At 44.3% G+C, this 139,949-nt stretch overlaps 1 protein-coding gene across 1 annotated transcript; it reads left to right on the top strand.

The window, feature by feature from the left end:
• The first annotated feature begins 43,088 nt into the window (after positions 1-43,088).
• Positions 43,089-103,298, top strand: LOC138299848 (fructose-1,6-bisphosphatase 1-like). The gene is made up of 7 exons (XM_069238490.1): positions 43,089-43,507; positions 62,444-62,606; positions 69,002-69,094; positions 73,450-73,590; positions 74,485-74,622; positions 98,994-99,113; positions 102,866-103,298. Exons 1-7 carry the CDS (start codon positions 43,338-43,340, stop codon positions 103,055-103,057), a joined length of 1,017 nt encoding a protein of 338 aa, XP_069094591.1. The 5' UTR covers positions 43,089-43,337; the 3' UTR covers positions 103,058-103,298.
• The last annotated feature ends 36,651 nt before the right edge of the window (positions 103,299-139,949 follow it).

Genomic DNA, 139,949 nt, shown 5'->3' on the forward strand with positions numbered 1-139,949 from the left:
TGAGCAAGGAGGGGGTGGGACGAAGGGGACAGTACACAGAAAAAGAGGGTGTGAGCACCATTAAAGAATTGTGTGCTTTTAAACACATCTGTACACATAGACATGCATGCCGGTGTTCAGGAATCCCTCAGCACACAAAGCTGCACCACAAAAGCACGTGAATGTGGATGCCTGCTTTGGCCTTGGGGCACCAGAAAGTGCACAAAGAACATGGGAGCCCGCAAGGAGGTCCCTGCTTGTGCCCCGGGGGAACATTGAAGTGTGTGCTTGATCAGAGCATGAAACTGACCCAGGCATACTCCCTTGGAGCAGTGGCTGACCCCTTTTGGTAATTGGGCAGTGCTTCAGAGGCAAAGTATTAGTTTGGAAGTAGTAACAAGCAGTATGTGCATATCTTAGAGACAGCACTGCCTAGGCCGAACCTAAAAAAGTCCCACAAAGCTGAAGAAAACAGTACTTCGCACTGGGAAACTGATAAGAGAAGCACACGAGGAACAACAAGAAACAGCATGCTACAGCCAATAGAAATGGAGGAAAAGTAAGTGGCAAGCACAGAAACCAATGAAAAGCAGGGAAAGCAAGGGGTGGGATGTAAGCCCCTTTTAAGATATATTTAATACAATAGAATTCCCAAGCACTGCAAGACCTTAAAAGAGCCTGCAAGAGTGAGATAAAGTGGCAGGGGGTGTCAGGAGGTGGATTAATGGGGCATAGGGTGTGGAATCAAAACTGGGCAACCGTGGTATGCGACACACCGATCTTTGATGGTACTGACTCCTAAACTTACCTTTGGACTCCCTGCACTTACTTACTCTTTTACAAATTAAGAAGTGAAGCCTGTATTTATGCTGCGCATTCTGCTGTGGCAATGAGCAGGCGCTTCCCCTCTTGGACAAATGCTCACACTCCTTTCAGTTTAAATCTCCAGCTTTAAAATGCTCACAAAATGTTCCTCGAAGGCCTGTCATAAAATGCAAGGGACATCTTTAATGTATTGTCATTGCACAAATACCAACGGTTGTTAAACTGATGGCTTGGGGCTGGATTGCACCTTCAATCCAGGCCTGATGCAGAAAAGACAACATTCACAAAGCACCACCATTGACTTCACAAATGCAACATCCCAATTTGTGCTTCTCTAAAGTGCATTGCAATTCGTAATTGACACTACAAATTGAAATGCACAAATTGAGGAACCTCATTGAGGGGCAAAAGAAAGCAGGCTGCAAAGGGATGTCATTCTCCCTTATGACTCACAATGCAACACACAAATGCTTTAGTGGTCTCAAAGTACTGAATGTTTAACAAGCAATGGTAATGCCATTAAGTCTCACATATGCAAGATCCATACATGCTAATAGACCGGATTCAGGCAGGAGACTTCTGATTTTGTAAGCTAAAATGAAATGGCTTTGTCTGTCACTGCCTGAAATTGCCTTTTCTTCAATAGATGCCAAATGGGAAAAACATTCTCCTGATCATTTTTTTTGCAAACTCCCACTTTCCCTTTGTAAAATGTTGGCATGTATGGAGATCTATTGGCTTTATAAATTTTTTAGCCATGTTGTACAGCAGCGCAGCTGTCCTGCAGCATCGTTGAAAGTATAAAAAAAAATCCCTATCACCTGGTTAGTTCTCCTTGGGTCAATAGCTTTTTTTTTTTTATTTCACCTGCACAGCGCTTGCGAAATCTATTGTATTTAATATAAAATTTAAAATGGGCTTACATTCCGCCCCCTTGCTTTCCATTGGTTCCTGAGCTTGCCACTTACTTTTCCTAATTTCTATTGACTGTAGCACTATTTGCTGCATTTACCAATGTTTTTTCTCCTGTGTTTGCTCTTATCAGTGTCCCAAGGCCCAAGGACTGTTTTCATCCGCCTTGCTGGAACTTCTTTTAAGCTGGTCTGCTGTGCTGGTCTCAGTGGAAACCTTGTGATCCTAGCTCTGCATGCTTTGTGCGAAGCCAACGCTCCCATCACAACGGCACTCACAAGGAGCACTCGTCAGTCCTCGGGGGCCGAAGCACTGAGCCACTCTTGTGCTCCCTCTTGTTGCAGAGGACAGCACTTGTTGTAAATGTACGTGGTCAGAGGCATGGTTTATGTTCGCGAACGCTTGTCATGATACTTTTTTTAATCAACTGTTAATTTTACTGTTTGTCTGTTCCCCTGGGGCACACAAGGATTCACACGTGACTTACGCTACAGTGTTGCACATCCTCCGTTCAGCCCCAACCCCAGTCACTCGCCTGACTCACTGGCTCTAACACGTACAAGATGATGCTGACTCAGCACCCACCTGAGGCGAGGGAGACGTCACAGACCAGGTAAAAGTAAAGTGAGGAATCTCCATGATTCCACGACACAAGCCACTGCCAGCTAAACATTATTTTCTGTTTACTTTTGTTTCCTGTTGTGCAGCATGCAGGTTTTCTTTTAATTCGGAAGGCGGGGCTCTTGGTACACAACAGTGGATTTCGCTAGGGTTTTGATATTTCCATCTGTTTACACACCATCAGTGTATTCCGTGAAATGTATTTGGAGAAAGAATGCCTTCCGGTCTAGATTGGGAAACTCCTAGGAGTCACACAGTAACGTGTGTGCTCCCACCAGTAACAGAGCCACTCATAGCATTGTCAGGAACATGCACACACCTAAGGTCGAACACGGTATCCTAGAGAACTGATCTTTCTGAGTATGTGTTCTTCTTATTACACCTTATAATGTAAATGTAGATGTTCAGAGGCATAGTTTATATCGGTGAATGCTCCTTGTGATACTTACTTTATCAACTGCACAGTCTAAAGTCACACTTAGACGTTGTGGTAGAACTGCGGTGTTTGCTGTGAGGTTAATACACATGAAATGGTGAAGGGATTAGTGCATCACCAGGCACAGTGGGGCAGAGTCCTCTCGCATTGAGCAAGGAAGGCCTGAAGAAATTACAGGAAAGCCCGTTTGGTGAAGCAAGACCCATCTGGAACGCCTTTCATTCGTCGACTGTGCATAGTTAAAACAGTACTGTTTCACATTAGACCATATCAGCAGTCAAATGGTTTCAACATCGCAGTCGAAAAAATGGCAGTCAAATTCATTGAAAGGCATTGTTTAGTGAGAACGCTGAATAACTTGGTAACATTTTAACTAGCCTTGAATGAGTCACTCCATTCAAGGCCGTTTTCATTAAAGCTTGCACGGAGATGCAGTAGAGAGAACATTGGGCTTCATGCTTGAACAAGTTTTGAAATTATAATTCTTTGTAGATGGCTATGCGAATATCAAGTTTACTGGTGTTATTTGTGAGTAGAGTGTGATGCTTTTTTTTTGTATTCTCTTACCTGAAACTATGCTGTCTTTTCCTATTATATATGTAGGCCTTTTAACCATCAGAATGCAAACAGAAACAAGCATTGGGAAAGCCAGTTTGTTTCGCCTCTATGAAATCTATTGGCTTTGTCAATGTTTTTTAGACATGTCACACAACAGCGCTACGCTGCTGTGCAGCATGTCTTAAACTTTAAAAAGGGAAGCGCTATAACATGGCCAGCACTGACCGCATTAAAGTTTAGCGGAGACCACCTCATAGCGCAGCAGCTATCACTGCCGTGTCACAAGTCTAAACAAACATTGACAAAACCAATATATTTTATTGACGCGAAACCTATTGACTTTGTAAATGACTGTCTTTACTTTCAGCCATGTTTCACAACAGCCACGCTGCTGTACAACATGGCAAAAAAATATTAACAAAGCCAAAGAGCCCTCTTGTATGCAAGAGTCATTTGGCTTTGTCATTTTTTTCAATTTTTTGCTTTGGCGAGACACAAGGGCCAAGTATAAAAAGGGACAGGGCGGGGATGAGCAAACACCATAAGGGGGAGGCAGGCAAGCCCATCGACGGTGGGATTAGGGAGGGAAGGAGTAAACAAGACCATGGACAGCGGGAGGAGGGTGAGAAGGTGAAGGTCAAGCACTTACAGCAGGAGGGAGGAAAGCGGAAAGAAAGAAGCCACTATGGATAGTGGGTGGAGGATGGAGGGGTACTGGCCAAGCAACAAAGCAGAGCGGGGGGAGACGGACCGCAAACACATGCACTCTTATGCTACAAAAGAACAGGACTAATAAAAAGTATTTCCAGAAGTGGAAGGATGCAGGCCATGAACAGGAAGCTGTACTTGGTTCATGCTCCACCGAAGGGGCTACCATACAAAGAGAAAGTGAAACCAGGAGGCACTGACCAAAGAGAAGCAAGAAAATTAGAGTGACGTGGAAACTAATGGTAAGTGATGGGTAGTCTCTAAGCCCTTTTTATGTTTTTTTCAGTTAATAAAAGATCTTTCCAGTGACAGCGCAGGAGGGGGTGAGAGGTACATACAAGGAACAGCAGTGGGAACGCAAAACATAAGGGGTTTAACGGCCTGCCAACACATGCACGTTTATGGCGTGCGCAACTAAAATAAAAAAATTGCTTTGTATTGCCAACTGTGGGAGGACATTGGGCAAAGATGAAGTACTTGACACACTCTCCAAGGGAGGGACATACACAAAAAAAGAAAATGAAGTTGGCGCTGACCAAGAAGAAGCAAGGAAATGAGAGTGATGATGAAGTAAATCAGTGATAAGCAATGGGCGGGCTCTCAGCAAGCAATAGAGCATGTGCAGACTCATGTGAAATCTATAAAGGATTGAACGTTTAGTAATAAGACATGCTGTCACATTTTGGATAAGTTATGGATGTCTCAAGTATTCCTTTGAAATAGCTAGTTAACGGGCATTTGCATAGTGCATCCGAGACTGAAAACAATACATGACCACTTATTTGTGAAGCGCAGAAGGGATGAAAGCAGTGCTTAATTTGTGCTTGTTGTTTCCAGTGCAGAACACCGGCATTTATTTTTGAGGGCTGGCACTTATTTTTCTGCCTCGAGCATTTACTGCGAGCAAAAGACACATATGGGTAAGACGGAGGAAGAGAAAAATGAAAAAGCGTCACAAGGGAGAAAGTAGAAAGCTGCTAGAGTGAGCTGAAGGGGCAGGGGGTGACTGTAAATAGACTGAAGAGCCCGAGATGGCTTCAGGATTACGCTGCCTCAGTATTCCATGTTCGCACATTTAATTGTAGCAGCTGCGTGTTTAAGAGGAGGGCTTTGGGCACCGGTATGTTTTTATTTACAAATTAAGCACTGGCTGAAAGGGAGCCCCTTTCTAGGCTTAGGCTACAAAGAATCACATAGTGCAAAAAGTCCAAAGAGGATCTTGTTGATGAGGAAAGGAATCACGTCGGAAAAGCTCATGGAGGGCTACACAGGTGGGAAGAGAACGTGTGTGTTTAAAGAGCTCGTAGGGGGTCCAGCTAACGGGAGAATTGCTTGAATATTGGAAGAGACCATAGATGGTTAAGGATAGGAATTCATATGGTAGTGTGGAAACTGGCTAAGGAATCCATTTTATTATCCCCCCAGACCTGACCTCATCCTGTGATACTCAATGATGTACAGGCCTGAAAAACATATGCAGAAGGTTGGATGACCTTTAGTACATTAACCCTGATAGGCAGCTTGTAAAGCAAGGCTTGCTTAAAATAGAAAGCTCATTCGACATGCATTGCTTAATTCGCCCAGCAACAGACAGACATCTCGATGTCCACATAGGTCTGAGGAGAGGTTATGAGGAAGATGGATTGGTGACGCCTTGGAAAGCCCTAACAGTCTGAGAAATGTGAAGGTCACGCTTGTGGTCATCTTGTATCATGCTGCCACCATGAAATGTTATTCTACTGTGATTGGATAGATGCCTAATATATGTGTAATACCATGCATCGCCTGTTCAACATCACGCCATGTACTTGATGAAGAAATTATCTTTCAGTTGTTCTGATTGGATGATGTATTTTCACCCTTTTGTGGTTTTCATGCATAAAAGATTGTATTGGAGTTCCGCAGTTCAGACTGCTTGGCCTTGGCCTTTCAAGCCACAGTCTCCGTGCACGTATTATTAAATATTTCTGCTTGTACCTTAAGGCTGGCTGGTCTCTGGTTTGTTCCTGAGGGCAGATAAAAAAGTACGCTTTGACAGTGGAAGATCCCAAAGAGGGTCCAACTATGGACAGAAAGCATCACGTGGTTAGGAAGCAGATAACGGATGATGCATTTGGAAGAAGACCAATGTTGGAAGATAAAGTACCGTATCGAAAGGACCGTAAGAAACAGAAAAAAACATCTTTAGAAAAGTACAGTTTGAGGAAAATAAATTAGGGATTGGTGATTCCGGTTATGCTTATTAGACAAGGAATCATATAGCGATTGGCAATTCAGTAAAGGTGTTAGAACAGCCTTGCCTACAGGCACCACGGAAACACCACTGCTAATCACTTACTAATTAGGTACCAACCACTGGCAGTTTCTGTCAATTATTCAGTGGGAAACCGGATTCATAAATACAGAAAAGGTTAATAGTTTAGAAGAAGGCAAGTATAGCACCCGAATACCTCATAGTCGGCTTCTAACTGCTTTCAGTAGCTATCTGACCATCTAAGGCCCAGTTAGATAAAATTATTTTCTCAGGACCGATAGGACAGCTTAGAGCAGGAATGTCCAATGTATCTCTAAGAGGGCCAGGCATATGGCAGATTTTCAGGACATCCAATAAAAAACATTTACACATGTTGAGACTAACTGAAAATAAATTAAATATTCTGTGAGTGTCTTAAAAATATGGTACATATCTGGCTTTTTCTGGACACTCTTCATGTAGAGCAGAACTAATGTAGAGGAATTACCTACTAGGGAATAAACACAATGGTTGCTTGTACAATGAAACCTATGTGTGATATGAAGATAGATAACAGTTAAGCTACAATGGTTACTGTGTTATTTGAAAGTCATTTAAAAACGACCAATCAAATAGAAGCCAATGCGGGTGCGCATGTGTATGCCTCCCAGCTTAGGTATAGTGGTCAGTGAGTTTAATTCCCGCTTCTGAGACCTTCTGTGACCTGCAGATCACAAATAATCAAACCAGTTGTGCCTTAAAAAGCAAGACAGATTGTTTCTGAGCACTATGCATTGTGTATAGGATCCACTCTGGGTTTGAATAACAAAATCAGTGATTTTTATAATATGGAAAATTTGGCGGGGTTGTTGCATGTCTCTGTCGTACAGCTGCTCTTGGCTTCTCAGCCACTGCAGGCTGCTTAGTGCTATTTAATTGTCATAAGTAGTTGCAGAGTTTTAAAAGCTTTGTGATATGTTTAGGATTGGAGTGTCCTCATAAAGACAGCCAACAGCCATCAAAGACAGTGGTGCATGTGACAGCAAAAATAAAAGGGCTGCTTTCCTGCGCTTCACTGTTTTCCTGTAGACTAATAAGGCAATGACTGCGACCACCGTCAGTATGAGGAAGAGGCCAGCAGTCATACCTCCAATCACCCCAAACAATAGTACTGCCAGCTCCATATAAGCGTGCCACTTACGGCGAATGCACTCCTCCACTCTTCAAACAATGGTGGCTGTATACACACGCTAATGACAATCTTTGCTTATCTGCAGTGCTTAATTTGTAAATAAAAACGTGCTCTCCTCTGAAACGCGTGGCTGCTGCATTTAAATGTGCAAGCACAAAATACCGAGGCAGTGTAATCCTAAAATCATCTCGGGCCTCTTTAATCCATTTATGGCCAGCCCCTTCAGCTCACTCTTGCAGCTTTCTGCCTTCTTCCTCTGTGAAGCTTTTCCGTCTTTCTCTTCCTCCATCTTTCCCATATGTGTCTTTTGCTCGCAGTAATTGCCTGATGCAAACAAGCATTTGCAATGCAACGGGTCTCGCGTTTGCTTGTGATAGAGCTGATAGCGTTGTAAACTCCTAACCTGACTTTTCACTGGTAATGAAACCTATCGGGAAAAGTGCATTTATGTACGTAACCCGAAAAAGTGCAATTAACTGTGTAACAGGCCTGATATTATGTAAAGCGCTCGACTTCTGCCAAGCGAGATCGCGCTGGGAAAAAAGAGAAAAAGTAGTCCACGAGGCAGACAGAAAACAGCGAGCCTCGCATGTTTTCTGTACTTGGTCGATGCGCTCGAGGAGGACTATCCACCGGAAAAGGCATGACATGTGCATGCCTTCCACTAATGAAATCAAGCACATTCTAACAGGCAAGCCCACAAGCCAGTGTCAGACACTGACGTGACGTGGACAGGGCTCCGAGCCCTTTTTAATTACTAAAGCGTCTCTCTTAGCAAAACGCATGTGCAAGCGCATGCGACGCAGGCTCGACCCTATAAAATGAGTGTCGGTGCCCCCACCCCCCAAACCACCGGCTCAAATTAAACACTTCTTATCTGGATAATGAACTGTAAAAAACAAACAAGGGTAAGAAAGTTTCAAAGCACACTCAGCTACTCCCCAGCAGGGATTAGGTGTTTGTTTAAACTTAAAAGGAGAAACCAAAGTCCTCCCAAAGCTGTTTATAGCAACACTGAATAAATGAAATCAGCTGCCTCTGACCAATGTAAAAAACATATAAATGAGACTGAGGGTGAAGCGAAGCAATGATAAGTAATGGGTGGGCTTGAAGCCCTTTTTAAGTGTTTTTTTAATAAAATACTCTCAAGGGACAGCGCTTGTGCTGTCTCCCACTAGAGCTAAAACTGGCAGAGAGGAGATGGTAATAATTTGCAAAGTGTAAGTTTTCACTTTCTGACACTTTACTCTTTGTTGTGGAGGATGCAGACCTCAGGTGGTCTAGATAGCTTTCCCACAGACCGCTCTATGTGCTACCCCCAAATACCCAGTTAAATATGTGCTACCTTTTGTGGCAATGATGACCCCTGTCCCATTAAGAGGCTTTGGTTGCAATGTTAACTTGAATTTTCAATTGGGGGACTGATTGGGGGGGAGGCTGGTGTGGCTAGTAAAGGAAGATCAACAGCGCCCACCAATAGGTGCCATTATACTGAAAGATGGAACATTAGGCACCTCATAGTTGGCCATCAATACTGCATTCTGGGAGTACTATAGGACCTTGTACAAGTCTGGGGACACACTCCCACCAAGCCAGGTCCACAAGTTTCTTCGGGAACTCTTGCTACCCAAATTGTTTGGACTCCAGTGCACTGACATGAATGCACCAATCCAATTAAAGAAAATATGGGCAGCCATTACCCAGGTTCCTAAAATTAGACGCCGAGCACGGATGGGTTGCCAATTGAATACTATGTTATGTTCCCTGCACAATTTACTCAACAGCTCCTGGATGTATTTAATGAAGCTAGGACAGCAGGCCAGCTACCAGGTTCACTTAGTGAGGTGCTGATTTTGGCCCTCCCCAAGCCAAGCCCCAAACCCTTGGATGTTTGCTTTTACCGCCCACTCTCCCTTTTAAATCTTGACTGCAAGATACAAAGGAAAGTGCTAGCCAATCATTTGCTCCCGGCGATCAACACATTGGTCCCTGCGGCTCAATCTGGGTTTACACCTGGAAGTAATATTTTCCTTAACATTCATCGACTGCCACGCTGTAGTAAAAATAGATTTGTTTGACCACTGTCTTTGTGCTCACCATTTTGCATATTAGTTGTTCGTGTTCACCAGTTGCAGATTACAATTTGTATTCAGTTTAGCTGCCTATTGGCTTTATCGTGGCATTAGGCATTGCAGTTGAGACATTGCAGTTGTGCTGTGTTTTTCCACATGGTAAACTAAGCTTGTTTCTTCGTATTTCTCTCACCAAACACGAACAGTTCATGATAAGAAAGTACATATTGTTTGTTTTCTCCAGTGCAGGGAAAGGTGCGGCCTTGGAAGGACAGCCTTGAAAGGTTGGCCAATTTTCAACATTTTTCTTCCAACTCTAACCTACAGTAGCCAGCATGTTTGAATATTTCCATCTGAGAGGGAGGGGGCTTTCAGAAGGTTCTTTCCATGGTTGTTTAAACTATAAAAGAGGTGGCCCTGCTCAGTAGCGAGGGAATTTCCGAAGACCTCGTCAGGATTGGACGTCAAATGCCTGACATTCTCCTGTGAGGATCTCTTTCGCGTAGTTGAACAGGGGTCGTCTTCTTGCTGGCATGAGAAAGATGAAGAGCTTGGCAGGCCCTATGGTGATGAATTTTTACTTTATCCTTTGCTTTGCGATTATGCTATAATATAATCACATATATTTGCTGTATACATTGCAGTTGAGAATCACTTTGATATATTTTGCTTTCATTGCTGTGACTATTTTTAAACGTGTGCTTTCGACCTACTAATCTCCTTCACTTTTTCATGAACCTTGTTGTGAAATAATAATAAATGTCTTCTTTAAACTAAGAAGTGCATTCCAGAGATTTTTGAAAGCTCGGTCATTAGTGAAAGCAAAACATTTTGGCGTAGTCGTCAGGATTAAAAAAAAAAAGTTGGAGATGCACGATTTAAAAGTGTAAATATTTTTTTTATTTAGAGAATTAAAGGAAGCACCGCAAACCATGTTTGAAAATGCACGTGAAGTTAAACTGCCTTATGTTAACATGTTTTCTTGTTTATCAGGACTTTCTAACTTTTAGGATGGGTGCTTGGATAAAACTAAAGTGTTTTCATATTTAGAAAAGGTGCTTTTTGAACAAAATGATGTCCCTTTTGTTCTTGACAGGAGGGTTTAGATACTTTTATCTGCTTACAGAAAAATGTATGAGAGATGTCAACAGTTAGAACATGAAAATAAGAATTTACATGAGCACACTAGCCAGAACAAATTATTGCAAGATAAAGCTGAAATCTACCAAGCTTTTACAGGAGAATCTGACTTTTCACATTCCAGTAATGAGGAGGTTAAAAAAGGTGGGGGCCAGTGTGAGCCTCATGAGCATAGCGTCATTCTCAGTGAGCAGAGCAGCCCACAGTTTTTGGCAGGAGTTGAAATGCACTCTTTAAAAGATTACACTGAGCGAGAAGTTGACGATGTTACTGGTATATTCAGACCACTTTTTCAGAGTATGATGTGTACAATTAATTCAGGAAAGACACAAGTACTGTCGCAAAATGTGCAGTTTCTGGGAATTCAGTGGAATCCAGAACATAGAGAGATGTTGTTACAGGTAAAACAAAAGATTTTGGAGTTTGCTACTATTTGCACTAAGCAAGAGACACCGAGTTTCATGAAATTGTTTGATTTTTGGAAACAGTGTAGCCCTCATCCGAGCAAAATCTTAACCTTTTGGTACAAAGTAACTAGGAAAAAACATGAGTTTGAATGGAGTGAAGAGCAGCTGTGTGCCTTTGATTTGACAAATGAAATAATCCAACAGACTTTAGATGTGTGTACAGTGCAAGAGGGAAACATTGAGTTACATGTAGCTGTTCAGGGACAATATGCAAAATGGAGTATGTGGCAGAAACAGGGGAGGACAAGGGTGCCCCTGGGGCTTTGGATTAGAAAACTACTTGACTTTGTGGAGCACTATACTCCTTTTGAAAAACAACTTTTGACTTGTTATTGGGCTCTAGTGAATACTGAGCAAATCACATTAATTTACAATGTAATTCTGAAACCTGAACTATCAATCATGCAGTCGGTATTTAGTTCACCTAAATCTCACTGTATAGGACATGCACAAGAGAGTAGTATCATACTTTGGATCTGGTACATACAAGACAGGGCTCAAGTAGGACCGGCAGGCACTGCAGCCATACATGAACAGGTATCACAAGCCCCTGTACAGGCTGAGGAGAGGGTGCAGGGAGTACCACAGGTAAAAGAGTCACCAGTGAAATGGAGCGCACTATTTGAATTCTTGCCCCCTGAGGATAGGAAGCATGTTTGTTTTACTAATGATTCATTGAAATACCACAGGACAAGGAAAAAGTAGTCAATATGCAGAGTTGTACACTGTGTGTGAGACTATAAAGCAAGAGCTGCCTGAGACGTGTCATTTTTACACTGATTCTAGGTTCACTGCCAATGGATTAGCCGTCTGGCTTTCCACATAGCATGCACGTAACTGGTTCATTCAATCAAAGGAGGTGTGGAGCAAAGAGTTGTGGCAGGAAATTTGGGAAATGTTAGAACAGAGTAAAGTCATAGATGCTCATTGTCCCATTGACTCACTAGAACGCTGGTTCAATCCCCTTGCAGACGTCAAACACAAAAGTTCAGAGGCAGAATTGTCAACCCAGGATTCTGACTTGGTGGGGATGACTAAGTGGACGCACCAGAAATGTAGACACCTGGGAGAGAAAGCCACTTACAGATGGGCAGGGGTTAGAGAGATGCACATTCCCCTAGATTTGATAAAAACTGTACTTTTGCAATGCCCTATTTGTCAGCACACACAACAGAGATCTGTCCCACAAGCAGTCAAAGATCAATTGGGGAGAGGAAAGTTACCAGGACAGATATGGCAAATTGATTACATTGGGCCACTACCCCTTAGTACCGAGTGTCAATACGCCTGTACCGTAGTGGACACTTATTCTGGATAGTTGATTGCTGTCCCTTGCAAACGTGCTACTCAGCACAATACTATTTTTAAACGTGTGCTTTCAACCTTCTAATCTCCTTCATTGTTTTGGGAACCTCGTGGTGAAATAATAATAAATGTCTTCTTTAAGCTGAGAAGTGCATTCCAGAGATTTTTGTCAGCTCGGTCATTAGTGAAAGCAAAACACACACCTCATGCAGGGTGCCCCAACTGGGTCCCATGGGCAGATTGGGGTGTCACTTGACATAGAAAATGAATTTGACACCTTGGGTTGCGACTACTTATGGGTGACTTTGGAGTGCATGGGCTTCAGCCTGAGGTATATCGACTGGATTCATGCCCTGTAACATTGTCTGACGGGCAAGAGTTCGGACAAGGTAGTTGATTTCAGACAGTTTTGCAATAAAGAGGGATACCAGGCAAGGCTGACCCCTATCCCGCAGATATTTGCAATAGCCATGGAGCCCCTTGTCTGTAAATTACACCTTCACGTGCAGCAATGGGTACAACGTATTGTCTTGCTCTGTGCGGAAAATGCTCTTGTCTTTTTAAGGGAGGATGCTCTTCCAGGCCTGATATCACTTCTTGAGGTCTTTGGAGCTGTGTCGGGCCTCAAGGTCAACTGGGCCAAATCATGCTTGTTCCCTTCACCCCTGATAACGGAACTAGAAAAGGGTACCTGATCAGGCTTTCACCTCCAGGGTTTCTATGACACATTCAAATACTTAGTGATCCAGGTCTACCATGCAGAGAAAGATCTCAAAGAGGGCAATGTTGATAAGGCACTTGGCTCCATCTGCAAAGCTATCCTCTTTTAGCTGTCTCTGCTCCTTTCCTCGATGGGTCAAGTGGCAATCTCTAAAATGCTCATACTATCCCACCTCCTATACTATTTTGCTGCACTGCCAATCTTGCGCCCCAGGCGTTTTTTTAGAGAACTCCAAGGCCTTTTGCTGGAACTGATATAGGCTGCGGGCAGGTGCCATGTGTACTCCAGCGACCATTGCTTGAGGGGGGACTCGCTGCCCCCAGTTATGAACTTTACTATGCAGCAAAGTAACTACAGTGGCTGCTGCAGGGGCTGGGCTTGGTTCCTTGTCCCGAGAGACCGGACATCCTTACAGTTCTAAAAGGGACGAGTATATATACATGACTCTCCTACCTGGGAACTCACCCATGATGAAAATGCATCAGATGATGGTGGCCTGTTCTTTTTGGCGAAGGTGACAGGAGGCTCCTTCTGCCATACTCTCCACAGATATCAGTGTAGTAATTTCCAGGCCTCTGAGATGTGGCTAGGAGGTTCGACACGGCGCCGTGGAGGGAGGCAGAGGTTAACCATCTGGGGGACTTCTACACTGCGGGAAAGCTCATGTCCTTTCCAGACATAATGGGCATGTATGGTTTTGGTTCTTTCTGACGCACATCACCATACATGTGATTCACAACACATGGGCTCCCAGCGAGGCAGAATCGCTTCAATCACTGATACTGCACACACTCCTATTTGGCAGTGGCACACAATGTGCAATTTCGATCCTATAAATGGCACTGGCACTCTCCTCTGCTACATCTGACATAACTGAGAAGGCACAAGCTAGATGCTGTTCTCCCGGAACCTCTGTCGGACAAGTGCTTGTCCTGGGCACCCTAGCACATGAAGAGGGTCTCCTGCAATCCCCGCTTTTGTTTCACACAGTTCAGATATTTGCATCACATGTACCTCACACCACAATGCATTAAACACATGTTTACTGCAACATCCCCAGAGTGCTTTCAGTGCAAGGTGCCCGAGGCTGGATTCTTTCACATGGTTTGGGAGTGCCCGGTGTTCCTAAGCTCCTAGATCATAGGTATATTACTGCTGATTTAAAGAGCATGCCCTTGTATCATCACCTGAGTGATGCCTACTTGGAATTCACCCTAAAGCTAAGGAAGACAAACGCTTACATAGATTTACCAACCTCGCCTTTTTCCTCTTTAACCGGCAAGTTGCAATGTCATGGAAGGCGTCCTTGGCCCCTGGTACCCAGCCCTGGATAGACACTTTACTGAAGTGGGTGCACACAGAATCAGATGCGCTTAAACTGTTACACATCAGAGGGGGTAGGTTGGCAGGAGGTGGATGTTGGGAGACCTACATCAGTAACATAGATGCAAAAAACTACACCCGCCCACCCTGAATGATACTTCGGGGTTCACTTGCATCTCATTTTGTCCTTTCGGACTGCCTCGAAGGCTGCTCGAGATTAAGGCCATGCTCTCCTCCGGAACCCACGTCCAAGGCCAGCATTGGACTCCATGCTCCTCCTCCGCCTTGGCATTTCCTCTGGCTACTGGGGGAGTCCATTTGGGGAGCATCAGGAAGGTCCCAGGTAAAATGACAGGTAATGAGAATCACAGTGGCTTCATGCTGACTCTGCCTTCAAGTCTTCCCCTGTAACACACTATTGGAACTAATGCTTGAACACACAAACACCTCCAACAGCTATGCCCTCACGCTTGTGGCACACACTTAGGGCACTGCCTGGACATCCCTCTACCTAGTGCACTACCACATCCTTCGATGGCATTGGATGTTCTTCTCCATTGTGGACTCCATTGTTATAGTCTTTTTTTATTTTCTCTTCTCTCCATCTTTCTTCACTTGTTAACTGAATCCCACTATCATTGTCAACTTTACTGTGGTTTAAACTTGACTCAGTATGTACTAAAATAATAAAAACATATAAAAAAAACGTGAACGTTCAATTGAAATGCATTAGAGTGGAGAATTTCAGTGTGGGGGTCAATGAGGGATTTTTTTTCTTTTTTTTTTTAATAAGCGCAGAGAAAGAGTTGATCCTGTGTACATGGTGTGTGTGTCAGGTGGCTTGTATGCAGAACACTGTATTGTATCAGTTTAGATTTCATGTTTCTGGAGACCTTGGGGCCCATTCAGGGTCAGTCAGTACCTTCTCTAGTTCCGCATTCTAGCTCTCAGTTAATTCGATGTCGCCCTTACATTCTGGTACACTATTATGACCGCCGACTTGCCTAGTGTGAGTTTTATGTAGAGCAACACATTTGTTTGTAATTCAAAGTTCCCTCTTCCCTAGTTTAGTCCTGTGAACCATATGCTAGGGACATTGTAGGTGAATTGACAAATTCTACGCCTAGTAATAGGGGACCCCAGTCCTACCCCTGTCAGTGATAGTTTTCATAGTTCAGCTCGGTGTCTGCTGTGCCCCTATACAATTGAGAATAGCGAGTCTAATGTTTTGTATGATATAATGTTCAGGGGAGGTGTCATCAGGATGTTCGCAAAATAAAAGCAATTATTACCACTTTATACGGTCCCAGTCCACCTGTCGGACATAGTGCGAGCTTTTACCGAAAAATTTAAAGATTCCTCTATTGGTGTGATGGCTTCAACATCGTTCCCTTCTGCTATATCAGGGTCTTCATGGTATATTTGGATGTCTAGATTCCTTTTAATTGGAGTGACAGATCTGGTGGTGAGGTTAGTTTTGCAATGATAGGGAGTCATAGTCAGGCCATGTTTGGAACAATTGCGGAAGTTTACACCCCATTTTAAAGAAAAACAGAGTTGAGGTGGACTATTTGATATACTTCAACAATTTACAGAATAAAGGTTGTTCAGGTATTGGATTGTCCTCAAAAACCTCTGGGCTAGCCAAATAGTTAATCTGTAGCCATTAATCGTCCTGAAAGACATGCCTTAGAAATTTCAATTATGCAAGGAAATTCAAAAAAGGAAACCCAAAGCTGCTGGGCCAGAATGTGAGCTTGAAAGTTCACACAATTAGAGATCAGTCTTAAGCAACAATACTTTGCATCTTTCCATTGAAATAGCCATATTAGCATTATCTGCAAAACTCAAAGGCCATCATTGCAACCCTGGCGGTCGTGTTAAAGCGGTGGTAAGACCGCCAACAGGCCGGCGGAAACAAAATGGAATCACGACCATGTTGGAAACCGCCAACATAGACAGTCACTTTAACACTCCGACCGCCACGGCGGTACAAACAAACAGCATGGCAGTCACCGCCAACAGACAGGCGGAAGACAATGTACTGCCCACACTATTATGACAGGCCAATCCACCACCTTTTCCGGGGCGGATTCAACCCGAACAAAACCACAGCAGAAACAGGACTTGGAAGGCGAAACACTCACCTCTACACAATCCACTAGGAACCAGGAAGCCATGGAGCCAGAACTCCAAATCCTCCCTGCGATAGTTTTCCTGCTCCTCTACCAGGAGCACGAACGACGGCGGCGACGACCACAGTGAGTACTGCACCTACAACACAGGGGAGGGGGGAGAGAAAAGAGTGTGACACACACACGCAACACCCCCACCCCCACCCTCACCCACAACAACACACAGACCAATACATGCTGCAACAATAGATTTACACCCTCCAACCCCCCTGGAAGAACGCAATGACAAAAGGAAATGATTGTAACAATTGTAATCAATACAAATCCTTTAGTCAAATCTTTAAATACAGTATAAACAATTATGTACACCAACTATACAAGTCCGGATAATGTACCATTCAAAGTCCGTGGACCACTGCGCCCAAAATGCATGGGCGAGGCCCACACTCAATACCAGACTGCAAACGGAGAGAACACTGCTGGGGCATCAGACTGAAATGAAACAGGCACCTCAGGGGGAAGGGAAGGGGGGGCACCTCAGCCGGATGAGTGCACGACGCCAGTTCCACGAGGGGGCTCCATGCCCATTGATGTATCCTGGGGAGTGCAAAGCCACAGTCTCTCAAGTCTTTTCAGTGGGTGGTTTGCCCACTGCTTTATCCTGGGGAGTGCAAAGCCACAGTCTCTCAAGTCTTTTCAGTGGGTGGGTTGCCCACTGCTTTATCCTGGGGAGTGCAAAGCCACAGTCTCTCAAGTATTTAGTGGGTGGGTTGCCCACTGCTTTATCCTGGGGAGTGCAAAGCCACAGTCCATCAAGTCTTTTCAGTGGGTGGGTTGCCCACTGCTTTATCCTGGGGAGTGCAAAGCCACAGTCTCTCAAGTGGATGCCTTTCTCCACTGGTTCTGGAGGGGGCTTTGTGCCCAGAGTGTTAATCCTGCCAGGGACTGAGGTAGTGGATGCCTTTCTCCGCTGGTTCTGGAGGGGGCTTTGTGCCCAGAGTGCTTCATCCTGCCAAGGACTGAGGTAGTGGATGTGATACTCCACTGGTTCTGGAGGGCGCTTTGTGCCCAGAGTGCTTCATCCTGCCAAGGACTGAGGTAGTGGATGCCTTTCTCCACTGGTTCTGTAGGGAGCTTTGTGCCCAGAGTGCTTCATCCTGCCAAGGACTGAGGTAGTGGATGTGATACTCCATTAGTTCTGGAGGGGGCTTTGTGCCCAGGGTGCTTCATCCTGCCAAAGAATGAGGTAGTGGATGCCTTTCTCCACTGGTTCTGGAGGGGGCTTTGTGCCCAGAGTGCTTCATCCTAGCAAGGACTGAGGTAGTGGATGTGATACTCCACTGTTTCTGGAGGGGGCTTTGTGCCCAGAGTGCTTCATCCTGCCAAAGAATGAGGTAGTGGATGTGATACTCCACTGGTTCTGGAGGGGGCTTTGTGCCCAGAGTGCTTCATCCTAGCAAGGGCTGAGGTAGTGGATGTAATACTCCACTGATTCTGGAGGGGGCTTTGTGCCCAGAGTGCTTCATCCTGCCAAGGACTGAGGTAGTGGATGCCTTTCTCCACTGGTTCTGGAGGGGGCTTTGTGCCCAGAGTGCTTCATCCTGCCAAGGACTGAGGTAGTGGGTGCCTTTCTCCACTGGTTCTGGAGGGGGCTTTGTGCCCAGAGTGCTTCAATTTGCCAAGACTGAGGTAGTGGATGTGACACTCCACTGACGGTGGTGCAACATGCAAGCTGGCAAGGCTCCTGGAACTGACCACCAGCCTCGTACGACTGACCACTGGGGATGGCAGCCACGTCTGCGGTGGTGCCATTGGCTCAGGATGTCGCGGGCCGCTGGCGGTGCTGACGGCGGTGTTAGTAGCGGCGGTGCTGGCGGCGGTGTCAGTAGCGGCGGTGCTTATGGCGGACTCTGTAGCATCGGTGCTGGTGGCAGGCTCTGTGGCATCGGTGCAGGCGGCATGCTCTGTGGCATCGGTGCTGGCAGCGGGCTCTGTGGAAACGGTGATGGTGGCGGGCTCACTTTCTGCGGTGCTGGCGGAGGTGTCAGTAGCGGCGGTGCTGGTGGCGGGCTTACTGACTGCGGTGCTGGTGGAGGGCTCAGTGTCTGCGGTGCTGGTGAAGGGCTCAGTGTCTGCGGTGCTGGTGGTGGTATCTGTGGCGGCGGTGCAGGTGGCGGTCTTGTCCATCGTGCAGGTAAGCGTCGACGTGGACCTGCCTTTGATTTTTTGGCCCTTCTCCACCTTGGATGGTGGCGCAGCTGTCTTCCCACTTTCCACTTTTGTTTTGCCTGAGCCCTTGTTGGCAGGTGTTTTCGCCTTCTGCCTACGGGATGTGGGCAACTTTTTCTGTTTCGGAGGTGTGGGAATGTCCTTGCCCTCGCTCCTTGGGACACTGGCAGCCCTGTTGCTTGGCGCACTCCAAAATCCCGCTATTGCTGGCACCACTGTGCCCGGTGATGTGGTGGCTGAGGTGCTGGGTTGGGACCTGGAAAGGCGGGCCCTAGGGGACGGACGGGGGGGAGGTGTAGGGAAGAGGTCAACATTTGATAGGAAAAGCTTTTTAGACACACTGGGACAGGTAGATGGAGGGGGTTTGGGAGTGGAGGAAGAGATAGTGGGTGTAGGAGGTGTATGTTTGCTGACTTTTCGTGAAGGTGCATGGGCTGGAGGCTGTTGTGAGGTGGATGGCTGTTGGGTGGGTGTGTGACTGCGTTTGTGTACTTTGGGAGGAGGGCTCACAGACACACTGGTAGAGGACACAGGGGATGTGTGAATGGTAGCGGGGGTGGTGAGTACACGTGAGCGGTGTGTGGTGATGGGCGTGCTGGTGATTGAGGTAGTGGCTGAAGATGTAGTGCATGCAGGTGTGAGTGGAGACGAGACAGGGACGGAGGAGGGAGAAGTGGAGGAGGGGGACACATTGGAGGCAGTGGATGTTGGTATGTCTGCATGGGTATCGTGCTTGTGGATTGTGTGGTGCTTATGTTTGCCTGAGCCACCCTTGTGTGTTGAGGTGTGTGCATGCTGGTCTGATGGTGTGCTTGGGATAGGCTGAGGTACAGAGGATTGGGTCTGGGTGGAGGAGGTTGGAGGGGGGAGGCTGGACACAGGGACAATGGCTGCCATCAGTGCTGAGGCCAGAGCCTGAAATGCTCGCTGTTGGGCTCCCTGGCCAGAATGAATGCCCTCTAGGTATGCACTTGTTTGCTGCAAATGCCTCTCAACACCCTGGATGGCATTCACAATGGTAGATTGCCCAACAGTGAGGGATCTCAGGAGGTCAATAGCCTCCTCACTGAAGGCAGCAGGGCTGACTGGGGCAGGGCCTGAGGTGCCTGGGGCAAAGGAGATGCCCACCCTCCTGGGTGAGCAGCCACAGGACACACACTGAGGGGCTGCTGGGAGGGCGGTGCTGGTAGGGGGGGTGGCGGCTGTACCTGTTGATGCGGGGGGCACAGAGGTGCCCGCCACCGCAAGGGAGCTCCCATCAGAGGTGGAGTCGCTTTCACTGCTGTCTACTCCTGTTCCCACCGTGGAGCTCCCCTCGTCCTCGGTCCCACTGGTGGCTTCAGACTCCGTTGTTTCGCCCTCCAGGGCCAAGTGGGTTGCAGCTCCCTCCTGCTCCGGTGCCAGTGCTCCTCCGCCTGATGATGTTATTGCACACAAGAACAGGGAGACCACAAAAAGAGGGGGGAAAGACAGAAGAAAGACATGTTCAGTGCATGCAACACCACTACCGTTGGCGGACACAACACACAGGTAGCAGCCCTCTGCACTATGCCATGCACTAACAGTTCCTAGAACTTTCTGCTTACCATGGGGTACGAGGCCTAAGACCAATTTCTGGACACCTGGAAGTCACAGAAGCCTGACTAGGTGTAGATGGCTCTTACCACTGGTAGGGTTGGCGTTCCACATAGCCTGCCTCACAAGGGATCTTGCCTACCAACTTCGCCCTGGCCTAGGGGAAGCCACTGCCCACCTCCCCCAACCAGACACCTCGTTATGCGTGCAGAGTCAGCTGAATGAGAGTGTACTCCCCCCCTTGTGGCTGCTGTGATGCCCTCAAGCGCCCATCCAACTCCGGATAGGCCACCGCCAGGATCCGGAACATCAGGGGGGTCATGGTGAGACGGGCACCCCTCCCACGTTGGGAGGCCATCCCCAGCTGGGCCTCCGCCGTCTTCTTGCTCCAGCGGCACAGATCCTCCCATCTTTAACGGAAGTGGGTGCTCCGTCTGTGGTAGACCCCCAGGGTCCGGACGTCCTTGGCGATGGCACGCCAAATACCCTTCTTCTGGTGGGTGCTGACCTAGAGGAATGGTACAGGGGGGAAGGAAATTACTTACCCATCCGGAGCGTCATACTCATTGCCCCCCAGTTCCCACCCTTGCCCTGACGCACATACACTCACCATCCGCACATGCAGCCCTCAGCCCCCCCATGTATCTTCCATCCACACCACTCAAAACAGGCATTGCCCATACAGCATGCTCACAGTGTACACACCTATTTGTCTGAAGGACCGTACAGTTGTGTGTACTGGGGGAGGACCCCATCCACTAGTTTCTCCAACTCCTCCGAAGTGAAGGCAGGGGCCCTTTCCCCAGACACATGAGCCATCGTTGCTTCCAGACACAGGTCACAGCAGCACTTGCAGTGCAGGTCCTCTCCTGTTGAAGGTCAGGTATCAAGAGAGTGAACTGACAGAAAATGGCGGTCACGTCTGCGGCGGTGCGTACCGTCACCACCAGCATACATCGTCATTGGCTCCTGGAAACCATAGGGCCCAATGTTTACCAATGCAGAATTGCGCCGCGGTCTTCAACCGCCCACCGCGACGGTGTACAATGCCAGCGCAGTTACCTAATATCCCCTTGTCCCACCTTACAGGTCAGGCACCCGCCATTTCAGGAGGCCACATGTGATGGATGTTAACTGCATCACACCTATCTAGGCCGGGAATATAGACAGATACCGGCAGATTGCGGATTAATAACGTTTCTGAAAATAAGACATTGTGATACCTCAGTGTTGGGTGACTCTCTGCTCGCTGTTCTCCTCCATAGGGCACGTGCGCTGCGGCAGGCGATGAGATTGCGGCATCCTCCGGTGTACAGACCCCTGGTGGACCTGTCGACAATGGAACAGAGACATCCTGGTCACATACAGACTTGATCGTGCAACAATCCAGGAACTGTGTGCCCAGTTGGAGCCGGACCTGATGTCAGTTATCCGCCATCCCACAGGAATCCCCCCTCTAGTGCAGGTCCTGTCTGTACTCCATTTCCTGGCCAGTGGGTCTTTTCAAACAACAGTGGCCATGGCATCAGAGATGTCCCAGCCAATGTTATCTAACATGTTGTCCACAGTGTTGTCTGCCCTGCTGAAACACATGCGCAGCTACATCGTTTTCCCTCAGGTGGAGGATTTGCCCACAGTGAAAGGTGACTTCTATGCCCTGGGACACATCCCCAACATCATTGATGCCATTGATGGTACACATGTGGCATTTGTACCCCCCGCAGAAATGAACAGGTGTACAGAAACTGGAAGAGCTACCATTCTATGAATGTGCAGATGGTGTGTTTGGCAGACCAGTACATCTCCCATGTGAATGCCAAGTATCCTGGCTCTGTGCATGACGCTTACATTTTGAGGAATAGCAGCATCCCTTATGTGATGGGCCAACTCCAGAGGCACCGTGTGGCTAATAGGTGAGGCCAAGGTCCCAATACAGTTGACATAGGTGTCAGGGTATAGGGCTGTCCTTAAGGGTTAGTGAGTGTCTAAAAGTTGTCCCACGAAATTTGCAGGTGACTGGTTACCCCAACCTGTCATGGCTACTGACCCCAGTGAGGAATCCCAGGACAAGGGAAGAGGAACACTACAATGAGGCACATGGGCGAACTAGGAGGGTGAACGAATGCACCTTCGGCCTCCTGAAGGCCAGATTCCAGTTCCTCCATATGACAGGTGGCTCCCTATACTACTCACCGAAGAAGGTGTGCCAGATAATCGTGACCTGCTGTAAGCTGCACAACCTGGCTTTGCGACGCCAGGTGCCTTTTCTGCAGGAGGATGGGCCAGATGTTGGTCTTGTGGCAGCTGTGGAGCCTGTGGACAGTGAAGAAAAGGAGGCAGAAGAAGAGGATATCAACAACTGAAACAACATCATCATGCAATACTTACAGTGAGACACAGGTAAGAAGATGCCAATGCTTCCCACATCTCATTCTATTGTTGGAACTGGCATAAGTGTGTCATTTTCATTTAGTGTATGGGCCCTGACTTGTCACTTTGACTTTCCATTTCACAGATCTGGGTCCCACTTTGTGCCCTCTGCTATGTTTATTGCTGGCCTACAGCTGTGTTACATTGGTATGTGAACAAGTAAATTGACATTGCTATATTCCATAGTTATTGCAATTACACATTTGTGAAAGCACAGACTGACTCCAGATTGTTTTGTGATTGAAGTGTGTTTATTCCTGTGCTAAAAAGTGGAGGGGGATTGTAAAATGGGCTGGGGGGATGGTGGAGGAATGTCCATGGCAGAGTCCAGTCTATTTGTTTCACAGGTGCATTGTCCAAAGGGGCATAGGAAGTGGAGCAATGGCAGTTTAAGGATGGACAGGACAAAAGGGTGACATTCAGGGGGGTCTTATGTCCTGGTGGGGGTCTTGGCAATGTTTTCTGTCTTGTTCCTTGATCTCAGGGACTGTTTGCGGGGTGGTTCTTCATCTGCAGGTGGTGGGGTGCTGGTGTCCTGTTGTTCAAGTGGCGGTGCCTCCTGTCCACTAGCATCGGCGGAGGTGGAGGGCTGTTCATCGTCCAGGCTAGTGTCAGGGGCCCCTTGGTGTGCCACTGTGTCCCTCCTGGTGTTGACAAGGTCTGCTAGCACCCCTGCAATGGTGACCAGGGTGGTTTTAATGGACTTCAAGTCCTCCCTGATCCCAAGGTAGTGTTCATCCTGCAACCGCTGGGTCTCCTGAAATTTGGCCAGTACCGTTGCCATCGTCGTCTGGGAATGATGGTAAGCTCCCATGATGTTGGAGAGTGCCTCGTGGACAGTGGGTTTCCTGGACCTGTCCTCCCCCGTCGCACAGCAGTCCTCCCAGTTTCCCTGTTATCCTGTGCCTCTGTCCCCTGAACCGTGTGCCCACTGCCACTGCCCCCAGGTCCTTGATTTTCTAGTGTTGGTGGGTTTGGCTGGGTTCCCTGTAGTGGTGGACACACTGCTGACTGACGTGTCCTGGGGCCAGAGGGATGGGCCCCCTGGATGGGTGCTGTGCTGGTGTTTCCTGAGGGGGAGGGTCTGTGGTGGCTTGTGACAGTGTCAGGGGAACCAACTGTCCTGAGGTCCTAGATGGGCTGGGCTGGTCATCTTGATCCAGTTGTGCAGAGCTGCTGTCATCACTGTGGGCCTCTTCTGTGGGGGGACTGGATATGTCTGGCACCTCCTGTCCGGTGACGTTGGGTAGGGGTCCTGTTGGGGTGTAAATGCATAATTATTGTATCTGTGTGTGCCATTGTGTGCAATGGATGGTTGACCCTCTACTCCAGTGCTTGCATTATTGGCTTGGTCCTTTTGTGATTGGTGATTTTGGGGCATGAGTGAGTCTCTGTAGTGGACATGCTTGGGTGATGGATGTCCATGCATTGGTGTTACATGCAGGGCTTGGTTTTGGGATGTGTGGGTTGTGTTGGTGGGGTATCTGTGGGTTTTTGGGGTGATGGGTGTGAGGGTAAGGGTGGGAGTATGTTATGGCATGCAGGTGGGGTAGCGGGATAAGGTAGTAAAGATTTGCCTTACCAGAGTCCAGTCCTCCTGCTACTCCTGCGAGGCCTTCAAGATGCAGTATTGCCAAGACTTGCTCCTCCCATGTTGTTAATTGTGGGGGAGGAGGTGGAGGTCCACCGCCAGTCCTCTGTACAGCAATCTGGTGTCTGGAGACCACGGAACTCACCTTCTCCCGTAGGTCGTTACACCTCTTTCTGATGTCATCCCGTGTTCTTGGATGCTGTCCCATTGCGTTGACCCTGTCAACAATTCTGCACCATAGCTCCATCTTCCTTGCAATGAAGGTCTGCTGCACCTGTGATCCGAATAGCTGTGGCTCTACCCGGACGATTTCCTCCACCATGACCCTGAGCTCCTCCTCAGAAAACCTAGGGTGTCGGTGAGGTGCCATGATGTGGTGTGGGTGATGTGTGAGGTGGTGTCTGTTGTGATGTGTGAGGGGGTCTGTTGGTGTGTGTTGTTTGAGGTGCGTGGATGTTGTGTAAGTGATGGTGTTGTGTGTCTGTGGATGCTGGTGTTGTTTTAGGTAGTGTCTCTCTCCGGCGCGCTTTCAAAATTCTGGTAGTAAGGGTTTGTGGGTGTGTGCTTTATATTGGATTGGGTGTGTGGGTGTGGTGTGTGTATGTGTATCAGGTGTGTGTATTTCGAATTGTCCAATGTGGTTGTGTTTTGTATATTGTGTGTATTTTGAGTGCGGCGGTGTGTACCGCCAATGGATTACCACGGTTGAAAGACCGCTGCGTTGATTCGTGGGTCGTGATACCGTGGGCGTATTCTTGTTGGCGTGACGGTGGCGGTTTTGTTATCGTCAGTTTATCACTGACCTTTGGTGTGGCGGACTTGTGTGGGTGTCTGTATTGGGGCGGATTCCGGGCTGTGGGTCGTAATACCTGTAGCGGAATTCCACGGCAGCAGCGGTATGTTGACGGTCTTCGGCACGGCGGTAAGCAGGATTTACCACCAGGGCTGTAATGAGGCCTAAGTATTCTGTAGTGCTGCCTAATGCCAATGTTCCTGCCAATAGGGATAATCCACTGTGCATGTAAATTGTGATAACAAAGGCAAAGAAATAGGATATGGATCAGTGTTTCTGGCCCCCTTAAACATGCTGGACACAGGTCGCCTTCACTTGCCATTTGCTACAGAACTTTTTAATGGATAAAGTTCTATACCTAAATTGAAGATACAATTTCCGTACAATTTCAGGGACAATTTCATCCATGGGTGGTTCATATCATGGGCATGGGTTATAAATTCTAATTAAAACAATCCCTTGTACCTTGTCACAGTTTCGAAAGTTATAAACTGCCAGTAGGTTGCTTTTACCCTAGCTCTAGGGATCAAGCACATTATCTCGGGCCCCATAGTTCGACCATATGTATGAAAAATGGTGCACAATGGCGCTAGCGCCGATGTGCATAATTTTTTTAAATGTGAGCTAACGCCATTCCCTAATGCTATCCATGTATCATATTTATAAAATAACGCATGATGGCACAAAAGAATGGCTAGCGTCTCAAAAAAAGGACACTATTCGGTGACAGATGGCATTAGGGGAAATGACGCCAGTGGGTCAAAATGACGTTGGGCTGATTAGCAGTAAAATATCTGCTGCTAGTCAGCCCAGCATAATTTTTTGATGCACAAGCAGCCCAAAAATGACCCCTGTCTAAGTATAGACAGGAGTCATTACCACTACCCCAATGCCCGCCACAGGGGACCAATGTCCCCAGTGCAAGCCCAAAATACCCAGTGCCAGCCAGGGGGGCCCATGTGGCACACTCCACACATACACTTACATGCACCTTACCTGGTATGGGCTCCCTCCTCCTACAGTGTCCCTGTGGTGTGGGTGGTGGTGATGCTGGTGGGCATCTTTGTGCCATTCCATGGTGTTTCCCAATGGAAATGAGCCTACCTGCACATTAATGCCTGGTCTGACCAGGCTTTAAATAATGGCGCTAAGCATGCTTAGCGCCATTATTTAGGTCCGCCGCCCACTTGTGTGTCATTTCAGCATCGGGTGCTAAATATGGCATAATATTTAGGAAGGGAACACCTACCTTGCATCTCATTGATGCAAGGTGGGTTGGTGCTTCCTAGAAATGGCGCTAACTCCAATATTTTGATGCTAGACAAGTCTAGCGTCAAAATATAAATATGGCTTAAGTAGCTCCACTTTAGTGTCAAAATTAATGACGCTAAGGCATCACTAACCTTCTATAAATATGGGCCCTAATTTCCATAAAATTGCCTTTATGGATCTCAACCAAGAGATTTTCGCAACATCTGGGGATACCATAAGATATCTTAAGCCCACCCAATAGGGTCCAGAAACTGGGTAGATAACAAATAATGCCAAAAAGTTAAGGGGCATATTTAAGAGCCCCTAGCGCCACTGGAGTGTCACTTTTTGTGATGCTCCAGTGGTGCTATGCCCAGCACCGTATTTACAAGGTGGCATTAAGCCACTTTTTGTGGCTTAACGCCACCTTGTAAATACAGCCCCATCACACGCAGGACATTGCGTGGAAGAGGCATGCAATGGGTATTGCTGTGGGCGTGTCACAGCACACCCATTGCATTTTGATGCTGCCTCAGATTTACAAGTTTTTGTAAACCTGAGACAGTACCAAAGTCCTACGTCACCGCAGGGGTGGCGTTAGAGTGGTACGACGAGGAGAAACGCTTTCATTTCTCCTAGTTTTTCCTCTTTCTATGTGTGCTGCAAAATGCAAAATTGACATTTAAGACTGTTTTTGGCAAGAAAGTGTTCCTTCCTGCACATAAAGAATCTCCCCCTCAATGCAGCCATCCTTGCACTATAGTGCAAGGATGGCTACGTTGGCGCACAGCAGCAAATGTAGCACCGGCGCAGGGAGAAACACAGAGGTGCGCCGTATTCCAGTATATATGGCGCATCACTGCATTTTGAAAATGTCAGTGTGGGATGCTGCCAAATTTGGCTCAGCACCGTGCACCTTCATTTTCCATTAAATCTGGCCCTAAAAGTCTACATTCAATTTTTGGAAAATCCTTCTTTGGGCCAGGTCCAAATAAACAGGGGCCTGTGGAATACTCATAGGTAGATTCAAGATCTAATAAACCTATGCTTGACTGTTGACAAACTGTTAGTGGTTGTACATGCCACAATTTTGCCCCATATAATCCCAACCCCAAGGCCTTGGTGTTGTAAATCTCTAAAGCTGTGGTCACCCTTCTAGACGATGTCCGTCTATGGATCTTGGCTATACCTGCAGTCTGCTGGATTAATGACACGTCTTTTCAAGCTGTGGGGCAAAATTCCGGTTGGGGGTAAGTCTTACACCAAAGTAGTCAAAATTTGTACCAAAATGATGCGGTTTTTACCCACCAGGATGACTCTTTCAATGCTTCTCCTGTCGGTGCGAAAGAACACATATTTTGTCTTCGAACTCTAAAGCTCCAGCCCCCACTCATCACAGAAAGAGTGAAAGGAAATTTAATAACCGTTGGAGCCCCTGGGGTGACTATGACATCAATAGGGTGTCATCAGCAAAGAGGAGAGCTGGCACCCTCCTCTCCCAACTTTTGGTGTGTTACACCCATCCCTGTTCAAGTAAGCCACCAGCCTGTTAATATATAGTGAAAATAGTGTGGGGGCAACAACACCCCCTGCCTTACTCCACAACTCCACGATTTACCCTAACAGACTACATGCTGCACTGCTTTGTATATACGGGAGGTCTGCGCCTTCGGTTCTTTTAAGCACACAAAGTTAATTAAAGTAATAGCAAGATTTTCAGGTCTTGCACTGCTGCCTGCCAAAAGCAGTCACTTCTGCTTTGGGCGGAGGCAGAAAGTAAATCTCTGTAGAGGGAGGAATCTCAGGTCCTCTGTTTATAACCTTTGTCTCAGGGTTTGGACAAACTCTTATTGCACATTAACTAGGACATACTCTTACCCTAGACAGGTTCCCATGACCTAATGTAAGGCATCCACGTGCCTTTCCTAGGATATGGACTTTAGATGTAGGATGTAGACTGACTCTTGCTGGAATCTCCCCCTCTCTGGAACCTTTGTTGCACTGCACCAGCACCAACCTACCTCTGATATGCTAGCCACTCTCGGAGCTGCACACAGTGGCCTTTTGTAGTAAAATCCCACTGAACTTACTGTGTGATACTATATACAATAAATTGTAACCCCTCCCCATCTAGAAGTATGTTATCATCTTATCTCTGCTATGTTTAACCGTTTTTCACTGATTTAATGTTGCTCTTTAGCACGAGTGCCACAAACTGTACAGCTGAAATCTCCATTTACAGGCTGTTCAGTTAAAAATGTGAGATTACTGTCCATGCAAAGTGCACGTTCAATAACAAAACTGAAAATTTCAATAGAGAGATTTTTTTTAAATGTTGAAAAATTGACGATTTTGCTGGGGTATTACTGTCTTTAGGCACAGGAGCAATGGATATATTTTGCCTTTTTGTTGGGTCAGGACCAAAGCAGAAAGAATTGGAATCATTCCATCATCACATAATCAATGGTATTATAATTATCATAATATTGCTTTTGTGCATTCTTTAGAACAACACATTGTTATTTCTTTGTTTTGCATTCTACCTCCAGACATGAGGGTCAAAAAACTGACTACGTGTTATTATCTTTGGCTGGTCAAGAACCTCTAATCAAAATACAAAGGGTTCTGGAATCATTCCAGTTCTCATTTTCTGAATCAGTGGTATCATCAGGGGTGTGGAATTTATTAAAATATCTACTTGTCCGGGGGACAGGTTGCTTCTCAAATCTACTTGTCCTGTAAAAAGATCTACTTGTCCCTTTGGTGCCATGTAGTCTGGCGACAAATTATGGCAGCAATTAATAGCCTCTCTGATTATGCCAGGGCTACTACCATAGTAGGGTTTGAATACTTGCAGTTTCAATTCCTACTGTAGCAATTTCCTTATTTTGCCACCTTTCTGCAGATCTGCATACTGTGGCTGGAGGAAACAGTAAGCAATAGTTCCAGGGCTGGAATGCCTTTGAGTCTGCAAGCCTACTAACCTGCATGTTTTAAAGATTTTTACCAGCTTCTCTCGAATATTTTCCCATAATAAGAAAGGTTAGACATTTACTCCGGACAATAGCAGAATTAGAACTTCTTCCAGAGTTGGGAAGAAAGTGGCTGGAGGGAAAATGAACTTGCAAATGCTCAATAGATTTTCACATGAGCAAATCTACACATCGTATTTACCCATGCTAAAATACAGTTCACAAATATTTTACAGGGGTACAACATATACCATGGGTGCACTTTTGTGACTTTCTTTAAAAATTTGGGGCCACATGTAGGTAGGTTCAGATTTGTGACCTGCAAATTGTGAGTCGCAAATCCGAATGTAGGATGGTGTCCTTGACACCATCTGTGATTCGCAAGGGCTTCGCAAATGCCCACCTCATGAATAATCATGAGGTGGGTCGCAATTTGCGACCCCCTCGCGAATGGTGGCCTGCTGGAGACAGCAGACCATCATGTCTGTGACTGCTTTTCAATAAAGCAGTTTTTTTTTGTAATGCAGCCCGTTTTCCTTAAAGGAAAACAAGATGCATAACAAAAATGAAACGTTTTCGTTTCATTTTTTCAGAGCAGGCAGTGGTCCGCAGGACCACTGCCTGCTCTGAAAAAATGTTTACAGTGACATTCACAATGGGGAAGGGGTCCCATGGGGATCCCTTCCCTTTTGTGAAAGTGTTAGCACCCATTTGAAATGGGTGCAAACTGCGATTGGTTTGCGCCCGCGGTCACAAAACAATCCTACATTGCACTGCGAGTCGCAATTAGGAAGGGAACACCCCTTACTAATTACGAGTCACAAACCCGTTTTGTGATTCGGTAACCAGGTTACTGAATCGCAAAACTGGGTTTGTGCATCGCAATGTGCTTTTTGCATGTCGCAAACAGCGAAAGTCGCTGTTTGCGACATGCAAAAAGCTACCTACATGTGGGTCTTGGTCCCTAATTAGGTCTGGTGTGAACAAAGACATTTTGTTTTTATTAAACTTCTATTTCTCTCTCTTTCGGCTGGCTTTACTGTGAGTGATCGCATTCTGCTCTTCCACAAGGAGCATATTGCCACACAAAGTAGTTTTGTTCAGTGTCAGGAACTACAGTGGCAATCAGTGACATAAACGAAACTGGAGGGTGCCCCTTTGCAAAGAACATGGAGGAGCCCCCTCTCCAGACTCACTCAGGGCAGGTGATGTGCTGAAGGGGCCCCCTGGAGGGCGGCTGCGGGCCTTTGTTATGCCGCTGGTGGCAACGTGTGCTTTTAGAGTTCAAAAACTTTTTGGGGGGGTTTTGCCAGTGTTTGTTACAATGTTGAGGGCCTGGTAGCTCCCACAACAATAAAGTGTTACAAAAGCCATGTCAAAACAAGACACGCATTGATGAAACTAAAAGACTTATAAAAATATGTCAGATCAGTTGGCTTTGTCAGTGTTTGTTTATTTTCATGCTTCCTATAATCGTGTTGAAAATGGTTACACTGATTTTCCATTAGAAATATTTTTGGGAAATACTAGCATGCATCAACACATTTTACTAAATGACACTTCATTTGCATATAATCAGAGAGCATTCTGGGAGCATTATACTTAGCCTCTTAGCCTAAACTTTTCAAACATGTATGTACACGTATTTTGTTTTGTACTGGAACCAACGTCAGTAGTGAAGTGTGACCTTAAAACATTTATTTACAGCACTCACTCTAATAATGAAGACTTTCAAATAATGAACCATAAATACAAGTTCGAACAGCATTATCTTTCGGAAACACATTACCTCAACTGCAGAGAGTTCCATGCTTTGTAAACAGGCAGCCAAAGGGTTTGTACTGCAGGGGGTTGGGCCTACTTGTCCCAAGGACAAATCAAACATAAAAACTTGTTGCCCTTGACCCCAAACAAGATGGTCAGGCGATAGTTCATTGTGAAACATAACATAAGGTAATTTCTTCATTTTGATTGAATGAGTGGCATTTTATTTGGACAGTTGAAAACCCCTAATCACAATACCAAATAAGGGCCTGATTTAGATCTTGGCAGTCGCACCACCAAACCGCGACGGTGGCAGACCCAAGACGACCATCAAGTCAACGGTGTTCCGCCCGTCATATTTAGATTTAATGCGACTGAGTTGAAGACCTCCATGACGGAGTGCTCTTCTTAGCCATCATGCAGGTGGGTTCCCGCTGGCCGTACTTAGATGTTACAGTTGGACAGGCAGTAGCCTGCCAGCAGTTTGTTGACTGAGGGAGGACATCGCTAGCCAAGCCCTGACGCCAACCCCCGCTGTGCATGGCCAAAGGCCTGCGCGGACGCAGTTGGATTAATGTATAGTAATTAAAATTATTTTATGTTAAAAAAACATAGAAATTCACTAAAAAGAAACAAATGTTACAGGGACGTTATAGTTAGGAAATGTAATTAAAAATACCATAGCAAATTCACTTAAGAGAACAAAGATTACAGGGACGTTATAGTTAGATTCTGAATTTACTCGCACAAAAGCATAGAAATTCAGCGATTATAGTTAGAGTTATTTCAAGTAACCAGGTTTGGAAAATTTGGCATAGGCTCTGCATAGAGTATGTAAGCAAGTCCTCCCTCCACACTTTACCCATTATAACCCAGCCTTTGCCAGGAGTTTTAACTGCTTGGGTGTATGATGGTTTGGTTTACTCCCCCTGATTGCCCCAAACTGGAGAGATTTTTTTTAACTTTACACACTAATACACTGTCCCTCCTGAGATAAGTAACACAGGGTGGTAGTCAAGATGTATGATAGGTATGGGGAAGGCAGAGGGGACTATTACTATGATGATGCCACAGGATCTTTGGAGCAGAATCTGGTTGAAGCACTTAATCCTGGTGTACGTCAAACAGTTAACGAGGCCCTCGTGTGAGGCATTGGGCCCTTGAAGCACTACTTATGTGGTTTTTCACAGCAGCATTGCTGGATACCCTCAACCTCATTAGCAATTGAAGGCAGCAATGTCATTGCACAAGATAAGCCTGGATCTAAAACTCCTAAGATCCCCCAAGCTGAGGCTTTTGATAAATTGGCAACATCTCAGACCAAAGACCACTCTTACTGTGCTCCACCTGATCCCCCCTCCAACTCGTATGTCAGATGACGTAGATTCTTCCTCCTCTCAGAGCTTTGATCAAGGAGACAGCCCTGGACCTAGCAAACAGAAGTGTAAAACACACCATGGCCCAAACGGTAAACAACCAGGAGATATCATCCACCCAAGGTCTATGATAATGGTACCCCCACAAGAGGTGCAGACTATTTGCAATCACATATGCGCCAAAGTTTTGACAAAGAGGCCAGGGATCACCTACGACGCAAATGCCCCATACAGGACCTACCTTCTAAAGTCAATGACACCCCGGAGGTAGTCCCTACCATGGTTATCTACCTAAAGAAATATGCTAAAAACCCTAAAAAAGACCTTGATCATGCTTGTTATTCTTGCCAAGATACGTTACTGGATGTTTCAGGGCCAGTAACAAAGATACAGGAAATGGGTTATCAGGCTAAGGAGTCTGCAATACCCATTGACGCTAACGCACTGGGCCCAAAGGCCGACCTGCCAACTAGCCAACGCTAACTGTGCTATCTCTAGCGAACACCGCAGGTCCATACTCCTCAAACTAGAGTCGAAGCTCACAGAGCTTGCATCCTCTGAATCAGGCCAGATCACTCAGGGACTCCTGTCTCGGGCTTCTGTTCTAAAAGTTTTATTGAAGTTTGTGGCAACATACGCCAATTTGGGCAAGGCCCAAGGATTGATTAATAAGGTTTTCTGACCACTTTTAGGCAGGGCCAGTCACTCAGGGGGCGAGCATTCTGCCGCTGATACAACCAATGCCCACAAAGAGATTTTTTCCAATGACGTTGAGGAGGTAATCATGAGACCTCCTACAATCCCACTTTCTACCCCTTATGTTCCCGGGCCAACAGAAACCACTTCAGGAAGGAATGCTACAAGAGTACATAAGGATTGTTCCAGGACTCTGGCTCCACCGGTGAGGATTATTAAATTTTCCAAGGTTTTACTGGGGGGCAGAACTGGTCTGTTTTTATGTAACTGCTAATTGTTGACACAAGACCCCTGGGTTCTAGAATCTGTACAGGGTTACAAACTACCATTTTACAGCCCTCTCGTCCAAGTCTCCTTCCCTCACACAATGTATTTTTCCCAACAAGAACAAGCATTCATCTCCTCAGAGATAAAGGCGCTCCTGCAGAAAGGAGCAGTAGAGATGGCATCCCCACACCCAAAGGGTTTCTGCAGTTGCATTTTTCTGGTAGAAAAGAAGGGGGGTGGGTAACAATTGGTGTTAAACCTCAAAGACTTCCATGACTGCATAATTTATTGTCATTTCAAGATTAGGAGACATCCTACAAGAAGAATACTAGATGGTTCGGTGGGACCTAGAGGAAACATACCGGACCATTCCTATTTTGTCACCTCACTAACCTTTTCTCTAATTTCATTTGCAAGGGGTTTGTTATGAATTCAGAGTCCTTCCTTTCAGCCTCTCCTCCGCCCCATGTTGCTTCACAAAACTCATGAGGACGGTAGTAGAATCACTGAGAGCTTGGGGGGTATTGCCCAGACGTGGGTCCCATGATCACTGTGCCACTGGATTCAAGCTAGCCTGGCTGATGAAGGGTGATACCCTGAAACCGGTCCCAGGATGCTAGTTTCCGGCCCAGGGAGGACCTGGCTTGGCAGTTCGGGATGGACTGTTCCCATGAGGAACAGCGTCAAGACTGATTTGCATAGGGCTGTGTGCAAACTGGGGTGGCATCGTGAGCAAAAGAACGATGGATTAAACCCAGATCTGTGACTGTGGGTGAGTGTTTGCATTGTTCAGCACTCCGTCCATCATCCTTTTGTGTTGCTAAAGTTGCCCTAAGTGGGAAGGGTATGCCCAGACGTGGGTCCCATGATCACTGTGCCACTGGATTCAAGCTAGCCTGGCTGATGAAGGGTGATACCCTGAAACCGGTCCCAGGATGCTTGTTTCTGGTCCAGGGAGGACCTGGCTTGGCAGTTCGGGCTGGACTGTTCCCATGAGGAACAGGGTCAAGACTGATTTGCATATGGCTGGGTTCGAACTGGGGTGGCATGGTGGGCAAAAGAATGATGGATTAAACCCAGATCTGCGACTGGGGGTGAGCGTTTGCATTGTTCAGCACTCCGTCCATCATCCTTTTATGTTGCTAATCATTTATGTAGACAACTTCATCATCGTGTTCCAATGTTCCCAGCTAGCTATAACCCACCTACAGTGGAGGATTCTCCTCCTTCAGGATGCTGGGTTCATCATCAATGCTCAGAAATCAATCTTGATCCCATCTCACTGCTTGGAATTCCTACATTTTCAAGTGGACTCCCTGTTGACCCAATTAATCCTTCCGGCACAAAAAGCCTAGAATATCAAGAAAGAGTTGGGATCAATCTTGAGCAGGCAGAATGTGTCCCTGAGGTCCATCGCTCATCTAGTGGGGCTGTTGGTCCTCATCAAGCCAGGCTATTTTCCCAGGCCACCTCCACTATTGCCCTCTTCAATGCCTAAAAATCCAACATCTCTGCAAGGGCCTCACCTACTCAGAACAGTCATTTTATCGGAAGAAGCTAGGATGGAAATCTCTTGGTGGTTAGACCACATGGAAGCCTGGAATGGCAGAGTGATATTTGGCTTGACCCCCGAAAATTATAATAGAGTCTAATGCCAGCCACTGGGTTTGGGGGGGCCGCTGCGGTCCGATCTCCATGGTGGGCCACTAGTCCAAGACAGAGTTAAAGCTCCACGTCAATTACTTGGAACTCCTGGGGGGGTTGCTTTGTGATACAAAGTTTTTCTCCTGAGAAGTCTAATTGTTGCATACTTCTTCACATGGACAACATTGCAGCAGTGCGATATGTGGACAAGTTAGCTGGGACCAAATGATGTCTACTGGCAGAGATAGTCAAAGATTTGTGGCATTTTTGTCTTCAGAATCATATATCAATAATTGTGGAATATCTTCCATGCAAACTCAATTTAATAGTGGATGGGCATTCCCAACATATTTGGGACTTCAGTGGCTGGAGACTTATCCCACAGGTCTTCCATGTGCTTCATCAACAATGGGGACCACGCAGGATAGATTTATTTACATCTCGCCTCCATCATCAAATTCTGATCTTTTTCAGCTGGCATCTGGATGCATGAGCTACAGACAGGTTTCTCCAGGATTGGACTTCCTTCCTGGGTTACGCCTTCCCCTTTCATGATGATTCACACAGTGTTAGCACAGTTGAGACACCAGAAAATAGAGCTGGTCTTAGTAACTTCACTGTGGAGAGTGATGGTGTGGTTTCCAGTGATTCTGGAGCTAGTATGTTCTTGCCTGATTCTACTCCACTGGTGGTGGAACCTCCTTTGGACCTGGGGGACTTCCACATCCACTGATCCAATCAGGAAACCTCTCTCTGGTGGCTTGGAGTGTTTTGGTGGAAGATGGAGTCTCCCTGGCATTTCGTGAGAAGCTAATGCATTAATTAGTCAAGCATGGTCTTCAGGAACACACAAGAGATATGCTTTGGCATGGAGACTCTGGTGTAGTGAATGGGGTGCTGATCCCTTTAAAGCAGATTGCAGTTTAGTTGTACATTTTTTATCCTCGCTGGCCACCTCAGGCATGACCTATCGTTTAGTGAACAATTTTAGGTCAGCTGTTTCAGCAGGATATTTACCAACAGATGGCAGTCCTGTTGGAGAACATTCAGTGGTGTGCAAACTATTAAGAGGTATTTGGATTGTAAAATAGCTGCAACCGAAATATTTGGTTTTATGGGATGTTAATATATTCTTGAGGTTCTTAGATTCTTGGCCGGACAATAGATATCTTTTTCTAAAACTCTTATCAGCCAAATTGACCATGCTATTATGCCTCCTTTCCAGTAAATGGGTGTTGGATGTGCACGTCTTGGCTCTTGCAGGTGCATTTTTTCTCGTAAAGAGGTTTCCTTAGCTATCTGCACACAGACTAAATGTAATTCCAATTCAGTATCTCACCCAGCCTTTCTGGATAACCCTAAACTTTGATTAGTGCAATGCCTGAAAGTGTATGAGGTGAGTACCACAGAATTTGATACAAATATAAGAGGCCAATTGTTGATTGCACTTCAGAAACCATTTCAACCTGTAACATCTGCTACTCTAGCAAGATGGATGTGCTAGCTCTTAGCAGAAGCAAGAATTTACATTGCTGTTTTTGGCACCCACTCCGCCAGAGGCGCGATTGGCTTCCAAATCTTTTGCTTTGGGGTCTGGTTTAGATGATATTTTAAAGTCAACTGACTGGTCAGTCCAATCTATGTTTAAGGCTTTTTACTACAAACCCATTATAGATGTTGATTCTGTGGTGGCCCAGCTATAAACAAGCATACTCTGAGCCTCCGGTCCTGACACAGAATAAAAACATTTCCAGCATTCGTGACAAGAATTTTCAACTCTATTAAGGACATAGAGGCAAGGATTATCTCACCCATATATAATTGCATATTTTTGTATGTAATAAAAGTTGTGTATGATGTATTTTTTTTCCCTCCCTGCGAAGAAGTTGTTTATGATGTTTTACTATTGTGGACAAGTGTTAATGGCTTTGATACATTACTTCTTTTAGGAAACAAAGATAAATGATTTGGTTCACCCCACTGTTACGAATTTATGGGAGTGGCCCATGGTCATTATTGGTGCATCATGAGATGATCGACATCCCACTGTCGAGGAGAAGACTTTGAATCATAAATTCAAGACCTTCAAGCAAGGTACCCATTGGAACCGGTAGTTGTTATTCCAGATGGTTGAGGAGCCTAACGTTTTAGGATCTCGGACTGTTTAACTGTTCTATATTCTGGAGCAAAGAAAGAGGAAGCTGTTTTGCAGTGTATTGGGTATATAGGGTTGTGGACTCTATGGTTGAACATGTGACTATGGCGTGTTTATGGGATTTGTAATTGTTAGAAATATGGTCTCTAGTTGGCAGTGGTTTGCACCCTATCCAAGTAGGGACCCTCCCTTTAGTCAGGGTAAGGGAGTCACACAGCTAAGATAAACCCTGCTCACCCCCTTAGTAGCTTGGCACAAGCAGTCTGGCTTAATTCAGAGACGATATTTAAAGTATTTGTACACATAGTAACACAGTGAAAACACCACAAATGTACTCCACACCAGTTTAGAAAAATAGCTGATATTAATCTGAGTAAAACAAGACCGAAATGACAAAAATCCAACATAGCCAAGTCAAGATATCACTTTTTAAAAGTTTAAGCAAGTCTTAATCCACATGAAGCAGTGGATGTATCTTTTAGCACAATGAACCAAGGATGCGTCAAAAACAAAGACAATGTGGGCCACTGGGGAGGTGAGGTGCCAGAACAGCAAAGCGATACAGGAGGTGATGTATCGATTCTTTCCTCGTAGGAAAGGTAATGCGGAGATTTCCAGACACGCAACCTCGGTTCATTACTTCAGTGCGGGGTTGATGAAAAGTTGACAAGCAGGGAAGATGCGTGGAAAATCCAGACGTGCTGTGGTGATGGGACCCCAGTGAAAAAGGCACTCTATCAAATCTGCAGTCGCTGCACAGGCGCTGTCTCGATTCTTCAGGAGAAAGAGAGGCGCAAGGTCAATTGTTCCAGCACAGTGATGCATGCATTTTCTCCTTCAGGGCACCAGCATGCACTTTCAAGGGCCCAGGGACTGGGGTTGACACCACTTGGCAAGTCAGGACTCTCAGGAGAAGCCACATGCACTGGCAGATAAAGTCTTTGATGTCCCTGAGACTTATTAACAGGAGGCAAGCTCAGTCCAAGCCCTTGGAGAACCTTTGGAAGGAGGATGTAGAAAGCCAAGTCCAGTCCTTTTACTCCCAGGACAGAAGCAGCAAGCAGTAGGCCAGCACAACAAAGTAACAGACAGAGTGGCAGTCCCTCCTTCAGCATCCAGCTCTTTTTCCTGGCAGAATTTCCTCTGTTCAGAAGGATTCTAACTCTGTGGTGTCAAAGGTCCAATACTTATACCCATTTCCGTCTTTGAAATAGACAAACTTCAAAGAGAAGTCTTTGTACTACAAAAGACCCTGCCTTTCCTGCCCTGGCCTCAGACACACTCCAGAAGGTTGGAGACTGCTTGGTTTGATGACAGGCAAAGTCCTATTCAGGTGCAAGTTTCAGCTTCTCCCACCACTCTAGCTCAGGAAGACTCATCAGCCTGGTGATGGGCCATCAGAATGTGCAGGGCACACTTCAGCTCCCATTGTGTTACTGTCTAGAGTGAATGCACAAACAGCCCACCTGTCATCCTGACCCAGACATATATTCAGCAGACAAGCAGAGGCACAGAATTGTTAAGCAAGGAAATGCCCACTTTCTAAACGTGCAATTTTCAAACTCACAGTTCAAAAACCAACTTCGCCAAAAGATGTATTTTTGTGAGTTCAGAGACCCCAAAACGCATATCTCTATCTGTTTCCAATGGGAAATTACACTCACTTAAAAGGTATTTCAAGGCAATCCCTGTGTTTCCCTACAAGAGAGATAGGTACTTCACTATCAGGACATATAAAGCACACCAGTACATGTCCTATCTTTTAAATAGACTGCACCCTTGGGCATTGCCATGTTGAAATGGCAGTTTACAACTATACCACTGCTGACCAGTGCAAAAGTGCAAGTACTCCCCTGTCTAAATTGTATTGTGATTAGTTTATCCATGATTGGCATATTTGATTTACTGGTAAGTCCTAAATAAATTGCACTGTGTGTGCCCAGGGCCTGTAAACCACATGCTACTAGTGGGCCTGCAGCACTGATTGTGCCACCTACATGAGTAGCCCTGTAAATATGTCTCAGACCTATCACTCAGTGTCTGTGTGTGCAGTTCTAACTCCAAGTTCGACCTGACAAGTGCACCAACTTGCCAGGCCCAAACCTTCCCTTTTACTACATGTAAGTCACCCCTTAGGTAGGCCAAAGGTAGCCCCATGGGCAGGGTGCAGTGTATTTAAAAGGTAGGACATGTACTGGTATATTTTCCCTGTCTTGATAGTGAAATAATGCTAAATTTGTTTTTCACTATTGCAAGGCCTATCTTTCCCATAGGTTAACATGGGGATTGCCTTGAAATATCTTCTAAGTGTAAGTTCCCATTGGGAGCAGATAGAGGTATGGAGTTTGCGGGTCTCTGAGCTCACCATTTAAAAAGTACATCTTTTGGTGAAGTTGGTTTTAAAAGTGTACGTTTGAAAATGCCACTTTTAGAAAGTGGACATTTTCTTGTGTAACTGATCTGTGCCTTTGCCTGTCTGTGGAATACAAGCCTGGGTCAGGATTACAGTTGGGCTGTTTGTGAATTCACTCTAGACAGTCACACGAAGGGAGCGGAGGTGTGCCATGCATATCCTTATGGCCCATCATCAGACTGATGGGTCATTCTGGGCTAGAGTGGTTTGAGAAGCTGATACGTGCACTTAATTAGGGTTGTGCCCGTCCTGACACAAATCAGTCTCCAACCCCCTGGAGTGTGTCTGGGGCCAGGAAAAGCAGGGCCTTGTGCACTACAAAGACTTTCCTTTGAAACTTGCCTACTTCAAAGGTAGAAATGAGTATACATATTGGACCTCGGAGACCACAACTTTAGAATCCTTCTGGACTGAGAAAATTCTGCCAGAAAGAAGAGCTAAATGCCATAGGAGTGACTGCCATTCAGCCTGTTGCTTTGCTGTGCTGACCTGCTGCTTCTGCCCTGGGTGTGAAGGGACTGAATTATGCTTTCTATATCCTGCTTCCAAAGGTTCTCCAAGGGCTTGGACTGAGCTTGCCTCCTAGTGGAAGTCTCAGGGGCATCAAAGACTTCATCTGCCAGTACCTGGGCTCTCTTGCCGAGAGTCTTGACTAGCCAAGTGTCGCCAAATCTAGTTCCTGATCACTTGGGAGTAAGTTCTGGCGTAATCAAGATGAAACCAAGAACAACGACTCCAGAGCGACTTCGGAACTGGCGTCGCTGTGTGACTCTATATCGATGCCTGCACCAGAGCTGTGGTTCCCGCTGAGTGCCGTAACCAAAACTGAAGCCACAGGCGGAACGCTGCTGCAGCACCTTCGAACTCCCATGGAAAGCATGAGTCCTGAGTGCCATGTCACTGACGTCCGTGAGACCTGACGCTGATATCGCCTCAGCACCTGTTGCCCTGTGGTGTGATCGTGACACTGCAAAGTCGAGGCCTCACATCTTGACCTGCTGGATTCAACGACGCTGCCGGATTGTAAGGAACTGACGCCTCGCCACTGCATCACGTCCCCTGCAACAGTACAGAAGGAACTGAAGCCTCATCTCCCTGTTAGCAGTAAGAAACAGATGCCACCCCAGCTCCAGCGAATGCCTCACCTCCCTGACTCCTTGCAATGTCTTTGTTTCCTAATCGTTTTCAAAGGTACTGTGCCTGGGGTCCGTGCGACTCCGTGACTGGCAAGCACTCCCTTGCGAGTGGCATCAGACTGTTGGGAACAAATCTGTCAAGACATTGTGATAACCTCAGTTGGAGCTATTGTGTTTCTAAGCGCTTTATTGAGATTTACTCTTTAAAAATGTGTATCTTTGCTTGTGTAGGTTGGATTTCTGTCATTTTGGTTGTTTTACTCAAATAAATATTGGCTATTTTTCTAAACTGATGTAGAGTCCTTTTGTAGTGGCACAAATACTTTCCACATTGCCTCTGAGATAAGCCTGCTACTCGTGCCAAGCTACCAAGGGGGTGAGCAGGGATTATCTTGGGTGTTTAACACCCTTACCCTGACTAGAGTGAGCGTTCCTACTTGGACAGGGTGCAAACCACTGCCAACTAAAGACCCTATTTCAAACAAGGCCAATCGCATTTTCTACATTTTTATGATGTAAACTTTTGTGGTAATTCCTCAAGGGATTCCAATGATAAAATGGGGTCCTAAGATCTGTTTATCCACAAATGCATTTTACATAGACTATTGTATTTGATGTATCAATAAAATGGCTGAATGAATTAACACAAAATTTGCCAGAATTAAACATTACGGTTAAAAGATGATGCTTTGTGAGTACTGCTTTTAAGTAGAGTAAGTATTTATTAAGTGATAAGGCATTTAAGCTTAGTGATATCGGTCACTGCTGTACTTTCACAGAATTCCACAAACTTTGGTGAAATTACCACAGTACATGGCTGATAATTTATTTAAAAATATATAAACAAGAAAATAAATAAGTGTCCCTACCTGTTAACACTTAAATAAAGTGGTAATAGGAAGGTCCTATCACTTACGTATATATAAGGCCCTAACACTGAACACAGCCAAAGTATAGTAACAACAATATGTCTGCCTTTTCATTCTCTAAAAACAGCCATTACCCAATTATATACTGGCTTGACATCTGTGTGTACCATGGTTAGTGTTGTCTGGTTAGTGAGCTGAAAAGTGTGTGTAACAAGGTCCTATGCTTATAATAATTAGACGGTGGTGGATAACTTGTAAAGGAAAGTTAAAAGTATAACTTTATTATTTTTAAACTTTGTCTAGTCTTAACTTGGTTTGTATAGTGAAACCATTGGGTTTTTCATTAAATATATAGATCCAATATTTTTCCCGCCTCCATTATGCTGCAAGTGGCACCATGGATACACCACTGTTTCAAAAACGTAATCTTTTCCATTTCTTTGAAGTGTTACTTTGCCCTAGGCCAGTGGTTCCCAACCTGTGGTCCGGGGACCCCTCGTGATCCGCAAAGCCTTCTCAGGGGGTCCGCGACTGCTTAGAAAATTAACAAATATTGACAAATTAGGTCCCATGCTTCCAGTAATGATAAAGTGGGGATCCATAGAAGTCAAAAGGTTGGGAACCACTGCCCTAGGCTGTCGGGTGATGTTTATTATTAGTATGTTTATTTGTATCATGTTAAGTTTACTGAAAACCATTAACTACACGTCTGTACCTTATACCTCATCATCCAGCAGCTGCTCGGGGATACGTCCTATAACATGGTAAACGCATCTGGTTTACCACCACGCACAGCATGAACCACAAAACAAAGACAACACCTTTGCAATCACACACTCTACATGTCGTAGCTTGCTGCCCACGCATATAAGTATTTGGTGCCCCACACAGGGGTAGAAAGCACTACGTAAATACACAGTACAAGACGTAGTTAAAAAATATTTTTGCCATTGACTTAGTCTGAGGTAACTAAATAAATCTGTGTCACGGCCCGATAAATGTTCGCTGCAACAGGTTTACGACTACAACTCCCACAATAAATTCATTGTTCTTACTAAAGTCCAGGATTTTCTTTCTAGCCAATTCGGCCGTCAAGTTATGGCAACTTTTGTTGACCAAAGACCCACCCTTTGGCTTCAGAAACGTGTCTAGCTCTAGTAAAGGCAACTACGGATACTGTTCGACACATTTTTAAAGCTCTTTCCTTGTGGCTTAAGGGACCGGAAGAAATTAAGTTTAGTACACTGCAACCAATCGGAAGAGGAGTACAACATTTTGCCTCTCCCCCTACTTCCAGCTCATCTCCTCGAGTTTCTTTGCACGTAAACGGGGCATCTTCCCGCGCCACTGCTCTCAGACCCTCCCTCCTAGGCTGAAATTCTCGACCAGGATGTATTTTGTGTGATTTATGAACGGGTGGGCGTGGTTAAGTTTCAAGTGGGTGTGCTCTTCTAGTTCAATTGCTGACTTTGTGCAAGTCGACGGCATTCTCTAGCCCCTACTTCTCGCCCGTCCCCCGACTCTCGCTTAGTTTCTCTGTGGGACAGCCATGTCGGACCAGGCTCCCTTCGACACCGATGTCATCACCTTGACCCGGTTTGTGATGGAGGAGGGCAGGAAAGCCAAGGGGACAGGAGAACTGACCCAGCTGCTCAACTCGCTCTGCACTGCTGTGAAAGCAATCTCCTCCGCTGTCCGGAAGGCTGGGCTTGCCAACCTGTGAGTCTGTCCTCTTTCAGCTCTAAAAGTGTCAGTTTTTATGGTGAGAGGTACCACAACACCACCAACAATTCTACAATTAGCCGCCCAAGTCTTACTGGATTTGGGGGCGTGTCCCCGATATCTTAAAACCCGGTCTGTCTCTCTGATTATTTTTTTTGAAGAGATTTGCTGCGTATTTTGAAATGAATGCCTTCACGCAATTAATAGAAACGTGACAAGTTGTAAAACTTTTCTGTCAAATATATAATCTTCCCCGCTAATCTTTCCCTTCCCAAGGTAACCCTATATTAAGAGAAATAACCCAATCAAGTTGAAAAATGAGGGGCAAGCACTTCTTTGGCGTTGTCAATGATCTCCCTGGAATCTGGTTTAAATTAAATGCAAGAGCTTCGCGTCATGCCTCGCCTCAGATTTAGGAGGTCAGCACTTAAAGTCCCACAAATAGACATATATTACATCAGTGTATTCCCAGTTTCTCAAATCATGGTCAGAATGGGCCCAAAATAACCCTAGACACCTGAAACAAAAGATACAAGTACGTGAATCGCGATGTCTCGTAAAACATTGCTTGGTTGGCTAATTTTTGGATCAATATGTTGCGTATTAAAGGCCAAATTTAAGAAGCACTACAGCCACATTAGTGTCGTTTCTTTTTATGATAATGTGGCGTTAGGCTTCAAAAATTCGCTGCGCCGCAGTCACAAAGTGGCGCAATGCATGCATTGCGCCACTTTGTAACCCTTTGCACCACATTATGCCTGCACCATGCATAATGTATGCCAAAGGGGCGTTCCCCCATTAGGGGGAACCGCAGAAATGGCACAATGGAATCTAAGAGATTCCACTGCGTAATTTTTTGTGGCTACATTTAACGCTTGCTCAGACAAGGTGTTAAAAGGGGGCACATCATTGGTTTCAATGGGGCCCTATGTACTTGTCAGGGTTCCCGCCATGGTGTAACATATTTTAAATGTGGGTAACACATGGTGGTGGTAGGGGGGTGCTAAAGGACGCAAGAAAAATAGAGCTGCACTGGGAGCAGAAAGTGTTTTAAATCTTTCTGGGCCAATAATGTCGATCAGCACATTGGTTCCTTGCTAAAGACATACTTGGCATTGGTGCTTATGCAGCTACACTGCTCTGATTCCTAACTTGGACGGAAACAGAGGCTTTGGTCCTCAAAGGTGCTAGTTGGTGGATGAACAACTGACATTCTAGGAAGGCTCCAGAATCTAATTTCCTCATGGCCCATGTCTTACTACACCACACAATGCAAACATTTTAATACCTCACTAGCAGAGATTTATGTGTTTGAAAGAGAGAGTAGCTCATAAGGTTAACACATTTTCTTGAATTCTAAGGATTTTTAGTTCTGATTTAATAATGAGATAAAAAAAACACTTTAGATCCTATAGTGCAAAGAACATACTGAGGTCTCATTTTGACATTCAATGGCACACTCTTTCGCCCCCCCATCTCTGTGACGTAAGTTCAGGGGCATAGGAAGGGTGCTGTGGGTCCAGGAGTGCTCAAGGGAAATGTATTCATTTGTCTCTAGTTGGATAGTAACAGATAGAAATAATCATGGTGCATAGGGCCCCTGGGTTACTGCACCATTCATTGCTATCCCCCTGATTGGGAGATTGTTTTGGGACAGACCTCTCATATTTCCCACACATCACTCATTCAGACCAGCATTTATTTTGCATTCTGGAACTTGTAGTCTTGATCAGCCCATTGTAAAATCTGAACTACTTATCCACTGCACAATGAATAAACCTGGAATGGACAACATACTCATTCTTGGACCTGGGAAAATTAAGAGTCTGGTTTTGTGCCTTGCTGCTCACAACAACCCTGTCAGTGATCTAAGGTGCACACAAGTAGTTTATTCATATAATATTATGATTTAATAATGGACTAATAAAGACTACATCCTTGTATGAAAAGAAAACAAGCAAAAGGCTTATTATATAGTTTTATATATATATATATATATACATACACACACACACAAAACTGAGTTGTCCCCGGACAATTAATAGCCTGACAAGCCGGGAAAGCAGCACCACTGCAGATAGAAAGCAGGTCTGTGTGACTTTACTACATCGTCATATAAAGAGCAACAGGATGGAATAATTTCAGCAAAACTCAGTAACTGTGCTTTGAATTCGCCTACTAAGGTTTTTAAATGTGTGTTTGGCTGCAGCTACGTACCAAAGCAGAAATTATTGTCTACTAAAGATGTAATATAAATATGCAGGACTACCACTACCAGGATGCATTTTGTAACTCACCAGAGCATTCAATCAAGTAATCAGGTGCCTGCAATCATTTGCTCAACCCAAGCATTTGGCCTGTGACCAAGGACGATTAAGGCCTGGAAAATTTGTAAAGAATTCTTTGAATGTTACTGGCCTGTCTTATACTGTGGTATTGCCTTTCATTGTATTGTATGGTAATGTATGGTCTGTCATTATACTCATGATATGCTATGGTCTGGCGTAGCATGGCCTCTCATTGTGTGATATAGCATGGTCCGCCATTGTATAGTATGACCATGGCATGACCTAGCATGGTATGGGTTGGCCTGTCATTGTATATTGTGGTATGGTTTGCCCTTTTCTTTTATAGTATGATATTGTATGGCCTGTCATTGTACATTATGGTATGGTCTATCACTGTATAAAAATTATGGCTTGCCACTGTATAGTATGGTATGGCATGACTTACCATTGTATAGCATGGTCTGATTTGGCCTGACTTTGTATGGTATGGCATGGCCTGCCGTTGTATAGTATGACACACCCTGTCACTGTACTGTATGGTATGGTATGGCATGTCAATGCATGATAAGCTATGGCCTGTCATTGTATGGTATGGTGTGGTGTGGCCTGGCTTTGTATGGTATGGTGTGGCTTGTCATTGTAAGGTGTGTTATGTTACAGTCTGTCGTATAGTATGGTATGAACTTTCACTGTAGAGTATGGTATGGTATGGTGAGCCTTGTTGGATGTTATTTTATGGTATTTCCTGTCATTTGTGTATCAAGTTATGATGGTATGTTATGGCCTGTCAGATAGCAAGTTGTGCTATGGTATGGTCTGTCGTTGTATTGTATGGCCCGTGTTGTATATTGTGGTATGGCTTGTCATTGTATGGTATGGTCTGTCATTATATGGTATAGTGTGCTTACGTGAGTGTAGGGTGCAGTAAACTCTATTGGCACTGAGCGAGCTTTTTTTCTAAGTTGACTAAGATGTTTCTACCTGGTTTCACTGCTGGGCACTGATAATAAACTAGACACAGTGGTAGAGGCAGGGGTTAGAGTGGGGCCTATATCGAATTAGCTCCTTTTTAAGAGACTGACAGTAGTGCAAAGCTCTTCCTCCATCTCTTAAATGTCTTGAGCAATATTGCTGGGAATGAACGCTGCAGTCTGCTTATTTCCATCCCTGAAAAGTAGCCTAGCCTGTCAAAGTTGCTAGTTGTCACTGCTGTGAACAAACTGCTGATTGCATTTGCAGTCCAACCAAAAATGCTCATCGGGTTAATACACCTGCTGGTGAGCAGGAGTACAAAGGTTCTTAGAGCCTGCTTGAAGGCCTTCAGGTCAGGTGGCCCTCACCAAATCAGCCTGCCTCTCAGGCCTGCCCCACTCCCTTCCATCCAAGAGAGCGTGAGGCGGTGTAAATAGTCCACCTCACCTTTCCTCTAGCAAGGCACTCAGGCTCTGAACCACACCTTCCCCCACGCCCGCTGAATCTGTACACATCAGTTCAAGTAGGCAATCCTATATGAAAATGCACCAGCCCAGCAGAGTGCATGGGAAGCACTATCCTGGTCCTTCTGGGTGAGGGCTGATGACGGGCCCACCTGTCACCTGCTCAGTAATTCCAGTCCAGCAAGGGTGCTCAGGGCTATGTCATTAGTGGCATTATAATGGGCACAAAAATCCACAACACTGTTCCCCAAAAAATGAGACACAATTGGCACTCTGGTGCTGACGTAACACTCAATTCCTGACTGCCTACCTTACTAATATTTGGAAGATAACATTTAGCCCAAGAAAGTGTATCTATAAGGGGCAGTGGTAAGTTATGGAGGTTGGGGTGATTTATAAGTTTCACCTACCTCGAGCATACACTGTTAGCAAAAGCTATTGTTCTTTGGCAAAAAACAAATCCTAAATGGGGCTTACAGCCAGCTCATTACTTAACTTTTACTCACCATTTGTTGGCTCCCACGTCACTCTAGCTTCTTTGCTTACTTTTGTTTAGCCCCTCCTTTTCATCTCCGGCTTACTCCTGGGCTTTGAGTCTCTGTTGGTTCCGTGGAACATGGACCAAATACAACTTTCTGTGGCCAGTGTACTTCCACTGGCAGCAGACTCCTTCAGGTGCTCTTTTGTTACTTGTGGACCTGCACTTTTATTGAGTGCATGTCCAAAAGTAATTCTGCTTCATCCCGCCTGCGTTTCCCCTGCCCTTAATTGTTTTTCACCAACCCCTGGCCCTTCTCCCACTTTCCAATGTGTTGACCTGCCTCCCCCAAACACCTGCATGCTGTTTATTTACATGTTGCACAGCTTTGTGGCCTGCTATACAACATGGTTTAAAAAAGGAAGAAAGCGCTTTGATGTTTTGTTTTTTGTGTGTGTTTTTTTACATTTGTAATTTACTTTAAGCCATGTTGCACTGCTGTGTAACATGTAAAAATGTTGACAAAGCCAATAGATTTCACATAGGCAAAAACTAGCTTTGAAAATGCATGTTTGCAAAAGCCAGTAAACTAGACCATCCTGATTTAGTTTTTAAAGAGTTCTATTTCTAAGAAAGATATAAAATGACCTCAGATCTGGTGTTAGCCAAGACCGTTTGATTTTATTAAAATTATGTGCATAATCTACTTCGTTGTAGGGTTTTTCAGCCAGACCTCTTCATCTATTGTTGCGATATTCACACACTTCTTCTGCGTACTACATCATACACTATGTGGCAATGGGTCAGCCCAGTTCAGTGACTGGGCAAAGTCACTGTGAATGAGTATTGTTATATATGGTTTTGTGTTAGCGTCTGTTGCTCTCTACTTTGTCCTCTGCTCCACTTTCCCGAATGCTACCTCTGTGGAATTCATCTTAAAACCAGGTATATGTGTCTGAATTCAGATACTTGGAAGTAGGATCCTTTGTGTTTAATGAATGTGGACTGCGCCTGTGGCATCAGGTCAGCCTGTGGCTTGGTAGGAGCAATACCTTCCTCTGTCTTGATCTCTTGGAGAGGCAATAACCCAGCAGTAGCACATCATTGATAAGAGTTCATCTAGATTCTAGTACACTTTCTGGAGAGTGACATCTCCCCAGAAGCTAGTTGCAAGTGAATTGCACCACACCTGAAAGGAAAATTCCTTTAACAAGACTGGTCCCCCCCCCAGATATTCAAGGCAAATTTCTATCTGAGCCGTCTGTTGATCAGAATTCAACTGCCACTGTCAGTCACTTTTTGTTATTTCAAAGAGCCCTGCATACCCATCTAGTGAAAGGTTTGGACCAGACGCAGAAATTTTGAAAGCATCCCTTGCAGCAAAAAGGACTGTGTACCCGGCAGAGGAAAAACACTGCTGCGGGAACCTGAAGGAAAAGAGAGGGGATAGAATATCAAAACTGAGAGAATTTCTCTTCCTTTGGGACAGAGCTATCCCCCATCACTACCATAAAGAGTTGAAGAACAAAGTCTGCTGAAGCTGGAGGCTATGGATTGCTATTCAGTCCACACCCAGCTTCTTAACAGAGGCCTGAAAGCCTCTGTGCCTTTGCTGCCCCTGAGAGTTGCTGTGATCAACCACATTTCCTTGCATGAGCCCTGTGTTCCTCCTGAGTTCAGCATTGCCCCCTCTGACTGAGTGCATATTCCTTTAAAAGGCCTACATGCTCTTGATTCCATTTCTACCCACATAACCTACCGGGATTCCCTCTGAGTGTGCTCTGTGTTAAGGAGCAAAAGATGACCGTAGAAGAATATAACATTTTCTAGCTGTCGCTTAAAGAATTTTCAATTCTGTTAAGGACAGGGAGGCGAGAATTATGCTTCTCTTTCTATGCTTTTCTTTTCACAGCAGTCAATAAAAATACTTTTTTTCAAAAAACTACATTTCCCAGTAAAACGTACTGATCACATGACCAACCACAGAGTATTCCCCCTATAAAAACTGGTCACATGAATACTCGTGCTCTTTCTTTGCAACTGAATACTCAACAATGCCTCAAACATGAGACAAAACAAGCACTAAATACAATCCCAGAGTCCTAGAACATCCTTAACAAGCGGAGGCCGGACCCAAGCCCACCAAGACCACCACGAAATCCATGGATAGACCAACTCCAAACAGGAGGGAAAGCCATAAAAACGATTCCCCAAAAGAATCCCATACATAGATGCCATAATGGCGGAAACTTAAAACTTGGAACATTGAAGCTACTTGAAATGCTATACTTATACCTTACGATGTACATACACGTCTCCTCCGGGTGGGATAATCCTCGACTCCGTGTCCTTAATAGAATAAAAAATTCTGAACGCGACAGCTAGAACATTTTCTATGTTAGGACCGAAGGCTCCAATTATGCTTGTTCAAAGCTGTGCGACCACCACTGACGCTATATCCACAATCGGTTTGTAGTAAAATGACTCAAAAGTAGATTCAGTATACCAATCTGCTGCTATCCTGATTTCATCCAATCTGGAACCTAGTGAAAAAGATTTTGAGCCATAGCGTTTCTAGCAGAGCGAGCGCCAAACAGTGAAACATCAATGCCAGCTTCTGAGAGTAACCAACGCATCCATCTGGTCGGAGTGGCAGAGAAAACTGGTCTAAATGGCTTTTGCAAGGCATTAGGATCTAAGCGGAACTCACAGTTTGCCTCCTCATCAGCCTTAAGACACTGTACCACATAAAGTTTATAATCCTGGGGGAAATACGGATAAGAAATCAACCTGGTATTAGTTTTGGCTCTCCTAGAAACAGAAGAGGATACTCCCTCTGGAGAAAATTGTCTACCTTTGATATCCAAGGCTCTCCCATCTGAGACCCATTTACAAAAGATCCAACATAATAACATAGTTAACTTGGCCTATAACTGTTTGCGTGACAAATACTTATTATCAGGCCAAGATTTAAAAAAATCTGAGCACAATATGCACATCCCATAAGGAAGTATATTTTGGCTAAGGAGGCCTGGAAAATCGAATACTTCTCAAAAATTTGCACACCAAAGGATCTTCTCCAACAGATTTACTATTAACTTGGGTATGACCTGCTGAAATAGCAGATCTGTAGTTATTCACTGATCTATAGGAAAGCCCTGCTTTAGCTAAAGAGGACAAAAAGTTGATCACAAAACACACGTGCCTGAGGGGGATCCAGACCCCTTTCACCACACCAATTAGCCCATCTCCGCCATGCCGAAGCATAACGTCTGTGGGTATTATTGGACCAAGATTGCTTGATGTAAGCCGAAGCTTGTGGCGAAATGCCTGGCACTTTCCGTCTACCACTGAAACCCTCCAGGCCACCAACTGCAATTGTTCGGAGAGGATCACAGGATGTGGAAGGCCTACTGGGTCCAGCAACAGATTCTGATGATGAGGGATAAGAAGGGGAGATTCGAAGGACCAGAACCAATAGGAACCATAGTTGAGCCATCCACAGAGGTGTCACCAACACCAGGCCCACCTTATGACGACGTACCTGGGCGAGAACCCTGGGAATCATATTGAATGTCAGAAAGGCATACCCACTGAGGGATGACCAGTCCTGCAAGAATGCATCCATCACTAGTGCTTCCGGATCTGGACGCCAACTGAAAAAGGCAGGAATTTGTCAGTTGAGCCGGAAGGCAAACAGATCCACTGAACAGGGACCCTAGGAACGATTGAGGAGGGCAAAGACCTGTGGATGTAATCTCTAATTGCTGAAATCCCGAAGATGACGGGAGTACCAGTCCGTCATCTAATTCTTGGACCCCGACAGGTATTCCGCTATGATTGAGATCTGATATTGACGGCAGGAATGCCATAGATCCTTAGCAATCTCTGCTAACATGCAAGATCTCTTACCCCATAATCTGTTGACATAACCTACCGCCGAAGCGTTGTCCATTCTCAACAGAATGCATCAATTGGTCCTGACAGGGGACAGGCTCCTAACCGCAAAAGAACCGGCCAGCAATTCCAGGCAGTTGATGTGGAGTTGAAGCTCTGATTCCGACCAACGACCTCCCGTGGAGCGGAAACCGCATTTGGCACCTCAGCCCCATCTGCTGGCATCCGATTCTAAAATGACATCCGCTTCCATGTGGTTCAACCACCAATACATCTCCATCCTAGCCTCCTGTGATAGCTGAATCTGGTCTGCATACACTAACCCCTTCTGCAGATGCTGAATCTTTAGATGATGAAGATCCCTGTAATGAAGGGGACCCGGGAATATTGCCTGAATGGATGAGTCCAAAAGACCCACAATCCGAGCCACTGATCTCAACGATATTGTCTGGGTTCGCAAGGCAGACCTCAACTCACTCTTGATGTTCTGAATCTTTTGCTGAGGAAGGATCAATTAGGACAAGACAGAATCTCATCTGGAATCCCAAGAATTCCATCCGTTGGATTGGGACTAGACAGGACTTCGGTTGATTGGTGACAAATCCCAGGAGCTGCAACAGTTGAACTGTCCATGACTGGTGTGAGTAACAGTCAGAGGATCCCGGGCCATCAGAAAGAGATTGCCGAGGTAGACTATTAGACTGACGCTTTGCGCGCTAAGCACCTCCACCACTGGTCTCATCAGCTTGGTGAAGCGCCATGGGGCTGATGAGAGACCAAATGGAAGGACCTTGTACTCGTAACATTGACCCTGCCAGAAGAATTTCAGAAAGCACCTGTGGGGAGCGAAAATGGGTACCTACAGATAAGCGTCTTTTAGATCCAGGTGGACCATCCAGTCACCGTCTTGAAGCAGGTCTCTGAGGAGATGGATTCTGTCCATCTTGAAGTGCCTGTAAAAAATCCAAGAATTGAAATTCTTGAGATTGAGCACCAAATGATAACCTCATCCCCATTTGATGACCAAGAAAATGGAACTGGCTAAGCCCTTTGGATGGGGGCAGGACAGGCAGATTGCATCCTTCTGGAGCAACTTGTGAATCTTCTCCTGTTATGAGTTTTTGATTGTGTAGCGAAAAAATAGATCTTGTGGAGGAGAGTTCTGAAACAGGGAACTGTAGAACTCCAGTTTGTACCCCCAAACGGATTCCAGAACCCAGGAATCCTGGGTCAGCCATGCCCAACTGTGCACAAAATACTGAATCCTTCCCCCCAATATTACTTCTGAATAAGGTAAAATGCTAACCTGAATATCCTGACTCCTCAGCGCCTCTCTGTTGGCCTCTGCCATAGCCCCTGTGGAATCGTTGATGTCCTCCACGAGGACGGGAGGGGTAGAAGTTCTGATCGGATGGCTCATTTTGCCAGTTACTGCGGGAGCGGTTGAAGTTCTCTCGTGGGGGACCCTGGTAGAATCCTCTGACTCAGGAACGGGCCCTAAATCATCCATCCCTGCCGAAAAGGGTGTTGCAAAAGACCTTTTTCAGAGACAGGTGTGCTTTATCTAGAGTATTAGAGGCTGCAGCAAATTTCGCTAAATCCTTAACAAAAGGACCTTCTAAAAGGAGACCCTGCACCACAGGCCCAGACTCCGAGGATGCCAAGTCATTAAGCTTAGGGTCAATGCGCATCAAGATAGATCTCCGTCTCTGTTTACATTGCCATATTGGTGTTACCCAACAGGCAGACTGCATGTTGCGCCCAATCAATCAGGATGTCAGGGTCAACAGCTATACCTGATTCCTTGGCCTGAAAATCGAGTTCTAAAATTTTAGTAAGGGGTCCTGACACAACCGCCAGGCTCTGTTGAGAGCTTTCTTGGGGTCTTTGGCCCACTTCTTCATGAAGTTTACCATTGTTGGGTCCACCTCTGGAGTATCTGAAACCTTTCCGGCCAGGTCTGGTCTGGGGCATTCAGAGCAAAGTCTTGCCCTCACCTCTTTGTTGAAGCCCTGCCAATGATTAGATTGGACATAATTAGCGACCTCCGGCAGGGGAGACCAATTGGTGGACCGAGGGTACACAGTGTCCATGGGATCGAAAGTGAGAACCTTAGGGGGACTTGGACCGTGATCCGATCCGCAATCCTGAAGCTTTTTCTTGCTGGGGCCCGGAGCGTCATCCTGATCACTGTCCAATAAATCAGAGGAGTACTCTGACCCAACTGGATCTGGCAATTTGAGAGAATCATCTGATGTTGAAGCCTGGGGCTGGGAATGGCTATACCCATGTTTTCCCATAATATAAGCTGAAAATTGTTCAAGGACATCAGAGTGCCAACATTTCCCCTTAGACTTCCCTTTAGCTTTGCCCCAGATGGATTGGCAGTGTGAGGAATGGGCTCAGTAGAGGCAGGGAGAGGAGGGAGCCAGCCTTGCTGTCACGCAAATCCTTTAAGATGCGATGTCAGAGGGCCTAAAGCCTTAGCCAAGGCCTTATTGACTGAAAGCTGCATATTAGTATCTAGTGCTTCCACTAGGCTGTCCTCAAACGAAGGACCAAACTCCTGACTTTAGGCAGAGCCTATGCCAGATTTCCTCCTCTATGGTTGATCACGTGTCATGACTAATAGTGGGTCATGTCGTTTTTTACTTTCCATGATGTTCATTGGCTGCTGTGTTAAAAATAAAGCATGGAAAGAGAAGCATAATCTGAGCCTCCGGTCCTGAGATAGAATTAATTATGCAGAAAGTGGTGAAGTGCACCGCCAACGCTGTCCCAAGCCTCCTTGCCGCTTCAGAAGTCGCACAGCATTAACAAGCATGCAGGCGCGTTAGTGAAAGTCCAGAAGGACTAGCACACGCTTGATCATGGGCAACCAAGATAGCATCCGCGATCAGCTCCTTTCCTGCTTCACAAATAAATAAGGCATGCGAGAGCCTCGCGACCCACGTAGCCATAGCGCTCCACCTGAAACAAATCGATTAACAATGCGATTGCAAACACAGCATGATTGTCAGCGCAACCCGAAAGGGTCAAAACAAATAACATCCATATGGTAAGACAAAATAAGAATAGTGACTTAACTGGCTGCAGAGCAGCAAAGAAAGAGGACGAGTATTCATGTCACCAGGTTTTATAGGGGGGGGATACTCGATGGTTGGTCATCTAATCAGTATGTTTTACTAGGAAATGTAGTTTTTTTAATAAAAGTCTTTTTATTGGCTGTTGTGAAAATAAAAGCATAGAAAGAGAAGCATAATCGGAGCCTCAAGTCCTGACACAGAATTACTGAAAATGTCTGTCCTCGACACAGTGCTCAGTCTGCCTTCTGTTTCATTGCTGCCCTTGTGTCCAGCTGCAAGGGACACTTAACCCATCTGTGTAAGGACCAGTAAGCCTACATTTGACTCTAGGCCTATCATGTTATAACATCAGCAGCATCCCCTGTGTGAGGTCCCATGATCATTGACCTACAGAGTTGCCACTTGTATTCTTAACAACCTGTGTGCGGCATCAGTGCTTCAGAGCCAGGGTCTTAGAATATGTTGATCAAAACATATATGCACCAGTTACGCTCTAAGCCTGGTTATTACGATTTGCTTTTGTCAACAGGCAAATGTGACAGCAGGGGCAAAATAACTGATTAGATGAAAGATAACTTTGTAAATGCATGCATTTCTCTTGCTACACTATCTCAGTTCACCAAACAGTATTGCCTCAGAATCATTGCTTGATTTTTTTCCCCCCATTTTTCTCATGAGGTTTTCAACTTCTGTTAAGTTTATCTAAATTAAGCCCAGGCAGAAAAGTGGGCATTTTCTTCAGCACCTGGATTCTTTTTGTTGTTGTTGTTTCCTCCAATCATCCTGATGATCCACTCACATCTATTTTACTAAATTGATAATTTTATAGTTGCAGCTAATTTACAGAAATTTGACAAGCTAATTGGAGACTTGCTATATGAAATGCAGAAGCCGACATCAGTGATGGGTAATTTGTCTCCTCCAGTGAGATTGAAAACAGTTGCAACACTGTTAATTGATACGGCAACACCTGACACCATATAAGGCAAACTATCACAGGATCCTATGCTCCCACTCTGTGTACCCATGGATTGATTGAGATTTTGTGACTGGATATGCAACAAGCATAGAAATTCTAGCCTTCTATAGCAGCCTGCACCCTGGCCCCCAGCCCAGATACATATACTTAGGATACTACAATGAGTGAAGAATGTATCGACCAGACGCCCACATCACCCAGACAAGAAGGAATAAAGTCCCAGGAGCGCTTTACCATCTACCAAGACACTGATTGTGATATGGACTGTATGACACATGGGTTCCTAATTTGTCATCTACTAGTTTATATTCGAAATTCGCTCCACACTGTAATCACAGCTCAGAATTTAATTGTTGTAGAATTCATGTTCTTCTAAAATATCCTAAGTTGTAACTTCTGCAGTAGACCTTCACTCAGTCAGTGGCACCTAATAGCGCAATAAGTTCAGGAGTGTTCTGAAATTCTTTATCTTCGAAAATGCAATTTGGCTGTTACCTCCTGAAGTATTTCTGTCTTCTTTCCCAAATTCCAGAGAACAACTCAAGTTTCTGCTCAAACATTCTGTTGTATATTTTGTGGCCTCCATGTCTACAGAGTACTCGTTTGGAACCCATTTTTCAAAAGTCATTGACGCTGACATATAATTTAATCTAGTGTTCTCCCTCTCTAGCATGTCTGAAATATCTGGTTCAATCCTTTTTTATAGTAGTTATTAGAAAGGTAGATCTCTTGTCTGAACCCAAGGCTTTTAGCAGTGCACATCAAGCACTGGTACAGTGCATGACCTTCAGCTTTGCCTGACACCCAAGCCCATGCCCTCAAAACATGCTTCATATACCTTTCAGCTGAGTACAGTGTGTTTGGGGGCAGTAAGTGTAAGAGGGCAATGCATTGCAGCCAATCTCCATGCACCACTGCTGCTGGACAAAGCTTTTAGCAGTGCTCAGGGAGTTTCAGGATATCATGCTAGGGATATCTCTACACACAGCCACCCCCTCCCCCAGAGCACAATTCGCATCGATTTCACTGTGCATAATGGACGCTAGGCAATGGACACTAGGAGCAGGATGAGGCCATTAGAGACCATCAGCAGCAAATTATTTCATTCAGAAAGCTTTCTACACACTGCATTTAGCCATATACAACAGACTTTGGGCATGTGGCATAACCTTGGATCACATAACCATCCCTATGCTTTGCCACTAAAACATGCTGCAGATTAACTTCGTACATGGACAGTACAAACTGGGAACGGGGATTATCATTCATCTATTCCCTTGCTTATTCTCCTAGCCCCCAAAGTTTACAGCGCATGGCCATTGGCCTAGCACAGAAGGTCTTGCATATATAAATTAGCCAAACCTCCTTGTTCTTGGTGTCTGTTTTGGCACTAATGGGGTTTCCATTTTACGTTTGGTATGGTGATGGGCTTAGTTTTTTTTGCCAACCTCATCTAATCAAAATAATTACAAAATATGCAAACATCCATACCTACACATAGAGGCTTTGGATCAGCTCACCATTTTGCCTGATCACCTCGGCACATTCACTTGCACGGAAGTGCTCCTTGGTGCCAGTGCTGTATGGGTCAGTACCTTAATTTGTTATTGCTTTTTTCTTTCCATTATTTTAGTTTTTAGTCAAGCTTTTGTGCATCTTCAGGTTATCAAACCAAAACAGTACCTTTTCTTTGAGATAGTAAGAATCGTCAGCATGGATTATTAAATGTGTGTATATGTATGTAACAGACTTTGTTTAGCTCAAATCTTGCTAGAAAGCAAGGCACGCAGAAGACGGCAGAATAGCACAGGGAAGCCAGTAATAGGTAGGTAAGTGGTGTGTTTCTATTAAGTGGATGGATAGTGTTCAATGCAGAGATGTCTTCAAAGTCTTCCTGAATTCAGGAGGGTTGGTGCAATTCTAATGTCAGTGGGGATGCTGTTCCAAATTTCTAAAAGCCTAGTCTGAGCAGTCATGCTTCTGTTTTTTCTTTCTGATACGTTTTCATCTTGAGTTTGAGGATTTTGTGGGTGTCCTGATGCAGCACAGTTCACCTGAGATGGTCATTTATTCTTTTGGCCAGGTATTTCAATGCATCTTTTCTGTTGCCTTTCGAGTGACGCATCTGGTCTTGAAAATTATATGGTCCTGTAAAGAACCTATGTAGTTCTTTCAGAGTTGGGATGGTGTGATTGAATTTCTTCAAGCCCTTAGTAAGAATTGCCACAGCTTATAGGATTTCTTTGAGGAGTGCTAGACGGGTGTTGGGTAGGCTGAGTACAGCGTTGTATCCATCTAGGTCTGAGAATACAAGGGCGTTCGTTCTTGTTCTGAAATTGATTTTAGAAGGAAATTTAATTTTTTCACAGGAGGGAGAGCTTTTCCTGCAACATGTTCCATCAAACTGAAGCCTCTTATAAAAATAAATACAAGTGCTGTCAGCTGAGGTCTGAAGCTATTTAGGTTAGCTTCTGATAGCCAGACTTTAATTTGTGACTGGAGCGGTTAGTGTGGGTTCAACTTTCAGTAGGTAATTGATATTCACATCTGGCCTGGCTGGAAGGTAGGTTCTATCACTGAAAGTCACTGGAGGAGAAGGATTTGAATATGAGTTGAGTTTCGTGACCATACTAATGACTTGATGTTGCTAGTGATTAAGGGTTTAAGAGGTTTGGCTGAATAAGATAATGGGAGAGAGTATGTATATTAAGGATATTGTGCAGTGGACCAGGAGTTTCTGGGAGGCCACAGTTCATATTTGTTTGCTGTAATGCCAATTTGTGGGAAGTGAACCATTGTAAGACTGTTAGAAAAGTCCATGTTTCTTTTAACGTTGTGAAACAGTACTTCATGGGCAAGTTTGTCAAAAGTGTGGAGGTTGAGCAGGAGTCATTGGTGGGGAGGATGTCGTTGACTACTGATGTATGGTCTGAAGCAGGTTGGAAGTGTTGTAGAAGATTGTTCTTTCTCATGTTGTGAAGTAAGTTGAGACTCCGTGATTTTTTTTCTTCCAATGAAGGGTAGTGTTAGAAATGGGATCTCTAGTTGGCAGTCAGTGTGAACCCTGTCCAAGTAGGGATCATCACTCTAGTCAGGATAAGGGAGATACCTGCTCAGAAAACCCCTGCTTGGTAGCTTGACACGAGCAGTCAGGCTTATCTCCGAAGCAATGTGTAAAACATTTGCACATAACACACAGTAATAAATGAAAACACTACAAAAGGACACCACACCAGTTTTAGAAAAATAGCCAATACTTATCTATATAAGACGAGTCCAAATACGATAAAAATCCACCATACAGGAATAGATATATGAATTCTGCAAGATTCACTCATAAATACAGTTCCTTGAAATCAATAGCTACACCTGGGGCTATCACGGCATTGTGATCAACAAAACCAACAGTTCAGGCCAGCTGCTGCGTCGCATGCCAGCTACGGTGTCGGGAAGACCCACAAACAGTACCTTTTGGATTTGCAGGGCTTTGTGATCCTTGCGGTGAGCTCCATAGACCAGCGTCGCTGGCGTTGGTTCTGGAGTAGGTGCAGGAGTCATCGGGCCCTTGAAGTCACACGCCTTGCAGATCGAACTCTGGGTTTATGAAGTCAAGAGTGCTGGTGCGAAGTGGGACGATGCGACGTGCGGTGTCAACAGTGAAGGCAGCGGCCCGGTGATGGGGTCCAGCGGTGTCAGTGAGACCAGCGCTGCGTTGTGAAGTGGGCCCGTGCGTCGTGCGGTGTCACCAGGTCACGGTGCAGGCAGCGGCGTTGTTGATGAAGCGCTGTCGTCGGTAGGCCCGAGCCAGTGGTGCAGGACAGGACGGTGCATTGTGACCCTCATGAGCAGTGTCCACAGGCCACGTTGCGGGTAGGGATGTCTGGTGACAACACTGGAGTCGATGATGCTGGCGTCAGTGGACCGGGGCTGCAGTGCGGGACGGTGCCTCGTGTACCTCACGAGCGGTGTCCACTGGCCACGGTGCAGGCAGCGGCGCCGGTGTCAGCAGGAGCGGCATTGTAGGGGATGCCCAGGCTGGGGTGTGGGCAGGTGATGCCGAAGTGCGGGACCCACAGGTCGCGGTGCGAGCAGCGGCTCAGTGAAGTCGACCAATGACCGCATCGGTGAGACCAGGGCCGTGGTGTGAAGTGGGGCAGTGCGGCGTCGGCAGGTCACAGTGCAGGCCAGTGGCATCGTTGGCGGCGTCGCAGTGGTTTCTCCTCTTGAACAGCACAAAACACAGTTCCCAGTGCTGCAGGTCGAGGAAACTGAAGTCTGTGGTGCTCCTGAGACTTCCAACAGGAGGCAAGCTCTACTCCAAGCCCTTGGAGAACTTTCTCAAGCAGGACACACAGCAAAGTTCACCCTTTGCAGACAGAAGCAGTAACTACAGGCCAGTCCAGCTAAGCAACACAGCAAAGGGACAGAACTCCTCCTTCAGCTCTTCCCCTGGGCAGAGGTTCCTCTTGATACCAGAAAGATTCTAGAAGTCTGGGGTTTTGGGTCTTCTTCTTATACCTCATTCTGCCTTTGAAGTAGTCAAACTTCAAAGCAAAGTCTCAAGTGTTTGCAAGATCCTTCCTTGTCCTGGCCAGGCCTCAGACACACACCAGAGAGTTGGAGACTGCATTGTGTGAGGGCAGGCACAGTCCTTTCAGGTGCAAGCGACCACTCCTCCATCCACTCTAGCTCAGATGGCTCATCAAGATAAGCAGTCTATACCCAGCTCCCTTTGTGTTGCTGTCTAGAGGAGAGGTGTGAACAATCCAACTGTCAGACTGACCCAGATGGGGAATCCACAGACAGGCAGAGTCACAGAATGGTTTAAGGAAGAAAATGCCTACTTTCTAAAAGTGGCATTTTCAAACTAACAATCTAAAAAACAACTTCACTAAAAGATGTATTTTTAAATTGTGAGTTCAGAGACCCCAAACTCCAGATATCCATCTGCCCTCAAAGGGAATCTGCGCTTTAAAGTTATTTAAAGGCAGCCCCCATGTTAACCTATGAGGGTGATAGGCCTTGCAACAGTGAAACACAAATTTGGCAGTATTTCACTGTTAGGACATGTAAAACACACCAGTACATGTCCTACCTTTTAAATACAGTGCACCCTGCCCATGGGGCTACCAAGGGCCTTTCTTGGGGGTGCCTTACGTGTACCAAAAGGGAAGGTTTGGGCCTGGCAAGTGGATACTCATGCCAGGTCGAATTGGCAGTGTAAAACTGCACACTCAGACACTGGAGTGGCAGGTCTGAGCCATGTTTACAGGGCTACTTATGTGGGTGGCACAATCAGTGCTGCAGACCCACTAGTAGCATTTGATTTACAGGCCCTGGGCACCTGTGGTGCACTTTACTAGGGACTTACCAGTAAGTCAAATATGCTAATCATGGATAAACCAATCAACAGTACAATTTACGTAGGGAGCACTTGCACTTTAGCACTGATCAGCAGTAAAGTAAAGTGCGCAGACAATAAACCAACAAAAACAGACCTGAAAAAATAGGAGGAAGAAGGCACAAGGTTTGGGGATAACTATGCAAAAAGAGCCATTTCCAACAGGTAGGTAGATATTGAGGTGGTAACTGGCAAGGTTATCTGGATCCATAGTTGCTTTCTTTAGCAGGGGGGTGATCTGTCCTGTCTTGGGGGCATCCTTGTAGATTCCTGGGTTGAGGGAGGAGATGGCAATGTTGAGGAGAAGTGTGATGATGTCGTTATGAAGAGGTCTGATGATGGCTTATTGTAGGATGGTGACTTCGGTTTGGGAGGCCTGAAGTGAATTAGGGATGTTGCAGAAGGACTTGGAGGAGTAGCCAGTGTAATTACTTCATCATTGGGTGATGTAAATACATTTCTTCAGAAGGAGGGTGAAGGCTGTCCGTTTGTGGTGAGGATGCAGGATGTGAGGCATTGTACATATCGTTTTTTTGTTGTTCATGTGGGATCTGATTTTGTAGATCTTAATGGTGAAGGAGGGATTGGTAGTTCTGCACTCGTCTTCTGACTCAGAGATGGGAGAATTTGGGAGAGGACTAATGCAATGCTTGACGGTTTTAAAGAGTGCTTTGCTTTTGTGAGTTTTTTCATTTTGGTCGTGCATGCAGCACAAAGTGCTTTAAGATGGTGGGTCATCCGGGCTCATTGGGTCATCACCATTTCCTTTCAGTTTGCCTATGATACAATTAATTTCAGAGAGTTCTTAGGTGTACCAAGATGCAGACAGTTTAAAAGGAGAAGATTGTGTTTTCAGTAGGGTGTAGAGTTGTATGTGTGTTTTTCATCATTATGTTGTTGCTGTGTAGCAGTGTGTTGATATCTCATAACGTATAGAAGGTGTTTGATAGATTGGTGGGATCTTCTTAGAGAAAGTGCACTTGGAGGTGGTTGTGGATTGAGTGTCGGGCACAGGGGCTTTTGGGTCAAACTGCAGATAGTTACTTCTGTTTGAGCATTTTATGCTGAGCTGATAGCCAATCAGCGCAACTCTAAATTTTCCTGTGTGGTGCTCAAGTGTCAGGACTAAAGGGGCTTGTGGGGCATCTCTGCATCTGGTTCTATCTGATTAATCTTTTTATGCTCAGTTGTTGTTGGAAGGCTGACTCATGAGCTGATTGGTTATGGGGGGCGCTGTGAATTGTGCGTTGAGCTGAGTGAGCTTGTGCAGGACCTTGCAAGAATTTGTACAGTTGGTCAAGTATTCATTGTATTTACAATTTCAGTATCCTGTCTTAATTTATTAATAGACACTTTAATGCATTTTAGATATGGGATTGCTGGCTCTACAAATGTAACAGGAGACCAGGTGAAGAAGCTGGACGTTCTCTCCAATGACCTCGTCATTAACACCCTGAAGGCGTCCTATAGCGCCTGTGTTCTTGTGTCAGAGGAGGACACAAACGCCATCATAGTGGAAGCTGATAGAAGGGTTAGTAATTTTCATGTGTTTTCTGTCTATTACTTCTCTTCCCATGATTACGTCTTGCCTACAGACCGCTTTGAACTATCTGTTGTTGAAGACCCGTTGTGTACTATATCAAGAATTACAGTGAGCTCGGTTGCTGCGCTGCTCTTCCCTTTTCTTAAATTAAAAAAAAAAATCTTTCTTACTTTATGGTGGGCCTAGTAGCTGGATTATTATTTGCTATCAGGCTTCCTTGGTCTTTGATGCACTTTGTATTTTCACATATATTTTTTTCATATCCACCCCACCACGATTGATGTTCTCCATCTTACAATGGTAAGTTAAAAGTTTTGAAAGAATGGTTGCCTTTGCATTCTGCATTGGCATTCAAGCTATTTTTTGCCAATGCTGAACAGGATCTGCAGAAAGTATTGGCAAAGCCAAAAGATCAAGTATCTCCATAGAAACACAAGACTGATTGGCTTTGCCAGTGCTTGTTGGCTTTGTATTCTGTGCCCTGTTTTTGTAACTACCTGCTTAGGAAAGGGAGGTTATGACTTTATTTGAACCCAGGAACATAGCTCCGGGAGGTTTGGTGGTGGAGGTTGGAAACTGTTGCATACATGTTTGTAGTATGCATGTACTAAATGTTTAATATGTGCTTTAACTTATTTTGCTAAAGTTTTCCTTGTCTTTTATAATCCATTCTGGTATGAACGGGCAAACTCAAAGATTTAATTCTAAGTCTTGCTGTCGTTTTGGCATCCATTCCTTTGGTTTAGCATCCCATTCCAACTTTCGGATAGTTTGAATGGTTATAGAGAGAGTAATTTACAGGTTCAAGGTAGTAGGTGGTCTATGGAAACTACATATAAATCCATCTGCCCCAATTAGAGTCTAAGGAGATGACTGTTGGACTCGTTTCCTGCAGCCAGCCCAAGCTATATTTATCGGGTACTAATCAATAAGGACACCCAGTAAGGAGCAACAAAGGTAGCTGATACATAAAAACTTTAATGAAAACATTAGCAAAACAGTCATGTATATTGGCAGTGCTGGCTCAGATTAGCTACAGTGCAGCAAGTCAAAGCTAATATTAATTCTGTGAGTCAAGATAAAGTAGGAGAAAAAGCCATGCATCCCTGGTTGACTTTGCTTTGACAGCTGGCACTGGAAAGCCAGTTCCAAACACTTCCTGGAAACAGTAAAGAAGGACAGTAGCTGTGGGCAACGGTATTTCTGCACATCTCCGTCTGTGTGCTTCACCTAGTGCCCAGCTCCCCTACTTTTTATATGCTAAAAACTGGCGATCACAATATTGTGTTCATTTCATGTGCCAGTTATCAGTGTCTTCTCTGACCCGTATCCTCTCATACCAGACTCCCTCCTACCACCAGCTGCATCCCTGTCTCACTGGTAACTCTGCTGACCACTCATTCTCACTAGACCTTCAATTTAATCTTATGCTTGTTTGAGTCGGCATAACCTAACCTGTATATCTCCCCCCGCCCTCAATCCACACGCCTTGGCGTAATGCAGTGAACATGTTGGCAGAACATATTGCTTTAACTACTCAGAGTACCAAATTAAGCATCTCAAGATCATCTCTATCTCAGTGTTGTACATGGGTTTTAAGGCACATTTTCATTCATTAACCCTGCCTTAGCTAATTAACCCTCTCGAGTTACAATGTCTTCCACAAACAGATTCGTATATACTCCAGCATGACCCAGTCCTCTTGGATTTTCATGGCATTTGTAGTCCTGTATTTTTAATGGGCAAAAGCAAATCTGCAAGTACCAGGCTAGACACAAAGAAAGAGGAAACCCTTGATCCTGATATGGGACAATAGAAGATGGCACGTTGGATGTCTTTTAAACTCATTGTCTGGGCCTGGAAATAAATGGCACACCTTGAAATTTGAACGTGAACCTGCTTTTATCAAGTTGATGGTGAAATTAAAACAAATGGCACACAGATATATTTTACTATGCGGTGAAGAGACCACACAAACGTTTGGAAGTGCTTTTCTTTTTAGTATTTGCAACTTTATGTATATACATTCAAAGATGGCTAATGTGGATGCATGTACATCTACGGCAGCCATCGTTTTATGCATTTTGTAATATTTTGCAAAACACAGTGGCCAACTGCCATATTTTGGATGATAAAAAGCATAGGCAAAGCCAGTATGTTTCACAGTCCATACCTATTGGCTCTGCAATACCTAATGGCGTTGCCAATGCTTTTGATATGACAGGTTGTAACTGTGAGACAGTGGATTATTAGTTTGAGTGAATGGGGGTCCACCACAAGTACTGACAGCACTATTCTTGTTCGGTCCAGTAAAAGTTCAGTAATCTAAATGTCAGCTTAGCCCCAGGAAGCTATGGCACAGAGTAAGTAGACTTAAGAGCATTTAGATGTACCAAAACAGTTAAAAAGTAAGAAACACTACACAAACAAAATCCCACTCAAATTTATAATAATAGAGAATATATTATTGAACAAAATAAGATCAAAGTGACAAAAATTAAATCAGGGGAACCAGAGATATACATTTTTAAAGTTTTACACAAAAATATCACCAAAAAGTGCAAAGTGCCAACCGCTGGCTAGTGGTGGTGCTTGACCGGAGCACAGTCAAAGTTAAGGCTGACAAAGGTCGATCGGCAGCCAGATACAAGGACTCGTTTTGCCATGGTCAGAGTTACCTTCTTTGTTAGAAACAGTACTGGACATCGATGGTTTAGTCGGCATTAACAGCAACAGGGGAAAGCCGAAGCAGGCTTGACGGAGATGAGTTGCAGTAGGATGGGGTCCCAATGTGGTCGCCAGTAGAGGTGGGAGACGTTCGAGTTTTCACGCTTTGCCGGTCTTTGGCATTGTCTGAGCCATGGTCAACAGTGATGTTGTGGAAGCTGTGGGATGGAGTTGATGGGGCCTTGTCGTTGACTGATCTCGGTGTCAAGCAGAGAATGTAGCAAGAGCTATGGTGAAGTCAGGTCCATCAGCTATGCCCAGTCAGCAGGTTGACTGGCAGGTTGGTCTCGGTCCTTGGTCCCTGTCCCACAACTGTTCTCAGACTTTCAGAAAAATGTTTCTAGGTTCCACCATTAGAGTTAGGCAGGTGAAGTACACTCTGAAACCAGCCAAAGATTCCAGGACAGCAGAAATAGTACTTGGGAGTCAGAACTCACTCCAACAAAAGCCAGCCGCAGGGTCTAGGGCAGGTTCAGTTATAACTGGTCAGCTGGGCTCTTCTAGGAAAGTGGGCTTCTTGCAGCATTTGTGTCCTTACAGCTTAACAGCTACCTGACTCTTGGAGTCCACTTCTTAGTCCTGGGTACAGGTAGGAGCAGTTATTGTTACTTTAGTGGTGACACAGTATGTGCTGCTGCAGTCCACTAGAGACATTTAATTTGCAGGCTCTGGGCTTTGTACCATAAATTGTGGACTTATAAGTAGGTTAAATAGGCCACTTTCAACATGTATTAGGGGTCAGAGCGTATGCACTGGCACTGAACAGCAGTGTCCCGGTGCACAAAGTCCAAAAAACAGAAATAAAATCCAGCAAAAATGGGGTGACCACTTACAAAGGGGCAAAAGGGGCATTGTTGTACAGGAACACTTTAGGGAATTATGATCTTTGATGCCAAACCAGTCTCAAACAGTTCTTTTACCCACAGTTCACCTTTTCACTCATCCTTCATGGTTCTTTTTGTTTAACATGAGGTACATAAATGTTTCACCAACAAAAATTTTTTTGTATGGTCTAATAATACCCACATACAGCCAGATCAGTTTATCATATGGCAGTGGTCTTTAAATCCCTTAACAATAATGGCATAAATTCTGAACTGTGAACTGTTGATCTTCTCTGGGGCACTGGATTGCTTCATCTGTAGGGTGATCCAGATTATTGTGAGCAAAGAGACTTCATATGTCTTGAAGATTAATATTATTTACTTTACAAGTTAAAAAAAAATAACTTTCAGACAACCTATTTGGGCATTTATTTGCCCTGTTATTAATTCATTTCAAGGAGATAATGATGAATACCCAATTGCAATATTGCTTTAGTGCACGGAATTGGGTTGTTAGTTGACTGATGTGTAAGCCTTGGTCAATCAGCAACCACAATCCTTGTCATGGTGAGGCAAAATCCAGCCCTAAATTAACCTGAGCTCAACTCTCTGGTAGCTTGGCACAGCACAGTCAGGCTTGCCTTAGAGCAATGTGTAAAGTATTAGTGCAACACTTCAAACAGTAATAAAGTGAAACACCACACAAAAAGGATCCCACACAAAGTTAGAAAACTAGAAGTTTCTTTAGTAAATAAAACAAGACAAAAAAAAACCAAATCGAATCAGTAGAACTGGAGATATTCAGTTTTAAAGATTTGAGTAAAAATAGCTCCAAAAAGCACAAAGTGCCAACTATGGGTGTTGCAATGGACCGGGACAAAGTTACAAATTCAGGCAGACCGCGAGGGTACGCGGGCCAGCTACAGGAACTCAGCTAGGCCCGCTGAATAGAGTACCTTAAATAATGGTTTGTGGCGTATTGTGAGATTCCGCAGGGAAGATGGATTGTGCAGCCGAAGGAATGCATCCGCTCTGAGATGTGACAAGGCTGCAGTGCGAGGGACTGCACTGTCGTTGAGGATCCCATCGTCTGGGCTTGCAGTGGGAAGTCTGGTGTTGAGGATGTGATGCAAGGTTGGACGATGTGTCGGTTCTGAGGAGCTGTGAGTCTGCGATGTCGTTGTCAAGGCTGCTGTCGATGAAGGATGCGAAGGCCTGTTCAGAGGATGTGTCGCACAGAGGCAGTTCCAAAGGCATTGTTGGCTGCAGAGGCAATGCAGGTGTTTGCGACGGGTCCGGTCCATGCAGCAGCTTCTGGTCTTTTTGGGTTTGTGCCACGCAACAGACGAGATGTGTCGGTTCTGTGGATCCATAGGCTGGCAGAGCCCCTTAAGCCTGTTTCCAAGGGTCCAGGACTAGGGTAGCACCACTTGGCAGGGCAGACTCACAGAAGGCAGAGTCCAGTTGCAAGGTTGTTAGAAGCCTGTTGAGTCCCTGAGGCTTCAGATCAGGAGGGCAGCCAAGTAGCCCCTGGAGTCACTCTAGGTTCAAAAGATGCAGGTCCAGTCCTTCCCTCCCAGGCAAGAGGGCACAACAGGGCAGAAGTTCCTTCAGAGTGCCAGACCTTTCAGCAGCACCCCAGTCCTTCTTCCTGACAGAGATTCCACTGGTCCAGAAGTGTACTGAAGCGGCAGTGTCTGTGGTCCAGTATATATACACAGGGGTGCTTTTGAAATGCAGAGAAGCTTTCACAGGCATGCATTTGAAGTGCACAGATTCCATGCCGGACTGGCCCTGGCTCTAGACTAACTACAGGGGTTGTGCAGCCTTTTGTGTGGAGATAGGACACAGCTGATTCAGGTTTAAGTGGGGCTGGACCCAGCCGCTCCCTCCCATCCTTCCAGTGACAGCCCATCCAGTCACACCTAAGCTTCCCATTGTGTGTGGCTTTCTAGAAGGAATAAACAAAGTCCAGCTGCCACCCACACCCAGTCGTGTGACATAGATACAGGCTAAAGGCAAGAAAATACTAACTTTCTAAAAGTGGCATTTTCATAATTGTAATTTTAAATTCATCTATACCAGAAGTTAGGATTTTCAATTGTGATTCCAGAGACACCAATCATGAAGGGGTAACCTGTTTCCATTTGAAAATTACACTTATAAAATGTAATAATGTAACTCCAATGTTATCCTATGGGTGAGGTAGGCCTTGCAGTTGTGGAAAATGAAGTTACAAGCTTTTCTTCACTGGGGCATGTAAAACCTAAAAGTGCATGTCCTGCTTTTTTAATTATATTGCACCCTGCTTTCTAGATGGTCCAGGGCCCACTCTAGGGGTGCCTTGTATTTATTAACAAGGAAAGTTTGGGCCTGGCAAAGGTTTACTTTCCCAGGTCAAAATGGCAGTTCAAAACTACACACACGGGCTGCAGTGGCAGACCTGAGACATGTTTAATGTGCTACTTAAGAGGGTAGACAATCAGTGCTGCAGGCCTGCCCATTAGTAGCATTTAATTTACAGTCCTTGGACACATTTAGTGCCAACTTACAAGGGACATGAACCTTAATTAAATATACCTTTCTGGTATAAGCCAATTCAGTCATATTTTAGGGGAAGAGCACAACCACTTTAGCACTGGTTAACAGTGGTAAAGTGTGCAGACTCCTAAGGCCAGCGGAAACAGGAGGTCTGAAGACAAAAAGTTAGGGGAAATAACATTCCCTTCTTTACTCATGCTTTAAAACTTTGTTCTGGTAGAGGTCAGCCTTGAAAGTAATCTAATTGTTGGGCAATGTGCATTTAATATCTCCTTGCTTTTGTTTCTCCAGGGAAAATATGTGGTGTGCTTTGATCCACTCGACGGCTCGTCAAACATCGACTGCCTTGCATCTATTGGATCTATTTTTGCAATTTATAAAAAGGTAAAACTATCTGTCATGCTGCTTGAAAATGTGAGGAGGGGCAGAAAAATAAACTCCATTTAAAAAAAAAAATGGATATGAAGGAATGCTACATGTTTATTAAATGTACCCTGGAATCTGAGATTAGTCCTACCTCTCTAATTGTTTGATAACGCATAATCCCAGGTATTTCTTAAAACGTTTTCCTAAATGTGTTATTTGTGCACACTGAATTACAATTGGAGACCAAAAATATATAGAAACTCAATATATAATATCCAGTGGCCTACTGTTCTGCATTCTACTGTCCTGCATGGTAACTATTACCTGCCATATTTGGACCTTGGCCCAGCCGACATCCAAAGAAACTTAGAGCCTGATTACGACCTTGGTGGATGGGATTCTCCGTCACAAATGTGACGGATATCCTGTCCGCCATTTTACAATTACCATTATATTCAATGGAACTTGTAAAGTGGCAGGCGGCTATATCTGTCACGTTTGTGATGGAGTATCCCATCCACCAAGGTCGTAATGAGGCCCTTAACAACAAAAGACATTTGTGAAAACTGAGGACTTTGTGGAGACCAGGGTGATGTGACTTGCATGCATCCCATTACTTTTTCTTACCCGGCATGCCTTGCTAATGTCAAACCCAGGGTGCAATAACATTTCCTCATATTTTTATGAAAAACAATTTCTGTAAGAAGACTTTATTTACAGCCCTTCTTTATTGAGTATGAGACCAGACGAAGGGGGAGGCACTGCTCCTATGCTATCAATCAGATATAAAGGCCACTTATTAATCTGTTGCATCTTATAAAGTTGTCGGAAAATCACGAGAAGTGTAAAATACTTGTTTTAGGGTTTGAAGTTCATGATGGAGTAAAACCAATAGGAGTTGACTAACTGATAATTAGTCAAATGATCTTTTTAATTGTAAGTTTGGATTGTTTTTAAGTTTATAGTGTTTTGTGTATTGTTATGGCTTTTGACACAGTTAAACTTGTATTACAGTGTTCATAACAAATAATGGCCTAATACCCAGCATTCCCACAATTCTACATGTAAAAATGGTAACCCACTTGTGTGGCTGGACTGATTGCCTGAGACTAGAAAGGCTAAAAAACAGACCTGTAAATCTGCAAGGTTTTTTATTTGAGCGCAAATCGACCCTTGGGATGTGGGTCGCTTCATTATTTGCAAACATTTCTGAAAATTAGACGCCTAAGAAATCCAAGGTAATGTAGCTTGCATGGATAGCATTAGCTTTTTTTTTCTTTTTTACCCAGAATGCTTTGCACAAATTAAAACTATACCTGAAAACCAATATCCTCACACTGTAAGGTACAGTATAGTATTCCAACCCAAGGTGGGCTGGTATCAAGGTTGCCCTATCTGCACTGGGCATTTCTGAATATTAGGAGTTCAGGGGACTCCATGTGGTAAGGCTTGCGTGGATCCTAGCACAAATCCTTATCACGAATGCCCTGCACTCATCATAATTATTCATAAAAATCTCAATGTTCTTATTGTATGTGTGACAGATAAATCCAGAACTTGCTGTCAATAGCAGAAGTCCTACTTACCGCCATTCCCAAACTCCTGGCAAAGAAAACAGTACTTCTAGATTGTAGATTAGACTATCATAACTGAAAGGAGCGGGTCAGAACAATGAACATGTGAAGTCACCTTAATGCCGTTGCAGTCTTCACATTGTTGCAGTTTTGATCTGTTTCTGTGATGTGTGACAGGCTAAATCCCACTGGGTGGCTTTCAGGATTGAGTTGCAGCCCCTGCACTCTTTATATTGGTCTTCTCAATCTCGAGAGCACCAAAAAAAATATATATATATCTTTTGCCCAGTCAAGCATCAGCTAGGTGTTGTTTCAAAGATTAGCAGATAAGTAAATGGTACTACTTTGAATTTAACGAGATCCCTGTCATTAGTGTTAAAACTGAAGCCCTCGTAAGCATTGCAGTTATAATGGGGCCAGCTATGCATGCTAGATATTATTGGAGAACGGTGACTGCAGAGGAAGTTGAAAAATAATTGAGAAGCAGCAAGATGTCATAGCTTTACTAGATAGATAAGGAGAACACCAACCATGCTGTCTGTGGCCAGACATCCTTAAAGCATTGGCTTTGCTTATTCATATTTTTTTTTTTTCCTGTGACTCGTGGGAGTAAGTGAGGAAGGACATTAGAAAAATGTGCATATTGACCAATCCTTGTGCTTTGAAGTCCTTTGACCACATTTTGCTCAAAATTGGATATTGATCTACTAAATACATGGTGAACCTGACCTGCATTCATTTGCCACCACCCTCTGTGTCCAATATGGTCAGCTTTTGGCTGCACCAAGTGCTACATCCTTAATGTCATACACACAGGCATTGGTTTTGCCAAGAGGGTTCTAGGTTTAGGATATGGTCTGCATGTAGTGAAATTCCCATCACCCCCTGGGCAACTGGCCATGATATGTCAGTATTCTAGCTCACCTGGTAGGTACCCTTTGGGATTAATCCTTGGATAACATTATTGTATGTTCTTGCTTATCAACAACCCTGTACTGGAATTTCAATGGAAAATGCAATTTCCTCTGCATCCCTTTATGACTGATATGCACACAAGTTGAAGTTATAAACTTACATGACAATTGGTTTGTTTCTGCATTTTAATCGTAAAGGAACAAAGTTTTATAAGCAGTATACAAAAAAAAATGTGTATGGCTGTGACTGTTTGTATTGCACATAGTGGTATTGTGTCGATATAGGAATTTAGAACAGGGCTAAACTAATGGTATTCCTGTTAAGTGCCTATGGGTGGTTGCCAACCCTTGTAGCTGACCTAAATATTATTCTGTGGCAAAAGTATATTTCTATCCCTCTGGGAATTACCCTGCCCTCCCGTGGGTCAGATGTAGCTTTCATAGCTACAGAAACGTTTTGTCTACATTGATATCAGTAGGTTTCACTATAGTCTTCAAACATCCTAACGCATTGTAAATTTACAGTTTAAGCAAAGTCATGTATTCCAAAAAGGCAAATAATATGAATAAATACATTTTCAATTTTAAATTGCAGAAAAACTACTGAATTATGTTGCAAAAGAAACTTGACTCCGTGTGTATGCTATATTGGACTCCTTTTTTATAAAAGCAGACGCACAGTCCAGCTCTGCACCACTGCACACACTGGAACCATGCCCCTGATCGCACAATCTACTGTGCTCACACTTTTACAGGAAAGGTCACACACCAGTGAAAAGGAAAGTCACCGTTCACACTGCTGCTCTGTTTTGCATTGCTGGTGAATCTGGCCTGTCTCTACTATATCTGAATGCTTCGTAGCTCTCACAGAAGGCGCCCTTGGTGGATGCGCTAAATGTGGGTCACATTCTAAGTGCAGCATGGTTAGTTTGCGTTTTGAGATCCTCTATACTCAAGTGATTGATTTTGAATGTGTGTCAAATTACTGACACATTCACTCATTTGCATGGGGCTAGACTCATGCAGGTGAAGGGACGCGCTTATGATTTTCTGCGCATGTACAAAATGTATGCCTATGCAGTGGGTATTGCAGAAGAATTGTGTAAACCACACAGGGTGAGATTACATAAAAGTATATTGGCTTTAAAAAAAAAAAAAGGCACCAGTTTGTGTGTGCATTTGGTGATTTGGTTTACATCTGTCTGGCCATCTTTCACAAATTGTCAAATGAATAAATGTGCAGTCGCAGCTCGCAGGGCGCGGAAGGGGCGGGCGGTGCACGGAGGGGGGAGAAAGGCTTTTATCAAACATTAAATAAATATTTTTTAAAAAACACGTACCTGCACGCAACTGCGCCACTCGACTCTTCCATCTCCTCTGCTCTCAGAGCAGCGTCAGGATTGGCTGGGAGCGTCCAGCCAGGACGCTCCCAGGCAGACTCTGAGCCTGTGCATGCTCTCTCCAGCCCGGCAACTTTGTTGCCGGGCTGGAGAGAGCCTTCTGCGAGACGGCTGGCCCAACACAAATGCGCTCTGAGGGAGAGTGCTGTGCACTCCCCATCACTGCTCGTCACCCCGTGGCCCTGCCCCTTTACAAGAAAAGGATAATAAACCCAGTTTATTATAGTTTTCTTGTAAAGGTTTTGCAGCTGCTCTCGCTGGGGGAGAGGGGCAAGGCTCGGAGGAGCCGCCCCTGTAAATGTGACAGTTTATTTAGGACTTCATTTTTAAACTGAAATTCAGCATCCTGATTGGTCACCATTGTGGGCACATGTCAATGGTTATGGATTGTAATCATAATACGCCTATAACTGAAATATGGTAGGAAAATATGACACTTGTATGTCCTCAAATGGGAGTGGTTTTTATTTTTCTCTTTTTTTCAGGTTTCTGAATGCGAGCCTAGTGAGAAGGATGCTTTGCAGCCTGGACGTAACATTGTGGCAGCTGGCTATGCCCTTTACGGAAGCGCCACAATGGTGGTGCTGGCAACAGAGTATGGAGTCAATGGATTCATGCTGGATCCGGTAGGAGGCTTTCTTGTTACCCATACTTTCAAGAACCATTAATGTTCAAAACCCATGCTGAGTGTCTGCTTTGTGGGTGGGCAAGACTGAACAGTATTACAGAGACATCAGGAGCACCCGCAACAGTGGAATGCTGAGCATGAATGAGTTCTCATACAATTAATATTTTTAGAAGGCTCCCGCTTTAATGGTATTGATCCTTCACTAGCCCCCTTGACTAAGCTAAACTTATCCTTGTGGTGTTCTTGGATGTAGCAATACTCTTGAATTCCCGTAACTGAAGACAAGGAATTATAGATTGCTCTCTTTCTCAGTGTTTGGTTGAGACTGCATTCGATTGGTGGATCCCTAAAACAAAAAAACAACAGTGATGAGACTGTTGGAATGGGATCTACACGTGTGAGAAAGTTAATTGATTGTAATTTCTGGAATCCAGTTGAGAAAGATTGTCAGTTGATCATCAGAAAAGTGAAAGGATATCAAGGTGTAGAAAGCAATATCTTAAGTGAAATGTTATTGAAGAGTTAGTACAAATGGCGTACTAGTATTGTGCAACTTACTCTGTGTAGCTGATGTGATTGATATATATAGTTTTTAAACTTTATTTTCATTTTATTCAACTATCTGTACATTCTAAACATTACACCATTAACACGTTTATACATATAGGCTAGTCCCCCCCCCCCATACTCCTTGATGTGAATGATATATAAAGATACTTTACTTCTTCCCTAGCACAAGGTCTAATGGGTTTCATGTCAGGCCCCAAATCTAACCCGACAAATACTAAGTTACTTTGTTTACGAAAAATCTGCTAAATCCCCCATCTTGATTTACACGAAAACACTGTGGCATTCAGATTAAATACTGCTATTGTCTTTGTATCACTTTTAGGCAATAGGAGAATTCCTTCTGGTAGAAAAGAACATGAAAATCAAAAAGAAAGGCAACATCTACAGTCTCAATGAAGGATATGCCAAATTCTTTGATCCCGCCGTCACGGAATATGTAAACAAAAAGAAATTCCCAGAGGTACACGGTCTTGTTCCATTTAAATCTATCATGTATTTGCTGTCTAAAATGTACCTGGAACATGGAAAAGGAATATGCTCCTGATTTCACTAATCGGTTTGTAAGCAGTGTAAGTGTATGCAATGAGATGGTTGTCCTTAGAAGGTTTGTTATGGTCGGAGGCATTCCATTGACACTATAATTGATTCCTATTTAGACTAATGTTATGCACTTTTTTAAAATGGATAAACTGAATCTGTGACATGACGCAGGACCCTGTCGACCAATGTTGGACATATCCTTGGGGTGACCTCGAGCCAACAAGGTTTTCCCTATTTTTGAGACTCAGTGGCTGCCAGATGATCTTAAAAGTAAAAAGGCTTTCTAGTGTTCCTTTCATTCACTACAATAGTTAGTTGGTTGGGTCTTTTTTATGTAGCTTTATGCATGGGAAATTAGGATTCCTTCAAAATGTTTTAAGGACATTTTGCCACTTTGGTGGGCTCATCACTCTGTGATGCATGGCTGATGTCCAGTGTCTCCCTTGCTGTCTTTGTTTCCCATTCCTTCCTAGAAATCTTTTAGTATGCTTTTTTGGATTTATGCCTAGTTTGACATGAATGTACTCTAGCTCTCAGCATTTTTACCTTTTGCTTTTCATTATTTTGCTACACTTGCCTTGTGAAAAGAATGATTTTTCTTCAGTAATTTGGCACAGAGACATTGGGATGGCTTATTGTCCCCCTGGGTTACATAGGCAGCGGCTGTCTACATGTGTGGATATCATGTCATATGTTGTGCATCTCAGAGTTCTGGTGACAATTACAAAGCACTCCTTGAGCCTTGTGGATTATTGCCAGACCACCTTGATAGCATTAAAGCACCATATTTTATTTCTGCCAGATATGTATAATTTAATGTATATGCATTGATTTAACCATTGCTGCAGGCTCTAATTAAAGAAGGACGTTGTGGCATTCATACTTTGCTAACAAAGGTTGGGTCATGTAACTAACTCCTGCTTTCCCCAAGGGTCGCTCCTCCATAGTCGCCTACATCCAGATGAGGAGCGTCCCACAGCAGTTCATATATCAAACAAGGTTTATAGTTGTACATTCATGGGCAGCAAAAGCATGATGGTGGGTTTTTCCTCATCAGACATGATCAGTGGGCTCATAAACGGTAGGGGTTTTACTTGTAGAGGAGAGCATAAAGGCCGGCCATTGATCCAAGGATCACTGTATTTAGTTGAAGTTGTTAGGAGGTGGAGTTCTGAGTTGAGGCCCTGCATCCAGAGCACACCTGTTCCTGTTGAAATCCTTGCCCAATGTAGTTGTGTGGTAGAGATTTTGCTTTCAGTATCTGGGCCGGTGCTGAAGTGGGCTCTTGCCTCAGCACCCATAACACTAAACTCTAGGCTTGTGAGTCCAGATCCAGAGTCAAAAGGTTGAGTCTAGTGAATTTCTGTAGGGGGATTGGGGATCAACATTGATGGCTTCCAGTGATGTAATTTGTGCTTTCAATGTTGACGTAATGTCACCATTGATATGACTGAGTGAAATCTGTGATGTCATGTGGTGAGTTTGAGATATGCATTAGGGCAGACTTGTGGTCGCTTTGCTTACCAAACGTGGAAAAAGTGATTGACATTTAAAGCTTTTCATCATTAACGTAATATCCCTTCAGCAAAGCTGTACGAGTGTGTGTGTTTGAAACATATTTGTACTATGGATTCACGTGATATGCATTCACCTAACATCTAGTGCCGGTTCTGTATCAGTATAACCAGGGCCACTGGAATTATGTGGCAGTAGAGGACCAAATAATGCGGCAGGTTTGAGTAAGTTATGCGGCAAGAAATGCCAAATAATTTGGCAAAATGTGGTACTCTTTGTAGGAGTATTACTTCAAAATATTGGCATTTTTAAACTTGGAAACACTGTCTGGGCATTGGTTGGAGCTCAATAGTACAGTTTTAATACCTAAATATAGCAATAAGCAACAAAAAGATGACCAGTCCAGCTTTGCAAAGGGCCTTTTTGTGTCCTGCAACACGTCGCTGCATGTTTAGTAACCACTGAACCATATGAGCTATAAACATTTTTTTTTGTTAAAATCTGCAAATTATGCAGCAGACGATGGATTCTTCTGTACTGACTGAACGGAAACAGAAGGATTTTTTTAAAACCTTATCTGGCATTGCCCGCGCACTGGTTGCATATTCAATGGTGGAAGCACAGAGACTGGGAGGTCAGATTGGAGGTAATAATTATGTAGACTAAATATTCTATATATTGCCATCATTGTAATACCCATTATTGTTAGATAAAAAAAACAATTTGAGCTAGAATCTGTCTTGATGACGCAAATTGATGAGCATCTTAAGCTTCTGTCTGTATAAAGACTATAAAAAGAAGAGAGTGCCATGGGCTCATCATGCCATGTTGGCACAGGATGACTAATGAGTCTCCTCAAGAAGGCATTGATGTGGAAGTTCTAGAAAACGTCAAAGGGGGCCGAAAACATTTGTATGAAGAACTGTCCATGTTGTGTTAGACGAACATGAGGACCGAACCCAGTTGCCAGTATAAATTTTTCAGAGGCCCATTTCACTTGCTTAATATGTAGATAAATGACATAAGAAACTGACAGTGCACCAAATGCAGACCATACAGACCACTGTATAGATTATACAGAAAGAGAGCCATATGGACAACATCGGCCACAAGGCAAATTCACAGTTCACTGCCCTTAAAAACCCACGACCAACCACAGGTCTGACGTTAAAAAAAAATAACTTAAAAAAAGACTGCGCTTCATTGAACGCTCAACCTCGAACAGAGGATAAGCCTTGTGTTGTCTGGGATTTGTTTAGCACAAACGTGCCACTTGCGTAGAGAGTTTACAGGTGGACTGTATGCTTGGTTAGAGAAGTGTGTGTTTATAGTGGGACAAAAGTGAGTTGTGCTGAGTGTAGTGAACTGTGGGGTCACTCCTAATTCGACACTTTGCCTTCACCTCACAGGAGATGCAGATGTTTAGGCTAACATGTGATTATCTCTTCATGTCTCTGTCTCGCTCAGAGTCCTGACTTATTCTGTGCAGGTACCGGGTGGACCTTTACTAACAGCTCCACATTGCAGCCTTCTTAGGCTTAGGAAGACTTGTCTTTCGTGTGCTTTTTTCAACACTCACTGTGCTAACTCCAGCTCCTTCCACTGTGTGGTTGTTAATTTGAGGGTGTCCAAGCATGCCACCTGGCCCGTTACTTGGACATTTCGAGCATGTTTGCATTTGAAATGTGGGGTGACAATCCAGGGGCAGACACTCCCAAGTTCCCTAAATAACATTTCCAGAAAAACTAAGGGCCAGATCTACAAGAAAGTAGTTCATCATTCATGATGCACCACTTTTCTTGTGGCATACCTACCCCAACTAACAACACCATGGTTGCACTGTATTTACAATACGGCGCACCATGGCACTGGTTTCCACAATAGTGTCATATTTTATGACACTATTGTGGCGCTGTGCTAGATTAACGCCATAAATTATTGCACTAGTACAGCTAAGCAGTAGGTAGGCCCATAGGCTACTATGGGCCTGTCACTTTAACACCTGCCTCGAGAAGGTGTTATAAATGACGAAAAAAATGTTGCAGTGAAAACTTGTAGATTTCACTGCACCATTTTTTTGCAGCCTCCCTGCGTATGAACATCCCCCTTGCACACATTATACCTGGCGCCGGCATAATGTGGTACAAGGGGTTACAAAGTGGCGCAATGCTAACATTGTGCCACTTTGTAAATCTGGTGAAGAATAATGGCATCCTTAAACCCACATTAGCATAAAAAAATTATGCTGGTGTGGTGCTAAGAGGCGCTAGGGCCTTGTAAATCTGGCCCTAAAAACCTTAGAGTTTGACAGACCATTTAGTACATCGAAACATAACACGTCCATTACACCATTATGTGCAACGCATTGGTTGTAATGCACTTGTAATACAACGGTCGGAACATCCACCACATTTTGATGGAGGATGAAGGTCACAGGCAGGCCACACGTATGACCGGTGTATTCCTACTTACTGGAGTCAGTGAAGACACAGATCAAATCTAATTTATGAAGAAAAAACGGTGTTGATAATGGTATGTTCGATGGCATATGTTGCTGCAGATACACATGTTTGGCACAGTCCGCTGCCTGGTGTTGGGCTCGGAGTATTACAAGTTGTTTTTCTTCGAAGAAGTCTTTTTTGGTCACGGGACCGAAGGACTCCTCCCTCTTCGGCTCCATTGCGCATGGGCGTCGACTCCATCTTAGATTGTTTTTTTCCGCTGTCGGGTTCGGACGTATTCCTTTTCGCTCCGTGTTTCGGTTCGGAAAGTTAGTCAGAATCTCGGAAGAAAGCGTCGGTATTGTTCCGTTCGGTATCGGGATAGTTAGGTACATCGACACCGATCATCGGAAGACTTTGGGGTAGCTTCGATTCCCCCATCGGGGCTTGGTCGGCCCGACCGCGTGCGACATCGAAGCCGATGGAACGGACCCCGTTCCGTTTCTGCCCAAAATGTCACAGTAAGTATCCTTATACAGATCAGCACTTGGTCTGTAACTTGTGCTTGTCCCCCGAGCACAAGGAGGATACCTGTGAGGCCTGTCGAGCCTTCCGGTCCAGAAAAACACTCCGGGACCGAAGAGCCAGGCGTCTACAAATGGCGTCCACGCCGACAAAACAACGTTTCGACGACGAAGAGGAAACATTCTCGGTTCCGGACTCAGAATCCGGAGACTCCGACGTCGAACAACAGCAACAAACTGTGAGTAAGACGTCAAAAAGTAAAACCATCGACAAAACGAAAGCCCAGGGGACGCCACTGCCAACAGGCCATGGCTCGACCCATAAAACAGGCGACCCGTCGAAGGCGCCGAAAAAGGGCACGCCCATAGCGAAGACACCCGACTCCGGTCGAGGGACCGCCATGGAGCAACCGCGGAGCCGAGAAAGCGGCTCCGAGAGACAAAAACAAGATACCGGCACCGAAAAACATCGGCACCGAGAATCCATGCCGAAAGGAACAAAAATTCTGTCGGTGCCGAAACCGAAAAAAGATTCTCTCTCGGCGCCGAAAAATACCACACCTTCATCCTACTCAGAGGAACAAGGAATAAGTGGCCAGATGCACAGATTTGGACAAGAGCTCCAAAGTGTAGAATCAGACTACACACAAAAGAGACTGTACATCCAGCAAGACACAGGGAAGATATCAACCCTTCCCCCAATAATGAGGAAAAGAAGGATCAGTCTCCTCAAGGATGACGCACAACCACAAGCCAAAGTGGTTAAAAAAGTCACGCCTCCGCCCTCTCCACTACAACAGGCATCGCCGGCACAAACACCGCCACAAATGCACTCACCAGCGCAAACTACCATAAGTCAAGATAATCAGGATCAAGACGCTTGGGACCTATACGACACCCCAGTGCCGGACAATGATCCAGATTCATACCCCACAAAGCCGTCACCGCCAGAGGACAGTACTTCATACTCACAACTGGTGGCTAGGGCTGCAGAATTCCACAATGTCCAACTGCATTCCGATCCTATAGAGGATGATTTTTTATTTAACACCCTCTCGGCTACACATAGCCAATATCAATGTCTCCCAATGCTACCGGGGATGTTACGGCACGCAAAACAAATTTTTGAAGAGCCCGTAAAATCAAGAGCCATCACCCCAAGGGTGGATAAAAAATACAAACCACCACCCACAGATCCAGTGTTTATTACTTCGCAGTTACCACCTGACTCCGTAGTAGTAGGGGCAGCTCGCAAAAGAGCAAATTCCCATACATCTGGCGACGCCCCACCTCCGGACAAAGAAAGCAGAAAATTTGATGCGGCAGGAAAAAGAGTAGCATCACAGGCAGCCAACCAGTGGCGCATCGCAAATTCTCAAGCGCTGCTGGCCAGATATGACCGCGCTCACTGGGATGAGATGCAACTTCTCGTAGACCATCTTCCCCAAGAATACCAAAAAAGGGCGCAGCAAATAGTTGAAGAGGGACAAACGATCTCAAACAATCAAATCCGCTCTTCACTGGACGCAGCCGATACTGCAGCGAGAACAGTCAACACTGCTGTCACCATAAGGAGACACGCTTGGCTCCGCACTTCAGGCTTCAAACCTGAAATCCAGCAGGCTGTCCTTAATATGCCCTTCAACGAAAAACTACTTTTTGGCCCTGAAGTGGACACAGCCATTGAAAAACTTAAAAAGGACACAGACACGGCCAAGGCCATGGGCGCACTCTACTCCCCGCAGAGCAGAGGCTCTTTTAGAAAAACTCCATTTAGAGGGGGGTTTCGTGGCCAACCCACAGACACCACCAGCCAACAAACAAGAACCACACCATATCAGGGTTCCTTCCAAAGGGGAGGTTTCAGGGGATATAGAGGGGGTCAATTCCCAAGGAGTAGGGGAAGATTCCAGACTCCAAAAACACCTCCACCTAAACAGTGACTTTCAAGTCACGCAACCCCTTCACTCAACACCAGTGGGGGGAAGACTAAGCCAATTCTACCAATCTTGGCAACAGATTACAACAGACAATTGGGTATTAGCAATAATCCAACATGGCTATTGCATAGAATTCCACAAATTCCCACCAAACATCCCTCCCAAAACACGCAAAATGTCACCACAACATTTAGAACTTTTAGGACTAGAAGTTCAAGCACTACTGCAAAAGGATGCAATAGAGTTAGTACCAGTACAACAAAAAAACACAGGAGTTTACTCCCTGTACTTTCTAATTCCAAAAAAAGACAAAACATTAAGACCAATATTAGATCTCAGGACACTAAATACCTACATCATATCGGACCATTTTCACATGGTCACACTACAAGACATCATTCCACTGCTCAAACAGCAAGATTACATGACCACATTAGACCTAAAGGATGCGTACTTTCATATACCAATACACCCTTCTCACAGAAAGTACCTACGGTTCGTATTCAAAGGAATACATTACCAATTCAAAGTGTTGCCATTCGGAATAACAACTGCACCAAGAGTGTTCACAAAATGTCTAGCAGTTGTAGCAGCACACATCAGGAGACAACAGATACATGTGTTCCCTTACCTACACGATTGGCTAATCAAGACCAACACAGTAAAAAAATGCGCAAACGACACCACATGTGTCATACAAACCCTTCACAAACTGGGGTTTTCCATCAACTATACAAAATCACACCTAGAACCGTGTCAGACACAACAATATCTAGGAGCAACCATCAACACATCAAAAGGAATTGCCACTCCAAGTCCACAAAGAGTGCAGGCATTCCACAAGGTAATAAGTGCTATGTTTCCAAACTAAAAGATACAAGCAAAATTTGTGCTAAAACTTCTAGGCATGATGTCATCATGCATAGCCATTGTCCCAAACGCAAGACTACACATGCGACCCTTACAACAGTGTCTAGCATCACAATGGTCACAGGCACAGGGTCAACTTCAAGATCTGGTGTTGGTAGACCGCCAAACATACCTCTCGCTTCTATGGTGGAACAGCAAAAATTTAAACAAAGGGCGGACATTTCAGGACCCAGTGCCTCAATACGTTATAACAACAGATGCTTCCATGACAGGGTGGGGAGCACACCTCAATCACCACAGCATTCAAGGACAATGGGATATACACCAAACAAAATTTCATATCAATTACCTAGAACTGTTAGCAGTATTTCTAGCGTTAAAAGCCTTCCAACCCATAATAACACACAAATACATTCTTGTCAAAACAGACAACATGACAACAATGTATTATTTAAACAAACAAGGAGGAACACACTCAACACAATTGTGCCTCCTAACACAAAAAATTTGGCAGTGGGCGATTCACAACAACATTCGCCTAATAGCACAATTTATTCCAGGAATACAAAACCAACTAGCAGACAACCTTTCGCGAGACCACCAACAAGTCCACGAATGGGAAATTCACCCCCAAGTTCTGAACAAGTACTTTCAAATTTGGGGAACACCCCAGATAGATTTGTTCGCAACAAAAGAAAACTCAAAATGCCAAAACTTCGCATCCAGGTACCCACACCGCGAATCACAAGGCAATGCTCTATGGATGAGTTGGTCAGGGATATTTGCATACGCTTTTCCCCCTCTCCCTCTCCTTCCATATCTAGTAAACAAGTTGAGTCAAAACCAACTCAAACTCATACTGATAGCACCCACATGGGCAAGACAACCTTGTTATACAACTCTACTAGACCTTTCACTAGTACCGCATGTCAAACTACCCAACAGACCAGATCTGTTAACACAACACAAACAACAGATCAGGCATCCAAACCCAGCATCATTGAATCTGGCAATTTGGCTCCTGAAATCCTAGAATTCGGACACTTAGACCTCACACAAGAATGCATGGAGGTCATAAAACAAGCTAGAAAATCTTCCACTAGACACTGCTATGCATCTAAGTGGAAAAGATTTGTTTACTACTGCCATGCCAATCAAATACAACCATTACATGCCTCTACGAAAGACATAGTAGGATACTTACTACATTTGCAAAAAGCAAATCTCGCTTTTTCATCTATAAAAATACACCTCGCAGCAATATCTGCTTACCTACAAACTACTCATTCATCGTCTCTATTTAGAATACCAGTTATTAAAGCATTCATGGAAGGGCTAAAAAGAATTATACCACCAAGAACACCACCAGTTCCTTCATGGAATCTTAACATCGTCTTAACAAGACTCATGGGTCCACCTTTCGAACCCATGCATTCCTGTGAAATGCAATATCTAACCTGGAAAGTCGCATTTCTCATTGCAATCACATCCCTCAGAAGAGTAAGTGAAATACAGGCATTTACCATACACGAACCATTTATTCAAATACACAACAATAAAATAGTTCTAAGAACAAATCCAAAATTTCTGCCAAAAGTAATCTCACCATTCCATTTAAATCAAACAGTAGAATTGCCAGTGTTCTTCCCACAACCAAATTCCGTGGCTGAAAGGGCACTACATACATTAGACATCAAAAGAGCACTAATGTACTACATTGACAGAACAAAGCTAATCAGGAAAACAAAACAACTGTTCATAGCTTTTCAAAAACCACACATAGGAAATCCAATCTCTAAACAAGGCATTGCTAGATGGATAGTCAGATGTATTCAAACATGCTATCTTAAAGCCAAAAGAGAATTGCCTATTACACCAAAGGCACACTCAACCAGAAAGAAAGGTGCTACAATGGCCTTTCTAGGAAACATTCCTATGAGCGAAATATGTAAGGCTGCAACCTGGTCTACGCCTCATACGTTTACTAAACACTACTGTGTAGACGTACTAAATGCACAACAAGCTACAGTGGGCCAAGCTGTACTAAGAACATTATTCCAAACTACTTCAACTCCTACAGGCTAAACCACCGCTTTTAGGGGAGGTAACTGCTTTATAGTCTATGCCAAACATGTGTATCTGCAGCAACATATGCCATCGAACTGAAAATGTCACTTACCCAGTGTACATCTGTTCGTGGCATTAGTCGCTGCAGATTCACATGTACCCTCCCACCTCCCCGGGAAGCCTGTAGCCGTTTAGAAGTAGATCATAAATCTTAAACATCTGTACATTTGTAAATAATTATTATAAACTCTTAACGTACATACATATTCACTCCATTGCATGGGCACTATTTATAGCAAACAACTCCATCCTCACCCTCTTCGAGGAAAACAATCTAAGATGGAGTCGACGCCCATGCGCAATGGAGCCGAAGAGGGAGGAGTCCTTCGGTCCCGTGACCAAAAAAGACTTCTTCGAAGAAAAACAACTTGTAATACTCCGAGCCCAACACCAGGCAGCGGACTGTGCCAAACATGTGAATCTGCAGCGACTAATGCCACGAACAGATGTACACTGGGTAAGTGACATTTTCATTCCCTGGGTAAGAACTGTGAAAAAGATTATTTTTGTTTAGGTAACAGTTTGAGTCCAGTAATATGCCATGGAAGGTATGTAGCCATGCACAGTCATTTTAAGTTACAGACTAATTTATAATCCGAGTGCTTGACTTCACTCAGTTTCCAGGAACTTTACTTGTGTGTGGTATTAATTGAAGCAAATTGGAGTGCACAGACTTGGCTGAGATGGGCACTGGGGAAAGGAATGATGAATTGTCTGCCTCTTTCCTGACTGAGTAAAATCTCTGCATCTGCGATATGGCTGACTATTTCTATTGCAAAATGTAGATTCTGCAACCTTGCAATGTCCTCCCAAACAGATGAAGTAGATGCTACTGATTCTACAGCTGTAAGACTATCTGTAATGGCGAACTTAAAGTCAAGGAAGGACATCAATTTTGCTGGTGTAGTCTGATAAAAGACGATATATGTATTGTACATTGCCAAATCGATTAGATGGACAGTCAACTTCTTGAAACATGTGCAAGTTTTGCAAGTCTCATCATATGGTTGGGTTGAAGTATCTGCCCAGATTGGTCAACTTGGCCCATGTATAATCAAGTATACACTTGGTCTTCGTGACCTTCTACCAACTGACCCAAAATCATGAATGTAGAAGCTGTACACGTATTTCCCACCTACCTGAGAATTGTCGCAGCTTGTTGAAGTGCAAGACACTGCTCTGATCCTTTTGGAGCTTCAAACAAATGAGCTCTTGAGTCAATCCTTTGCTGCGAGTTTGGCTTGTACTAACAAGCCAGAGTGCCAGTATTATATGGCTCAGCAAACAGCTGTACTCCTGTGTTGAAAGTGTCCACATAAAGGTTATAGCCTTTATGAAAGAGTGATTGAGCAAGATCCTAGGCAGTCTTTTCTCTAATTCCTAAAATGGAAGGACAACCTGTAGGATTTACACTGGTGGTCTTCCCAGTATACACTCTCAGGGTGTGTACACAACCAGTAGTGTTCTCACACAACATGTACAGCTTGATGCCATTCCAAGCTCTTGTTTAGTTTATACTGCCTGAACATCAGCCACCATTAGTACACGATTAAAGTCTTGTTGAGTGCTATATTCTTCCCAGGAATAGCGATCTCGGGAAACTTAGTGGAGAAATGTTTTATGACAGGCTGATTATTGAAAAACCTGTCATGGTCTGGATGGTTCTGCGGCAATACTGCAGAGTTATCAGTGAAATTCAGCATACACTACAGAATCAAAAAGCTCCCCTCATGACAAATAGGAAGCTGGGTGTTGTCCCAACTGTAAAAGAAGGCCAGTAAGACTGTACAGACAGTTCGCTTAGTATTCCTATGAACAGTGTAAGGCAACAAAATATTTTCACTTCCCACGTGGAGGGGGAGCCTGGAACTGTGCCCTAGAATCAGGTGCTAGAGAATGAGGGGCTCCATGTCCCCTCAAAAACTATTATGCCCGCATATTTGTTTGCTGCACAATTTCATCCAGCAAAAGTCAGAAGTAGTCCACTGACACTGAATTTGCTGTACTGAGTTTACATCCAGCATCTACAGTGAAAGGAAGAATTTGTAAGAATTAGCACCCCTCCTTTGCCCCGCGTGGGTACCTGTCTGCACTCCAGGTGGAGGTACACTGCCACTGTCTCTCAGAGGTGCAGGCTGTGCCTATGAAAGTGACATCACAACTGCCTTGCTGTGTTGTGCCTCAGAATCACTGGAAGAGTCGTCATCGGATGCAATTCTGCCAACTGAAAAATCACTTCCAGATTCTGATTCACGACCCTCTCCATCAGATGCAGTCTCAGTTTCAGTACGGGCGGAAAAACTGGCCCCCATTTTTTGGAGTCCACGTCTGTGCAGCCCTGTACAGCAGTCATGTATGATTCCTACCTAAAACAGTATTCCAAATTATTTGTGCTTGGAAGAAGGTTTAAGTACTTGAAGTGTTAACGGAGTGAGAAGGTGGTGTGTGTGTGTGATATGAGTAGAAAGTGGGCATACAATACAATGCAGTACATGCACGAGTAAGGTACAGGAGTAATGGAGACAGCAGAAATGACTGGAAGAAAATAATTTAAAGTCTTACCTTAAAGCCTTCCAATGAAGCAGGTCCACAGAACTCCAAAAGTCAAACTACAAGAAAAGATTTTTTTAAAATGCTTTAACGTGCATCACACACAGCAAAATAAACTAGTATGCAATTATAATAATATTCTTTTTTGCCTTCCAAGAGCGGCTAGTGGAGGTGGACAGGGCCATATTGGCCACCCCAGGTAAAGGAAGATTTAAAATTTATAATGCCCTCATGGGGGTCAACCCGCATGGCATGAGTGTGTTGGGTGGGGGGCGGGGCAAACATCTCAAACAACAAAGCCCTGGTTGCTAGAGGTGGATTCCTGCCCACTGTTTGCTGACCCAGCTGTGATCCCAAGCAGGGATACATAAATACATAGTAGTGGGGCCCCTTTTTAATGATGTCCCTTTTGTGGAAATATGTACCCCGGAGGCATCAAAAACCTCTCGAACACAAACAAGCATTGGCAAAGCCAATAGTTCTCACCTATGCTAGAGCTGTTGCCTTTGACAATGTGCTTTGGCCACATTGTACACCTGTAGTGCTGATATACAGCAGGACTGAAAATAAAGAAAATAAAAAGTGCTAGGACGTGTACAGTAATGGCCGCTTTATAGTGCTTTTTTCCTTCACTTCCAGCCATTTTGTACAGCAGTCACACTGCTGTACAACATGGCTAAACAAAACACTGATAAAGCCAATCGTTTTTGCATAGGTGAAAATTAATGACTTTACCAATGCTTGTTATTAAAGGCATTTCCCTCTCATTGAATACCTTCTCTCTCAAGCTGCCCCAGCACTTACTGTTTCCGACACCCCTTCCCTCCTCATGCCACCCCTCCCCCTTCAGTATTCATCATAGCGGGGACACCCCAAACACTGCCTTTGTAGTACAAAAATGAACCTCTGGAGGGCTCTCTCTGCCTTTGTTCCTTCACAGCACAGCCCCCCCGCTCCCACCTTTAATAAGTCCAGACACTGGGGAGGAGGAAGCACGCAAGGTCGGCGCAGACTGCCCTAGGCAAGAGGTGTGAAAGAAACCAAGCTCTGGTCCAGCTCAGGGACTTCCGGGTCACATATCAGACCTCTCCAAGAAGAATCTGCAGCATTCCAACCACCGGAGAATGAAAAATGTTCTAGCTTACGCGTTAAGAATTTTCAATTCTATTAAGGACACGGAGGCGAGGATTATGCTTTCTCTTTCTTTACTGAAAATTCACAGCAGCCAATTAAAACACGTTTAAACAAAAAACAACATTTCCCAAGGTGCTCTAGTGTATAAGTCACATGCACCAATCAACCATAGTGACCTTAGTCGATAAAGTCCATAACCTCGAACGTCATATACTCTTTCTTTGCTTCAACCAAAACCAGTAATTTCTTTCACACGACCTCAAAGCCTTTAGATGATACCAACTCTCATCTTGGAAGGAATAAACCAACGAAGGAGACCAGAATGAACATCAAGTCGGTTATCCAAGAACGTAGACATCTGGATGGAGAGAAAAACTTCAGGAATTCTTCTGATCCGTTCCTGAGAAATAATAATAAAAACCAGCCGGTAATATCTTCAAACTAATGGTAACAACCATTTAAAATCATTCACATCTTATTAAACAATATAAAACGTGGGAGGGTAACAATTAATTAAGCAGTTTTTAAGATCAATAAAATTATCCATATTCATGAAAGGGTGGGATAATCCTCGCCTCCGTGTCCTTAATAGAATTGAAAATTCTTAACGCGTAAGTTAGAAATTTTTTCATTCTATATCAGGACCGGAGGCTCGGATTATGCTAGTTCAAAGCTGACCCATAACAACAGAGGCCGCATCCAAAACAGGCTTAAAATAAAACTTACGAAAAGTACTTTCAGACGACCAGTCTGCAGATTTCATAATGTCCGTTAAACTAGAACCTAACATAAAAGACTTAGATGCCATTGCTCCTCTTACTGAATGAGCTCCAAAATGACTAGTATCAATACCTGCTTCATTCATTAGCCATCTTAACCATCTTGCAAGAGTGGCCGAAGCAACTGGTTTAAAAGGTTTCTGAAGTGCAATTAATACTTGCCCATTCATGTCTTGTCTATGTTCTTCTGTAGATATTTCATAATCTTTAAGACACTGAACCACACATAATTTTGAATTATCTGGAAACCAAGGGTACGTTACTGACCTGCAATTGTTCTTGGTTCTTATGGAGATAATAAAGGTTACTCCCTCCGGAGAATAAAGTCTCCCCGATAAACCTAGGGCTCTCACATCTGAGACTCTCTTGCATGAAACTAAACATAGTAACATAGTTAATTTAGCTGACAATTGTTTTCGTGATAAGTACTTGTTACTGGGCCAAGAATCCAAGAATTTTAACACGATATTCACATCCCAAAGTACAGAGTACTTAGGCTGAGGAGGATTCGAAAATCTGATACCCCTCAACAATTTACATATTAGAGGATGTTCACCTACCTGCTTGCCTTCAATAGGTGGATGTCCTGAAGAAATTGCCGATCTAAAATTATTGATTGTCCTATAGGCCAAACCTGAAGAGGCTAATTCAGCCAGAAAGTTAATAATCATATCAATACCTGACCCCATGGGATTTAGATCTCTTCCATTGCACCAACTAACCCATTTACGCCATGCCGATGCATATCTCTTGTGGGTACTCTTTGCCCATGCTCGCTTGATAAAGCCTTCTGCCTGTTGCGAAATTCCCGGGGCTTTCCATCTTGTCCTGAAACCCTCCAAGCCATCAGAGTTAGAGTCCCCGATACAATTAAGGGATGTTGATGGCCCTCCGGACTGAGCAAGAGGTCCAGACGAGGAGGAATTAGTAGTGGAGGAGCACATGCTAACTAAAGGGCGATAGGGAACCACGGCTGAGACCTCCACAACGGGGTCACTAAAATCAGTTCTGCCTTCTGCCTCCTCACTTGAGCCAAGACTCTGGGTATCAATAGGAACGGCGGGAATGCATAACATTGGAATAAGTTCCAATTCTGTAGAAAAGCATCCGTCGCCAAGACTTGAGGATCCGGCCTCCAACTGAAAAATTTCTGAACCTGGTTGTTGAGGCGAGACGCAAAAAGATCTATCACGCACAAACCCCAAGCCTGGACAATTTGTTGAAATATCTGTGGATCCAGCTTCCAATCGCTGGGATCCGTCAGATACCTGGAGTTCCAGTCTGCTACTATGTTTTGATCTCCTGGAAGATACTCCGCCAACACCACTAGTCTGTGTCTCAGGCAATAATGCCAAAATTCCTTGGCAATTTCCGCCAGGATTCTGGATCGCGTTCCCCCCAGTTTGTTCACATATCGAACCGCTGATATATTGTCCATTCTCAGAAGAATGCAACAATCTGTCCTGATCGGGGATAAACTCTTTATTGCGAAGGACCCCGCCAGGAGCTCCAAGCAATTTATGTGTAAATCTTTCTCTGTTGATGACCAATGACCCCCTGTTGTCATTGAGCCACAACGCGCTCCCCAGCCCCACTGACTGGCGTCCGATTCTATGACAACTTCTGGGTGAGATCCGAAAATGGCCCTGCCATTCCAGGCTTCCATGTGGTGAAGCCACCACTGAATCTCTTCCTTGACCTCTGAAGTCAGAGGTACCAGGGCTGAGTAACTCAGACCTTGCCTCAAATATTGAATCTTCAATCTCTGGAGGGCCCGATAGTATAAGGGGGCAGGAAAGATTGCTTGAATGGAGGACGCTAACAGACCCACTAGTCGAGCAATGCTCCTTAGGGAAATATTCGGGCTGAGTAATGCTGCTCTCAATTCCCGTTTGATATTGCGAATTTTTGTCGCTGGAAGAATCAATAGGGAGAGAATGGAATCTATCCTGAAACCCAAAAACTCTATCGTTTGGGATGGTCTCAACAATGACTTCTGCGCATTGATAAGGAAACCTCATTCCTGCAGCAACGTGACTGTCCAATTCAGATGTGTCAGTAACGTCGTTGCATCCTGCGCCATCAGTAAGATGTCGTCCAGATATATGATAAGACGAACTCCCATGGTTCTCAACCATTCCACTACCGGTCTCAAGAGCTTTGTGAAGCACCAGGGGGCCGAGGATAGACCGAATGGGAGAGCCATGAATTCTAGGCAACGTCCCTTCCACTGAAACTGAAGATACTTCCTGTGGGGTGCAAAAATCGGGATTGAGAGGTATGCATCTTTTAGATCTAGACGAACCATCCAATCCCCTTCCAAAAGAATGTCTCGCAACATGTGAATCCCCTCCATCTTGAAGTGTCTGTAAACAATCCAAGAGTTGAAGTCTTTCAGATTTAATACTAACCGGTGACCGCCTCCTTTTTTGTCTACCACAAAAATAGGATTGCAGAATCCGGTAGGGTGTGGGGTTGAAAAAGTTACTGCACCTTTGTCCAACAATGCTTGCACCTCTAGATCTATAAAATTCTGATTTGATTGGGAAAAACACATGTTTATCGGAGGAGCTTGCTGCACCGGAGTGTTGAGGAACTCCAGGTGAAAACCTGACACTGTCTGAATAACCTAGGGGTCTCCTGAAATCTCTCTCCATTTGTGCACAAACAGTCTGACTCTTCCCCCAAGAATAACTTGTGAAGGTAGAATAATTCTTACCGGAAAAGGAGGCGTCTTGTATAGCTCCTTGCTGGCCTCTACGGTACCCTCTGCGGAACCTGGGTCTTCCTCCACGGGGCCGTGAAGGGTAGAAAGTGGAGTCGGCTTGATCTCCAGACCAGTTACCTCTACCCCTCGGGTAGTAATTTTGGGGACTGACAAAGTTACCTCGGCCTGGCATTCGTCCGCCGTAACGCCCGGCCCTGACCAAAAGGCCCCTTCGAAAAACCTTTTTAAGGGACAGTTGAGCCTTGTCTAAAGTCGAAAAGGTAGAGCAAAATTTGGCCAGTTCCTTAATGAAGGAAGAGCCAAATAGGAGACCCTCAGCTGCTGGACCCGCTTCAGAGGAAGCCAAGTCCACTAGTTTAGGATCCATCCGCATCAGTATGGATTTCCTGCGTTCAGTGGAGATAGCACAGTTTGTGTTACCTAAAAGGCAAACCGCTCTCTGGGCCCAACCCAATGAAACATCAGTGTTCACTGGGGTGCCTGATTCCTTGGATGTGGTAGCCAGAACTAAGATTTTTGTCAAAGGGCCTGCCATGTCTAGTAATTTGTCCTGGCAAAGGCGCCAGGATCTGTCTAGACCCTTTTTGGGATCCTTTGCGTATTTCTTCATGAAGGTAATCAAAGTGGGATCAATTTCGGGAGTCTCAGCAACATTATTATCTAGCTCCGGTCTGGGGCATTCCGCCTTGAGTCTGGAACGCACCTCTTTATCAAAACCTTTCCTTAAGTTTGCGTGAACATAAAGTGCTACCTCAGGAGATGGAAGCCAACTCGAAGATCTAGGGTGTATAATCTCTGATGGGTTAAAATCTAAAATTTGAGGTGTAGTAGAGGTAGTTTTTGATTTTTTTACTAAGGTTTAGGCTGGTAACTTCGTCGGAATCCGGATCATCGGAGTCTCCCGATGAAGAGGAATTACGTTGGGAGCTATAATTGTGCTCCGCGCTTCTTTTCTTGCGCAATTTGGCAAACATGTCGGCATGCAACTCTCCAACAGAATCCTCCTGTGAGATATTCTTAGATTTTGATTTTGATTTTGTAGGAATAGGAGTAGTAGTGTCTTCGGAAGAGGGGGAGGGGTTCCCGGTCATCCAGCCCTGCATTTGGGCATATTCCAATAATTGGCCTGAAAAGGGGCCAAGAGCTCTAGTCAGAGCGTCATTAACCGACTGTTGCACTCTTGAATCTAGTGCTTCAACCAAATTTATCTCTAGTTGGTTGTCGGTATCATCAGGGTAGAACCCTGAGTCCTGGTCGCTCCATTGAGCCATAATGAGAAAAATATATGACCAGAAGACAAGAATAATAACAGGGGGAGTGAAAAAAAAACAGCAGGTGCACTAGCAGGGCAATTAAATATATATATATACTTAAAACCAATCTAATGATAGATAAGCATATATATGCATCAATGAAAAAATCACTGAGAAGGATGCCTGCAGAAAAAAAATTATATCACTCTAGGCCCAGCCTTTGTAAGAAATTTTACAACCCAGTAAGCGTTCTCCTTAACTGGGCGTGGGGGAGGAGGTGAGCAGTTGCTCCTGGCAAAACTCCGATGCCACACGCGCTGTCAATAAACAAACCGATCTCATGCAGAGACAAAGGGGAATGAGATCGGTTCGCAAATGACGCGCGCGTCTGACAACCCCTGTTGCCAGAGAAAAAAGACTGCGTGTCTAACACGCAGTCCTCTCCCGGGTTCCCTTCATAAGGGCAAATTTAATTAAATTAATCACTTGGCGGGAAGCCGAAAAGAACTGTGCAGCGCTCTCGGCATAATAAAATAAAAAAACCAATAGTTAAGAGACTTCCCTCCGCAAGGGAAAATCAATAAAAGCATTTAACTCGGCGGGAAGCCGCCCGCCGAGATAAATGCGAGCCGCTCTTGGAGGAAAAATCAATAAATACAATTAACTCGGCGAGAAGCCGAAACCAAAGGATTAATGTGAAAACTAAGGCGCGCGGACTCGCGGCACCTGAAATATTTAACACTTTTAAACTTCAATACCTCAATACAAATGATAATCAATTTAAGATAAAGTGAAAAGTTACTTATCTGCTGCGAAGCAGCAAAGAAAGAGGATATGACGTTCGAGGTTATGGACTTTATGGACTAAGGTCACTATGGTTGATTGGTGTATGTGACTTATACACTAGAGCACCTTGGGAAATGTTGTTTTTTGTTTAAACGTGTTTTAATTGGCTGCTGTGAATTTTCAGTAAAGAAAGAGAAAGCATAATCCGAGCCTCCGGTCCTGATATAGAATGATGAGCACGCGCACTCTGGTTTCAGCAGGAGATGTGTTGTTGTGTTTTGCTGTGGGGCTCTAATGTGGTGCTTCTCTCCTATATAGGAGCCTTGAATGTTCAACCTTTGTAGCAAACTCACAGATACTTTCCTCGTGCCAGTGCAGTAAAAGCTCATTCTACTGTGCACAGTTAGCTTCGGATTCCCTAGCAATACTTCGGGAAAAGAAACATCTGTGCATTTAAATCCCGAGTGAGGGTACGTTTCCAGATACATTTTGTTATGTTTTCCTGTATTACGAAGTTTTAACTAGAAAAGGGGCAGGTCAGGGAAGGGCAAGCAATGTGGCCGGCAAGGAGAAGCACGCGTTTGAGCCAGGAATACCAGGGGCATAAAGAATCACACAGGGTGGTTGGTGGGCAGTACGGAAGTGGGAGAGTGGAAGAGTTAAGGGAGAACAAAAACAGACGGAAACAGTACAGAGGAGCACTGGGGAGTAACACAGTGAGGGTGGTGGGGGAAAGCATACAAGGGAGACCACTGCAAAACACGCAGCATGCTCTTGGCAAATCACGTAATGTCCCCAAAAATACATGAATGTGAACTTCTGTAATGTAATTGGCGCTCGTGTAAAACACTCCAATACCTTCCAGTTTAGGTTACGCCATATAAATCAGTGCATAAATAAATATCTATGTAAATATGTTTATCTGCTGTGATATCTCCAAGTGAGGGGAGAGGATGTGGCGTAACAGACGAAGCTGCCGATTTTGGAGCTGGGGAGCCAGGTTGGAGTCTTAGCGCTGGTCCAGCAACCTGAAATTGTGGGCAAATCACTTACTCTTCCCATGGCTACACAAGATAAATGTGTTCTTGTTTAAAGCTCTTCAACGTGAGTTTGCACTATATACATAACCAAAGTAAAAGTAAGAGAACGGGAAAAAGGCATTTGATCTCCCTGCTTATTTATTGTGCTTGGTGGAGGCACGGTAATGGGAGTAAGAACAAGCAAACACAGACAGTGGAAAGGAAGCAGACGACAGAGCCAGCCACACTGTAGAGTCCCTCAACAAAAAGAAAAAAATAGCTCCCAAAAACCCAAGCTGTGTAAGAACACAAGTTCTTGGGCCATGCACCAAGGAGAGTGTCACATAGAAGAGGGAAGAACTGATCCCAGAGCTGACCAGCAGTAAGCAACCAATTGAATGTGGTTTTGAAGCCAACCAATGGTAAATAATGGGCAGCCTCCAAGCCCACTAACAGTAAACCATATATCTTGAAGAGACCACGCATGAGCTGTCTAGTTGAGGCTTAAAAAGCAAGATGTTTGCTAGACATTTTTCCTTTCCTGAGGGGGCTCCATTGAGAGGTGGACAGGAAATTGTAAATTTATAGTTGCTCCAGTGGGAGGTTTGATCCCTATACGAGGAGGCTATCCTGCCAAATACATTTATGGTGGCTAGTGGTGGATCCCTACTAGGCGGTCGCAGGCCCAGCCATGATCCCCATAGAGGAATCCATTAGAAAGGGAGCATTATCCCCTTTTCAGTAAGGTACACTGATGTGTCGGGGTGGGGGCAGGACAAAGCCCCTAGGTGTCAACAATAAAAAAGGAAAAAAGGCTAACAACCACCATATATTTTTGCAGCATAAATCTCTTCTAGCTTTACATGGTGGTTCAAATGAGAGGATGTGATCCAATCTGCATAAATTATTGGATGCCCCCGGGGGGATGTTGGTGGGGTTGTCCCTTGTGCCAGTGGACGATATTTCTGTTATCCCCCCCCCCCCAAAAAATGACTCTTTTCTGATGTCTAGGGAGGAATGAATCATGAATCAGGGATCAATCATGGTCACCTTCTAAGAGGGGGCACCAAGGGAAAGAGGATACTCTTCCTTTTCCAATGGTGACTGTTAGACCTGACAGCCTTAGGGTGGTCACCCCTAACCTTTTGCCTGCCTCCCTCCACTTTTTAGACACTGTTTTTGCTGGCTTTTAGACTCTGCGCACTTTACCACTGCTAACCAGTGCTAAAGTGCATATGCTCTCTCCCCTTAAACATGGTAACATTGGATCATACCCAATTGGACTATTTGATTTACCTATAAGTCCCTAGTAGAGTGCACTATGTGTGCCCAGGGCCTGCAAATTGAATGCTACTAGTGGGCATGCAGCACTGGTTGTGCCACCCACTTTAGTAGCCCCTTTACCTTGTCTCAGGCCTGCCATTGCAAGGCCTATGTGTGCAGTTTCACTGTCATTTCGACTTGGCATTTAAAAGTACTTGCCAAGCCTAAAACTCCCCTTTTTCTACATATAAGTCACCTCTAATGTGTGCCCTAGGTAACCGCTAGAGCGGGGTGCTGTGTGGGTAGAAGGCAGGACATGTACCTGTGTAGTTTACATGTCCTGGTAGTGTAAAACTCCTAAATTCGTTTTTACACTACTGTGAGGCCTGCTCCCTTCATAGGCTAACATTGGGGCTGCCCTCTTACATTGTTGAAGTGGTAGCTGCTGATCTGAAAGGAGTGGGAAGGTCATATTTAGTATGGCCAGAATGGTAATACAAAATCCTGCTGACTGGTGGAGTTGGATTTAATATTACTATTTTAGAAATGCCACTTTTAGAAAGTGAGCATTTCTCTGCACTTAAATCTTTCTGTGCCTTACAATCCACGTCTGGCTGGGTTTAGTTGACAGCTCCTTGTGCATTCACTCAGACACACCCCAAACACAGGGTACTCAGCCTCACTTGCATACATCTGCATTTTGAATGGGGTCTTCCTGGGCTGGGAAGGTGGAGGGCCTGCTCTCACACACAGGACTGCCACACCCCCTACTGGGACCCTGGCAGACAGGATTGAACTGAAAGGGGACCTGGTGCTCTTCTAAGCCACTCTTTGAAGTCTCCCCCACTTCAAAGGCACATTTGGGTATAAAACAGGGCCTCTGCCCTACCACCAGAGACACTTGCTGGGGAAGAAACCTGAACCAGAACCTGCCTGGCTACCTAAAGGACTCACCTGACTGCTTTCTACAAAGGACTGCTGCCTTGCTGTTGCCCTGCTGCCTTGCTGAACTCTTGCCTTGCTGCAGAAGTGCTCTCCAAGGGCGTGGACAAAGCTTGCCTCCTGTTCCCTGAAGCCTCAGGACCAAAAAGACTTCTTTCTTTCAACTGGACTCCTTCTGCAGTGAAAAATTCGAAGCGCAGCTTGCTCCGCGGTGAAAAATTCACCGCACGCCGAACCGGAAAGACGACGCTCGACCCCACGAGGAAAAGATTGATGCGAAGCCTGCGTTGCGACCAGAACTTCGACGCACGGCCCGCCTGGACAACGCCGCCCGACTTCCGGAGAGGAAATCGATGCAACGCCTGCCATGAGGGAGAAAATTCCACACACAGCCCACCGGAACGATGCACAGCCGGACAACAAGCCCAGGATTCCACGCACAGACCCCGGGGCGTCTGAAAACCCCGCGACCCACAGAGGAGACTGTACGCACGCCGGAAATCTACGCAACGTCTTCCCCGCGTGAAAAATAACGACGCAAGTCCGTGTGTGAAGGGGCGAAACCGACGCACACACCATTTTCCACACATCTCCTCCTCTGCGGGCCTGTGCGGAGATTTTTCACTCCAAACCAGGTACTTTGTGGTTTAAAGAGACTTTGTTTGCTTTTTAAAGACTTAAGACACTTCATATCACTTTTCAGTGATATCTCTACAATTTCTTATTGCATCTTTTATTGTTTTGGACCTGTAAATATCCAGATAAATATTATATATTTTTCTAAACACTGTGTGTTGTATTTTGTGGTGCTATATAGTGTTATTGTATGATTTATTACACAAATACTTTACACATTGCCTTCTAAGTTAAGCCTGACTGTTCAGTGCCAAGCTACCACAGGGTGGGCACAGGATAATTTGGATTGTGTGTGACTTACCCTGACTAGAGTGAGGGTCCTTGCTTGGACAGGGGGTAACCTGACTGCCAACCAAAGACCCCATTTCTAACAGTGACCATTGTATGTAGTACCGTACTAAGGGGGCAACCTAAAGTGCCTAGTCGCTGACAAAAAAAAATGGCTGCCATACATTTTCTCTTCCTTGAGGTGGCAATCAAGAGGATAGCAGTCAAACCACCCCCTCCCATTTGGAAGAGAAAATACGTCTGTTAAAAGATGTACCCTTTGAGGTGTTGGCCCTTGTTCTGGAAGGGCTGACCTGCCCCTCCATTCCACACAACCCCATCCTCCACCTAAGATTCGTGCCAGCGTCTAGTGGCAGATTGCAGCTTGATGCAATCCCCGAGCAGGGATCCATTTTGGAGAGGCCTCTACTAACTCTTTCCATGTGTGAGAGTGAGGAGTGGCACAGGACACGCACCGCAACACTTACCTGTGTCCTTTTTGGCCATGTCCAGTACATAAGTAATTGTCACCGTGGCCACCGCGCACTCCTGTCACTGATTTTGTACAGGGTGGGATCCAGGATTTACGCCCAAGTGCTTCTGCTGCAGACCCTGATAGGGATATAAACGGGGGAAGCCTCAGCTGCAAGCACAACAGGTTTCCACACTCCCTCCATGGAGAGCTTGACGTTGACATTCTTTGCACTGTGGAGGTAATGTGTAAGACATGAACGCCTCGCTCCTCGCATTTGAGGGGTTAACCTGCTTGCATGCCATTAATTGAACTCACTCTCCACTGACTTGCCCTTTGCTTCCTGTCTCCAATTCTAAGATTGCTCTAAAACTATACTGTCTCAAACAAGAAGGTAAGACTGACAAATCGTTCATCATAATCCAGATTTTCTCCCTCCATACCCCAAAAACATGATTCTCTGTCAACCACATCGCCTTGAAAATATAGATATTGAAAGTTATATTACTGTATGTAATGTCTTGTAACATCTGCAATCCCTTGTGTGACAGTTCACTAACTAGTACCTGTAATTCCACTGTTTTAGCCACCAAATGTCAATTGTTTTAGCCACCAGAAGATTTGTTTTCTTTAGCTATCTACGGAAAAACATGTTGCTATATACATTTCTAGCTGACTTTTTTTGTATTGCTTGTGTTGAAATGAGATACCTATGTAGCCCAGACCTAGGGAGCAAAAGAGCTCTTACCAGAGGGATGAGAACTTCGGTATACTTTAGGAATGTTAAACTGAAGTATATAGGACAATAAATCACAGGTGACGTTAGTTTTCAATCACAGTTTTCCTGTTTGAAAAATTGTTTAATGTAAACTGAACCAAAGGGCAATATCCTATGGTCCAGCAAATCAATCTATTGATACAGCTTAGTGTTTTATTTCCTTGCCATCAGAACGATACTTAAGCTATACCGGGACAAAATACAGATTGTCTCCTACTTGTGTACATCTAACTTCCCTGCTTTTTATTTTATTCTTAACTTTTGCAGGACGGCAGCTCCCCTTATGGCAGTCGATATGTAGGCTCGATGGTGGCAGATGTCCATCGCACACTGGTGTACGGAGGGATCTTTTTGTACCCTGCCAATTCAAAGAGTCCCAAAGGAAAGGTGAGCAGGCTGGTTTTAATGTATAATTTGTTGACATTACTTATTCCGGGTTACAGGGTTCAACCGAGAACCCAGACTGCAATACATTATCTAGTAGATATTGTAGTCTGTTGGCTTCATAGTAGTGATCCGCACGGTTGTACTTACAGACGAATCCCCGTGGGCCACGGCGGGGGCTGGCATTGATTCCAATCCCCAACTCTCCTCAACAAATTGGCTGAGGAAAGGTGTTTAGAAAAGCTGATGTGTCTTATTTCTGCTGCTTCGTGCATTCGAATGTTGAAAAAAGAAAAGTCCTAGCTCCTGCAGATCCAATCAGGCTTACTTTCGTTTGTGGTTTCATTGGCTTCTCTAAGGGAAGGAACCTCTAGTACACACAGCAACAACTGTAGTGGCCGAGAAAAGTACTCAGTTCTGAATTTTAGAACCTCGTATCTACTTTGTCGTGAACTTGGAGGCGGACTAGCCCAACAGACTCCCATTGGGCCACACAAACATGAAAACTGAATATCTGTAGTGATTTCTAGTACCCTGATATTGTACATCGTACAGCTTAAAGGTGCCCCAAAAAAACAACCTCAACTGCCAACAACACGCATTGTTCATGGTCTGAGATGTACAATTCATGCCTTTATCCTAGACCAGCATCAGTGCTCCTTATACGCTTTGATTCCTGTATCCATTTATAATCCATCCTTGTCATACTTGTGCACAGTTACCAACAGTCCTGTGGAACTGGCCGTGTAACATTGACATGACCACTCTGATGGCAAGATTGGTTTATTTCACCTTCACCTACTGTAGTTGACAAATATGAGAAAATAACTGGCATGTACCCCAGAAGGGCCACCTTATTTCTCCGTCGAATGTTCATGACCTTGTGAAAGGGACTCAAACACCCATTTAGACAACAGGAACACTTACTTGCAGCTGGTTATATGGCTGAAGGGTCCCTGTAAATTCCGAGTCCTCTTGTTTCCGTTTGAATTGATTTAATTTATTCTAGTGCTCTGGGCTGCAATTATGCACCAAATAAATATCTACTACGACTTTTTGATGTGTGGTTGTCTGCTTCCTAACATTAATTTGAATTGTTTACACATTTTAAATGTTTATTTATATTTAATCAAATTCAGAAAATCGTGTAATGTGGTCACACATCTAGAAATTGATGCCGTTTTGGACTAGTTGTTTAAGATGGGAGTACTCACAAATTACACACCTAGCACCCCGTTGCATGACAGCATGATAATAAAGAGTAAATACTAGTGGGTCATCCCAAAATGTAAATAACGAACAATGGCAGATGGGGGCTGGCCCAAAGGTGAATGAAAGACACTCTCCTTGTAGTATTTTGTAACTAAAGTTCTGCCAGAAAGCTTTTAGATAAACCTCAAAAATGCCACATCATTTAAAGGACTACCGTATCGTGAGATTAGAATTTCATTAAGGAAAGTAACCGTGAACCAAACTCTGTTTTCCTGGGTTTCCTGCACGCCGCAAGGTTAAGCAAAGAACACCGGCGAAATGTCCGTCCAATCTGAAAATGCACTCACTATTTTTGTAGAATGTTTTTGATTAAATACATCTGTCTGAAATAGCCAGTGTGTACAGCAGTCCAACACTAAGCTGGTGGTTGGAATATTGGCAGTGTGTCTGTTACAAAATGCAATCAAAAGTATTTTGTGCGACTGGATTGTGCATGTTCTGTTTTGCACTATAATTGATTGACTTCTCTGTCAATCAAAGACATTTGTAAATCACGCTGCTGCTTCATCTCAAGCATCCCAACGCTCAAAGCTAAGAAGACTGATATCAGACTGTGGCTACGTTAAGAGTTAACCAAACAAAAAAAGTTTTCAGGTCTGTTTTAAAGATGGAGACTGACGGTGCCCTGCGGAGATTGAGCGGCACAGCATTCAGTAGTTTATCCATTAGTATTCTAGAGGAGCCACCTCCACTTAGAGATTTAGAGAATTTAGGAACATGCATCAGGCTTAGATTATTAGAACTGAGTGCTATGTGTCGCTTGTACAGACACCTGTGTCTCCTATAGGAAGGGCCTAAACACCAGTGTAAGTGCGTTACATTTAATGCATTTCACAACAGGAAGCCAGAGAAGCAGCTTCAGGTGAGGGGAGATATGCTGTTGAAAAGAAACTCATCAAATAAGTCTGCCTGCAGAATTTTGAATGATCTGAAGTCTGTGAGTCGAAAAAGCAGGACAGCCCAGATAAACGCCGTTGGCATAGTCCGAACGGGAAGATACCATTGTAAGAACAACTATTTTTCGAGTGCCCTCCGGAACAAGGTGTAGCAGCTTCCTTAAATCTTTAAATTTGAGGAAACAAACTGAAGATATCTGTCTGATTTGGGTAGAGAAGGAACGGGCAGATTTCGTTGGAGAGGTTGTGGGAGTTGGAGGAGGATTTGCATCTTCGGGCCACCAGAGGCTTTTGTTTTGGGGGGGCTTGTGGGGCTAGGACCAAAAAGGAGATCTTCAGTTTTGTTGGAATTCAAATTAAGGAACTTTGCCCCCATCTAGACAGCCACTCCTTTAAGGCAGTCCTTGAATTCGTAGAGGGTAGTCTTTAAATATTCCTGAAAGGAAAATAGAAGCTGTGTGTCATTTGCATAGGAGACCACCTTCATTCCCCAGGATTCAATCAGGCATGCTAAGGGAGCAAGGTACAAGTTTAACAGCAGAGGGTTAAGGGTCGAGCCACGGGGCACCCTACATAGGAGTGGTTGGGTGGTAAGGGGTGAAAAAGAATAGAGATGCACTCATTGGGATCTGCCTTCCAATAACGATTTAAGCCAAGAGAGAACCTTGGCATTGATGTCATTCTTCGTTAATCTGTTCAGAAGAGTGGCATGAGAGACCTTGTTGAATGCACCCGACAGGTCCAACAGTACGACCATGCCTAAGAGACTTCTACGTTTTCCTTAATAAACTTAGAGGCTTCCAAATGTGCAGTTTCAGTACTATATCCTGCCCGAAAACCTGATTGTGAATCATGAAGGGGCCATTTGATTCCACAAAGGACTATAAGTACAATTCACCAGTTTATCAATTTTCACAGAAAGTTTGCCCTAAAATGTGTGACAATTATGCTGCCTTGATGGTGGCATGGTGAGAGCTGATCCGGAGATGGGAAAGTGCTGTGCTCCCAGTGATACAGGAGTGGGAGACCAGTATGGAATGGTGCATGAGGTCCGAGAAACTGGTGTACCAGGCATGGGGCTGCCCTAAAAAATGTGATTTGATATAATCTGACGCACTTGGCAGGTGTTGAAGGACATGGACTCCTGAGATCTTCCACAGAACATTGGCAGAGGGTTTGGCCCAGGGTCGCGGAGCTGGATAGGCGTTTCCTTTTGAGGGTGGTCCAGCTGAACTGTATTCATATCTACATTGCTAGGAGCTTTCCATACGCGTCTCTAGCATTGGAAATGTTGGTATAATGACTGAGCTAGCGTGCTTTGATGTAAACCAAACACTTGTTTGACGTTACCACTGTGTTTGAGATTTAAAAACGTAACAAAAAGATCTACGAAAAAATGTGTGACAATTCTAGAAAATGAACTTTAAAGTAAATCATTTTTGTCTTGGTTTGTATATGCTGCACTTCTTTGGTTTCAAAACAATCCCAACTAATTATAAGGTAATTTTATGAAAAATGAAAGTTGTTGCTCAAGTGATGCAGGAAAGCCTTTTATCAAGAAGTTTAAATCATGTCTTGCTTTTGTAGCTCCGGCTTCTGTACGAGTGTAATCCCATGGCTTACATCATGGAGAGGGCTGGCGGAATTGCCACCACGGGTACAGAGGCTATTTTGGATATACAACCACAAGAAATCCACCAGAGAGTTCCTTTTGTCTTGGGGTCCCCAGAAGATGTGCAAGAGTACATCACCATTGTCAAGAAACATCTGCCCAAATAAATGAACTAGAACTCTCTCTTTGCATCAGCACTGTGAATTCCCTTGCACCGTACCTTGTTAAATGAAACGCATTTCTGTTTGGTAAATTAACTGTCTTCCAAAATGTTGTATTTAAGCACTTTAAATCATCCAATTACTGGCTGGGTTGGACACCCGAGTTCCTGCTTGTTTCGTGTTTTGAAATACAATGTTTGATATCATGAGTATATGTGTTTTCTGATTAAACTGTACTTGAATCTTGGGTGCATTTTTGCCTCTTCACTTACTACCTTTTTTTCTAGAAGCTAGCACTGAAAAGTGCAGATTTCTTTCATTTAAAAGGACAATTTACATTCATTTTTTTCTCTTGGGGTGCAGGGAATTTTAAAAGTTAATTCCAAAATGTGTGTAGCAGCACAACTGCATGGAGTTAGGGCATTATTATTTTTCTCTGATGTATATTTGCCAAGGTCTCTCAGAAAGGAATACAATGTGCTGTTAAGGGAATTCAGTGGAACGACAGTTATTACGATATTTCTGAAGATGTTGCTTAACTCTGTGGGTCTTGATGTTGCCAATTATTGTATATTTTGAACTTAGGAAAAGTTGTTGTTCAACTTCAAGCTTTTGGAGTTACTTTTAGTTACAGCACCTTTCAAACCCTCAGAACAGTTTTCTTATTTCTGATTATTTGTAGCTTCCCGATGAACACACTTTTGCTGTCCTGGGGTTAGAGTATGATACTGGTACAGATAGGTTCTTAGGAACAATTTGACGGAACGCCATGGTATCCCAGTTACTTCATCCAATGAGTAATTTGTATAGAAAGCGTGCTGAAGAGAGCAAGCGGCTGCTTGTAGCATTCCTATAATGGGTGTAGTTCAGGATAAATTCAATGCAGGGTTACAAATCAGACGCTGTGTCCCCACACATTGAAATCTGCATTATGGCCAGTATAGAAAAAATAAGAATAAGGGAAACCTTGTGACTTCCTTTTCCGTGTGTGCTACTCTGTAACTCTCACTCATGTTGCCCCTTAACACATCCCTCAACATAGTTGTCACAACCACCACTCCCACTCTAGTATAATCTCATTCTCTTTTCCCACCATGGCATAAATCCAACTGGAGTATTACAGCTCTGCCTCTAATTTCTCCCCTACATTGGATATATTTCTATGTCAAGCTTTTAAAAATAACCTTCCCTTTGGTGAAATGTTTTCTGATAACTTTGGGAAGAGGAAGGCCTTCCATCTGGTTACAATGGGAGCTCTCGAGTTATAATCCAATAGCCAACCAAAGTTAAAGATACTTACTTGGATGAGCATCACTGTTTTGATGTATCCAGTGTTTCAAATTGAATGAAGGATTGGTGAGTCTACAGAGCTAACTACTATCTTTTAACAAGCATTGGCATAGCCAATAGGTCTCACCTTTGGGACCTTATAAGTATTTAGCCATGCAGCACATTCAACCTTTATCAGACATAAATTGTGTTTGTGCAGTCCTTCATACACATGGCATTAAACTGTAATGGTCAGAACATCCCCTAGAGGGCACCACAATAAAAATAGCATTTATCAGAAACATGGTCATGTAACCATAAAGTCATCCCCTAGAGAGCATAACCACATGAAAAGAGAAGAGCAGAGAGCATTGCAGTGTAACCATATATTCAGCCCCTAGACAGCATAGTGCATTACACATTTTCAGGCCTGCTAGAATAATATTACAAGCAAGGCCCTTAGAACACAAACTACTCCCGGCTGTAAAGCAAAAGCTCCAGCCTTGAGAGAGCTTAAAAAGACATTTAACGGTGGGAGATGTTATGATTTTGGGGGTCCTCCCCCAGCTCAGTGTGGGGAGCCAGAAGATGAGCTGGACAGAAAGAGCGTGTCGTGCTGACCCATTGGTGGGGGTCCCATTGTCCTAGGACCACCACAGGCTGAGTTATGGGCACAAATGAGTTGTAAAAGGAACGCCTCACAAAGCATTATGGCGTAAGGTTCCCGAGTGTAGTGAATATTGTAGTATTGACTCTCCCGATGTGCTAGGGAAAGCTGCGTTGAGAGTTTCCCTTATTTTTTTTTTCTATTTAAAAGGCACCAGTTTGTATATTTTTCAGCTGCTAAGCTTAGGAAGAATTTAGGAATGAGACTGCAAGTATAACCGGCGCTCATGTAAAGCGCTCTAATCTTCTGGTCGAGTTTGCTCTATATAAATAAATAAAGAATCCCCCTCCAGCTTGCAGCCTTTGTCGGATGCAGACACCGCAGAGAAACGAGGCAAAGAAACAGGAAGATGCCAGAGGTGAGATACTAGAGGAAGAAACAACAGCATACCACCCCGAGCACGAAGCGGACAGCCAAAAGAAACTTGAGGGCACTACAACAAAAATAGCATTTGGAAGAAACTTGGTCATGTAAACATATAGTTAGCTCCTAAAGGGCATAACCACATGAAAAGAAAAAAGCAGATAGCATTGCAGTATAACCATATATTCAACCCAAGAGGTCATAGTGCATTACACATTTTCAGGCCTAGCAGGCCTGCTAGAATATTATGACAAACAAGGCCCTAAGAACACAAACTATTCCCAGCTGTATAGCAGAAGCTCCAGATATGAGAGAGCATAAAAAGACATTGAATGTTGGGAGATGTTATGATTTTGCAGTCCCCCCCAACCTAGTGTGGGGGCCCAGATGATGAGTGGACAAAAACGGCACTCCATACTGAATATTTTGGTGATAGTCCCATTGTCCTAGGACCACCACAGGCTGAATTATGGGCAAAATGTTTTGTAAAAGGAATGCTCTACAAAGCATTATGGGGCGAATTCCCCAAGTGCAGTAAATATTGTAGTATCGGCTCTCCCGCTGTGCACCAGTTTGTAGATTTTTCAACTGCTAAACTTGGGAAGAATTTCCTGGTGCTCATGTAAAGCTCTCCAATCTTCTGGTCGAGTTTGCGCTATATAAATAAAAAAGAATCCCCCCTCTAGCTTGCAGCCTTTGTCGGGTGCAGACACGCAAAGTTACAGCAAGATGCCAGAGGAAGAGACAACATACTGCCACAAGCGCGAAGTGGAGAGGCAAAAGAAAAAAATTGTGCGCCAACACTAAGGTGTATAGCCAATTATGCAATAATCCATGTAACAGGGTCAGTCTCCAAGGCAGGAAACAAAACAGCGTCAAGGTGGGACAAACCTAAAGCATTTATCTAACAAACCAAAGAAATTTTGAAAGGGAGGCCAAGGAACGAATGAAAGTGATGGGCATGGTGAAAGCCCACAGAATAGATTATAGCATGTCAAGAGAGAGCGCATACATGCTGCCTCGGCTCAAAAAGTGATGAAAAAAGAGCCCCAAACTCACTAACTTTTAATCATGAAATGCCATCAAAAGTGAGGCTTATTCCAAGAAAGGAATGGAAAATAATTAAATGTTTAAACTCTCAAATTAACTTTACAACCACGCAAGAACAACATGGCCCACCACAGTGTGATGTTCCTCGCTAGCCCATCAGAATATTTCTTAAGGGTAGGACAGGAACGTTGTGAGCTCTAATTGGACATATTCTGGCAAGCTTCAAGGAGCACTAAAATGTATCTGAAAGGATGAACTTAAATACCAGTTGCTACTAAATGAATTGGCATCTCCTCTTACAAATTTAACAATAAATAGGTGTTAACTGGTCAGAGTTATAAGGGGCAGTGAATGTATGACCCTCTTTCTAAGACAGGCTAGCCCCCTGAAAGAACAACAGTTGTTTAACAGGTGGTGAGGCACTGTATTACAAGTGATGTATCTCATGACACTTAATCGTATTCACTACATCAACCCTCAATTCCAATACAAGGCAAGCATATAAATACTTAATTCTATGTATTCATTCTTCCCAGTGAATATGGGTGGAGTTTAGAATAGTAAATGTACACTTACCTTACAACACAGCCGTAGGTCGATATGGCAAATAAAATCTAATTTTAGGTCTCTGTTAACTTTGATATGATATAGTGTCATTGTCATACAACCCTTTAAAATCTCATGCAAACTGATAGTCATCCGTCCATCTTAGCTGACATGAAATTTCACATTCTTTGTGTACATCATGCCTTCCTTAAGAAAGCCAGTCAGTGCCCATACAGACATCTAGAAAGCAAACTGAAGGCACTTGAAGTATTCACTCATGAGAGTGCCATCGATACCAACTTTTTCTACTAGCCCTCTTCACCTCTTTCTTTTCAGTGAGTACAGTGACCTAGAACGTACTCACCGATCGCCATACCAAGATGGCAGATGGTTGCAGTATATAGCTTGATGCCCGCCTAGGGTTGCTTGTCTTGTCTTCCACAGAGGTACTCACATGGCAGTTCGGGTTGGATTGTTCTAATACAGAGTGGGGTCAGTATTGATTTGCATAACATGGCCTTCTTTCTAGAGTGGCACAGTGGGCAAAAGACTATGGGTTAGAATGCTCCCTAGAGCGAACCTTCACAGGTTCAGCCAACACACAGCTAGGGTTAGCTTACCTGAATTCTGTTGGAATTCAGAACATAACAACATTGACGAAACAGATTCATGCAATCAACACATAATTCGGAAGAGTTCAGTAACTTTTAGACATGATGGCATCCCACATTGCAATAGTACCACATGCCAAACTACACATGCGTCCACTACCAGAATGTTTGCAAGCCAGTGGTCTCAGTCTCAGGGCTACAAGCCATTCACCTGGCATTGAAAGCTTTCCTAATTCACCTAACAGGCAAAGTTATATTAGTCCATACGGACAACACAACAGCCATGTTTTATTTACGAAAATAAGGGGGGGGGACACTCTGTACAGTTATCACACCTATTTCATACGATTTGGCACTGGGTAATACATCACCACATTGACCTGTGAGTGGAACACCTCTAAGGCATGAACAGCCTTGCCGACCTCAGCAGGATGTGGCAACAAGTCCACAAATGAGAATCCCCCTAGTCCTTTTCCTATACTTTCAAAAATGTGGTTTTCCATACATAGATCTGTTCATATCCATAGACAATGCGAAATGTGTAGATTTTGCCTCCAGGCACCCGCACCCCCAACCAAGGGCAATGTTCTATGGATGAATTGGTCAGGAATTTTTGCCTATGCTTTTCCACCTTTCCCTCTTCCATTTATGATTCGGAAGCTCAGGCAAATGTCACTCATCCTCATTCTAGTAGCTACGACTTGGGCTCGACATCCATGGTCCACCAAATTACTTGAGCTCTCGGTTGTGCCACACAAGAATCTTCCCCTCAACCCGGAGCTTCTTACTCAGAACTACAGAGAAATCAGGCACCAAAATCCAAAGTATCTCAACCTTGCAATTTGGCTCCTAAGGTCATAGTTTGGATTCCCCCTGTACCAGCTTGGAGTCTCAGCATTGTACTTACCAGCCTTATGGGTCCACCATTTGAACCTTTGTATTACTGCCCTTTGCAATTTTTAGCCTGGAAAGTAGCCTTTTTAGTAGCATTCACTTCACTCAGGCATGTCTGTGAGCTCCAGGCACTAACCATGGAAGACCTTTTCTTCCAACTACACAAAGATAGGGTAGTCCTTTGTACTAACTCACAATTACCTTCAAAGGCAGTTTTAGCTTTCCACCTCGACCAGTCAGTTGAACTATCAGTTTGCTGATTCAGTTGCAGAAAGGGCTCTACATACATAAGATGTAGGAAGAGTGTTAATGTATTATATTGACAGAACTAAAGAGTTTCATAATACCAAACCACTCTGTTGCTTTTTCGCCTCCTCGCAGCCTATATCTAAATCAGGCATCTCAAGATGGATAGTCCAATGCATTCAGACTTGTCACGCAAAAGCTAAAAGAACTTTACCTACACCTACTAGGGCACACTGTACCGATAAGGTAGGAGCATCTATGGCTTTCCTTGGCAATATACCAATAGCTGAATTGAAGCAACTACATGGTCCACTCAACACACTTTCACTAAATACTACTGTGCGAATGTCTTAGCACTCCAGCAAGCAAATGTAGGACAAGCAGTGTTACGTACCCTTTTTCAGACCACTGCAATATCCCCAGGTTAGCCACTGCTTTCTGGAGGGCACTGCTTTACAATCTATGCAGAGCATGTGTATCTACATCACACAACATCAAACAGATTATGTTACTTACCCTGTAAGCATCTGTCGTGGCATGCAGTGCTGTAGACTCACATGCACCCGCTCTCCTCCCTGGACACCTGTGGCAGTTGCAGTATTTTCATTATACACATATGCATTGACATCTCTTACTTTAACTCACACTCCATACTCACCACACTGCGGGGAAACAGTCTAACAATGGAGTCGATTCCCATGTGCACTATCGCCAAGCGGAGTCGCTTTGCCTTGTGACTCGAGAGACTTCTTTGAAAAAAAAAACTTGCACACATCTGGACCCAACACTAAATGGCAAAAGTATGCAGAGTATGTGAATCTACCGCCCTACATGCCACAAACCTAATCCTTCCCACCATCAGGTTCAGGCATGTGCTACTGTGCTCCTGTTTGACAATGTTGCGGTTCTTGGTTCAGTCTCCACCCATCGATATTGTTATCAAACATATTTTCCTTTTTCTCTCTTATTTCGAGTTGATGTCTTAAGCTTCACCGGACAACTTTCAGATCGGCTTCGACCCATGTGGACCTTCACCCTTCAGGGCTTCCTGCCATCTCCCATCCATCCATCGTGTCTCATCGGTGATGAAACTGACATCATTTTGTTACTGTCCTCGCTGCCACGTGAAATGCCGTCTACTGAACTCCATTAGGTCTGTAATTTCTGATGTCTCATAGGAGTACAGATTACACACCAGACCCGTTTGGATTCAAGGACCTTGAGTGGGAACATTTCCCACAACCTTCGGCAGAAAATGAGAGAACCTTCTCTCCTGCCAACAGCTCCTGGTCTGATCTGGAGATCGAGGATTCGCCTCCCCACAGCCTGCTATGAGTACACACTCTCCTTCCCCTCGCCACTGCTCGCATGTCTAGCACATCCAGCATACAATGGTCAAACCAATCCTCCACAAACTGCAAGAGGAGATCGATGCCAGACAGAAACATCTTGTCATCCTCTCCCATATGGGGCGGACCCTAGCTGTCGCACCTGGCCCTTTTTGCAGGGTCATCCCCAGTCTTTTTGCCTCCTAATTTTTCTGACCAGTTTTTGTGGCTTTAGGACTCTGGGCACTTTACCACTGTTAAAACAGTGCTAACGTGCATATGCTCTCTGTGTAAATTGTACTGTTGATTGGTTTATCCATGATTGGCATATTTGATTTATTGGTAAGTCCCTAGTAAAGTGCACTAGAGGTGCAACTAGTGGGCCTGCAGTACTGGTTGTGCCACTGACATTAGTAGCCCTGTAAACATGGCTCAGACCTGCCACTACAGTGTCTCTGTGTCCAGTTTTAAACTGCCAATTCGACTTGGCAAGTGTTCCCACTTGCCAGGCCTAAACCTTCCCTTTTACTACATGTCAGGCACCCCTAAAGTAGGCCCTAGGTAGCCCCTGGGGCAGGATGCTGTGTATGTTTAAGGTAGGACATATACTAGTGTGTTTTAAATGTCCTAACAGTGAAATACTGGTAAATTCGGTTTTCACTGTGCAAGGCCTATCTCTCTCATAGGTAAACATGGGGGCTGCCTTTAACTATTCTTAAAGCGCAGATTCCCTTTGAGAGCAGATATGAATATGGATTTTGAGGTTTCTGAACTCACAATTTAAAAATACATCTTTTAGTGAAGTTTTTTTTTAATTGTCTGTTTGAAAATGCCCCTTTTAGAAAGTAGGCATTTTCTTGCTTAAACCATTCCATGACTCTGCCTGTTTGTGGATTGTGGCCTGTATTTATACTTTTTGACGCTAAACTGCGCTAACGCAGTTTAGCGTCGAAAAATTTTGCGCCGGCTAACGTCATTCTGAAGCGCCATGTGTGCGCAGTATTTATTGAATGGCGTTAGCCGGCGCAAGCAGACCGGCGCTGCCTGGTGTGCGTGGAAAAAAACCACGTACACCAGGCAGCGCCGGCGTTGGGAAAAGTGGCGCTAGGGCGTCTTAAAAATGGTGCAAGTCAGGTTGACGCAAAAAATCGCCTCCACCCGATTTGCGCCATTTTTAACGACGCCCAGACGCCATTTACATGACTCCTGTCTTAGTAAAGATAGGAGTCATGCCCGACCACTCCCGGGCGTGATTTTTGCCCGGGAGTATAAATACGACGCATTTGCGTCGCCGTCATTTTTTTAGACGGGAACACCTTCCTTGCATCTCATTAACGCAAGGAAGGCGTTCACGCAAAAAAATGACGCTATTTGCCCATACTTTGGCGCTAGACGCGTCTAACGCCAAAGTATAAATATGGCGTTAGTTTTGCGCCGAATTTGCTTCGAAAAAAACGACGCTAATTCGGCGCAAACGAATATGCCCCTGTTTGTCTGGGTCATTTTGACAGTTGGGCTGTTTTGCACCTTTCTAGACAGTGACACAAAGGGGGCAGGGGTGTAGCCTGCATATCCTGATGAGCCATCTGAGCTAGAGGGGAGGGAGGAGTGGTCGTTCATACCTGAAAGGACTGTGCCTGCCCTCACACAATGCAGTCTCCAACCCCCCTGGTGTGTGTGTCGGGCCTGGCCTGGACAAGGAAGGATTTCACAAACACTTGAGACTTTGCTTTGAAGTTTGCCAACTTCAAAGGCAGAAAGGGGTATGAGAAGAAGACCCAAAACCCAAGACTTTGAGAATCTTTCTGGAATCAAGAGGAACCTATGCCCAGGAGAAGAGTTGGAGTAGGAGCACTGTCCCTTTGCTGGGTTGCTTTGCTGGATTGGCCTGCAGATGCTGCTTCTGACTAACAAGAGTGTAAAGGGTGAACTTTGCTGTGTGTCCTGCTTGAGAAAGTTCTCCAAGGGCTTGGAGTAGAGCTTGCCTCCTGTTTCATGGACTAAATAGTCGGGCTGCCTTCTTCTTAAAGGTATATCTCTACTCTGCGCCTTTGGAGAAGGACTTTCCTTTTGAAACCCTCTCCTCCACCCACAGCTCCACCCAGTACCTCCCCATGCTCAAAGGCATACTGCATCACACCTTGGATACTTTTCACAACCCTGTCTGTGCCAGGATCATCACACTTGATGGACCAAAAAAATACAAGGTTTCCCTACTAGCCACCAGTACATTTGTGACCAGTTCCCGTCTGACTCTCTAGTGGTCACCACTGTACGTATGAGGGCTAACTATCTGGTGATGCCCCTCCACCAGGTATAGAGTAAATGGATAGATGGATAAATGGATAGATGCTGCAGGTAAAGGGTAGCTGCGCATTTGGCCAACCACTTCCATTGGGCTGCTCTCTTGGGATGAGACAGAAGAGCTTCTCCAACATCTCCCAGAGGAGCACAGGAAAAGGGGCTATGAGAGTGTCTCTAAGGGAAAACAGATCTTCAACACCACCATCCACTGTAAGGTAGATGCCGCAGACACTTCTACTAGGAGGGTCAACTCCAGTGTCCTTCTGCGAGGGCATGCCTGACTCCTTTTCTCCAGCTTTAAGCTGGAAGTCCAGAAAATCTTTCTCAGCCTGCTGTTTGATGGCAAACACCTGTTCAGACTGCAGGTTGACCAGATGTTGGAAAAAATAAAGAATGATATGGAGATAGCGAAATCATTAGGCCACCTACAGAAAACTACTTCTTGTGGCTCCAGTCACTGCATGCCTTACCATCGAGGCTCAAAGACCACCTCCCCCAAGGCCTCCACCTCATACCAATTTCCACAGGCTGAACAGTCCTCCAGCAGAGGCTACTTTAAAGGGTACTTTAGCGGCAACAATGCAAAAGGCAGGCGTAAAGGTTGCCACTAAGCCCTGACTTACCTCTCCTTTCCCCTGATCATACAACACCTGTCTGGGCCGCCTCCAAAAGTTTTTTTCTTGCTTGGTGGAACATCACCTCTGACCAGTGGATATTGGATTTTATCCAACGTGGTTTCTGTCGTGAGCTCACATCCCCTCTTCCCACCATTCCACCTCGCAAACACAAACTCTCTCCAGAGCATCAAAAGCTACTCGGGGAAGAAGTCCAAGTGCTCTTCTCAAAGGGGCCACAGAACCCAGTCCCCACCACAAACAGTGCATGGGAGTATATTCTCTGTATTTTCTCATTCCCCAAAAAGACAGTTCCCTTTGACCCATTCTGGACCTCAGGCCCCTAAACAAATGCATTCTTTCAGAGCACTTCCACATGGTTACTCTTCAGGATGTCATCCCGCTGCTACAAGGCGAATTCATGGCTGCTCTTGACCTGAAGGATGCTTATTTTCAGCTAATCAACCTGGCACACTGCTGGTATCTCAGGTTTGTAGCCAGCGGAAAGCATTACCAGTTCAAGGCGTTCCACTTTGGGGTCAGCACTGCACCAAGGGTGTTCACCAAGTGCCTTGCGGAAGTGGCTGCTCATCTACACAGACAAGGTGTTCATTTTTTTTCCCTATCTGGGCGACTGACTCATCACCAGTGGCAACCGTCAAAACTGCTGTAAACCCACTCAGCTCACAATAAATCTCCTTCACCAACTAGGGCTTACCATCAGCGCAACAAAATCCCATCTCCAGCCCCTCAAGATACATCCATATCTGGGAGCAATCCTCAAATCAGAAGTTGGTAGAGCTTATCCAAATTCTGCCAAGATAGTCCTTCCAGAAACTAATCCCTCTCTTTCAAACAGGCCACCAAGTCATGGTTAGGACAGTCATGCGCCTCCTCAACATGATAACTTCTCGTATTGCCATAGTGCTCTATGTCAGGTTACACATGCATCCGTTGCAGGAGTGCTTGGTGCATCAGTGGTCCCAAGTGGAGGGTTAATGGGATGATTAAGTGTTGATCAGCCACCGCACTAATTGCTCTCTACAGTGGTGGAACACCAACAACCTGTTGCACAGTGGCCTTTTCTCGACCCAGTTCCACTGAGGACCATTACAACGCCTCCCTTACCAGATGGGGTGTGCATTTTCAGGATCTGATTGCCCGATGTAGGAAGCTGGTGGGTGTGGGGGACACCTATGGTGTTGGCATCTCATAGCAGGTCCAGGCAACCCCTATTAGTTTATAAAGACAGTGTCTAGGAAGCCAGTGCTCTCTGGAGGTAGCTGTGGATGAGCAGCCAAGACTTATCTAGGAGACATGCAAAGCTTATGCGGTACCACAATAGTCACCAACAACTTATCACACATGAAAGGATCCACACAGTGTTACAAAAATAAAGGTACTTTATTATAGTAACACCACATGAGATTACTTCTAGGTAGTCCCCCAACTGGAGGTAAGTACACACTATATATAGATCTCATAGTAATAATTAGGAATTGGCAATTGGCACAAGAAACAACAAGCATTGGTAAGAATCAGTGAAAAATAGTTAGGTCCCTAGTGGAGGACAAACCATATACTAAAATAGTGGAATGCAAAATGAAGTCCCCTGCCCAAGGATATGTAGTAGTTAGAGGGAAGCTTGAAGATCTAGGGACCCCAAGAGGTAAGTACTTAAGTGCCCCCTGGACAAGGAGAGCAGAGGTAAGTAACTGGTCTTCCCAAGGATTAACAAGAGGACTTAGAAATGGATTGTACAAGAACAGGACCTGACCAGTGGAAATCAAAGGTGGATTCTGGAAGAGGAGGAGCTGCAAAAGAATGGGGTAGAATCCAGTTGGGGCAGGAGCCACTACCCACACTTCTCTGGACAAAGATCTGAGTCAACGCAGGAAGAAGGAGACCAGCTGTGGAGCCCAGCAGTTGAAGAGTAGTCCTTGAAGAAGTGCAGACGGTGTCGCACATCGGCCGTCGGGTAGCAGATGGTCAGTGGTTAGGAGAACCATCAACAAGCCTTGGCAAATGCAAGAGGAGGCAAAAGAAGAGTTGCAAGGCTGAGGAGGGCCAGCAAGGTCAAGGGGACTCGACCCTTGGAGGGGAGTCCGGACTGACCCTCAGCAGTCGAGAGATCCAGCAGAAACAGTTGCAGCCCCCACAGGCAACCCACTGGCAGCAGGCACAGTAAGTTGCAGTGAGGCCCAATCAGACACCTGGAGAGGAGTCCCACGTCGCTGGAGCATCAGAGAGGAGATTGTCCTTGGCTGGATGAAGTGCTGGAGGCTGGGGCTACTCGGAGCCTGAAGATCCCTTGGAGCAGGAGTCAAGAAGCCTTGGTTGCTGCAAGATTCGCTGGGAACAGGGGTGCTCTCCTGCAAGGAGAGGCAAGGGCTCACCGTCTCCCATGTTAGACAGCAGACAGAGAGGACCAAGAGGACCACTCCAGACCAGTACCTGTGATGCAGGATCCACACAGTTCCAGAAGAGAGCAGATCCACACAGCCGGATGTCATTGCTGTAGGTGACTGCAGATGCAGGGGAGTGACTCCTTCACTCCAAGGGAGATTCCTTCTTGCTTCTTGGTGCAGCTGAAGTCTTGCCGACCCAAGAGGATGCACAGCTGTGGAAATGTTGCAGTTGCTGGAAGGAGCCAGGGAAACAATGCTGCAAGGTGAGGTTGTCTTGGGGGGTTGCAGTCTTGTAGGTTCCTGAAGTGTCTGGTTGCAGTTCCGGTAGCTAGGAGCAGAAGTAAATGATGCAGAGGAGTCCTGTTAAAGTCTTGCACGACCCACCTACAAGGGAGTCCCTAAATAGCTCCAAAATGGGCTTTGGTCACATTGCACGGTGACCACCTCTCAGGAGGGGTCTCAGACGCCACCTGCCTGACCTGGCCACTCAGAAGCTCCCAGGGGCCTCTGCACATCTTGGTTTCAAGATGGCAGTATCAAGTGGCCACCTGAAGGAGCTTTGGGCACCTTCCCTGTGTTTTGTGATGTCCCCTTTCCTTAGTCCAGTTTCATACCAGAGCAGGGACCAAGATTGTTGCAAGCCTGTTTATGCAAGGAGGGCCCTCAAAGCAAACAAGTGGCTTGGGGAGACTACCCCTCCCGAGCCTCGTAACATCTATTTTCAAGGGAGCGGGTGTTGCCTCCCTCTCCCACAGGAAATCCTTTGTTCTGCCTTCCCCTGCTTGAGCTGGTCAAGCAGCAGGAGGGCAGAAACCTGTCTGAGTGGTGGCAGCAGCGCGGGCTACCTGGAAAACCCTAGAAAACTGGTAGCGGCAATACTGGGGAGTCCTCCAAGGAGCCCCGAGAGTGCATGGAAGCATACAACCAATACTGGCTTTAGTATTGGGGTATAATTCTGACATGTTTGATACCAAACATGCCCTGGTTCGGAGATAGCTTTATGTAGCTGGACACAGAACCTGGGTAAAATGTCTTCTCCACACTTACGAAGTCCGGCGCGTTGGAACTGGAGTTTGTAGGGGCACCTCTGCTCATGCAGGGGTGCCCTCACACAGGGACCTGTTCTCTGCCCTCTGGGATAGGAGGGCCTACCATAGGGGTGACTTGCAGTGACCTGGTGTAGTGACCTATGGTGAAAGGGTGGATGCACCTTTTCATGCAGGCTGCAATGGCAGACATATTTTGCATGGGCTGCCATGGGTCGCATAATACATGCTGCAGCCCATTTGGGACCCCTGGTGTCCAAGTGCCCTTAGTACCATATACTACGGACTAGGGACTTATAAGGGGACACCAGTATGCCAATTGTGGAGTGCACAAAGGTGCTAGGCAACCAAATTTGGAGGGAGAGAGCACAATCACTGGCATCCTTTTTATCAGGATCCCATTGAAAATAGTCTAAGCATACTAATAGCAGGCAAAAAGTGGGGGTAATCATGCCAAAAAGAGGGTACTTTCCTACATCCAAGACCAGTGGGAACTCCGACGCCATGGTCTACACTTCAGTTACCGGGAACACTAGCTGTTCACCTTGTGTTGAAAGCTTTCCTGTCCCACTTGATTTGTAAAGTAGTCCTTACCAAAACTGACATGACAGCCATGTATTATCTTCAAAAGCAAGGGGCACCAGACCTCCTCAGCTCTCTCACTTAGCCCAGAGCATTTGGTGGTAGGCTCTACGACACAAGATCCATCTACTAGCGAAGTACCTTCAGGAACTAGACAAATTTACCGACCTCAGCAGGATGCCACAACAAGTTCACAATTGAGAACTACACTCTCAAGTCCTTCTCCAGTAGTTCCAGTGTTGGGGACTCAATGAGATAGACCTTTTTGCCATGGCAGAAAGCGCCAATTTCCCCAACTTTGCCTCTGGGTTCCCACACCCACAGTCAAGGGTCAATGCACTATGGATGAGTTGGTCAGGGATATTTGCCTATGCTTTTCCTCCTCTCCCACTACTTCCATCTGTGGTTCGGAGGCTTTGGCAGGCATCTCTCACTGTCCTCTCTGTGGCACCCACCTGGGCACACCAGCAATGGTTCACCACCCTCCTCAAACTTTCAGTGGTTTCCCATGACAGGCTCCCCAACAGGCTGGACCTCCTCACTCAAAACCATGGGGAAATCAGGTGCCCTAGCCCTAGTCTCTCAATTTTGTGATCTGGATCCTGAAGTCCTTGAACGTGGGTACCTTAATTTTCCACCCGAATGCATGAGCATTCTCAAAGAAGCATGCAGGCCTGTCACCTACTTCAAGTGCAAACTTGTGTTTTAGCTTTCACATCCACATGACTACACCTAGCTGCTGTAGCCGCCTACCTTCAGAACAAGCAACACATTTACCCCTTCAGGATTCCAGTCATTAAAGTTTTTATGGAGGGTCTCAAGAGTGTTGTCTCCTTTGGTCTCACCAGCCCCAACATGGAACCTCAACATTGTATTGACATGGGCCCTCTGTTCGAACCCCACCATTCCTGTCCCTTCCAGTTTCTCTCTTGAAAGGTAGCATTTCTGGTTGCAATCACTTCACTCAGGCATGTCAGCATGGCACTAACCTTTTAAAGACCTTTCTTCCAGATGCACAGGGATATGGTTGTCCTCTGCACCAACTCCTGATTTGTCCTTAAGGTGGTCTCACAATTCCACCTCAATCAATCCATTGAACTTCCTGTTTTTTCCTCTCAACGTGACACAGTTGCAGAACGGGCTCGCCATACTTTGGATGTTAAACAAGCTATCATGTATTGTACTGACAGAACTAAAGTTTTTAGGAAGAAGCAACAGCTCTGTGTTGCTTTCTCCAATCCCAGAAAGGGAAGGTCCTTTCCAAATCAGACATCGAAAGATGGATTGTAAAATGTTCCCAGACATTCAATACTAAGGCTAAAGCGACATTGCCAATTCCTCCCAGAGCCCACTCCACTCAGAAAAAAAGGAGCCTCTGTGGCCTTCCTCTAGAGCATCTGTATAGCTGATATCTGTAAAGCTGCTATCTGTTCCACACCACATACTTTTACAAAACATTATTGTGTGGATGTGCTGGCACGCCAAGAAGTTAATGTTGGCTAGGCAGTTATCCGTACACTTATTCAATCTACTACAACTTCCACAAGCTAGCCACTGCTTTCTGGGAGGACTGCTTTACAGCCTAAGCACAGCATGAGTATCTACAGCCACACATGCCTCAAACGTAAAATGTTACTGACCCAGTAAGCATTTGTCATGGCATGTAGTGCTGTAGATTCAAATTCACCCACCCTGCTCCTGGACACCTGCAGCCATTGCATTCAATTTTCTCTCTCATTTTCCTCTTTCTTTGCATGGACATCTCCCTTAACATCGCTTCGTTTCACATTCCATCCTCACCCACTGTATGGAAAACTATCTAAAAAGGGAGTCAATGACCATACTCATTACCAACAACAGGAGGCTTCTTTAAAGAAAAACAACTTGCGCACATCTGGACACAACATTAGATGGCAGAAGTAAGCACAGCATGTGAATCTACAGCACTACATACCACGAATAGATGCTTACTGAATAAGTAACATTTTCCTTTTTTTAAATAACATACTTTATGGTATTTTTAAAAAGTGATTTTCAAGGTTTAGGCATAGGTAGAGGTAAAAGCAGATAGGGGTGATTTTAGGGCTTTGGGGTGGGTAGAGATCAAGGACAGTAAGAATGATTTTAGGGTTAATACATGGAAAGAGGTAAAGCACAATAAGGATGATTATATGGTTCAAGGGTAGGTAGGGAAAAGAGTGACTTTACCCTTCAGGGTGGGTAGAGGTAAAGTTGATTTTAAGGTTTAGAGATAGGTAAAAGGGGTAAGTGTGATTTTAGGGCTCAGGGAAGGGAAGAGGTAAAGGGAGATATGGGTGATTTTAGGGTTCACCAATCTGTAATCAAGTTGTTTTGTAAGCAATAACAACAAATGTACCACAATCCAAGTGGAAGCAGTGCGGAAGAACACTTCTCAGGAAAACAGCCAGTATGTGTTCCATGCACCATGAAGAAAAACAGACATACAGAGACAAACTAAAAGCCAACACAAGCTTACCGATAAAAATCAAGAAAATAGGAGTGCCAATGAAGCCAAGCATATGGTAAGTAACGGGCGGGTCAAAAACTAATTTTTCGTTTTTTTTTTTAAAGTAACGAAAGAGCCTAAAAAAGGAAATGCAAATGATTCAGTACATGTAGCTCTGTGCTAATAAACTAAACAAATTATGTTAGTTATTAGTTTGTACATTAAAATGATGATACAAGTTACTGCCATTGACTCACATAGAGCCAATCACATGTTACATAATACAGTCTAATTTCAACAGCATGGATAAAATGCAAAACACTTCAGTGTTCAGTGATCATACATAACCAGCGTACCACATTGCAAATGCTAGAGGTAGTTTTTTCCCATTTAAGAAAAACTGGCAGTTTTTAAATCTTTTGTAATGGGATTGCCAACACTGGTGCAGTTAATGGCAACAATATGTTCACCCCAAGGAAGAGTGAATTTTGCTCTAAAATGTTTTTCTCCTCTTATAAAGTTTGGTTATTACCCATTATTGTAGTAATATTTCTACTGCATGTTCAACACTATTTGAAATCAGTGAACTGATCTAAGTATCTAAGTCACTGTATGTGCCGGAATACCAGAGAGGATGGAATTTACATTATTCATCTTTCATATTTACCAGAGAACCCCTGAACAAGCCTGGTCTGTGACAGAGTATGTGAGGTATATTATGTGTGGCTGATTACAGGATTAGGGAAGTTTAGCAAAAAATTAGCAGGTACCCTGTTGAATGCAAGGAATCGTGAATAGGCAGAGTGAGAGACCTATTGGTGTCTTGTAGAACAAGGAGAGTGTTTCAATATAGGACAAAAGACCACACCCACCAGCCCGCTGGCATTATTCATCAGAGGGCTCCTCACACCCTTAGGCTACAACCCTGCGAAGGCAAGGGAGCTCTTGTAATGTTATATTGATATGTAAAGCACACTAATCATCTGGGTGGGTATCCAGGCACTTGGGCCTATGTGTAGTTTTTTAGTCCCCAATGTCCGTATACAAAGGGCAAGTCTTCAGCTCCTTACAGAACTCAAGAAGTAAGGAGGGTCTGATGTGTAGAGGTAGGTCGTTCCATGTCTTGGGTGCGATGTCAGAGAGTGAACAACCTCCAGTTTTGATTTTGCGGATGTGGGGAATGTGTGCAAGTGAGAGTGAGGCAGAGCATAGGTGTCTGGTGGGTTGCTGAAATTGTATGTGGGGGTTCAGGTATTCTGGTCCTGTGATGTGTAGAGCTCTTTTTGTGTGTGAGATAAGTATGAACTGGCTGTGTTTGTGAATGAGGAGCCAGTGAAGCTTCCTGAGGTGCAGTGTGATGTGGGTTGAGTGTGGGAGGTCGAGCATGATTCTTGCCTTGCACCAGTGTTCTGGATGGTCCAGAGTCTGTTTAGGAGTTGTTTATAGATTCCGGTGTTGCCATAGTCCAGCCTGTTGGTGATGGTGTGACAGTCCATCTTGTGTTCTCAGGCAACCATTTGAAGATTTTTCACAGCATGCGTAGACTGTGAAAGCAGAAGGTGCACACTGCATTGACGTGAGCTGTCATGTTGAGCTTAACATCCAGAGAGATCTCTAGATTTTTAGCGCGGGCTGTGGGTGTAGGTGTTGGTCCTAGCACCGATGGCCACCAGGTGGAGGCCCATGGGGAGATCTTGTTGCAGAAGACCAGTACTTCCGTGTTCAGATGGAGGCCCTATGACTGGGATGGAGGTGTGGGGGGGAGGGGGTTTTGAAGGGCAAGATGAACACTCTTGACAAATAACAGAGATGCAAAGGTACATAAATTGACTGTTAAAAACACCTCTCCAGTAGACAATGGCTATTTTCTCCCCTTCCTTCATAAATGTGGTAAAAATGGCAAGGGGAGTAATTCAACCTATGGCGGTTCGACATGTTTCAGTAGTAACTAGATCCTTCATGGGTTGCACAGAGGCCTTCTTCAGGACCATGAAATTAAAGACGGTTGCTCTGTACTATGTGGGCGTCAGTGAGCTATGTAATGTAAAAAAATAATAAAACTTTACCTTTGTATTCCTTTAGAGATCCTAGTATTGTCTCATTAGATCTTCCTGGTTGGTCGAGGTGCTGTAAGACAGGAAATAATGTCAAAACATGGTTGAACTCCATAATCAATTTACAATCGTACTCGTGATCATGGAGTGATGTGGCACTCTGCTGAAATGCATTGTGGCAAAACAAAAGATATGCATGATCAAAACTTTGCCAAATTAATGTGGTACAGCATATCCCTAGAAACCTTACCTGTATGCAGTTCACCACAGATCCTCTACTGAGGGATAGTTGTTTGTGGGCCAACTGTATATGAAATCAAGGCAACTGTCATGAGCAATCTGTTGTGGACCTGGATCATTTCAGCATTGTCCTAATTCAAGTGAAAGTGAGCTACCCTTTGGGAACTACTTTATTTACGGAGGGAAATTGCTGAGCACTTGTGATAAGTCTAGTCAAAACATTTGTTGTGAATAAATAACCAGGCCCCTGTCAATATTGTCCAGGGATGCCTACAGATTATAAAATTGTGGTGGAAATAAATAATACTACACCTAAAAACATTCCTCTTTCCCATCATCTATTGTTTATAACGGTGGCTTACCTCCCATACGGTCACTCCACTACTTTTAAAACCGATCCCAGCAGAAACTGCCACTGCGTCTGCTGGCAAAATTTTAAGGATACAGCATAATTTGTACATGATGGCGACAAGAAGGAGGATATCTGGAAATGTAGTCCACACAAGGAAATGTAGTCCACACTAGTGAGAACTCATGGTTACCTGTGTGTCTGGAGTTGTTGAGTGTCAATGGAATTCATCGAGATGACAAAAGGATGAAGAATGGCTCTGCATTGGCTATTTTGCAACACAGGCCATCATTCCAATATTGCCCCTCTCGAAAAGACCAGTGGCTGCATTTGGAGTTATCAGAATACAGAATGTCTTGGTCACATTAAGCGCAGAGGTTTGTACTCAGGGCAAAGGTGGGAGGATAAAAATGATCTGCTTCACAGTATTACATGTCTGACATGATGGCAATATGTGTTCCAGAGAACGTTAGTTGTGTTAGTAACATCATATACTATTTCAAAAAGGTGGAGGCTTGCTTCGTGAACGCTATCCTTAACAATTAAGCAGCAAATGCATTCCTTTCTGACTCTTCATACATATGGTCCTGTGGTAAGTTTGGACAGCTTTTGAACTGGCTGTGCACAGTGAGATGTGGTGGACCACTCCACATCTAGCAGCAGCTGGGAAGTTAGTTTTTCAGTCTGGGATCCTTACTAACCAACATATAATTTTCATACGTGGCTCGTACCTGGGACACTAGAAAAGCAGCTTATCATTGGTATCTGTTTTTAAGTCCCAAACTAATTTCCTGGATCTCAGCATTCAGTTCCCCTCTCATGTTTCAGGAGTTTGAACATCCATCTTTGTTTCTTGAAGAGCAATGCATCATGTGTTGTTTTTTTTTTTTTTACTTGGGGTTTTCAATGACCATCCATAAAATGTGTGATCATCCTAGTTGTCCGTTTCTTACATCTGATGTTGCTCCACTGTTCCTGTATACAAATATTTGATCTTCCTGTTAGTCATACCAACATAGCATAGACCACATGGACAAGTGATCATGTAAACGACTTCAATACTCTTGCAGCTGTTGACATTTCTAAGCTTCAAAGGTGTAATGAGTCTTAAATCTACTGTGTATTGTTGTTTGGTCAGGTGTCAGCAATTGCCACATGGGCAGTGGCCGATGATCCTGGGAAATGAACCCATGGGATCTGGATTGTTCCTTATCTTGGGAACAGTGTGTTCCAGCTGGTCCCAGAGGCTTCTAGTCCTTTTCTGTGCAAAAAGGGATTTCTTTAACTGAACCTTGCCTGTGTTCATTATGTGCAAATGTCTTTTGATTGTCTGCTCGATGTTATCAGATAGGTCATTATAAGTGGTGACACATATTAGTCGGTTTGAGGATTGTTTGTTAAAGGTGTTCAGGAAGGCATCACAACTAATCTTGGCTTTTCAGTAGTCTCTGTTGATGTTATGTAAAGGGTAGCCCCATGACTCCAGTTGTGTAATGTCTGCACGTAGCTTATATGTAGTTGGATCCAAGCAATTTTGTCTAATCCTGAAGACCACCCTATTGGTAAGTTCTCTCTTCAGAGAGTGAGGGTGTAAACTGGTGTAATGTAGCAAAGAGTTTTTATCCATGGGTTTCCTGTATTTCTATGTTTTGAGACACCCATTCTCATCTGTTATCAAGAGGCCCAGAAGTGTAAGTTGTTTTTTCTAGTGTGTGTGTGAACTTGAGGGGATCAGTTTATTAATTTCAGGGCATCTGATTTGTTCTTATGTTGGATAATGAAAACATCCTCAGTATATCACTCACATGGTGTAATTGACCTGTGGTTTGGATTGGCCTTTGTGTACATATACGCTTTTTAAAAATAATGCATGTATGGTTTTGCCATGCTCAGGACAAATATAGTTCCCATTGAAATCCCAGTCACTTTGAGTAATTGGTTTTCATATTTTGAAAATCTTTTCTTCCATGGCTAAGGTGGCCCAGAAGTCACTTTCGGCCATGCAGTCTTGTTCAGTCTTTTCAAATGATGGTCCAATATGGATAGTGATTCTTTCTGAGGAATGCTTGTATATATTGCCTCAAATATTATATGGTCCCTATTAAGATAATAGGACTACCTATTAGGACAACAGAATGTGGAGGACTTATTCTATCCACACCATCAGGAGCTGTTGACCCAATTCCAGTGTAGCTCACAGTGCCTCTCCTGAACCCCTAAACCAACTGGAGTGGAAGGTGATTATGGCAACCGAAACATGATACACTGACTCCCCAGGTAAGTTGTGGAAACAGATCTCACCCTTTCGTTGTATTACTCATGCATGCCCAAGCAAAACACAAAAGATATACAAACTGAGTTTTCAATATGTTTATTGAAACAAACAGAATCTTGCATAAAGTGAATGAGCTGTGATAATTAAGCAGAAGAAACAAAGCAAAGTGACCAGTGTAATGAACATGGTAAAGGCAATGAATAATCCAACCATGGCAAATGAGGGTCTGGAAGTTCCTACCGAAGACTGCGCTGAGAGCATCGCATGTGTACCCTTCTGCCTGGCCCGATCTAAGGGATTAGCCCCAGACCCATACCTGAAGACAGTGTCAGGCGTTGGCCTGTGGTGTAGATAGCAATCCTCTCAGAAGCTGGTAGATTAGTGCCAGCAGAGCTGCGTGTCGAACACAGCATTCGTCCCAGGATGGTTGTGGCTGGAATGCCCTCTGCCCCTTTCCGGGTCAGTGCACGATTTATGGAATAAAGCCATACTGTATTGGAAGCACAACTCTGATGCAGTGCTGTGTGTAGATGTTACAAACTGCCTTCTGAACAGGCAACACAAGAACCAGGATATCATGTACAGTGTTCCTAGCCTTGGAAAAAAGTCCTAATTACATGTTGTGCAAAGCCTAACTAAAAAAGCAACTTGTGCCACGTATTCCTCAAAGAACATCATCCAAGAAATTAGTGTAAAATGTCACTTCTAAAAACACTGCAGCTAAAACACATAAAATATGAAATAAGAAATGATTCTAAACAGGGGAATCAACTCGGGTCTAAAAGGTCTTTTCAACACAACATCAAGGTCTATCAAGATGTTGGAATCACTCTAAAATGGTGTATCTTTCAAAGGTTATGGGATATCCTTGGAAGAAAGAGACTTGCTTTGGACTATAGGTCTCAGAAGATTATCCATGAAAATCAACATTAACTCAAGTAGCGAACCAATCACTGCCACAATATCCTTCCAATACAGGGGAATTCTCAAGAGTGCAAGCGCTTTGACCTGTTGTAAGTGTTGTTGACTTTTAGCAACGCCCCCCGCACGCCCATCACTTTCACTTGTTTGTGGGCTTGCCTATCAAAAATTCTCTGTTATATTTGGAAAATGCTTCACGTTTGTTCTTCCTTGGGGCTGTTTTGTTACCACCATGCAGACTGCCCGTTACGTGGATAATTGCACAGTTGCTGATGTGTTTGACTGCGAGCAAACTTCTTTTTCTTTTTGTGTCTCTCTTTTGCGCTCATGCTCACGGCGGCCATGGTGCTTTGAATTGGCTCGCTTATGTCAACTGTTTTACTTTTCATTTTCAATGTATTTGGCAAGAAAAGCCTAGTTAAGAATTTACAATGCTTATAGCTCTAACTTGAGCAAATGTAAGACCCATTGCATTGAAAATGCTTGTTGGTAATTCGTTAGTTCTCCAAGTCTCATATGACTAACTTCTAAATTTAGTGTTTCAAATGTGCCAGTCTTTTTTTGTCGTCAACTCTGGTTTGTTTCCTGTGTCAGATTTTCTATCAATTCTTTTAGAAGGTGTGTCGTTTGGCCAAAGGTATGAAACAGGATTTCTTCTAAAATCCTGTTTTAGTTCCCTGTGTGTCATTGGTTGTTGGTGTTATATAGAAGTGGAATTTTAGTTGTATTTTACAAAAGATGGAAGCTCGTCCAAATTGTGTATCAAAGTCATCATGCTATCTATTCTGAACAAATCCGAGTTCTTTGGTTTATGCTGCCATGTGTTTAGGGATTTGTATCTTCTTACTCAGAATAACATTCCCTGCCTGGTCTTGCTGCTTGTCTGGGGTGGTGCATTTGACCTGTCCCACTGGATGTTTTTGTTCTCCTTTTCTTCCTCGTCCACAGAGTCCCATAAAAAAAAAGTCTCTCTGGGCTTTGTAAAAATGTGCATGGGATCTGTTGCCACATAGGTGCAGGTGGAATTAATCTCTGGTACTGTTTACGGTACTGAGTCGCCCTTCTTCTAGTGTGTTCCACCTCACTATCTTAGTCATTGGATTCTCATCTATATTAGTCATATCACCGAGACTTTTGTCCTTGATGTGTCACAGGTTCTGTTGATTGTTGTTATGACTATGATATATTGATGAACTCACTCATGAGAATTTCTTAATGTCTGTCTTTACTTCATGGAGCTTCATGTGTGTCAGATATTCATTGTTCTCTCTAAATATTTTGTGAGATGCTCTTTGTTTTTATTTGAAAACATGTTTTTAAGTTCTTTGTGGGGTTGTACCTCACACCCATGGGCGTGAGGAGGAGCCCAATGATGAAGCATGCAGCCAGGCTAGTGGGTGAGGGCTTTCGTCCTATTAAAAGGACTCTCCCTTTGTCCTACGAGAAACCAGTAGGTCTCCCACTGTGTTTAGTCGCGATTCCTTGCCTTCAACAAGGTACCAGTTGTTTATATTGATTAGGGACAGTTTCACTATACCCCTATTTTGTTGAAAGTAAGTCTAGGCAACAGCCTTAGTCAGCACCAATTATGGTACCATATTGTTTCTACATGAAACATGTGATGCCCCTGTGATAGGATGTGGCACTGAGGGTAAAAGGCAGGCATGTTTGCAATCAACAGAATTGATGCAAGAAAGCAGCATGAACTGCAAAAGGTTGACATGATCTCAGTTGTGATTCTGCTTGGAATCGGTTTAGCACCTTTAACATGGGCTGTTTAATCCTCAGACCAAAGGTGATGTAACCTTCTGAAATGGCTCAACACTAAATGCTGGCAGCACAAAGGCATAGAAGCCAACAGTCTACAATGTACAGGACAGCAGCAGCAAGACATGTACACTGACCAGACGGCACAGCTAGATACCATGCAGTCTTACACAAATAATAAACTGGCACAGCGCACGCAACAGCTGTGCATGCTTTACTCGAACACAGAACAAGCACAGCATAGGGAGCAGCAAAACAAGTTTAGCATAGAGCGCAGAATGTCAGGGCTGGGGGTCTACTGTCCTTTCCCGCTGCCTCCAGTGGCATGTAGTCAGGTAGTGGTGGCAGCGGCCTGCTAGTGCTCTCCTGCCCCTGACTGTGTGCACCTACCACGGGCTTATTCCGCTCCTAAATGTGAGGGGGGAGCCATGAAAGTGTCTGGGAGTTTTCGGGCAGGGATGCTCAGCTGGGGCCTCTAATCAACAAAACTCCTCATGTCAGTCGGAGCACCTCGGCAAGGCATCCGGCCACCTAGACTTCACCACTATGAGCTGATGAGTCTTCAGTCGCTCTCAGCTAGCAGTTAAAAGGTCTGTCAGCTTGCCACCACAGATTGTCTGCTAACTCTCAATGGCCCTTGGCTGACCCTCGCATTACCACAGCCAGCAATCACATACCCAAGCTAGGCCTTTGCTATCCGTAAACCAGTGCTTGGTCACACTCCCAGTCCTCAGAAATCCTCAGGATCGACGGCATTTAGGATTATCAGTGGCGCCCTTTAGACACTCTATGATACTCTCCAGGGCCCCTTTACTGTCCCTCCCACGCTGTTTGGTTCCATGTCAGCTGGCTCACTCCACCCCCAACTGAGTCCCCAGAGCATCTGTATGGACTGTGCAGCCAAGACCACCCCTGATCAACAGCTCTATCTTTTGTTTCAAGAGCCGTCTAGACCGGGTTTGCCCCTTTGTACATCCTGAAGCTTGTTACCAGTCTTCCGGTTTAATGATAATATTAATAATGTGCCTTCTGCACAGCACTGTATGTAACATGCAGGTCATAGTTTCGAATGCTATTAAAGTAACATTCATTTATTCTGTTTAGGAGTTTTGTCATGCAGCTTAGTTGGTTAATGTTGTTGATGATTCAGGGTTACTTCCTTCTCCGTCGTAAGAACACGGGATTCGACCTTTGCACTGTAGTAATACGTGTTTGAATCGTATTAGTATACTACACTTGCTCCAAACAAAATGTTTTCTTGGACCACACTTTTTTCACTGGCATGGTGAAAATATATTTATGCCAAGTAGATTTACAAGCACAGATTCATATTATTTTCTACAGATGCCTTTCCTTGATCGGGAAAGCAATAAATGGCAAAGTTCTAGTGTACCTTCTGACACTCTCCCCTCACCGTTAAACTGTCAGATTCTATACTCTAATGTCCAGTACTAGCGATTGACCCAAGAATATGCTTCACACTTGTGTCCTAAGAAACTGAAGAGGTAGCTAGTAGAAGGCGGTGTTACCAAAATTAACATTCTAAGTAGCATTAATGTAATGCTCCCGTTTACCTCTGAATAAGGAACTTTGAGCAGTGGTTCCCAACCTGTTGTTCGGGATCACTGGGGGTCCACGACTGCTTAGAAAATTAAAGAATATTGACAGATTAATAAAGTAAAGTGGCTAAATTTACAATAGAAATGTTTAAAACGTTCTGTAAACATCACTTAAATAACTGCATTAAAGTACTAGGGCTGCTAGAAGCCTGGGACCGGAACCTGGACAAAAAGGAGTTCTTTCGGACGGCAAATGCAGTCACTAAGATGAAATCTTTAAATTCTGACAAACAGAAATTGGCAAGCAGACAGCATGCGTGGACTATAATAACATCATAGAAAACTTTACGGGCACAGGAATATCTAGCAGCAACCTTCAACCAGTCGCGGAAACATCGGTTCATGCTTTTCCGCTTTGGGTTGATGGAAACGAAGGATATGGTCCCTTCATGGAAACAGCAGCACCTGACACATTCCTGTCGACTGTGTGGGTACAGAAAAGAGTCATTAGAATAATTTTTTTGTGTGTGCCCGGCTTTGCTAAGCCACAAGACATTATATTTGAAAAACATTTTTAAGACACTGAACTTACGCTCATGCAGACCGGCCATCATTAGCTGGCTTAGCGGACTTTCGATCCCGTTTTCATGTCGAGGGACTAAATTCATGGTACAGGCCCAGAAAGAATTAGTGAACAAAGTCGAAGCCGAGTGTGCAAGGGCCACAATTTAGGATTCTAACTCGGCGTCACTCATTTACTATTATCGTGTTCGCAAGGAAGCAAGAAAGTCCTAAAGATAAGTTCAAGATTAAGGTTGGAATTAGTGGAGAACATTTTAGATTGCACAACTCTTTAATCATGATATGTTTTAGTTTTAAATAAGTTTTTATGTTTTTTATAAATATTGAATAGGCAAAGTATTTATACTATTATGCACTTTGGAATTGTGATGGTTTTTATTAACCGTGTCAATAAACATACTTACTTGGTTGAAAATGCTACCTTTTATATTATGGTGAAGTAGTCCAAGGAAAGGTCATTCATTTCACTGCATTTTCTGTACTGGACAGGATTATCTAACATTAATTAGACGTTTCTAATTCAACTGGAGTTTTAGTGCACACCTTTGAGACATGTTGGAACTGGAAGGTTTTTGGTGGGAGATTAGTGTTTTGTTTTATTAGATTCCTATCTCGGCCAAAATTACAATGCCTGCTAAAGATACTGAAAATTAAGTGCTGAACGTTTGATGACATTCTTTTGGGGTGGCACACTTATAAACACTGAGAAACTGGAGAGATTCAAAAATCTCGCAAATGAACATCTGGAGAAAGAAGATTTGTAACCATGCTATTATTGTGAGAGCTTTTTACAGGTTGATGAATCACTGAAACTGAACTTGATTTCGGCAATTTTTTTCAGCTAAAGCTGTGAAACATGGATCTTAAAAGATCCTACAGTATTTCATTTCCGTGGAATCTGCTCATTGTACTCTCCTTTATCACTTGTATATGACATATTTGTAGATAAATAAAAAGTGAAATGTTCTGTAAACATCAAGGAATTGTAAGGCTAAAAATTAAATTAGAAAATTGGAATGTTATGAGCTCCATTGCAGACAATGGAGTGCTCCGGGCTCTGGGCTTTTACTGGCTGGTAAAAGCCCGGAGTGTCAAAATTCAAATGTTCTCTTTGTTCACAGCAACAGCTGTGAACAAAGCCTCACAGAGCCAGAGGAGATTTCAATACCCTCCATCGTCCTGAGGAATTTGTTTTATTTGATAGAACATTCTGCCCTCTAGTGGCAGAATGTTCCAATAGCCTTAGAACACGCCGTAGCGGGCTCTACTAGCCATTAAAGGCCCTTTCCCTTGTTAAAGGCCTTCGGCTCAGGCCTTTAACCCAGAAGCGGGCCTTTAATGGCTGGTAACGCCCGCTACAGCGGGTTCTAAGGCTATATAAGTATCCTCAGATTGATTCGTGGGAGCAGTGCAGGTGCATCAAACAGAATATAGTATGGAGTATGTGTGGCTTCAGTTTAATTTAGAAAAGTTTCAACCTTCCTATTAAAAGGTTTATTTTTTTATTTATATTTGTTTGCAAATTAAGTAAAATGTGTTATCATTTGACAATGTGTTTGATGAATGCTTGTTTCTGTATATTCGTGTATTGTTTTGTGGTTCAAATCATCAACAATGTTTAGGACGGGGTCCCCCCTTTTCTAGTAATGATTCTGAATGGAGGTGGGGGGAAGAGTGGGGGCTCCCTGGATACCAAGAATGGATCAGTGGGTTTACCTGGGTTCCAGTAATGACAATGTGTGATCCATATGGCAATGGAAACCTTCAGGCAACTGGCTCCAGGAGGGGCTTCTGGTACTAGTTTAGTCTGTTGTCTGGGACCACACCAGAGGCCAGGTGCATGGGAACAGAAAATTACTGGATACAAGGACTAAATTGTACCTTTGTGTCCAGAGATGTTGTTCACCAAGGTGGCTAACCAGCTTATACCCAAGGTCGAGCAAGGGTTGGGCTGTTTACCAAGAAGGACAAGGGCTTAAGCCTGATCTTATCCCTCACAGTTCTGAACTCAAGAGGGACAGTTCAAGAGGATGAACAAAATACAGGTTCTGCTGGCCCATGAGGCGTGTTCCTGGACCAGCAGGACACACTTCCATGTTTTAGTCTTGAAGTCTCACAGAATGTATCTCTGCTTTGTGGTGGGATCAGACTGCTTCTAATTCACAGTCCTGCCTTTTCACCTTACATTATCTACTCCAGTTTTTACAAAGGTAATGTCAGGGGCACGTGTTCATAGTTTATGAATACATGTATTCCCATACCTCGTTGACTGGCTGGTGATGGCTGGCTAACCTCAGCTAGTCTTGGACCACCTGCACAAAACCTTCAGCTTCGATACAGGTTAATGGCACAGTGAGTCCAGTGCAGGTCAATATTAGCCTGACACAGAGTACGATGCAGGGAAGTCTTAACGCGCCAACTACTCCAGTAGTACAAAATCAGGTGCAACCACCACAGGTCCAGAGAATTTACCCTCATGTACCCATTATGGAAAAGGCTACAAACTTAATGGTGCCTATGGAACAGGTTTTCCCGAGACCCATGTTGGTTCAGACAGAACCAACTCCACTTTTACTGCCCCAAGTGCAGCCACAAGTTATGCCGAGATTCACTCCAGTAACAGGGACACAGTCAGATATGTCTTCAATGACGAATCAGATCATGGGAGTTACTCTCCCACAGAACTGAAGTACCACACCAACTCCAGATGCCATATCTCTACCTATTACTGTTGGTCCAGCCGTACCCTTATTTGCACAGAAGAAACCCAGTGGATGTGAACAGGGTGTCATGACACAGAATGCAATAATGAAAACACTCAAGTAGTTTCTTTTGTGGAACAGACTTTTGGCGGATCGAGATCACTGCTAGACCTTAGACCCTTTAGAGTACTTCCAGATACTATGATAGGGTCAAACATTAGCCATAGCTTGAAACTGCTGACACCACAGAACCCGAATGCAGTTGCACAGCAGGTAACACCTGTCCAAGCCAGCAACATCTCGCTGCAAGGTTTGACTGCTCAGCAGTTGACTGAATGGTTAGATAAGCTGAATACCCACAAAATGCTCCAAAGGGAGAGGATTGTTTGAACTATGCTAGGCTAAGCATGGAAGCGGGTGAGCTTATTGAGGGAACTATGGGTGTGAACAGGTTATAATCCTACACAGAAGCAGAGTTGAGATATCTGTGCCCGAAGATTACAAGGGAAATGAGCAATGTGCATCAGAAGTTAGCAGACCTGGCAGAGAAGTATGGCATAGAAATAGAGAAAACAAAGCATTTGAAAAAGAGTTACAGATTAGATTTCAAGTCTAAAGATTTTGAACACATGAGATCTACCAGGATGGAGGCACACCTTAGGGAATTACTTCAAAGTGCCCAGACTTGGGGAGCATTAGGCAGATGGGTAAAGAAAAGAGATAAAAAGAAAAGGGTTTCTGTGGAGCTGGCTGAAAATGTGCAGCAAGGCCAAGATCCAGTGAAGATTTTACCAATGAGAGAGATTCCAGGAGGGAATTTTGTTCATGTCCCTTGGAGCAGAAGTGATAGTCTATCATTTACAAATGATTATCCAAAATTGCGCAAGAAACCTGTAGAGTGGTACCAGCAGACGGATAGGTTTGTAAAACTTGCAAAGTGCCTGTGAGAGGACTTGAACACCTTATTAGAGATAGTGGTTCCAGCTGATCTGTGGATAGAGTGTAAGAGGAGTGTAGATTGGCCAACAAGGGAACCAGAGAGAGATAAAATTACAGGCCTCCCGAGGTAATGAAATATTACTATAACATGACTGATTTTTTGAAAACAAGAATTTTGCCCAAGAATATTGATTGGCTGAGAATTGACAGGACTGCTCAGGAAGCAAAGGAGTCAATACATGCGTATTATGATAGATTGTTACAGGTGTTCAAGCATTACAGTGGTACAGAGACAATTGATGCGAAGGACATGATTCATTTTGTGTTCAAATTTGTGGAAGGATTGAGAACTGAAATTAGCCAGATGATCAAGAATCATTTGATTTGCTGGCAAGCAAAGCCGACTGACGAGGTGTTTGCAGTGTGCAAAATACTGTAGTAATGAAATTGAGTTGAAGCAGAGAAAGCTGAAAGAAAAGGCGATGGTGATGCAGATTAAAGCTGCTCAGGCAGGCATGCAAGGGAATTTTCCACAGCAGCTACCACAGCAGCAGCAGGGAAACATGATGTTTCAGCCCCAGATGTGAATCACGGTCCAGACTTGGGTACTGCAGTAGTTCAGAATGATGTGCAGGGAATGAAGAAATTGTTGCCATGTCACGCTTGCAGAGCCCTCGGACATTGCAAACGGGAGTGTCCGATGTTGGTGCAGGATAGTGTTGTTAAGCAATCTAATGATGTCAATTCATTTCAGAACATGAGAGGACCGAGAATGAGAGGTCCTAATCCAAATTTTCAAAATAATGTGAATCAAGTGCAGAATATTCAACCAGCAGGTGCAAATGCCACGTGTACAAGTGATACAATTGGAGCCAATGCAGCAGCAGGTTCCCATGGTACCTAGAACGCAAATTCAAATACCTCAAGCCCCAATGGAACAGCAGCAAATGATGTTTTCTCAACAGGTCACACGTCAAAAGCTTAACCAACGTAGTAACACAGTACACCAATTCCCGTTACACCGTGAGAATGGAATAAACGATGAGTGGGTGAGCAAACTTTCAGATGAGGAGCAATGTGTGCTTGCAACCTCCTTAGAAGTTGATCAGAGAGGTCCCTATGTGAACGAAAAAGTCATGGGTCACAGAGCTTCATTCTTGGTTGACACTGGAGCTACCCGCTCTAAAGTAAGATCAGTTGAAGTCACAAATTTGCTCCTTTCAGGTAAAACAGTTCAGATTGTAGGAGTAGCGAATCAGTATCTGACTAACCCGATTACAGAACCAGTTCAGGTTAAAATTGGCAACTTCCAGGGATTGCACAAATTTGTAGTCTGCAATTCAAGTCCAGTATCCCTACTGGGAAGAGACTTGCGGTGCAAAGCGAGATGCTCAATTACTTGTTCAAATGATGGAATTGAGATTCAGATGAACAGTGATGATGAAGATGACCAAGCCCCAGAGCTAGAGTGTGAGACTACAAATGAGGAATACCCTCTGATTGATTTCTTTCCAGTACTTACAGTGAAGGAGTTTCATCCTGACTTGCAGGGAACGGTTAAAGAGAAGGTGTGGGATCTGACAGGAAAAGAGATAGGTCTGATAAATGGAGTTGAGCCAGTTAAAGTTACTGGAAAGCCAAATGCTATTTTTCCTTAAATTCCCCAGTACCACGTGCCACAAGATGTCCTTATGAAGGTCGCCCAAATAATTGCAGACCTTGTGAAACAAGGGTTTTTTATTGAGCAGCCGATGTAATTAATCGATAATGGTTTTGAAAAAGCCCTGTGGCAAAGTTTGAATTGTGCAAGATTTGAGAGAAAAAAAATTACATTGTAGTCAAATGTTGTTCCGTGGTGCCAAATCCAGCTGTGATAATGTTCTAGATTCCATGTGATGCTGAATGGTTCACTGTCATTGACTTGTGGCAAGCCTTCTTTTCTGTGCCTCTTCATGAGGATAGACAATTTCTCTTTTGTTTCAAATTTTTGGACAGAGTTTACTGTTGGTGTCAAATTTCTCAAGGGTTTTCAGTCACCTACCATATTCAATCAGATCTTGAAAAAGAATTTGGAGTCATTGGAATTGCCTTTCCAATCGACTTAAGCACAGTACATTGATGACTTGCTGATTGCGTCCGAAACAAGGGACGAGTGCAAGTATGAAACGATTGCTTTGCTGTAATATGTGGGAAAGAATAGTCATAAAGTGTCCCCACTTAAACTGCAATACTGTCAGAAAGAAGTGAAATACTTGGGTCACCAGACTGAAAAAGGATCAAGAAAGATTTCCAGAGAAAGGGTTACAACCATATTACAGAGGAATCCCCCCACCACACAGAGAGATGTCAGGATGTTTCTTGGGCTGGTAGGCTATTGTCGTCAATGGATTCCCAATTCTTCAGTCACTTCAAGACCATTGCAGAAGCTGACTCACAAAGAAGTCATTGATCGCATAACGTTAGACTAGGCTGGAATGAAAGCTTTTACTGAATTGAGAGAGTGTCTGTGCAAGGCTGCAGCTTTGGGTAGGCCTGACTACACGAAACCTTTCACATTGTTTTGTCATGAGCATGATTGCATGTTCTTTGTCTGTCTTGACACAGGTCCACAAAGGTGTAAATCGCCCTGTAGCATATTTTTCAGCTACTTTGGACACAGTTGCGACAGCCTTACCAGGTTGTTTGCACGCAGTTGCAGCGGTTGAACAGAGCCTTACACAGTGTGAGGGCATTGTGATGGAATATCCCTTCACTATAATGGTCCCTCTCTCTACTTGAGATCTTACTTACAAAGACGAAAACCCAATATTTGACAGACGCAAGATTGACCAGATATGAAACAAGTATTCTAGGGTCACGAAATGCATCATTGAAAAGATGTACAGTGCTGAACCTCGCAGCTTTACTTCCAAGTGCAAATGTTGAAATTGAAAAATTGGAAGATGTTGAGCATGATTGTTTTGAAGTAACTGACTTGTGCACAAAACCTGACATTAGAGACACTCAATTCAAAGAAAGTGGCCAAATTCTCTTTGTTGATGGTTATTGTCTAAGAGACAATAAAGGGACACTGAGAGCAGAATATGCTGTGCGCTCAGTAACTGGTATCCTGGAAGCTTCTTGGCTTCAAGGAGTGTATTCTGCCCAAGTAGCGTTACTGGTAGCCCTTATTAGAGCGTGCCATGTTTCTGCTCAACTGAAAGTCACAATCTATACGGATAGCCAGTATGGATTTGGAATAGTCCATGATTTTGGCCAGTTGTTGTGACAGAGAGGTTTCATGACCTCTTCTGGTTCACCAGTGAGAAATAGTGAGAGAATTAGAGAACTGTTGCATGATATCCAAATGCCTGAAAAGATTGCCTTGGTGAAATGCAGTGCACATCTGAAGTCTCAGGACTTCGTGTCATTGGGAAATGGATATGCGGATCAAGTTGCAAGGTTTGACGCACTGAACTGTATAACGTTCAAAGATAAGTAGGAACTGTTACCCGAAGAAGATGAAACATGTCCAAGTTTTGCAATGAAAGTAATTGATACGTTGGAGGAATTGAAAATGTTGCAGAATAATGTTGACAGGGGGGAGAAACATGAATGGAGCAAAATGAAATATGAACAGTGACAAGATGAATTGTGGGTTTCAGAAGAGGGTCAATTAGTTTTGCCAAATAGCCTGTTGTCTCAAATGGCTAGGTATTATCATGGTCAAGCACATGTTGGGAGGGATGCCATGATTCGTTTGTTCAAGCATGAATGGTTCAACCCAAGGTTTAGACAGGTTGCTGAAGCAGTTTGCCATTGCTGCATCATTTGCCAGCAAATGAACGTGGGGAAAGGGACAGTGGTTTATTTGAGCTACATTGGAAGAGCAGGAGGTTCATTCAGCAGAATGCAGATGGATTTTATTGAGATGCCTGTGTGTGGAGGTTTGAGAGACGTGTTGGTGATTGTTTGTATTTTTAGTCACTGGATTGAAGCTTACCCTACACAAAGAAATCGCAGCCTCACAGTAGTGAAACTACTGCTTAGGGAAATGATACCACGTTTCAGGTTTCCAATCTCTTTAGAATCAAGTCACTTCAACAATGAAGTAATTAAATTACTGTGTGCAGCACTGAACATTGAGCAGAAGTTTCATTGTAGTTACCGCCCTGAAGCATCAAGAGCAGTGGGTCAGATGAATGGTACCTTGAAGTCAAGAGTTGCAAAAATTGTTGCATCCGTGAATCTGAAGTGGCCCGACGCACTGCCTTTAGTTCTGATGACAATGAGAAACACACCCGACAGGAAGACAGGATTGTCGCCGCATGAGATCCTTATGGGTCGAGCCATAAGGTTGCCAGCGGTGCCTGCAAGTGCACTTGTCAACATTACAGATGACATGCTGTTGGACTACTGCAAAGGTCTGGCTGATGTGGTTCACTCTTTCTCTCAGCAGGTGGAGGCCACCACACCGGCACCAATCCATGACCCAGGGAACAATCTGAGGGCCGTGTCTGGGCTGTGGTCCGGAAACATATGAGGAAAACATGTTTGAAGCCTCATTGGAAAGGACCTTTACAGGTAGTTCTGACAACTACCACAGCTGTAAAGTGCACTGGAGTTCCAAACTGGATCCATGCCAGTCACACAAAGAAAGTGATATGCACGAATGATGAAGAAGCAGAGTTGTTGAAAATACCAACAACAGCAAAACAAGTCTCAGGGTCGGAAGGAGAACAAAGGGGAACTGAGACCGGATCTCAGCCTGTTGAAGATGGTTCAATCACTCCTGTGAGAGACAAAGGAGAAGACCTCAAGGAGGGTGATAGAAAGCCTATCTTAATTGTGGCACCAGGAGAGCCTAGTCAGAGGGCAGCTTTCCCAGTAGCAGATGATTCTGAGAGACAAACAGAGCAATTGCGAGACCCTGAGGGGGGATGAGTTGAGGCGGATCAAAGTCACTGTGATCTGACTCCTCCTGAACCAGTTGCAGGTCCGTGAAGAGAGGACACCATAGAACAAGAGGGTGTTTCAAGTTCAACACTGAAAAAAAACATTGGCCAAGGGTCCACTGAAAGGAGATAAGTGGCCAGAGTCATAAGCAAAGAGAAAGAAAGTAATAGCTGTTGAAAGAACAATCGAAAAAGTAGATACAACAAGGACAGAAGATTTGAGTGAAGGAGAATTGAATGGTGATCGAAAGTTGAAAAGAAAGAGAATAGCAAGTTGAAAATATGCAAGTCCTGAATGGGCGCATGCAACTGCAAGTGAATGGCAGAATTTTTGTCTTTTTGTTTTGATAGAGACATTCTGTATCAATATTTTGGCACTTGAAGGAAGCTGCTGAACTGAATTGTTGAAAGAATTTGAGAAATTTTTTGAGAAGAGACTTTTGAAAGTAACCGGAAAAGACTTTGATAACCTGATTTGACTTTTTGAAACCTGATTTTGACAAGCTGCTTACCGATTTCTGACAAGGGATCCTGGAAGTGAGATTGAAAGCAGTAAATAACTGCTGAAAGAAGAATTGTTTTGTTTTTTTGCTGCAGTTTTTCTGAATTTCTCTGCTGCTTTCTGATTCTTTACAGGTCAGGAGTGACATTAGCCATCAGGGTAAGAAAAATAGGTGCGGTAAATATATGAGTATTGGTTTGGCGATTATATGTGGGATATTGTTTGTGGTATTGATTGTGGGAATGACTGTTCTTGTAAAGAGCAAAGCCAACCTTACTTCTGCTTTCAAGACAACTATTGTACTAACAGAAATAGAGAAATTTAGGTAAGATGAGAAATATTTGCATGAGAGTACTAATATCCAAAGAGAGATTTCTTCTAATGTCTTCTATCGATTGTTGAATGAGTATGTTGAGATGATGCATGCGAAGCATTGTAATGTGTGTACGCAGATTCCTTCATCAGTTGAAGGAGTCACTTATCATAGTTTGCCATTAATGTATGGGATAAGTAGTAGTTTGTTACTAACAAGGTGTTTTAACCAGGAGTACATCCAGTATTTTTACTCCAACTATGACGTGGTGTTTTTGTTTGTCCCTATAATTAGGTAATTGAGTAGGGTAGCTGAGGATAATGACATAGTATTAGTTAGGGGTTTCTTTGAACCTACTTTGACATTTGGCACAGCTTATGCACACCACAATAACCTGACATGCTTGCTTACATCTTTAGAGAAGAGTTTTTAGATTACACAAATGACAGGAGAAAGGTATTAAAGGAGAAGTTAGAAAAAGGTTTAGAGAAGAGGACTTACAGGAATGATTATGCTTATAGTGCAATTAAAACACAAGGGATATTAGCTCTAGATGTGCAACACGTAGGGAGACTTTGTATATATATATATATATATATATATATATATATATATATATATATATATATATATATATATAGGCCTAAATCACGCACTGACACTTCATTAGTGGGAATGAGTGAATGTAGAAATGTGTTTTTGTTTCAGAGTAAATGGACATTTATCATGAATGGACAGGATCCAGCTATTCCTGGGATATATTACATCTGTGGTCCTAATGCCTAATACAGTCTTCCAAGAAGATGGTATGCAACATGCTATTTGGGAATAGTTTTCCCAAAGATTTTTCAAATGGATGACTTAAAGAAGATTCCGAAAGTGACTGAATTACATCATATGAGACAGAGGAGAGAGTCTCCTTCTGGTATAGTGGGAGATATATTTGGAGCAATGATTCCTTCAGTGGGAGTTGTTCTGAATTCGATAAAGATTTGAAAGTTGTCTACTATTGTGGATAACACGCTGACAAGTTTTTCAGGAGCCATACTTCTGATAGATACTGAATTTGCTGCTGAAAGAGCTAAGACTCTTCAGAATCGCCTTGCTTTAGACATTCTTTTAGCAAAGGTTAGTGGAGTTTGTAGAATGCTTAATTCTAGGCATTGTTCGTTCATTCCTGATAATAGTAAAGAAATTAGAGGCTTACTTACTAAACTGACTGATGAAAGTGCTGATTTGAAAGAACTGAAAGAACCAGGTGTTTGGGAGAAGGTTGGTAAAGGTTTGCTTCAGTGGGAAATTGGCTCAGCAACAATGGAAAAGGAATTTTACTGAAAATTATACAGGGGATATTGATTGTTGTGGT

The sequence above is a fragment of the Pleurodeles waltl genome, chromosome 1_2, assembly GCF_031143425.1.
Source record: "Pleurodeles waltl isolate 20211129_DDA chromosome 1_2, aPleWal1.hap1.20221129, whole genome shotgun sequence".
In the NCBI taxonomy this organism is placed as follows: domain Eukaryota; kingdom Metazoa; phylum Chordata; class Amphibia; order Caudata; family Salamandridae; genus Pleurodeles; species Pleurodeles waltl.

Excerpts from the sequence above, each read along its gene's own strand:
- LOC138299848 (XM_069238490.1), top strand. The coding sequence starts at position 43,338 with ATGTCGGACCAGGCTCCCTTCGACACCGATGTCATCACCTTGACCCGG. Across the intron at positions 69,095-73,449 it reads TTTTTGCAATTTATAAAAAG|GTTTCTGAATGCGAGCCTAG; the intron begins GTAAAACTATCT and ends TCTTTTTTTCAG. Across the intron at positions 73,591-74,484 it reads ATGGATTCATGCTGGATCCG|GCAATAGGAGAATTCCTTCT; the intron begins GTAGGAGGCTTT and ends TATCACTTTTAG.